Here is a 129,343-nt window from a genome sequence, read left to right as displayed (position 1 = left end):
AGCAGCACCACCATTCAAGAGTTCACAAAATGATCACTTATTGTCATGGTATACCATACAGCAATGCCTTACAGCAATGGATCCGTTTTATTGCAAAGGAGTTGTAAGTGATCTTGGCAACCACTGGTTTCATCATATACTGCATCACTCAGAAGCATCCAGCCTAATGAAATGGCCCACTAAAGGATCAGATAAAATTTCAGCTTTTAGACCATACCCTGTGGGGTTGGGGATGACTGAGAGGGAGCTTCTATTCCTGTCACCTGGAGAAACCAGAAGAATTGCTCAGCTGAGCCCAACCCAAACTGAATAAGAGCAAATAAAATGGTTATGATGTTAAGCTATTATGTTTTGGGGGTAATTTGTTACAAGGTAACAGATTATTGGTACAACAGGTGAGGCCAAAAGTATCTGCAAGGGACATAAAATATATCTGATAGACCTTTCCTTACATGACTTACCTCTGGTGGGAAAACCGGTTTTATGACTATCATTCAAACACTTCCTCCAGCCTCAAAGGCAGAAGACTAGAAGGGAGAAGATAAGGCAGGAGAGTTTTATGAGTCTTCATCTTTGAGGGAGTGTTATAGATTTCTCCCCCACTCCCAAAAGAAGCCAAGAAAAGGGGCCTCTGAGGGCTAAGTTAGGACTGCCATCAAGATCTATCACCCTTCAGCTGGTTGGTTACTGAACTCCAGCTATCTCTAGGTCCAATCTGGTGAGAGTTTTAGCGAGACTGCATCTATCTCTGGAGTTTGGAGGTTTGTGTCAACATAGAGACTGGTACCTGCCTCTTTCCAGAAGAATTCTGAATGCAAGAAGCTTGTTAGAACAGTAATGGCAAAGACATATGAATTTTCCAAGGGTCAAGTAACCATGACAGAAAATGTGATGCTTACTTTTTTGTGTAAATTTGGCTAGGTTACAGTATCCAGTTTTATCGGTCAAACATTGGCCTAGATGTTGCTGTGGAGGCATTTTGTAGATGTGATTAGCATGTACAATCTGTAAAGTAAAGGAGATTACCTTCTGTAATTGGGATGGGCTTCATCCAATCAGCTGGGGGTCTTACAAGCAAAGAACTGACAGTTAGAGAAAAAAAAGAAATTCTGCCTTAAGCCTACACCATCTACTCCTCCCTGAGTTTCCAGTCTGCTGGCCTCCCTTATAGATTTCCACCTCAAGACTTCAACATCAACTCTAAGAAGACTTTACAGCCTGCCGGCTTCCCCTTTGGATTTCAGACTCAAGGCTGTCACATCATTTCTAATCTGCCCGATGGATCTCGGACTTGTGAACCCTCACAATCACATGAGCCAATTCCTTAAAATAAATCTCCTTATACACACACACACGCACACACACATTTGTCAGGAGACCCCTGACTAATACAGAAGGCAAAAAAAGCTTGGAAGCGGATGTAGCTCAAGTGATTGAGTGCTGGTTTCCCATGTATGAGGTCCTGGTTCAACCCCCAGTACCTCCTAAAGAAAAAAAACAAAAAAAAAAACCTTGAGCCTCTTGCTTATGCCCTGCTGAAGGGCCTGCCAATGGGTGAAAGGATCCTTGCAGTAGGGAAGGCATGCGTTTTCCCCTAGAGACAAGGGCTGAGAAGTTAGAAAAGGTGGAGTTCATATCTAAGAACTATGTAGTGAGGAGGGTACTGAAAAATCATACTCACCCCATGAGAAAGCTAGCATTTGGACACCCTTCACACAGAAGGCACTGACAACCAAGAGAGGACTTACAGTGATTTAGGCTATGGGTGGGGGGTGTTAGTCTCAGCAGCATCAATAAGCAAAAGAGAGGCCCCACCCCACTCAAGACGGCAGAGTGAGACACTATACAGCTCCCTCCCCCAACAGAAGCTTTGAACAAGGAGCAAGAACAGGCAGAAACATCCTTCTCAAAGCTCCAGAACACAGTGAAAGGACTGCAGTAACAGGGCACCAAATCAAGAAAAAGGCCACCTAAAAGCAGTAGGATCTCCTGTCCTAGCTGATCCCTCTCTTACCCCCTCACCAGCTCAGCACCAAAGCTGCATTCCTAGTGTGACTCCCTAAACATAATTCTAGAGGGAGCAGAGTAACCCATGTGTACATACTGGGAGCACGTTTGTCTGCCCCCATCTGTCTGGTGGGACTCACTGTCCCAGAATCTACCCTGCCTATAGAAGGTAGCTGATAGAACTCTCCTACAGAATGCTGTGGAAGAGTGGTCAAGTTGTGCCTTCCTAGGGCAAGGGATTGCTGGCTTTAGGACATACAGTGCAGTGCCTGGATCCGTGAGGAAACTGTTTCCTAGGGAAGAGGAGACTTTTGGAAACCTATAACCATGGGAATTCCTAAGACCACAGAAGCATGCCTAAGACAAGACACCTGTGCATGGACAGAAAAGCTCGGCGAGGCCCCTGGCACTGTCCTGGAGCTATTCTCTAAACTCATTGTACGGATAAGCCCTGAAGGAGGGCACTCACAAAGACTGGGAAAGGTGCTTTCTTTTTTCTTGTTTTAGCTCCTGTCAATCAAAGAAAGCACTGTCACAGTACTAGTTGGACATATGCTTAGGCAGGAGATGCTTCAGAGTCTAAATTCCAGTGATAACACAAACAAATAACCATGGGAAAAAGAGTTTCACCTGTTCTATTGAAGATGTTGCCTTATTGTAGATGTTGCAGTTGTTCCTTATTATTGTAGATGATGTTGCAGTTCTGATAGCAAACAGCTGCTCCGTAGTTTCCAATAAATACGAGGTGGAAACTAGGGTTGAGCCTCTCAGTTCCAGAATCTCTGAGTCCCCTGGTCTCACCTTTATTTCCTCTCTTGTGTCTCTCCTTTATTTCATAAAGTTCGTGTTGCTTTCCCTTCCATCCAACCTATTGTGAACTGATAGCAGCAACCGGCACCCAATGTGGGGCACAAAAGGAAGAAGACTTGCAGCAACTGATGCCAAATAGGGACCTGAAGGGAAGAAGGATTGCCTCGAGTGAAATTAAAGTGGTTATAACTGTGCAGAGCCCAAATTGGTTTGGAAAGCCTTCAGAGTCCTCAAGGGTTTGCTTGTATTTCCCCAGGAGATGGAGAACATCCTGTGTGGGTACCAGCTCATCAGATAAAGCCATATATTAATGCAAGAGACGATGAAAGTTCCTGTGGAACCCAGAACCTCCAGTCATACAGATGGAGAGGCAGACGCCGAAAACTCCATGGCTGGGTCTCATTCTGAAGACTAAAATGGCTTTACATCGATCTAAACTACAGAACTTGTTCAAGCATGGTATCATAAAGCAAGTATGGCGTGGGGACAGAAAGAGATTAAGAAGGAAACAAAGGAGGAAAACTGGAAAAGAAATGTTGGATTATAAAAGAAAGCAAGAAGAAAAATTAACAAAAAGAATGTTAGAGGAAAGAAACAAAAGGCAAAAGACAGGGCAGCTCAAGAGCATATAAAAAGTCAAAATCAGTGAAGAAATTCTAAGTTAGTAGATTTGGAACTGCTTTTGTGTTTGTTCAATGTCCGTTATGTTGTAACTGTTTTTGTGATTGTTCATCATCAGTATATATTCTGATAACTCCGGGTGATGATTTAACTTGATAAAACTGAAATAGCTCTATATAGATGACCAAAAATTAAATAAGTGCGTATATTATTACCTAATTTTAAAATGTTAATGAGATCTCTATAATAATAGTCTTTTTTTAATTTTTATTTTAAGATTTATTTTCATTTTTCTCCCCTCCGCCCCCCCACCCCCACCGGCAGTTGTCTGTTCTGTGTCTATTTGCTGCATTTTCTTCTTCGTCTGCTTCTGTTGTCAGCAGCACAGGAGTCTGTGTTTCTTTTTGTTGCGTCATCTTTTGCTGTGTCAACTTTCCGTGTGTGCGGCACCATTCCTGGGCAGGCGGCACTTTCTTTTGTGCTGGGCAGCTCTCCTTATGGGGCACACTCCTTGTGCGTGGGGCTCCCCTATGTGGGGGACACCCCTGCATGGCATGGTACTCCTTGTGCGCATCAGAAAACTTCACTATTTACAAACCCTTTAAAGCTCTACAGATTAAAAGAAACATTTGCTCCTGCAGCATTCCAAGAAGCCATAGACTCCCTCAAACCCCTCCCACTACCTCACTCAGACCCTCAACCCCCCTCCCACTGACTATCATTTCCCCACCTAGGAAAGTTCTGTATAAATTCAAGTCCCACCCTTCCAGGAGTGGGCTGAAGTCTCTCTTCAGACTCCTACCATGCTGGTGAGGGGCTGAAGTCTGCTCTTCAGACCCCATTCATTGGGAAAGCTTCTCAAATTCTTTGCTTATGGTCAATCAGTCTCCATGTCCCAGTAAGTGCCGTATTTTCTCCATCAGTAACATACTGTGTACTCAAGTGACTGGATGAACTGTAAGTGATATATAAATGTACCTTGTTGAATATATTGAGAAAATTCAGTGAGTATTGTTCAAACATAAAGGTGAAAATATGCAGGAAGCTTTGTTAATCAGTGCAACGTCATTTGCATAGACTTATCAAAAACAAAAGGGGAAATGCGGGAAAGAGTTTCACCAGTTCTATTGTAGATGTTGCCTTATTGTAGCTGTTGCAGTTGTTCCCTATTGTAGGCATTGCAGTTCAGATAGCAAACAACTGCTTGGTAGTTTCCAGTAAGTACCAGGTAGAAACTAGGGTCGAGGCTCTCAGTTCCAGAAGCTGGGAGTCCCTGGTTCCAACTTTATTTCCTCTCTTGTGTCTCTGCCCTTTATTTCGTAAAGTTCTGTGTTGCCTTCCCTTCAAGCCAACCTATTATGAGCTGATCACAGCAAGTAACAAAATGCCCAGATTTCCACCAAAGGTTATGGGAAATGATGGCCCAGGAGAAGATTAAAGCAGTAGAAACGAACAGTGAGGAGGACCAGACCTGAGACAAACCAGACAAAAACTTAAAGTCCTAAATGTATTTTAAAAACTAAAGGAAAACATGGACAGAAAGGTAAAGGAAACCAAGAAAATGATAGATAACACAAAGAGACTATCAATAAAGAGATAGAAATTATGAAAAGGAACCAAAGAGAGCTGAAGACCACAGTAACATAAGTTAAAATTTTTCTAGAGGGATTCAGTAGCAAATTGGAGCTGGCAGAAGAAAACTGGAGAAATTGAAAATAAGACAATTGAAATCATTCATTCTGAGGAGCAGAAAGAAGAAAAGTGGACAGAGCCTGAAAAACCTGTGGGACACCATCAAACATACCAACATATACATTGTGGATACCCCAGAAGGAGAAGAAAAAGGAAGAGAAGCAGAAATTAGAGTACAGGATGCTTAGGGCAGGGGGCAGGAAGAATGGGACTTAATGCATAATTGGTATAGAGTTTCTGTTTGGGGAGATGGAAAAGTTTTAGTAATGGAAGGTGCTGGGGGTACTGCAATATTGTGAATGTGATTATTCCCACTGAATGGTATGCTTGGGAGTGGTTGAGATGGAAAATTCACATTATCTGCATGCTTCCACAATTAAAAAAAAAGACAACTAAAGTGACATTAATATAATACGTGATCCTGGACGGGGTCTAGCAAGGGAGAAGAAAAAACTCAAAGGGGCATTATGGGGACATGAAGTAGTTGGAATACATACTGTAAGCTTTATATCAATGTTAAGTTTCTGTAACTTGATAACTTCACTTAAGATGGATGCATATGTGAATATCCTTATTAGGAAATGTACATGGCAGTAATAAGTTCAAAGCATGAAATACACAATCTATACTGAAGTGTTCAGAAAAAGGATTGACAGGCAGGCAGATAGATAGCACATAAAGAGAAAAGAGAAAAAGGAAAGAAAGCAAATGTGGCAAAATGTTAAAATTGGTGGCTCTGGGTAATCTGGGTGGTAGGGGTATGTTGCCATTCTCTGATCGGGTTTGTATTTTTAAATAAAAAGTTAATTAAAACAAAAACAGTAAGAGACCAAGGGCAGAGGAGAGAGTGCTTAGACAGAGGAAAAAGCATCATTTGTGTCCTTGGATGTGCTGTTGAATCTTCTCAGTGGTTGCCTATGAAGAACCTAACACATCAAGAGAAAAAGAACCAAAGCTTGGCACCTGTCATATCCAGGGTAGGTAAAGCCATCTTACTCCAGTACTCAAAGCTACTCCTTTCTGACCTCCATTCCCACTCCATTCATCCCTGGAGGAGAAGAAACTGGTTAGCCAGATGGGGGAGGAAAAGTAGAAGCCTAAGGAACCAAAAGAAGGGTTATACCCCTTCCTGAACTGCAAGCTTCTTATTGGTGGCAGGCTCCACTTGGGAGGGAGAAGATGATGTACATTTAAATCAAGTTCTGAATTTTTATTCTTTTATGGGACTGGATGTGACCGAGGGTGCTGGTTGTCCCCCAAAGTCTCTAGCCTTCTCCAGAGTTCTAGAATTTTTAGCTAGGTAGAAGACTGCTAAGAATAAGACTACATTTTCCAGTCTCTCTTGCAGGTAGAGGCAGTCATGTGACTAAGTTCTGGGTGTAAACAGAAAGGATGCTAACGACTGACTTCTGGGTTGTGCCCTTAAAGGAAATGCGTGAACCTGGCCCCTTCCTGACGACTGGAATATGATGTGGTGCTGAGCCCGTCTGGACGATGTAGACTAGGACAATCCTCTAGGGATCGTGGGCAAGAAGACAGGAGACTAACCCTTGCTCACTTTGTGAAGCAGAGCACATAAGTAGTCTGCTTTTGCCATGTAAGAAACAATTTAAAGCCTCAGTGCCGTACAACAATTAGCACTCATATTTTCCAAGTTGGCTAGGACAGCTCTGCTTGGTACAAAACCCTGAACCTGACATAGGTTTTCTAGGAATGTTTAGCTTGATGGTCTCTGTGGGGTGTGTGACAGGAGTGAATGGCTCCCTTTCTGACCACGTCTCGCTCCCAAAACAAATGACTCTCCACACCAGGAGCTGCTCTACTTTATGGAAGAAAGTGGGTCAAAATCAGCTCTGTACCACGTATCTCATTTTCGGCTCCAGGCTGTAGGGGAATCAGCTTTCAGAGGGAAGCAGCAGTTCCTTCCCATAGCAGCAACTGGATCCAGTTTGCAGTGTTCCCCACACTAGCAGACACAGCCTCTTTTGCCCTCCTCAGACACCAGTACCAGCTGAATGCTGCTCCCTCCTCAAAAGTCTGAATTTCAACTTCACAAGGTCTCTCCTCTAAATATCTAAATTGTAATGATTCCAACCTCTTTCCTTAGTTCCCCTAGGTCTTTGTATAGCAGCTGCTTCCTGTAGTTATTACCTCCAAGATACCCCAAGAGTTCTCTTCTTGACTTTTCAGTTACGTGTGAATTCCTTTTATTGTATTCAATTTTCTGGGTTAAATGACTGGAGTGCTTTGTTTACTGTGAGACTCACCTCAAGAATTTCCTCTGTCATACCCGCCCCTCCCCATCTGTTGCTATTCTCTGTTCTCCTGTCTATCATAGAACTTACTGTGCTTAAAGTTAATCATTGCTTTTTCTCATGCGTCTCCGTCCCAGACCAATATTTCTCTGAGGTCAGAGCTTATCTGTTTCCTTAGGACTTCGCACACGTTTGAATGAATGAATAACTGAAAGAGCAAGGAAAAATAAAACAGGAAAAGCAGTTGTTAGCATGAGATTTGGAAGGCTAATGTCGCCCCAAAAGGAAAAAGGTAGATGGTGATATAAGAAACAGAAGGGCTGTGGCTCAAACCTTAAACCCAGCTCCAAGCACACAAAAAGCTCTCAAATAACGTGAATCCACAAGAGGATGAAGGGGCAGCTGAGACTCGGTAAAGAATACTCGGTGACAGCGAGAAAAGGGAGAAGGAAACGTTTGGAAGACTCCAGTGGACGCAAAAATGTGTAGAGCCCCTAGGGGCTACCCAAGTCGTAAAGGGATGCTTCTCACTCCGCCGCCGGGTCCTCTCAGGTCCCTTCCCGGGTTTTAGTCCCGATTCCTCCACGCCCTCCTTCCCAGGCCAGCCCAGAGTCTCTAAAGGAAACAAGTAAAACCCGGAAAACCCGGTCCCACCTCAAAAACCCTTCTGAGCGTGCGTAGTCGCCCGCCTCCGCGCAGGCGCGGCAACTTTCCGTCTACTAGGTACAGCCCATTTCCGATCTGGGCGAGCGTTTGCCCCCTAAACCAGTTTTCCAGTGCGACCCCCGCCCTCCCAGTCCTGCGGGAAGCCTCGCGAGATCGCCCTAGGCAGTCCCCAGCCTCGCCATCTTTGTGCCTGGCGAGCGACGGCGCCCGACGGGAGCCCTGAAGCCGGCGGTTCACTTGCCAAGCTCTCGCCGAGACCGGATCTAGGAAATAAGAGGCGAGCCTCGGTGGGAGGGACGCACTGAGGGAGGGCGAAGGAGGGAAGGGGGCGGCAGCGGCTCGCACCGTATCTGTGCCCCGCGCAGCGTGCACCCGAGGGGGGGTCGGGCGGGGAAGCGGCGCCGGCCCGAACCCCCCGCAGGAGCAGGCGGCGGCAGCGGCGGACGGGGAGCAGCGGCCGCTGGGTAAGTGCGGCCAGGAGACCCTGCCACCTGCCCGGGTCAGGGTGTGAGGGAAAGCCCCGGGGTGGGCCGGGCTGCCCCCTTCCCCGGGGCGGTGGGCGTGTGCGCGACTGCGAGTGTTGCGGGCTCTGCTCGGCCCGGAGCTGCGGCGGACCCCGGGAACTGCGGGGTTGCTGGAGATCTGCGCAGGGCCTGGTGCATTGGCGCCCGCCCTGGACGCCCCGGGAGGCCGAGGGGAGAGGGAGTGGCTGGCGTTCGCCCCCGGACGGAGGGAGTGCTGTTCCTTCTCGCCGGACCCTGGACATTGCGAAAAGTGAACCTCTGTGGACAGGCTTCAAGCCCCAGCAAGGTGTTTGGGGATGAGCAGTAGCAGCCCCAGGTTGGGGCTGTTGAGGGTGTCGAGAGATGGGAAAGTTAGCAGTAATGGTAATAATTGTTCCAAAAGAGGTTTGCAGGTGTTGAGCAAGGAGAAAACTTGTCTACATTCATTTAAAGAAGATCACACAAGCAGTCCTCTGAGGCCCAACAACATATTAGTTATTACTGGTTGGAGTTCAGTATCTTAGTACTGTGTGCCAGCTCTTAAAGTGAGTAGATTGAGGGTATTTTGGGGGGGGGGGGGGGGGGAGGGGAGCGCGCAACAGGGTATATAAAGTGGGCTGTATATAAAATTAAAAGTTTATACTATTCTTTTGATAAAAATAAAGTATTTCTGTCTTCCCTGAAGCGTAATTTATTTAAATTCCTTAAGAAACGTCGCCTTTGGTCCAGACAGAACTTGTCAGTTCGATGTGTTCTTAGACAGAACTTGTCAGTTCGATGTGTTCTTCAGTGACTTTTGTCGATCAAACTAATTTTGGCATGTGCTATATTTACGTTTGGCTTGTAAAAGAACAAGAATGAATCGGGGAGGGAGATAATTTGGAAAACAGCTTCATTTGTGTACTTTTTCATACTGGTGGTATGAAAAATACCATCCTGGCAGAAGGATAAGGGGGGTTAATTTTTTCTTTGCTTTCCAAATGATTTGCAGTAGTATACAAGAATATTTGTATGGAGGAAATATTTTGTTAAGAAAGGGCTTTTGAGATGAAAGTTTAATTTTTTAAATGGTAAATTATAAGGGGTATCATGGCCCATGGAAGTTTGTGGTGGTGTCTTTTTATAAACACTGGGAAGAATGGAAGCATATACACGTATATAATTTTAAATCTGTGTGTGATACGAATTATTCCAGTTTATCCCCACACACGTTTGCCCATAACTGACTTAATTAAGGGAGTTAGTGAAGGTAAATATGAAATATGTAATTTTTATCTTTACATCTGACAGTACATAATAATAAAGGCTCAGTTACCCTGAATTTTCTTTTACATGTTTGTTTGACATAGTCTCCTTAATTATAGATGCCACACTGTGTACAGTTTGTATGGGAGTTAAAGGAGCTAAATATTAAGTGTTTTCAGGCACTGGGCTTGGTGGGTTATCTGTGTTTGCCTTTAATCTTTATAGATACCCTATGCTGAAGATAATGTTATCCCGGTAGTACAGATAAAGACAGTAACATCCAGTATTCTTCAGTAACTTCACTGAGTAGAGCATACAATTGATAAGTTGTAGAAGAAGAATTCAAACTCATGTGTGCCTCATTCTAAAGCATGTGCTGTTTCTACTGTGTATAAATTTATGTGCTGACTGATACAAACTCTTTGTAAATGGAAATTTTTGTTACAAAGAAACCTTTCAGTTCTGCTGGTAATCTTGAAAGCTCCCAGTGTCCTTGGCTCAAGATAATCTTGTTTTTTCTTTTTCAAATGTGTCCATTTTCTAGCTAGAGGTAACCTTTAGCATGGAACTCTGCTGATTTGTGAGGATTCCTAGTTACCGGTTGTGACCAATCTGAAATTCACGATTTCAGTAACTTTGCCTCCAGTTTCAGCTTGCCCAAGATACTTCAAAGAGCAAATATTTTTCTTACTCTGATCTTGAGTAGTAGTTCAAATTACCAAAATAAAATACCAACTATTTATAGGATTTCCAATTTGCATTATCATAGCTTATATATACATATATATGTCCTCAAAAAAGTGGAGTACTTGGTAGCTGATGCTCCAGTTTTCTTTTCTTTAAATACAAAGGTTTCAGACCCAGTTCATGATTTGCAGAAAGTATGGCAGCTAGTATGGGAGCCAACATAATTTTCTGTAGAGTTAGGGACTGAAAGTCCTTACAAGTTCCCAGGCAGTAACCAAGGTGTTGGTGAAACAACATGGCCATTGCTCACTTCTGTCCCCCACTGCTCTCAGCTGTTGCATCTCTGATATGCTGTGCAGCTGAGCCCACCATCTAGACCCTTATCTTCCCAGGAGAGAGCCTCTACATCTGGATACAGTTAAACTGGAAGAACCAGGAAAAAAAAATAAAGGATGCTATATGGCACTCATACTATAGCAGGTTATTTGGTCAGGTTTACCTGTTGAATTAGTTATCCCTGGCTAGGAGTTCTCGAGAAGTTATTACAGAATCTGGGATTTACTGCTCAGTTTTTAAAGAAGTGAATTGTGTTGGGGCATTAAGATAAGTGGCCGTGTCTCATGTTAACATGGGCATTAGAGGCCAGAGAAAAAAAGAAGTCCTGTGTTCCTCAGTACATATCAGTGTGTGTATATTATTTGGAGTTTGGAACTATGGTTTAAATAATACCTTGGAGTCTTGATGAATGATCTGTTGCAGTTGTTCTAAATGAGCAAGTTTTTAATTATAGTTATACTCCCAAGAAAGAATTAAATATGCTTCCTTATTTTTGAGGGTAATTACCCATGTTATTTGGGCTATTGGGGCAAAAAAACAACAAATGATGAAGTAATTGAATGCTTATTAATAAAGTTAATAGAAAGTTTCTGAAATGACTTATATTGTCACTATATAAAGAAAAGACACCAGGAAATTGTCTCATATGAATTTAGATGTTTTGTTTTTAATACCTTAGGCATACTAAACCTCAAATTATTACCATGGCCACAATATTCATTTATCTAAAAATGAAACAGACCTGATGAAATACTGAATCGATCCTAAAAATTTAAGAACATTTGTTATAGTTTAATTCATTGACAGCTCTGTTGATTTGTCCAACTCTCCAGTATCACTCTTCCCTCCCTGCTTCAAATTTCTCTCCTTATTTTCCTTCCTCTCTTGTTTCTGATGCTGTTCCCGCTGTTATCTGCAGTCTTCCCTTAATTCCCAGTTGGCACTGAAGGCTTTAGCAGAGAGGATGCTGCCTAGGAGAGCAACACAGCATCTCTAACTCCGGAGTTTTCTTTGCTCAAGGAGGTCAGGAGGGACCCAGATAAGACCCCTTAACCCTCCCCATTCTTTCTTGGAAAGGAGAATGAGAGTAACCAGAGGTGAGGGAGGCAGTATGAAGACCCTTGCCACAGTTTTTTTTTCTTCCCTCTCCTGATGAGTTAAGGAGGAAGGTATATAAAACCCCATCTCTGCAGGAGCAGACGCTGTTACCTCATCCTCTTCAGTAGCCCATCCCCACCCTCACACCTTTTCCTCCATCTTTTCATCTCATCCTTCATCCTTCTCTCCAGAGTAGATCTTGTCCTCCTCATCCTGGGATCTCTTTCTACCCTACTGCTGCCCCTTTGCCCTTAAGACCCTGAAGCCTAATGTACTGAAGCCTGCCCTTGCTCATGCCCTTCCTGCTGCTCTGCCTTGATCATGGAAGCTGACGCTTATGGTCCTGGGCAAGCTCGGATTCCCAGTTAAGGGAGGGAAGAATTCTTCTTTTCTATTTCTAGGGCTCAATGGGCGCAGGGATCAAATGCTAAATGGGTTTTTCCATAGAAACATTGGCCGTGCAGGTTAAGTATTTTATTCTACTTCTGAAACCTTATGGATGTTTAGGGTTTTATGGGCTGGCTTGGAAACCTGGCACACATAGACCATTGTTTCCCGGGAGAATGTTTTGAGGTTCACATAGATGGCTTTAAAAATCAGTTTGTGCTCCAGCAGTTTTTTTGGGTGTGTGCTTTATGCTAATTAACTGTGAGATTATAGGTAGCACAGTATTTTAGCTCTCTGATATTAGATTTGTTATGTAGATCAGATACCTATTTGGGGGATAAACCAAATTGTCAATGAAGAATTTCTGAATTTAGGCACGTGTTTTGAAATAAAATGTAACAAATTTGGTCCATCCTAGCTTAGAGTTTGCTTTAAAGCAGATATTCCACTGTTGAAAGAACAGAATTTTCATTTGTCATAAAAGGAATATCTTTTTTCTATCATTTCTTCCTGCTGTTTTGAAACTTTTTGAAAGTATTGGAAATCTTGCAGTTATTTTACTTTGGTTTACTTAGTGATAAACATGGAATGTATGTTTGTTTTACCTGGTGACTTTCAAGTTTTATTAGTCTGTTGAAATTTCATTCTGTTACCACTGTTTGAAGTATTCAGATAATTAAGTGAGGGACTTCAAAGCGATAAAAGCAAAGCTGAAATACATTTTAAGTTTGTTCTCTATAAATGGGTTCAGTTTTAGCCTGATTGAGGGACATATTCCTAATAAAAGGCAAGATGTACAAGTTTTTTTTCCTCCAAATCACTCTTGTTTTAAAAACGAATAAGCACCCTATGTTCATTTTAAGACTTTAACAAATTATTTGATTGCACACAGTACAGTGGTTAAAAACACAGTATCTAGTGGGAAAATGCTCAAATCTTTAGATACTACTTCTGACACTATTTAACTGTGTGGTCTTGGGCAAGTTTCTTAATCTCTGACCTGTTTCCTCATTTTTTGTAATGAAATTGTCACAGGAGTTTTGTGATGATTAAATGAAGCAGAGGATGTATAGTATGTAGAACATGCCTGGCGATGGTAAATGCTCAAAATGTGTTCTTTTTATTTCTTACATCATCATTGTCCCTGTTACTACTACTATTACTTTTGGTACCTTCTGACATGACTCCCCTTCTGTTCTGGGGCATGTGTGTGAAAGATTTATTTGTAATAGTTTACTCCGTAGTGATTTTTTAAATGCAAAGCCTATAGGAGGGAAAGCAGGGAGAGCAGTATATTAACTGCTTCGAGCATCCAAAATTGGCCATAGGGTAGGAAATCCACAGAATACTAAGCTAATTTTTTTTTAGTAACACCATTCCATTCATTTTAAAACTACACTACTATACTTTTAAAACTATACATTTTAAAACTATACTACTTTGATGCATGGGTGAAACTGGATTATTTGAGTAACTGCAGTGTCATTATTAAAGTTTGATTATCTCAGCTTCTATAAGACTAGTGTCTGTGTAGTAGGAGTCTCAATTTCTAACTGGCTCATTTATAAAACCTTTTTTTAAAAAAATTAAATCACCACCATTTTCCCACAGAAATAATGTACATATGGTGCTCAGGTTCCCAGGCCAGCGCAACCTATCTGAATTTGAATATTGCTAGTACTATAAAAACCAACTCCTATGTGTAACAGTGTTTCGGCAAGAATATGCACTTAGTACATCAGGTAGTGAAAGATTGTGAAGGATGGAAACAAAGTTACCAAATTCCCTTTCTTCCTCCCTCCAGACAGGTAGTGGAGTCATATTCCTTTACAGTCCTAGCAAAGACTCCCAAGCCTTGGGAAAAGGGCTTTCTTCTCTGACGGAGGCAGTGGATAGGGTGCATAAGGGCTGATAGTCTCCAGAGGCAGAGTTTTTTCCTGGCTTGGCTTCTCAGAAGGCTGTAGAATATACTGGGTAAGAACATGGACTCTCAGCCCAAAAGGCTGGATTTAGAGCTGTTTCACCTTACTGGCTGTGTCACCTTGAACAAGTTACAGAACTATTTTCTCATCTGTAAAATAGTAGAAGTAGCAAAAAGTACTTTATGGGGTTCTTGGGAGGACTAGATATGTTGGGACATATAAAGTATGTGGTCTGTAGATTTGAGTGTATTAAAATGGTATGTATTTATTATTATTAAGCTGTATCATTTTATGACTTGAGTAACTCTTTTTAAAGAGTTTTTTCTAGAGAATATTTTATTTAAGAATGTTGGAGAAATAGGCAATATTTAAAGAGTCCATTCTATTCTATCAACACACCCATTTTGACCTTGATGCTGACTGAGCACAAAATTTGGGTCAGAAGTGAGGTACAAAATTCTTGACTTTTTGTTAATTTTTCTGTCTTTTTTTTTTTTAAGATTTATTTATTTCTCTCCCCGCCCCCCACCCCAGTTGTCTGTTCTCTGTGTCTATTTGCTGCATCTTCTTTGTCTGCTTCTGTTGTTGTCAGTGGCACAGAAATCTGTGTGTTTTTTTTTTTTAAAGATTTATTTTTTATTTATTTAATCCCCCTCCCCTCCCCCGATTGTCTGTCTTCTTTGTCTTTTTGCTGCGTCTTGTTTCTTTGTCCGCTTCTGTTGTCATCAGCTGCACGGGGCAGGCTGCTCCCGCCTTCGCGCTGGGCGGCTCTCCTTATGGGTGCACTCCTTGCGCGTGGGGCTCCCCTACGCGGGGGACACCCCTGTGTAGCAGGGCACTCCTTGCGCGCATCAGCACTGTGCATGGGCCAGCTCCACACGGGTCAAGGAGGCCCGGGGCTTGAACCGCGGACCTCCCATGTGGTAGACGGACGCCCTAACCACTGGGCCAAAGTCCGTTTCCCCTGTGTTTTTTTCTGTTGCGACATCTTGTTGTGTCAGTTCTCCGTGTGTGCAGCATCATTCCTGGGCAGGCTGCGCTTTCTTTCGTGCTGGGCAGCTCTCCTTTCAGGGCACTCTCCTTCTGCATGGCACGGCACTCCTTGTGGGCATCAGCACTGCGCATGGGCCAGCTCCACACGAGTCAAGGAGGCCTGGAGTTTGAACCGCGGACCTCCCATGTGGTAGACGGACGCCCTGTCCACTGGACCAAGTCTGCCGCCCTGTCATTTCTTTTTAAATAAGCTTTTTATTTTGGAATAATTTTTAAATTTATGAGTTCCCATATGCCTTTCACCCAGGTACATTGGTACATTACTATTCACTAAAACTGCAGGTTTTATTTGGACTTCATCAATTTTCCCACTAATGCCCTTTTTCTCTTCCAGGATCTAATCCAGGGTGTCATGTTGCATTAATTGTTAAATCATTTTTAATTATTTGTATTTTTATCATTGACACCTCCAGTTTTTTTGTGTGTGAATAAGTTTCTGTGGCCATAAAACCATTTTCTGATTTAATTTTTCTACAGGTCGTCAAAGGCCAGGTATTTTCCCTGAGGATGACAAGTCTAGGGATTCATCTTGGCACTGAACTTTATAGTTTGAAATAAGGGGAAGATAGTCCAATGATAGTGGAAAGAGTGCTATGGGGGTGCATTGTAAAAATGCAATTAAAAAATGTTTTCATGGGACTCAATGGATTCACTTTTGATAGACTTAGCTTCAAAATCATTCTTTTTAAAAATGTTAAAGTTCTTTTGTTCAGAATTTAGTAGATTGTTTAATGGGGGACATCAGCTACATAATGAAAGATGCTTGAAATACTTTTATTTCAGGCAAATGAAACTATCAAGCTACAAGAGAACCTTAGCCCTTTTTTGTTTTTGTCTAAACATGTTATTTCAGTGATGTTTTGGTGAACTGTGAGTGAATGGTGTTGATTTTTCTAATAAAATCTTCAAAAGCTTCATAGAGCATGAGGGCTGTTGGCATTTTGAAAAAAGTTAAGTAGAAGCATACATGTTTTCTTTTTGTTTTTGAAGCTTGTTTGTAAACATAAATATGCCCGTTTATTAAATTTAAAAAATGTTAAGGTTATATAGAAAGCGCACTGTTAATATTCTTGGATGTAGAAGCTAATTGGAATGAATTAAATTAATTTTTTAGTAGTCATAATTTTGATTGGCTTACTTAACAAGAAATTAACACTAAGTATAATAATTTAATGTCAGTAATTTAGCACATTCATTTATATGTGTTTTTTTTAAAGGAAATCCTTGTTTTCAGTTGTGGCTGCTTTTGGGGGGGGGGGTGTCTTTTTCATGAATACCATATGCAGTACTAATTATCACACATACCTTAAGTTTGATGGCAGAAAAGTTAACATTTAGTGTAAACAGAAAGTTATCTGTTAGGTTGCACATCATGAACTTTACTTTCAGAAAGTCTTATCTTTTCAGCCACAGTAATAGCTTTTAGTTATTAGTGATGGGCGGCAAAGAAAGTAATTTCAAGTTGGTAACATTTGGATGAAAATGTTTTCAGTTGCATAGGATGTGTGTTGAGGGACACTGCCAGTAAACAAGCTCACTTGGGTGGAAATCCCCCAAAATTTCAGAAAATTGGGAAGGGGTGAGATTAATTAAATACTTGTTTATACTTATTCAGAGTTGCCTAAAACCTTGGACGTATTACCCAACTTCAGAAGACCTTAATTTCTTCATTTGTAAAATTAGGGGGATTAACTAGCTGTGTGAATCCATTTGTTCATTCCTAAAGTTTTAAAGAGCCTTTTAACACAAACTTACAAGATCAAGTTGCTTGTTTTGGATGTTTAAGATCCAACACTGTAATCACTAAATCAGTTTATCTTATTGGATTCAAATAGTTTCAAACCAGTGTTGCTATAAGATTGAGAGTCACTAGTTGGTTTGACCCCTTTGTGAGCACTTTTTAGTAATTAGCGTGTTGTACAATCCTTTTTTTAGTCTGTTATTTCATTTTTATACTTGACCCTGAAGCAGTGGACTTCCAACTTTTTTGCTCTCTTATCCCATAAACAATTTTGAAAAAAATACGTATTCCTTCATATTAAAAAAAACAAACTCTTTTATTGAAGTTTAATGTATGTGCAGAAAAGTTCACATTACCAAAAGTGAACAGTGCAATGAATTTTTGCCAGCTGAGCACACTTGTGTACCAGCACACCCAGCTCAAGAAACTGTGTGTGACCAACTCCTTTCCTTTCCTTGCTCCCTTTTGGTCACTTACCACCCTACCAATATCCTGACTTAACATCATAGATTAGATTGTCTACTTTTGTTCTTTCTGTAAATGGAATCCTACAGTATGTACTCTTTGGTGTCTGTCTTCTTTTGCGCAACATTGTGGATGTGAGATTAATTTGTATGGTGTGTAGTTATAGACCTTCCCCCCATTGTCAGGGACTATTGTCCATGTAGTGAAATATTTGGTAGTTTAGTAGTAAGAATTTGGAAATTTTTTTTTTTTTTTTTTTTTAAAGATTTATTTATTTATTTAATTTCCCCCCTTCCCCTGGTTGTCTGTTCTTGGTGTCTATTTGCTGCGTCTTGTTTCTTTGTCCGCTTCTGTTGTCGGCAGCGGCACGGGAAGTGTGGGCGGCGCCATTCCTGGGCAGGCTGCTCTTTCTTTTCACGCTGGGCGGCTTTTCCTCACTGGCGCACTCCTTGTGCGTGGGGCTCCCCCACGCGGGGGACACCCTTGCGTGGCACGGCACTCCTTGCGCGCATCAGCACTGCGCATGGCCAGCTCCACACCGGTCAAGGAGGCCCGGGGTTTGAACCGCGGACCTCCCATATGGTAGACGGACTCCCTAACCACTGGGCCAAAGTCCGTTTCCCTGGAAATTGACTTTAAATTCTTCTGTCATCTATAATTTAGCTATGAAAAAAGCATTATTTACCTTACTCTAATGAAATACATACATACCAAAATATTTTGGAAATATTGAGTTAGAGTATCTGTTTTATCTTGAGCAGCTAATAACTCTTAAGTTCAGTAAATGTGTGTGTTTTTTTTAGGGCCCCTTTTTATAAATTAAAAAAAATGTACAAATAGACTATTCTCATTCCTGTATACTATACCATTGCATGACTATATTGCTGCCATTCTGTTGTTGATAGGTATGTAGGTAGGTCTCAGTTTTTGGAGAATGTATTTGTGACTTTGGAATAGGCAAATATTCCTTAAACAGGACTTTCCAGCAACAAGTATTTTTTTAGGGTGCTGAGTAGAGAAAGAATGAGTGAACTGTTTATTGAAATATGAGCAGTTAAACTTTCTTAAGTTTAATATAAGAAAATATTTTATTCTCCATAAATCTCAGGGAAGGAGTCAGTATTTATAATTAAATTTTCCAGATAGTTTGGGTTTGTGCTTTCATGACTATTTTGAGTGGAATCTTTTCCAAAAATGTGTTGTGACCTTCCTTGCTTTTTTGACTTGCTGATTTGTAGTTTTTTATTGTATTGCAGGAAATGAACCCTTGATGATTGTAAATCTCTTCTGCCACTGTGCGGCATGCTTTTTCATAAAAAAAAAAAAAAGGTGGTAGCCCATATACAACATAAGATTTCCATTTTAACCACCTTCCAGTATACAGTTAATTGGTATTAGTAACATTTGCCACATTGTGCTGTCTTCTACACCATCCATTACCAAAACTATTCCATGGCCCCAAACAGAAACACTGCACTGATTGCACATTAACTCCCTATTCCCCCTCCTGCCACCCCTGGTAACCTCTAATCTACTTTTTGTCTTTATGAATTTGCTAATTTTATTACAGGTATTTCATATAAGTAGAATCATACAATATTTGTCCCTTTTTGTTTGGCTTATGTCACTCAACATTATGTCTTCAAAGTTTATGTTGTAGCATGTATCAGAACTTCATTCTTTTTTACTGCAGAATAATATTCCATTGTTTGTATGTACCACATTTGTTAATTCTTTCATCTCTTGATGGACACTTGGGTAGTTTCCACCTTTTGACTCTTGTTAATAATGCTGCTGTGAACAATGGTGTACAAATATCTTTTTGAGTCCGCTTTTGATTGTTTTAGGTATATACCTAGAAGTGGGTTTGCCCAGTCATATGGTAATTCTTTACTTTCTGAGGAACTGCCAAACTGTTTTCCACAGTGACTGCATCATTTTACATTCCCACCAATAGTGTATGAAGGTTCCAGTTTCTCTGCATCCTTGCCAATACTGGTTATTTTCCGTTTGTTTTGTTTTGTTTGTTTTTTTGTGTTTTGTTTGTTTTAGTTAAAGCTACTTTAGTAGGTGTGGTGTGATATCTCGTGGTTTTGACTTGCATTTCCCTAATGACTAATGATGTGCATCTTTTCTCATCTTATTGGCTATTTGTATATCATCTTTGAAGAAATGTCTATTAAAAGCCTTTGCTTGTTTTTTATTGGGTTGTTTGTCTCTTTGTTGTTGAGTTGTAAGGAATTCTTTTTATAATCTGAATATACGGTTTCCAGATATTTCTTTCCCATTCCATCGATTGTCTTTTTACCCCCTCCCCCACCTTGCTGCTTGCTTTGCTGTCTGCTCTCTGAGTCCATTCACTGCATGTTCTTTGTGTCTGCTTGTCTCCCTTTGTTATGTCATCTTGCTGTATCAGTTATCCATGGGTGTGGGCCCAAAGCTCTCCTTGGGCGTGGGCCAGCTTGCCTTCCCAATGAGGCCCCAGGAAGCGAACCCAGGGCCTCCCATATGGTAGACTGGAGCCCAGTCGGTTGAGCCACATCCGCTTCCCAATAATGTCTTTTGATAAGCAGAAGTTTTTGGCTTCGTTGAAGTCCCATTTATCAGTTTTACCTTTGTGGCTTATGCTTTTGGTGTCACGTCTAAGAAGCCATTACCTAATATAAGGTCCTGAAGCTATTCTCTCTGTATTCTTTTAAGAATTTTATAGTTTTACCTCTTATATTTTGGTCGTTGATCCATTTTAAGTTAATTTTTGTATATGGTTTGAGGAAGGGGTCCACCTTTATGCTTTTGTATATGGCTGTCCATTTCTCCCAGCACCATTTGTTGAAGAGACTATTCTTCCCATGGAGTAGACTTGGAATACCTTTGTAAAAATTTAATTGGCCATAAATGTGTGGGCTTATTTCTGAACTTATTTCTGTTCTGCTGGTCTCTATATCTGTCCTGTGCCATTACCACACTGTTTTGGTTGCTGTAGCTTTACAGTAAATTTTAAAATGGGGAAATGTGAGTCATCCAGCTTTTTCTTTTTCATGGTGGTTTTGGCCATTCAGGGCCCTTTGCCTTTCCATGTGAATTTGATTATTGACTTTTCCTTTTCTGCAAGGAAGGCTGTTGGAATTTTGATTGGGATTGTGTTGAGTCTATAAATCACTTTGGGTAGCAATAACATCTTAAAAATATTAGGTCTTCCAATGTGTGAACATGTGTTGTCTTACCATTTAGTTTTTTTCATATCTTTTATGTTTTGTAGTTTTCCATGTATTAGTCCTTTATATCCTTGGTTAAAGTTATCCCTAGATACTTTATTCATTTAGTTGTTATTGTGAATAGAATCGTTTTCTGTATTCCCTTTTCAGGTTGTTCATTGCTGGGTATAGGAAAACCACACTGCCACTTTGCTGACTTCATTTATTAGCTCTAGTAGCTTTCTTGTAGATTCTTTGGGATTTTCTGTATTTAAGAGCATGCCATCTGTGAATAGGGGTACTTTACTTCTTTCCTTCCAATTTGGATGCCTTTTATATATTCTTTTTCTTGCTCTGACTAGAACTACCAGTACAATGTTGAATAGCAGTGATGAAAGTGGACCTCCTTGTCTTGTTCCTCATCTTAGCAGAGGGAAGCTTTCAGTCTGTCACCGTTAAGTATGATGATAACTATGGGTTTTTCATATATGCCCTTTATCATGTTATGGAAGTTCCTTTCTATTCTTAGTTTTCTACTTTTTCATTTTTTATGCTTCTTTTGATAAAAATTCTTATTAATATTTTCCTTTATTTTAAAATTAGGTATCAGGTCTAGTTTTAAAAAATCTTTCCCTATCCCAGTGTCTTAAAGATGTTCTCCCTTCTTCCAGTTTTATTGTTTTGCCTTGCACATATATACCTGGCATCTACCTGAACTTGACTTTTTGTTTATCATGTAAAGCAGGGGACAGTATCATTTTTTTCCCCCATAGGGATAGCTAATTGTCCTAGCACACTGTCTTCCCTTCTTTTGTCAGGGATGAATGATCCGTATGTCTATAGAGCGGTTTCTCAGTTCTTTATTCTGTTTGGTCTGTTTGTCTCTCCTTGTACCAATAACACACTGTATTGTTTATTATAGCTCTGTAAGTCCAGATCTTCAGTAGAGCAAGATCTTCCACCGTATTCTTTGAGAACATCTTGACTGTTCTTCATCCTTTGCACATTTATATGAATATTAATATCATCTTGTCATTTTACACACACATACGCATACACACCTGTTGGTTTTATTGGAATTGCATGGAATCTGTAGATTAATTTGGGGGAGAATTGACATCTTTATAATATTAAACTTTCTAATCCATGAACATGTTATACCATTCCATTTATTCAAGTCCTCTTTAATTTATCTCAATAATACAGTTTTCTGCAGAAAGGTTTTCACAACTCCTGAGGGTTTTATTTCTAGGTATTAGATATTTTTTTGTAAATTTTTATATATAGATTTCATTTTGTTTATAAAAATACATTTAACTTTTGTATATTGCCTTATATTTACCAATTGTGCTAAACTTTTAGTACTCTTAGTGATTTATCTGTAAAGTCTCTTGGGTTTACTATGTATTTAATCTTTTTTTTTTTTTTTTTTTAAAGATTTATTTATTTATTTAATTTCCCCCCCTCCCCTGGTTGTCTGTTCTTGGTGTCTATTTGCTGCGTCTTGTTTCTTTGTCCGCTTCTGTTGTCGTCAGCGGCACGGGAAGTGTGGGCGGCGCCATTCCTGGGCAGGCTGCACTTTCTTTTCACGCTGGGCGGCTTTCCTCACGGGCGCACTCCTTGCGCGTGGGGCTCCCCCACGCGGGGGACACCCGTGCGTGGCACGGCACTCCTTGCGCGCATCAGCACTGCGCATGGCCAGCTCCACACGGGTCAAGGAGGCCCGGGGTTTGAACCACGGACCTCCCATATGGTAGACGGACGCCCTAACCACTGGGCCAAAGTCCGTTTCCCTGTATTTAATCTTAATAACTACAAATAAAGATTTTGTTTTTTCCTATCAATGGCTGTTTTTATTTGTTTATTTTTGTTTTACTTTACTGGCTAATACTGCAGTTACAATGTTGAATAGAAGTGGTAATAGTGGGCACCATTGTCTTGTTCCCATTCTCAAAGGGGATACTTTCAGCATTTTACCGAAATGTTTGCTTTAATTCTTTTTCCAGATACTTTATCAGATTAAGGAAATTTCATTAAGTGCTTAGAGTTTATATGTTGAATGGATATTGGATTTTATCAAATACTTTTCCTGCTGTTGATATAACCATATGATTTTGTACCTTAAGTGAAATTATATTTACTTCCTAATGCCAAGTCAGCTTGGCATTCCAGAAATAAATGCAACTTGGTCATTATCACATTTTTCTTTTATTTCGCTTAGGAGTCTTTGGATCTTTGTACATCAGTAAGATTAACCTCTAAGTTTTTCTTGTACAGTTTTGTCAGGTTTTAGTATCAAGCTTATGCTAGCCTTGTAAAATGAATTGGGGAAGGGGGAGATATACCCACTTTTTCTATTCTTTGGAAGAGGAAGAGTTTGTGTTAAGATTGGTTTTATTTCTTCTTTAAATGTATAGTAGGATTTAGCAGCGAAGCCATTTCAGCCTACAGTTTTCTTTGTAGGAAAGCTTTTAATTAGAGATTCAGTTTTAAAAATAGTTTCAGTATTCTTCAGGTTTTCAACTTCTTATGACTGTTTCGATAAAAATTATTTTTTTATCAAAATTTGTCCCTTTCATCTGAATTTTCGATGTATTAGTATTCAGCTTATACTGTTATCATTTAATGCCCACAGAATCCTTCGTGATGTCTCCTTTTTAATTTTTTTAAACAGCTTTATTGAGATATAATACAATTCACGCATTTAAAGTGTACAATTCAATGGTTTTTAGTATATTCACAGAATTGTGCGACCATCACAACGGTAAGTTTATAACATGCCCATCACTCACAAAAGAAACGCCATACTGATTAGTGGTCAATCCCCATTTCCCTCTCTTCTCCCCTTCCCTTCGTCTTCCTGCAACCACTGCCTTACTTTGTGTTGCTATAAATTTACTTATCCTGGAATTTGCGTATAAATGGAATTGTATCATATGTGGTCTTTTGTGACTGACTTCTTTCTCATAGCATATGTTTTCTTTTCTTTTTTTTTCTTTTTTATTTTTTTTAATTGACTTTGTAATAATATTACATTAAAAAATATATATATATGAGGTCCCATTCAACCCCACCACCCCCACCCCACCTCTCCCCCCCCAGCAACACTCATTCCCATCATCATGACACATCCATTGCATTTGGTAAGTACATCTTTGGGCACCTCTGCACCTCATGGTCAATGGTCCACATCATGGCCCATACTCTCCCCCATTCCATCCAGTGGGCCCTGGGAGGATTTGCAATGTCCGGTGATTGCCCCTGAAGCACCATCCAGGGCAGCTCCATGTCCCAAAGACGCCTCCACCTCTCATCTCTTCCTGCCTTTCCCCATACCCATCAGCCACCATGTCCATTTTTCCCAATCCAATTCTTCCATGTTACAGCATGCATCAGTTCTTCATTTACTTTTACTGCCAAATAATATTCCATTGGATGGCTACATCACCATGTTTTATTTTCTCATTTGTTATTATTTGATGGACATTTGCTTGTTTTCACTTCTTGACTATTATCAATGATGCTTTTTTGTGGACATGTTTTTCTTTATAGCCTTTTTCATTCTCGATACTAATTATATGTATCTTTTTTTCTTTCCTTTTTTCTTTTAAGAAATGAATTTTCATCAGAGGTTTTGCAATTTTAATAGTTTTTCCAAAGAACCAACTCTCAACTTGTTTATTCTTTCTACTGTTTTTCTGTTTTGTTAATATCAGCTCTTAGTCATTATTTCCCTTTACTTTCTTAGTGTTTGCTTTTCTTTTTTTTTAAGGTTTATTTATTTATCCCCCCCCCAGTTGTCTGCGCTCTGTGTCCATTTGCTGTGTGTTTTCTGTGTCTGCTTGTATGTATATATGACACAAAAATTCAAGTTCAGGTAGATACCAGATATATTCAGTGTTTCTTATGTGCCCATTGATCTAGTTTGTGTTTATCTGTATCCTTACTGATTTCTTTTGTTTGCTTATTATTTTACCATCTGCTACAGTGATAATATTGTATGCCTATTTCTCCTAGTTCTGTCAACTTTTGCTTTATATATTTGAGGCTATGCAGTTAAGTGCATGCAAATTTAATTTGTTTTATTTTTCTGGTGACAAACATTTATCATTATGAAATGGCTCTTAACTCTAGTGATGTTTTTTGCTTTGATGTGTATTTTGTCTGAAATTAATATAAGGTATCTTTATTTTGGCTGATGTTTGATATATATTTTTCTACCTTTTAATTTCAACCTGTTTGTATTGTTTTAGATGGGTTGCTTGAAAGCAGTATATATTTTAGAGTTTTAAAAATCCAATCTGGCAGTCTTTCTCTTTTATGAAACATTTAATCAATTTATATTTAATGAAATCATTGATATTTTGGGATTAAATACAGCATCACATATTTTGTCCCTCCAGTCCTATATTTCTTTTACTCTTATTCTCTTTTCCTTTGATTTGATTACTTTTATATCCGTTTTTCCTTTATTGGTTTTTATATTACATATTTGATTTCTTTTTGGAATTACCATAACATTTAGAGCATATATCCTTTCCTTATCAAAGTTTAATGTTAATTGATACTTTTAGGCCACCTCCTGACTTACATACAGCTTTTGTCCTATGATTTAATTTTTTATATATATTTTAAACCCCACAGGACATTACTTTATAAATGTTGAGTAGACTGTTAGGGAAGTCAAAGACATCTGTTATTTGGGCGTCACCCAGACCTCACCCCCACTTCCTTCTTTGGGGAAGTCACAAACAAATGCTAAGTGGCCCTTCCTCTGCCCCCATCTCCTTTCTATTGTGTGCTGTTCCATAACCTGGGGGAGATGTTAAGTCTAATGAAAAGGCCCATCCATACTTGAAACCTAAAACTTGGAATAAGCACCCCCCTCCCAGATGCTTATCAGAACAGGAATTCTCAGTGGCAGGGCCCCTGCCTCCAAGGTGGATAAAATCTACACTCAAACAGTATAGATTGGTCTCTTCTCTGGTATAAAGTGGGGTATGTGGAGAGCAGTCTTTGGCTCCTCAGGAAAACAGCCAGATGGGACTTCTTTCCTTGCTTTCTTGGCCTCTTTGTATTATATGTAAGTGACAAAGCGTCCCTTGAAAATTTTCACTGTTCACTGACTTTTCATGGTTCTTCATTTCTTTTGTATCTGTGACCTCCCATCTTGGGTAATTTTTCTTTTGTTTTATGATTTCTTTGGTTGGAGTCTCTTGGATGTGAATTCTATTTTTACTTGTCTGAAAGTGTATTTCATTTCCATTATTGATGGATATTTTCTCTGCAATGCAATACTAGGTTGGCAGTTATTTTCTTTCTCTTCCTTGAAGATAGCATTATGCAGTCTTTAGGTTTTGTTTCGTTGTCAAGAATTAAACTATCGGTCTAATTGTTGCTTCTATGCTTCTATGAAAGTAATCCCCCCCCCCCTTAGGATGCTTTAACATTTTTCTTTGTTGATTTTTCAGCCTGGAATTTGTTGTTTTTAAAATCTGGCTTGATCTGCTATGTCACTTTTTATGATTACAAGTTCATTGCTGAGATTTTTTAAAGCTTGGCTTTCATCTTCTTGAACATAATAAGCATAATTTGAAATTTATGACTAATAATTCCAATATCTGAAGTCCCTGCAGATCGCTTTTTGTTGTCTGTTGTTTTATGACTTTGGTCATGTTCTCTTGTCTCTTCATGTGCCTCTTTATCTTTAATTGTTTGCGGGGAATTCAATGAAAAAACTATCTGAGAAATAATTTGACACCAAGGATGAGATCTTCTAGAAAATTAATTAAGTAATTAATAATTTATTTCATCTGCTTGGGAGAATCCAGTATTATCCTAATCTAATCTCAGGTTCCTTTTTTTTTCCTGGGCCAACCAGATTACTCAAGGTCAAGTTACCTTCAGTGTATGGACTATTTCTGTTTCACCCTTATTTCTAAGGTGCAGTCCTTCAGGGTCCCAGCCTGAGGGGGTAGTCTAAAGAGAGTCTTTCCTTGTCCTTGTTTTGGGCAGGCCCTGGATTCTCAAATTTGTCCCTCTGACCTATGAGGCTGTGACATACATAGTTTTAACTTGTGGCTTTCTTTTCTAGATTACTGGGCTCACCTCTCTGGAGTTTAGAGACTTCCTTAATGGATCTGAAGGCTCTATCTTGTTACCTCTTGATCCTTTTAAGAAAGTCTTTCCATATATATGTATGTATTTAGACTACAAGTTTTATTTTGTGTCGAAAGCTTAAAATTCCAGCACTGTAAAAGCTGTAGCAGATTATAATTTACACTAAGATCTGAGGGTCTAATCTACATACAAGCATTGGCTATTTTCATGGTTTGGCTTCAACAGGAAAAGATACAAACCCTAGGAAACTTGACTCAGTTTCTGGCCCTCAGGATTTCCCAGTTTTCTCCACTAGATACATTTTTTACTAGAAGAAAAACTCTTCTAGATTCTGGTTATAACTAGAATGGTTTGGTGCAAGATAAGGAACCCAGGAAGAAACCCTTAGGATTAGGAATTTAGCTCTGTAGAACTGATACAACCCATCTAAACTGAGTCTTCTCTTTTGATCGCCATGGAACAGGTAAGGGTACATTCTCCCACCCACTGTAAACTATGCAAACAGGCGTTGAAAGAATTTTATCAACAGGCATTCTCATTTTATAAATGAAAATAAGGTTCAGGTTTGCTAATTGGCTAAGGCCTCCTCAGTCTCAATCCTAGAACCTGGTTAAGGCTGCTTCCTAATGCTGGCTGTGCTCAGCAGTTGCTGCATAGGTAGGGATGTAGAGGTGCCACCAGAGAGTCTACAGCCAGACCACAAGGGAAAGCATGTTAACATTTAAACTCTCCCCTATATGGCCTCAAGCCGCCAGGACACAGGCTCCCCCCACACCCTTAATCTTCTTTTGAGCTCTTCTGCTGAAAAATTTGGTCTTTACGATGACAGGCTGTTTTGGGTGCTTCCCCTTCCCCAGAGCTTTGTAGAAACCTGATTGTACCACATCAATGATGGGATCAGCTCTAGTCTTGTTTTTGGAAGCATTTACCTGATTCTGTTCACTGACCAAGGTCCACAGTTTATCAAAGTTGACAGACAGAAGCTCTGGTTCCGCTTCAAGTGATGATGTCTCATACCAGTCTTTCCAAAGTAATGTATTTGGTGATATTTGTTGAAGTTGATCCTGTGGAGATGCATGCAACCAGCATTACCCTGGCCTAGATGCTTCCAGCACTTGTGATACGGCTGTGGCCGTGGCTCACATGGCCCCAGAGTTTCTGGGTCTTTCTCAATCTGGATGGCATGTCAATGGCCGAAATGAAAAGTTTTTTGCTTATATTTTGTCTAGCTGTTATCTTTAGTGGGAAAGTTAGTTTAAATTACTTAATGTGTCATAACCAAGAAAGGCCTCCTGTTGGTTCTTTATGGGCAGACTTTACTCAACCTCTAGTTCTCTATAAGCTTTGTTTTACAGAACTGCACTCATGAGAGTATAATTATTTAACCTTAAAACTTGAAAAATTATTTAAAGATTACAATATATGGGATCTGTATCTTTCTCTCTGTGTATAAATATAAACTCCTACCTGAATCCTCAGCAACGTTTTAAGTGTCTTCATCCTTGCACAGTTCTAGACCTTGACAATGGACAGGTTTATTGTATTTATATTTCAGCTAAAAATAGTGCCTGGGATGACTGCTAGAACATGAAATCCCTCTTAATTACTGTTGAAATTGGGATAGTGTGTATCCACAAAGTTTTTTTTCCCCTCTCATGGAAAAGACTATTTTCCCAGTTACTTTTACCATAATGACTTCTGTCTCAGTGTACATATATGTGGGTATAATATATATCTGCCCTTGTGAAATAGTAAAGGAAGCAGTTCTTCTGAGATTCCTAGGTTTGCTGCCATACTAGAACTCTTCAAACTATCTAATGAATAAACATAGTTCTTTATAAATGATAAGCTTTTTCCTTCTGTATAAATTAATTCCCACAACAGCCTAGTGAGGCAGGTATGTGATAGGTATGATATTAAGCAGATGAGGAATAGAGCCTCTTAGAAGTTAAATTACTTGTCTCTGGTTCCATTCCTGGTGAATGGCACATGTTTTTTTGTCTATTACAGCATTTTATTTTAGCTATTATGACCAATTAACTCTTGCTGATAGACACTTCCCAGTTTTTATCATTTTATGCTTTCTTCTCACTGTAAGCCATATAATATCATGACCTCATGATTCATGTCCTGAAGATTGAGATAATTGGAATATTATTCTCTCATGTCCCATCACCACTTCCCCATAAACCCCGTTTCTAGAGCAGTGTCCTTCCAGCTTTGGAATTTGCCAGCTCCTCTCTCTACCCTTTTGAAAAGCTTGTGTTATCACTAGTTTTTTTCTCATCCCCAGTGAACTAAAGTTCTTTGATTAACATGAATTATTACCTAGTCAGTTCCTGAGTTGTTAAAATCCCCAATTTGGGAACCTAAGACTCTGCTTTTTTTTAATAAAAACTCTATTATTTCACTAAGCCTTAGGACAACGTGATTTTCTTCCTTCTGAGGATGTTAAAGTTATTCCTGAATGGTGGATTAGAGATTTCATGGTTTGGGTTATGGGGGAGTATTTTGTAGTCCTGAGTAAGGAGTTCTAATTCTTTTAAGGCAAAAAAACTAAAGAAAGGACTATGTAACGCCTTCATTGTTGAGAGCATGCTGTGAGGGTGTGCTGCTTGCATAGAGTCTGGGAATTTTAAAAGTTCCTCTATTTTACTGGAGAATAAATCAGATTCAGTATGCAATCATCTAACATTTAAAGACCTAGGGTCCTTAAAGGGCCTCAGCACAGTTTTGTAATCAAACTGATTACATTTTAATGACTAGTTAAAGCTACAGGGAAGCTACGGGGACCATGTATGATGGCTTGCCAGGGATGCAGCTAAGCTTCCTCTTGCTAGTTTTCTCTGAATCCAGAACCTCAGAAAAGCCTTGCTAGTCCCCTCAGCTGTTGTGAGCTCTGCCATATGCAGTAGAGGTGAGTGGGAGGGGGAGCAGTGTGGCTCAGGCAGGCAGGTGAACTCTCTTAGTATTTTATTTTTAAAGATTTATTCTTTATTCACTTCCCCTGCGGGCCGCCCCCCCCCCCCCCCCCCCCCCGTGTCTTTTTGCTGTGTGTTCTTCCGCATTTGCTTGGATTCTTGTCAGCGGCACCAGGAATCTGTGTCTCTCTTTGTTGTGTCATCTTGCTCCGTCAGCTCTCTGTGTGTGCGGCGCCACTCCTGGGCAGGCTGCACTTTTTTCACACAGGGCAGCTCTCCTTACGGGGCGCAAGGGGGCGCACTCCTTGCGCGCCAGGCTCCCCTATGTGGGGGACGTCCCAGTGTTGCACGACACTCCTTGCGCGCATCAGCACTGCACTGGGCCAGCTCATCACACGGGTCAGGAGGCCCTGAGTTTGAACCCTGGACCTCCCATGTGGTAGGCGGACACTCTTATCAGTTGAGCCAAATCCGCTTCCCAATATTTTGAGGTATCAGGGCTGGGGATTGAACCCTAGGCCTTGCATGTGGAAGGCTGGCATTCACCCACTGAGCCACATCAGCAGACCTTAGTATAGATTTAACATAAACTTCATTCATTGAAATTTCAGATAGTAAAGCTATACAAATGGCTGCTTTCTTTCTGATGGCCTTTTATCCTGCACTGTATCACTTGCACATACTTTCTTCTCTGAACCTTTATGAGAGAGTATTAGAGTCAGAGTTTGAATCATCTTTGGTCTTTCACTTTTTTGGACAGTTTTTTGTTACTGTCTTCAGCCTTTTCACCATGAATTATAGTGTGCCAAACTGGACAAAGTATCTATCTCAGTTGAAGTTTTACCAATTGGAAAATTGGAGGTAAGGTGTGTGGATCTGTGTAGTCCAATTAGAGATTCCTAAGCAGCTTCTAGCTGCTTAGCAGTGAGAGTTGCAAGTTCTTTGGACGATTCATTTGCTAATACAAACCTGAATCAGCAAATGGAACAGCAAAGGGGACATATCTTGGTAGTTGACTTTGAATAAAAGGGGCTAATACTGCCCAGGTCCACCAGTTAGAACTGGTGGAACTTGAAAAGCCTGCCCAAGGGAGTAACTGTGTTTGCATGTATATGCATATCTTCCACCTTCCCAATTTTTATTTCAATTTTTCTTGTTCTCAAATATATGTTCAGAAACTGAGTTGATAAGACATTAAGTCTGGTATTTTGAACAAAGGACATCAATTTTTAAAAAAGATTTGTTTATTTCTCCCTACCCCCTCATTGTTTGCACTTGCTATGTCTGTTTGTCTTTGCATTTCTTTAGGAGGCACTAAGAACTGAATCTGGGACCTCTAATGTGGGAAGGAGGCACCTAATTGCTTAAGCCACTTCTGGTACCTGCTTTGTTTTGTCTCACTTTATGTTCTTCCTCCTGTGTCTCAGTCAGCTTGCTATCTCTTCCCTCTTCTCTAGGAGGCACCAGGAACCTCTACTCCCTCCTTTGTTGTGTCTCTCATCATGCCCTTCTTCTTGTTTTTTTGTTGTGTCGTCTTGTGTCAGCTTGCCTCACCTGCCTGTTGTGCCAGTTCGTTGCCCTCTCTAGGAGGCACCGGGAACCAAACCACGGACGTCCCATGTGATAGGCAGGAGAGCAATCGCTTGAGCCACATCCACTTCCCCATTTTTTAAAATGGTATTGTAGCATCATAATTCTTCCTTTGAGCCCATTGGTACATCTGTGTCAAGAAATACTATATAGGGAAGCAGATTTGGCTCTATGGATAGAGTGTCCGCCTACCACATGGGAGGTCCAGGGTTCAAACCCAGGGTGTGATGAGCAGGCCCACGCACAGTGCTGATGTGCACAAGAAGTGCTGTGCCACACAAGGGTGTCCCCCGCATAGGGGAGCCCCACGTGCAAGGAGTGTGCCCCGTGAGGAGAGCCACCCTGTGTGAAAAAAGCGCAGCCTGCCCAGAAATGGCACCATACACACGGAGAGCTGATGCAGCAAGATGATGCAACAAAAAGACACAGATTCCCGGTGCTGCTGACAAGAATACAAGCAGACACAGAAGAACACACAGCGAATGGATAGAGAGAGCAGACAACTGGGGTGGGGGGAAGGGGAGAGAAATGAATAAATAATAAATCTTTTTTTTAAAAAAGATTATATAACAATATCAGTGTTGCTTTTTAGATAGTTTATTTTTCCACCTTATAAAAAATGTTCCCACTCATACTAACATCTCTTTCCTAGGGTAATAACATGTGGGTGTGTAATGTGAATTGAACCCTGGGTGAGATGTTACAAGGCCTATTTTATAATTTTGGCTTTTTAAAAACATGTTTGTTTTTATTTTAGCCCTGCTTGTCTTCATATCTTCTTGTGTAAAAGAAGGGGATTGGGTTCAGGGTTCTCAATCTCTCAGCACTATTGATACTTCGGGATGGAAAATTCTTCATTGTCAGGGGCTGTTCTGTGCTGTGTATGATGATTAGCAGCATCCCTGGACTCTCGCCACTAGATGCCAGTAGCATCCCTCCCCACTTGTGACAGCCAAAAATGTCTCCAGACATTGCTGAATGTCCCTTGGGGGATAAAATTGCTCCCAGTTAAGAACTACTGGTTTAGATCTGAAGAATTCCTTTCAGCTCTATAATTTTACTGTTCTTATTTTAAAAACATAAGTCTTCCTCATCTTTGCAATCTAGCTTCTTTCATGAAGCTTTCCTCAGTTCTCCTTTTCCTTGCCCTGTCTTGATTGTTTTTCTGACTTCTTATAGGATTTAACTATACTCTATTATAACTACCAGTATAATTTCTCTCACCTTGAGGGATTGGGCCTTCTGTATCTATAAACTCAGGGCTCAGATTTTATTAAATGAATGAGCATGAAATTCAGGAGTATTGCAGGTTAGGAATTGTTAAATAAGTGACATCTTTGTTGATGTTTCAAACCTTTCTACTAAGCTATTCCCATAGACTGTAATCTTGAATGGCTTAACAATACTGATTACTCATAATTCATTTTTCAGATATACTAAAAGGCAAACATTGCTCTCTGTATGGGAAGTAGTTCTGGAACATATCTGGACTGCATTGAGAAAAATAAAGTCACATACAAATTTATAACGAAGAGTTAAGCTGTTTCAGCTTTCATGTCCAGAGGTTTCTCAAATAACTCTACTTTGTTTATTAGTTAATTGGAAAGCTACTATCAATACGGGGAAAAAAAAGTAAAAATGAACGGTAGTAAATATTTTTCTTATATAACCTAGAATACTTCACAGTAATTCTAAGTTGTATTTTTCAAAGCAACCCACAGTAAGAAATAACATTTTAATTATGATCTAGTACACACACGTGTGTGTGCACACACCCTTACCCTTTTTTTCTTATTTTCTTTTAACTGTTACATTTAAAAAAATGAGGTCCCCATAAACCCCCCAACCCCCACCCCCTTCCTCACTCCTCCCACATCAACAACCTCTCCCATCATCGTGGTACATTCACTGCACTTGGTGAATACACTTTGGAGCACTACCACACCACAAGGACAGTGGTCTACATTGTAGTCTACACTCTCCCCCAGTTCACCCAGTAGGCCCACCCAGTGGGCCATGCTGGACACAATGTGCAGCATCTCTCCCTGCAGCACCACCCAGGACAACTCCAAATCCTGAAAATGCCCCCACATCTTGTTCTCAAGATGTATAATGATAAAACTTGGAAGAGAATTAAATTAATAAACATTTCAGGTGCTGAAAGTGGTAATAAACACACAATGATTAATAGGTATTTAGGAAGGGGAGAAAACAGTGCTGATTGAAGTTAATGGTAAAAGGTTAATGTGAATGTGGGGTGGATTTTACATTGTCATGAAAAAGTGAAAAAACCTGTTACACATAACTGAAAACAGCATTCATGTGGGTACAAAGTGCTGTTTTTTTTATTTTGTAAGGTACGTATTTTTCATACTGAAGTTCATTTTTGAGATAATAGTCAAGATAAAGAGTATAGTAAAGGGCTATAAAACATAATATAAACAGTACATTATTTTATCTCTACTCTGGCGCAAAATGAAGTTGACTCAGGAGATTAAGTAGAAACATGTATGCATGATAGCTTTGATATAAACCAGTATTTGCCCTGAAATGATAAAATTAACATTGCATTACTAGATTTACTGAGAATGAAGATAGCCTTTAAGTGATAGAAAGAGAACTCTTATTTTCCAGATGAATATAATTTATCTTCATCTATGTATAAACTGTGCTCTGTAAAACAGAAATGGGTTATATAATAGCATTTTTAGAAAATGTATTTCAACTATGCAATTAAAAATTTTATACGTTCTTGATAGGTCCTGGCTTAAATTCTTTCTTCTCTAAATAGAATGGAGGGCTCAGGATGTCAAGTCACAACTAAGTGTGCTACAAGGGACTTATATAAGCAATGGACTGTCTTTTTGAACTGCTGCTCTCTTTTGTGGGATAATGTAGAATTTAATTATGGTAGAAATATTTGGGACCTAAAACAAAAAGAAGATGATTCAGCTTGTGATGATAATTTGGGAAAGAACTACCTGCCCTGAAAGTGTGGTCTAGCATCCTATCTGCTGTTACTTTAAGATGCCAGAAGTCTATGAGTTTTTGTTGTTTTCCATATTAAATTGAGAAGTTAGCAAAAAGATAACCATCTTTTCATTTTTTTCAGATTTTCAGACTACTGAAAAGAAAGTGCTTTTAGGTCTGGAGATGTGAATAAGACTGCTGTGCCAGGGCTTATAAACCATCTTGAGGTATTTTTTTTCTTTTTATATATATGTTTAAATGTTTTTGTTTATATACTTTCCATGGAATAAGTAATTCAAGAAAGAAATTACAATAATTTCAAATTGTAGTCCCTGGACTCAATAAATAGCTTTATATACCCAATCAGTATCTAAAAATGTAGAGAGACACTAAGTCAACTAATAAATAGGTAAAATAACTGTAAACTACAAATCTCGGGTGGGGTCATGCATTATCAGTTAAGTCACTTTCCTACCACAAGTGTTTTTTGTTTTTTGGGTTTTTTTTTAACCTTCTTTTTTTATTATCTTTTTTTTTAAAGATAACATAAATCACACAATGTTAAGTAAAGAAATATGAGATTCCCATATACCCACTCCCCACACACACCCCCACTCCTCCCACATTGACAGCTTCTTTGATTGCTGTGGTACATTCATTGCATTCTGATTCGCATTTGTTTTATTCACATACACATCTATTGCAAGAGTTAAATTAGATAGCTGATGCTAATAACTTGAAACTATGATGTTTGATACCTTAAAAAAAAATTCAGTGGAGTGGGTGTAGCTCAGCAGTTGAGTGCCTGCTCTGTATGTATGAGGTCCCAGATTCATTCCGTAGTACCTCCTGAAAAAAAGGAAAAAAAAAAGAAAATTCAATTTATTACAAAAAATTTCAAGAAGAAAATTTCAGGACCCTTGATCAGGAGCATTTACAGAAGCTTTAAATGTTTGCTCTACGACTTTGGTGTACAGAGTTTCAAGGCTAAGAAAGAAGAGCATTTCCCTTTTGCACTGAAGACATGATCCAAGAAGTAGGCGAAATAGGCATTCTATAGAAAAGAGCTAGCCATTAGGATTTTACAAGTGAAGGACTCCTTAGATTAGCAACTAAGCAAGTTTAAAAAGCCTTAATCAGTGTTACGAAAACAAATTTAAAGTATTATTTATGAATATAAGCATATTAGGGTTTTTTTCCCCTTTTATTAAACAATCATCTTCGAAATGCTAAAAGTGGATTCTAACTTGTGGTTTCTTCTCTGGTGTGAGAAGTGAGAAGCTGCAGGTATACATGGATAATTTACTGATTCACCTTCTCAAAGTATTCTTTGCAAGCAGTCGGATTTGGCTTGATGCTAGGAGAATCTGGGGTCCAGTTTGCCTGGCATACTCCTTCATGGGCCTCCACAAACTGGCATGCCTTCACCAAGTGGAAGGTCTCTCCCATGCCCTCAGCCCACAGAGGGGTGATTGGTGCTCAAATGCTTGATGACTCCATTAGGGTCAATTATGAAGAGACCTCTTAGTGCAAGACCAGTACCTTCTAATAGCATACCATTGTCTCAGGAAATTCGTTTAGTTAAATCTGACAAGAATACAATATTGATGTGACCCAAACCACCATTATTCCTTGGTTTGTTTACCCAAGCAAGGTGGCTAAAGTGGGAATCCACTGAAACAGCAATAACTTCACAATTCACATCATGAAATTCATTGGCTTTGTCACTAAAAGCAGCGATTTCTGTGGGGCACACAAAGGTGAAATCCAAAGGATGGAAGAAAAGTACCAAATATTTCCCCTTAAAGTCATCAAAGCTCAGTTCTTTGAACTCTCCGTTGACAACACTGTATCCTTAAAATAAGACACATGCTGGGTGACAGCAGGAGCATAGTATGAGAATCTGATGCTGAAGGAAAATTTTGCTTGACCAGAACCAGACCACACTATGTTTGCCAAGCATTTTCTTCCACAAACTAGCAGGTCTAAGGGCAGAAATGCCCCAAGGAATGGCGCTCACATGTCAGGCAACCAAAACCCGGAGTAGCCTTCCCACAGCTATTTTCAGTGTGCACGGCAGTCCTATTTTATTTTATTTTAAATAGACTTTATTTTTTAGAAGAGTTTTAATTTTACGGAAAAATTGCGATGCTAGTACAAAGAGTTCCCATATACCTCACACCTAGTTTCCCCTGTTTCTGATATCTTATGGTACTGTGATATATTTGTTATAACTATTAAACCAATATTGACACATTATTTGTCATGTCTTCTTAGGCTCCTGTTGGCTGTGACAGTAACTCAGACTTGCCTTGGTTTTGATGATCTTGACAGTTTTGAGTATTGGTCAGGCATTTTGTAAAATTTCCCTCAGTTGAGATTTATCTGATGTTTTTCTCATAATTTGGCTGGGCTTGTGGGCTCTTGGGAGGAAGACCAAAGGTAACATGCCATTTTCCTCACATCCTATCAAGGGAACATACTATGAACATGACTTACCACTTTTGATGTTGACCTTGATCACATGACTGAGGTAGTATTTGTCAAGTTTCCCTACTGTAAAGTTATTCTTATTTATATGTTCTTATTCCTTTTTTTAGTGTACTCTTTGGAAGGAAATTACCATATGCAGTTCACACTTAAGGAATGGGGAAGTTATGTTCCATCTCCTTCAGGGCAGAGTATCCACATAAACTATGTGCATTTCTTCTGCCTGGGAGATTTGCCTCTTCTCCTCCATCTATTTATTTATTAAATCATTTCTAATGTCAGTATGGTTTCATAGATACTTATTTTATACTTTGAGATATAATCCAGTAATATTTTATTATTCCAGCTTTGGCCATTTGGACTTGTTTCAGTTGGCTCTTATGTCCCTTTGACATACCCTCACAATTGTGTGTGTGTGTGCGCACGCACGCGTGCATGTGAAGTATTTTCTTACTTTTTGGCACTGTAAGATGTATCATTTTCATCCTGTATATTTCTTGTCCCACTCCTAGAATCAGCCATTTCTCCAAGGAGCCCAGGTTCTTTTTATTGGAGAACGATATTAGAAACCAAACGTGGGTGTTAGAAGCTCATTGCTATTAGTGTGTTGTTGCTTCTAGGTCCTCCCAGCTGACAGAAGCCAGGAACTATCTGTGTACTAACCATGTAATGTATACATATGTATAAATGTTTCTATATGCAATTATTCATATCTATTAAGCTAAATATGAGTTCGTATTGATGTCTCCAACCCTAATCCATTACCATAGGGATCATTCTAGTCTTCTCAGGTATAGCAGTTTCAGAGTTATTAACCCATTTCTCATGGGGAACAACTTGATCAACTAGAGTATAGACTTATGTCAGTTCCTTTTGCCTTTGGTCTTACAGGCTCCACTCCACTCTTCCAAAGTTATCTTGCTCAGCACCTTCTAACACCCCGCACCCCAATTCCCTTCAGTTATACTGTTTTATACATTTGTAATGCAGTGAGATTCTCTTGTCATGGTCTACATTCCTTTGTGGGATCCCCCAACCTCCTAAACATGTTTTTTGTTGTTGTTTATTTTTGGTTTTGTTTTTAATTTACTTATGTTAAGGTTCATTCTTTGTGCAGTAAAATTCTGTATATTTTGACAAAAGTATAGTGTCATGTATCCACCATCACCATATCATTCAGAATAGTTTCACCATCCTAAAAAAAATCCTGTTTCACTTACTCTCCCCAACTCCCTCCAAACCCTTGGCAACCACTAATCTTTTTGCTATCTCTATGGTTTACCTTTTCCAGAACGTTTTTGTATTTTTAAAGTAACTTTATAGAGTAAATGTTTGTTTTCTTTAACCTAGATACCATTTCACCCAACTACCTGCTCAGTATTCCTAATAAACAGCATTTCTAGTAAATAAGAATCAAGGCTTTCCCATTTTCTTCTTTCATATGCTCCTTGTAGAAGGGCATTAAGATTTGTTTGTATGGTTTTTTTCCCTAATATCCTACCTCATTGTTATCACCCTTGTAATTAGGAGGAGATCCTAAATGCCTTTATTTCTGTTGGGGTGGTTGGTGAGGGAATGCAGAGAATAGCATTTATATCATGTCCTATATAGGTGGCAGCTGGCAAACATCCATTTTGTGGGCGTTAACTTTGAATTTAATCTAAATATGCTCTTATTTGTTTCTGGGGGCTGTATTTAACTTTGAAAATTTTGGGATGACTCAATGTAAATATTAAATATTTTGGTCTCATAGTGTATCTATTTTGAGAATATAACAGAATATAAGCTAGATGCAGCAAATATGTCACTATTTCGGAATGGTCTCCTCTGTAAAGAAAATCCTATAGGATGGTTGTTTTATTTAGGGGAAATAACAACTACGACATTCCTATTCTGCTTTGTTACTTTGTAGCACCTTTACATATATTCATGGAAAAAATCCTGAAACTGGAACCCTTACTTCTACAGGCCAAAGATCATTTGTTATGCTCTAGTATCAGCCACTTCTTGTTGCTGTTTAGTTTGAAGAATTCATGGACTGGTACAAAATCTCTTTTGTTTTGAGATCATATTTGGGTTTAAACTTAACACCATCTTAAGAGATAAGACATCATTAAAGTCTTACCACGTTGCCAACAATATAGGTGTCAATATCGGTGTCAGCTTCAGCTTTGTATCCTAGCTTTGCCGCTTGTTCACTGTGACCAAAGGCAAATTATTTAGCCTCTCTGAGCCTCAAGTTTCTTTATCTATAAAATGTGAGTGATATTACCTCTCTCATGGGGATTATTACAAGAATTAAATTTAATAAACTGCTTAACTCAGTGCCTCACCCATATATAGGGCTAGGGAGCGGATGTGGCTCAAGCAGTTGGGCGCCCACCTCCCACATGGGAAGCCCTGGGTTCAGTTTCTGGTGCTTTTTAAAGAAGACAAGCAGAGACTGAGCAGACAAGGGAGCTATCTCAGGGGGAGGGGGGATAAAAATAAATATTATCTAAAATCAAAACCTCCAAAGCATCAAGGAAATGGACAAAAGTTATGGACTTATACATATTTGTTTTTGTTATTACTGGGCCAGCCCAATCAGAAAATGACTGATTCCTTTATTTCTTAACCTTAAAAATCCTCTCAAGACAAATCTAATTTTTCTTCAAACCTGGGAAATGCTCACCTCACCAAAGTTAACATGCTAGCAGTGCTTCTCAACCCAAGATATTACTTCCTCTTCAGGGAACACTTGGGAGTGCAACTGAAATTTTAGTGGGAGGGGCCAGGATGCTAAATACTCTGCAATGCATGGGACTATCTTGCACAATAAAGAATTTTGGCACCCAAAATTATAGCAGGCCATCGAGAAACATTAGATAGACTGATAAGGTAGTACCTTTCATCCTCTTTGTAGAACACACTTCAGGTGAACAACTAACTAACTGCATGAAGCAAGGCAAGGCCTCAATGTCTGAGACACTGTAGGGAGTAGAGTAGGAACTAAGTAGACTGGAGAGTGCATGTCCTTTCTGAAGGGGGGGAGCCAAACCTCAGCTTCAGCCAGTTGTTGCCTATTGTTACTAGATCTGATTTTTCAGAGAAAAGCTAGATAGCCCAATTTTTATGTAAGATCTCCCTGTTTTGAAGTGTGGCTCAACTTTATTTTTAACAATTCCAAGACCAAACCAAACAGATCTGTGGGCTGGTTTTGGCCCATAAACCATTGGTTTGCAACTTCTAAGCTAATTATTTTAGGAAGTGAGCTGAAATTCTGGCAGAGGTAAAATACTCTGGGTCACAACAGCATGACACTGTGTATTTGCCGAGTTCAGACAAGGCAGTGGAAAGAAAGCAATAGGTGTTGGCATTCATTTTCTAGAGTTTGGGGAATCGGGGCATTAAAGGAGAGCAGTTCTATTGGGAGGAATTCTAGCAGATAATCCTTCTGGAACAGAACCCACTGTACTGTGTGGTGCCAGTGCTTGTGAATTAGGGAGACCCAGAGGGATTCCACTGCTCTGTAGGTAGCACTTAGGCCCTCAGTCTCTGCTCTCTCTTCAGGAATTAGGAATCCCAGCAAAGCTCCCAGGCAATAAAGGTGCAACCCTGCAGAATCTCTCGGTTCATGTTGCCCCAGAACTGTATGCTAATAATAGGATTTCTGCCTTCAGCATCTCTTCTTTCTTGCTCAATGGCAAGGATTCTTAACCAGGGGTCCACGGCCCCCACGAGGTCTGTGGAAAGATTCCAGGGAGTCCGTGAGCTTGAATTTTTAAAAAATCAACTTAGTATCGTTATTTTCTTTGACCTCCAATGTCAAGTGTCATAAAACTATCTGCTGCTACATTCTGAGAAGCAGTCCGTGGAACAAAAAAAGGTTAAGAAGCCCTGCTGTAGGGTTACCACCTACACAGCTCCACAGTCCACACACATGGACCTCTGTGCTTTAGTGGGGGTGTTTCCAGGAATTTAGTCACGGTATGCCCAGCCAGTACAGCTGAGCTACCCCGCTTGAGTCTTCTGCCTGGTTCTCAGGTCTCAACTTATCGTTACTCACTTTACTATTGTATAAAGAGTAGTAGCCTGTTAAATGGTAAGGAATTGTATGTATTTTGCATAGTTGTTACATACCTTGATATATCTGGACAAGAATAGATTGTGTTTTCGATCTGCCCCATGTCCAAATCTATAATATAAAATGCCATGAGAATGTTTAATTTTTAGTTGTAGTCTATATAGGATTAAATACGAAAATACAGTGTAGTACTTTACTGTAAAACTTGAAGTGTTTCTAAGGTAACTGGAACATCTTTTTGTCTGGGATATTTTCTGTTTGCACACTGTCAGTTGGCTTACGCTCCTGATGAGCAGAAAGGAAATTGCTTTTATTAAGGAAATATTTTAACCTTTTATAGTTATCAAAAAATTAAGTTTGAGAGTATTATGTATTACTGATTCTTACCTGAACCAGTCTGTACTGTGACGGCTGCAAAGTGATGATTTTTTCAGCTCCAGCATTCCCTGTATATTTACCAGTTGGTTTCTGATGTAAGCAAGGGTCCTCCCTTCTCCCCCATTTATGTTTATATTTAAGTATATATGTACATATATAATTCGTTACTGTCCTTAACGATTTCAGTGCTCAAATCTTTGCACATTTGGATGATAGGAGCCTCTGCAAGCTGACTCCTGAGTCTTTGTGACATGCTTCCATCATTTTTTGAGTCCTTCCTCACTCTGACCTAACAACACATTTTGTGGAAATAGTTTTATACATGAAACCTTCAGGTACACAGATGGCTACAGTATAGTGTGGTAAGTGCTGTGATGAGGGCATGCACAGCCTGCTGTGGCAGCCTGGTGGAGGGTCCTATAGCCCAGTGTAGCTGGAAGAGAGGCATTGCAGTAGGACTATAGAGAGGGAGACAAGACAGAAAAGTACCTCAGGCAGATGGCTCATCATGGATGAAGGCTTTCAGGGGAGGAGGCATGACACATTCATGCTTAGGACAGCAAGTGGTTCCATTTGATAGGTATACAGAGAGTAAAGAGGACACGATCAGATTTGCATTTTAGAAAACAAATAGTCTAATTGTGGTGCTGAGGAAGGCAAGAACAGAGGCAGGAAGTTATTGTTACAATGTTGACAATAGAACTGTAGTCCGGCACAACCTGAATAGTGGCAACTGATATTTTCTGTCTTGGTATGGCCTTGAAATTTTACCACAACCCTACCACTATTTCCGTTTTATAGATGCCACTTCTAAGGCTTAAGGACTGTGTATCTTTCCTAGAGACCAATAAATGGCAGAACCAAGATTCAAACCATGACCTGCTTGATTTCACACTCCATTTAGTTCACTGTGCAAGAGTGAGAAGCCAAGGATGACACCCTGGTTTCTAGTTTTGTTAACTGAGTGAATTGTGGGAGCATGCACAGGGAGAATATTTGAGGAAGGCATGTGGTCAGGAGATGAGTTCCTTTTGGGACATGTTGGCTGATACCAGGTGGTGCTGTATAGTAGGCAGTCGGCTATATGTCTGGAGTCTAGGAGAGAGCATGATGCTTAAGATAGAAATTTAGGAATCACCAGCCTTTAAAATGTTATTGAAACCTTCGTAATGGGTGTGATCACTGGGCAAGGGTAGAATGAGAAGAGGAACCAGTCTAGGCCAAAAACCAAGGAAATGCCAACATTAAAGAGAAGTGATGAGAAGTAGGAAGAAGCAAGGCCAGTGTGGTGTCACAGAGGCTGAAAAAAAGAGGCCTTACGAAAAGGAGGGTATGATCAGTAGTGATATGCTGCAGAGGTCAAGAGGATAGGGACCAGAAGATGTCCTCTGGATTTAGCAGCAGAGAGACAATGGAGAGAATATTTCAGTGGAACAGGGAGGTAAGCCAGGGTACAGGGACTCAGTGAATTGCAGTGAGCAGAGTAGTACAGGATGGCCATAAAGCCAGTGTACATGCAAATTAAGCTGTCAGCATTCTCCTCTTACATTTTTCTTTTTCATCATGTTCTTTAGACATCTTCCATGTTGGTGGTTAGAAGTCATTAAGGCAGTCCCTAATAGCTCTTCTTCTTAGGTTTTCACCTGTGATTAGGCACAGCATCTTATACATTAGGGTCTGGTGGCCACCCCATAGACATGGAGAGTGTAATTCTTTGAAATTGTTGTCTTGGAAGAGGGAAGAGAGTGAGCTAGATCTCTAGTAAGTTAGCAGATGACATGCAAAATGAAATTCTTGGCCAATAATGAAAGTCAAATTTGAGATTGTATGGTATTTATTTTTCAGTTATCTACTTAATTACAAACCAGCAAAAGTAATTCAATATTTTTCTTTAATATTTCTTAATTTTAAAATATTTTCTGTAGTTCTCTACATTGTCACAAGCAGTGGCACAATTTAAAGTTCTAAGGCCTATTTGCAAAGACTAGATGTGGTGTGGGATGAGCCTCCCTTATGTGTGTGGTTCAGGCGTGTCTTAGAATTTGCGTATGTCCATTTGATGATGCAGATACTTCTCATTCTTTAAAGTATTTGACTATCGAGTGAGTGAACATAGCAGAAATACTGAGATAATATGGCATACACTATATATTTTTCCTCTTTTAAAAATGGAAAATACAGATTAAGAAGTTGCCTGGTTAACTGACTCTTGAATACTGCCAGTTGATTTTTGAAGCATCGTTATTACTTCACTGTTGCCTTATTTACATAGGTGTTTAACTTGCCTAGTGCCGATGAAATTAAGGATCAGTTTACTCAAACTGTACTCCCAAATCTTGCTGTCTTCACACTGGTGTAAGGGACACCTTAGATAGGCAGGTGTAGCTCATGATGAGCCACTGATGACATCTTTGAAAACAAAGGATTATGTATTTCCAGTTTTGTTTTCTGTATTTCATTTAGACATTGGGTTTCTTTTACTCAGATTTCAAATTCAAACCTTTTGACTTCAAAGTACAGGGAGAATGCAAGGCAAACGGGACAAGTATGCTTTGTGGTGTTATTAAATCCTTATTTCCTGAAGATTATATTATTTCAAACATCAAAATGATTACTCTGCTTTATAGAGGTAATATGATGGACCCTGGGAAAACTGAGTGATTATATCTAAGTAGGATTTCTCAAGGCTAGAAAAATATGGTTGGCAAATAATACTCTAATTCTAACTGCTGCTGTTCCCCTATTATTACTATTTTTTTATTTTTTTTAAATTTTATTTATTTTTTATTTTTATTTTTTATTTTATTGACTTTGTAATAATATTACATCAAAAATATATATGTGAGGTCCCATTCAACCCCGCTCCCCCACCCCCCCTCTCCCCCCCCAACAACACTCGTTCCCATCATCATGACACATCCATTGGATTTGGTAAGTACATCTTTGGGCACCTCTGCACCTCATAGTCAATGGTCCACATCATGGCCCATACTCTCCTCCATTCCATCCAGTGGGCCCTGTGAGGATTTACAATGTCCGGTGATTGCCTCTGAAGCACCATCCAGGGCAGCTCCATGTCCCAAAGACACCTCCACCTCTCATCTCTTCCTGCCTTTCCCCATACCCATCGTCCACCATGTCCACTTTTCTCAATCCAATGCCACCTCTTCTATGTGGACATTGGATTGGTTGTGTCCATTGTACCTCTATGTTAAGAGGAGGCTCAAATTCCACATGGATGCTGGATGCAATCCTCCCATTTTCAGTTGTAATCACTCTAGGCTCCATGGTGTGGTGATTGTCCTTCTTCAACTCCATCTTAGCTGAGTGTGGTAAGTCCAATAAATCAGATTGTAGGTGCTGGAGTCTGTTGAGGCTCAGGACCTGGCTATCACATTGTCAGTCCAGAGATTCAAATCCCCTAAATATATCTTAAATCCCAACGTTAACTGCACCTCCAGCACATTAGCATGAAAGTCTTATGAAGGGAGATCCCATCTGAGTCCAGATTCATCACGCATAAACACCATTTCCAAAGAGGGGCCATCTGCCCTGGTGTATTACTATTTTTTTAAACATTAAAATGGAATTAAAAGTTGGCTTTTTTGGCTTTAGTTTTTGTTTTTAAACCAATGTTTGACCATATTATGTCAGAAAAGTCTCTGGCTAGGTTGAATTTGTCAGTTTTCCAACTTTGGAATTGTGTGCTAATTTTAGTTTTCTTTACTTTAATATGGATGAGCATAGCTATTTGAATAAATTGAAATATGTGATTAAATTTAACCACACTTTAATTTCTTTTAATAGAAAATGACTGTGGTGTTGAAGGATCGTTACTATTGGAAGGCTGGTTAACATCCATTCCCTAAGAGAAACTTGATCACCATTTGCTCTGGCATGGCGCAAAGCAGTCCACAGCTTGATATTCAGGTTCTCCATGATCTCCGACAGCGTTTCCCAGAGATTCCAGAGGGTGTGGTGTCTCAATGCATGTTACAGGTAGATTATCTACCAAAAATAGTATATTAAGCTATATTTTTCCTTGCTAGAGCTGGCTTTGTATTGTGACCAGAACTCAGTTTTCTTGTGTGGGAAGGAAAAATTTTGAGCAGGGTTTCTAAACTCTTCACTGTTCGCTGGATCATTATTTGTTGTGGGGGTCTGCCTTGTGCCTTGTATGATGCTTAGTAGCATCCCCACTGTTATGACAACAAAAGAGGTCTCCAGACATGACCAAATGTTCCAGAGGGGTAAAATTGCACTCCCATTGACAACTGCTAGTTTAGAGAAGAGAGTGAAGTCATGTAGTAAAAGAAAAAATCCTCCTTATGTTTTACTTTTTGAATATTTGAGGCTGTACTATTAGTCCCTAAATTTAAGAGTTGGATTTTGAATCTCAATTATGTCATTACAACTTCTTGGACTGTATGTCCTAATAATGTCCTTTTGAGCCTTTTATCTCCTGCCTTGTTAGATCCCATCCAGAATCACATTTCATTGATACTGCCTCTTTAGTTTCTTTCAGTTTTTCTCCCTCCCTCCCTCCTTCTTTCTCTCCTTTTCTCCCTCCCTTCCTTCCTTCCTCTACTATGGGATCATGGATCTCTTTAGGTTTATCCTACTGGGAGTTTGAGAATCTTGGATCTGTATGATCATGTCTTTCATGAAATGGGTGACATATTTTTCTTTGAATATTCTCTCTGCCCCTTTCTTCTCCTTCTGGGACTCCCACAGTGCATATATTGGAATGCTTGATGATGTTGCAGTTTCCTCAGGTTCTATTCACTTTCCTTCATTTTTTTTCCTTTCTGGTTCTCAGACCAAATGATTTCAGTGGTCTTTTTTTTTTTTTTTTAAGATTTATTTTATTTATTTATTTATTTCCCCCACCCCCCACCCCGGTTGTCTGTTTTCTGTGTCTTTTTGCTGCGTCTTCTTTGTCCATGGCACGGAAATCTGTGTTTCTTTTTGTTACGTCATCTTGGTGTGTCAGTTCCCCGTGTGTGTGTGCGGCACCATTCCTGGGCAGGCTGCACTTTCTTTTGTGCTGCGGCTCTCCTTACAAGGTGCACTCCTTGCGTGGGGGGCTCCCCTACGCGGGGGGCACCCCTGCTTGGCAGGGCACTCTGTGCGCGCATCAGCACTATGCATGGGCCAGCTCCACATGGGTCAAGGAGGCCTGGGGTTTGAACCGCGGACCTCCCATGTGGTAGACATATGACCTAACCACTGGGCCAAGTCCGCCACCCATCAATGGTCTTACCTTCAAGAATGTAGCCCCAATCTGTTGATATCCCCTAGGGAATTTTTAATTTCTGTTACTAAGGTCTTCAGCCCTGTTGGTTCCTTTTCATGATTTTCATCCCTGTATTGATATTCTCTTTGTGTTCATAATTGTTTTCCTGATTTCTTTTAGTTCTTTATCCATGTTTTCCTTTAGCTCTTTGAGCATATTTAGGACTTTTTAAAAAAATGTCTTTGGTATGCCCTAGTTCTGGTCCTTCTCATTGGTGGTTTCTAATGCTTTAATCTTCTCCTTTGCCTGGACCATAGTTTCCTGTTTCTTTGTATGTTTTATAATATTTTGTTGAAATGGACACTTTTGTATTTTAATGTGCTGTGCCTGAAATTTAGACTCTGACATGTCTCTTCCTGAAGCTTGTATATAAGTAGTGCTATGATAGAGCTTTCCTTGAATGCCAAGAGCTAACCAAAAACAAAAAAAGAAATGGAAGACATCTTTCTCAATCTTTGCAGATTGACTTGTGTGAATGTATTCCTTCAGAGTTTATCCATATAATGAGTGAAGAGAATAGCTCCAGGCCAAAGTGTAGAGGGTGCCCTAGTCCTTGAGCATGTGTCTTCTCTTGGGCATGCTCCTGTGGCCCTAGGAATTCCCTGTTTACACGGATATGATTGTCTACTGTATGACCTATAGCCAGCAGTCCTTTGCTGGCATCCACTTGACTACTCTTCCCACAGCCTTTAGTAGTAGGATTCTGTAAGCAAGTTCTGGGACAGCAAGTCCCTCAGGCTTGGATGGATTGGGCAGACATACATGCTCCCTCTATGTGCAGGAGGGTTACTCTGCTTTCCCAGGAATTGGGACCAGGGCTCCTTTCTGGGAGCATGGACAGCTGTGTGCTGAGCTGGTGAGGGATGGTGGAGGTGCCAGCCAGGGTGCCAGGATATCCTATCACTTTTAAGTTTTCTTGTTTTGGTGGTTACTTTGCTACTGCATTTCTTTAACTGTTTTCTGGAGTTTTAAGCAAGATGTTTCTCCCAGTTCTTGCTGGATGTTCAAAGCTTCTGTGGGGGGGGACAGAAGCCTGAAACATCTCCTGCCATCTTGATCAGGGTGCTCCTGCCTCCTGCTGAGTTTTGCATCATCCTTCACAGGATGTCAGTATGCTTTGAGTTATGGCATTTCCCTGTTTGATTGCTTTTGGGCGCAGGACTTCTCCCCTCCCTACTCGTCTTAACACACACATGGTCACTATTAATGTTCATTCTACAGTGTGAATGACTCAAGATATAAGCTATGCTTGTAGATAGCTGAGGCTAATCATCAGTGATTCATGACACAATGATGGTTACAGTGGTGCTTCTTTCTACTAGGTGTATGTAGATCTTTGGGCTTATAGTTTTGTGTTTGCCTGTTGTCATCGTCGTGTCCCCTCCCCCACCCCCCCTGCCCCGTAATACATGTTCCCAGTCTGAATCTCATCTCTTTTAGTTTAGTCCCATTTGTTCTCTGGAAGAGTAAAGGTACTTTTCATTGAAGTGAAGGCAAGCAGTGATGAGGCTTACTGCTTAAACCACTTCTTAGCAGTCACCTTCCTCACTATCTCTAGCCATAGAGAGAGAGAGAGAGGGAGAGAGGTTTTTTTGAACCCTTGATTGTATGTATTTTTTCATGGCCCATTGTCTTCATTTCACTTAACTAAATGGAAGGAATGGAACTTTAAATTCACCTCAGTGAACATCTGTTGATAACTTACTATATGCATCATATTTTTCTAAGTCTTTCACTTTTTTCTGCCTTTGGGATTAATAGGGTATATTGATGTGGAGATTTACCACCTACTGGCTTTAGAAAATTTCTCTGTTTGCATTAAGATATATGGGACTGAAGAGTTCACATTTAGTACCCAAGCCTTAAGGCTACTTTCTAGGCTATCATCCCTGAATTTAGGATCACATTTTAGGAGTATGATGTTTTAAAGCTCAGTCCTTTCAAGAGTGTTCATATATGCCTTATTTTTTGTTAACCATTCTTCATATTTCTTGTTTGGAAAATTTTTTAATCCATTTTTTTTAAAAAGTAATTTAGCAGGTCAAATATATTTGAGTTTATTCTGGTGGTATTCTTTTTATAATACTTCATAAAGATAGTACTTATATATTTTTTTGATAAAGAAAAATGTATTCAACTTGTCACTAGAGACATGCATTTGAATAGGCTGACAAATCCAAATTTGTATCATTTTGAATTTGTATCCCTTTTGCAATAGTATTTGTCACCCATTTCAGTGTAGAAAACATGAAATTTCAAGATTAATAAATATATCAAATAGTAAAGTGTCCATGACTGTTCTAGATTTCAAATGAACCACTCTATTTTTTGTTCTCCTCTAAGCCTTAAGTTTAAAAAAACTTGAAGGCACTTTATTTTCATATTTCTTTCTTTAGATATTTGTCAGTGACGTTTTTTAATTGATGATCAATTTGAATTCTTTGGTCCCAAATTTGCTTTTTAACATCTAGTTTCTCTCTATCAGGATGATTTTCAAGCAGGATGAAAAAAAGCCAAATCGTTGAGTTCTAATTATTTCCTTCTTAAACTTCAATGAATTCTTTTTTCTATGACTCAAAAGCATTTTGGAAAGTATTCTGATTTTAGCACCAAAAGCTTTATGTAAGGAAATGGATATAAATTATTTATGGGTTTTGACAAAGCCAATTCTTTAAATTTCTGGGAATTCATTTTGTAAAAGTTTATTTGATTGAATCTTTTACTTCCTAAACTTGCAGTATAGTAATTAGTAACATCCTCTCCCTTGAAATTAGTGTTTTAGTAGAAAGAACACTGGGAGTCAGGAGACCAAGAACGGCTCTCAGTTACCTGCTTTAAGTACTTGTTGCTAAGCCACGTAACTTCCCAGGTATCTTTCCTTATCTGTAAATGAGAATTGGGTGATGAAGTCCCTCAGCTTTGCAATTGCAGTACTGTATGTCCTGTTAAGTTTTCATCTTATTTGGTTCTCAGTTAGAAACAGTGCTCCTTTTCATTCTTCAAAAAATGTACTCCCCCCCAATGAAAAAATATATAATCATAGTACTATGTATGCACATATATGTATGTATGTATGCATATTTATGACAGAAAGTCATGATAATTGAGAAACTTTTCTAAATTATTTTACAGGCAATAAATAATATACATTTCAAGGTGACTAGTTAAGAATTCTGTATTTTAATGGAAAGCTGCTTTACAATATTTTAAGCTTTATGAAAGCAGAGACTTTATTAGTTTGATTTCTGTCACTTAGAACCTATAAAATGCTAGTTTGTTTTTACCATATTTGTGTACATGTAAAATATAAAAATTCAGATCATTACATGATTTTGAAAGTATACCAAGCCACCTTTAAATGGGCAAAAACTTTTGAGACTGTGGGAGTGTGAATAAATTTCATTAAGGTAGTAGAAATCAGATTTTTTGTTAAATTACAAATAACTTTGGCCAAGTCATGGGACCATAGTTTAAAATGTGGACTTGCTTAACTCTTTCATAAATACAGTTGAAGTTATATAAGGATACATTTGATTAAAGTAAAAGTGAAAGTTTTGTTAGAATTTTTATTGCTGACTCTAGGAATTTCGTTGTGATTTTTTTCTTTTGTGATTTCAGTGCCTTTTGAGAACTAAAACATGGTTATTTTCATGTTTATCAATGTAAATATTAATGATGATTATTACTTGCCCTTATATACCGCAGCAATTTTGGTGAATCCAAGATTAATGCATATTTTAATTTGTTGAGATGCAACAAGTATAAAATGAGTTCTGGATTTAGAGTCAGAAAACTTGGGGTTGTGTCACAATATTCATTGGTAGGTACTTTACATTTCTGTAGCAGTAGCTGTAATAAGTCCTGTGAGTTAAATATTTCTAAAGTAATATGAATCATTTAAGATCTTTTCTGGATAGATGACCAGGAAATATTTTTGTGGTTAAAAACCATTCTCTACTTATTCTGTAACCGGTGTATTTGCATAACTCTGGCAAACCCTGATTTTCCACTATTAGGATTTGTCAATTTTGCCAATGTTACTTTTACCATTTTTCTCCCCCAGAATAACAATAATCTTGAAGCCTGTTGCCGAGCCCTTTCCCAGGAGAGTAGCAAATACTTATATATGGAATACCATAGTCCAGATGACAGCAGGATGAGTAGAAATCGTCTTTTGCATATTAACTTGGGTATCCATTCTCCTAGTAGCTACCACCCTGGAGAAGGAGCTCAGCTTAATGGTGGTCGAACACTGGTGCATAGCTCAAGTGATGGACATATTGACCCACAACATACAGCAGGTAAACAGTTGATATGTTTAGTTCAGGAACCGCACTCGGCTCCTGCTGTTGTGGCTGCTACTCCCAACTACAATCCATTTTTTATGAATGAACAGAATAGAAGTACAGCTACTCCTCCTACACAGCCACCTCAACAGCCATCTTCCTTGCAAACAGGAATGAATCCATCTGCTATACAAGGGCCTTCACCACCGCCGCCGCCACCTCCTTCATACATGCACATACCTCGGTATAGTACAAACCCAATTACTGTTACAGTATCCCAAAACCTCCCTTCTGGACAGACTGTACCAAGAGCTTTACAAATTCTTCCACAAATTCCAAGCAATCTCTATGGGTCTCCTGGTTCTATTTATATTAGACAGACATCTCAGAGTTCATCTGGAAGACAGACTCCTCAGAGCACGCCTTGGCAGCCCTCACCACAGGGCCCAGTGCCTCATTATAGTCAACGTCCTTTACCTGTTTATCCGCATCAACAGAACTATCAGCCTTCTCAGTATTCTCCCAAACAGCAACAAATCCCTCAATCTACTTATCATTCACCGCCTCCTTCTCAGTGTCCTTCACCCTTCAGCTCGCCACAGCATCAAGTGCAACCTTCCCAGTTGGGCCACCCGAGTTCCCATGTCTTTATGCCACCTAGTCCTTCTACTACTCCACCCCATCCATATCAGCAAGGACCGCCTAATTATCAGAAACAGGGAAGCCATTCAGTAGCTTATCTCCCATACACAGCATCTAGCTTACCAAAAGGATCCATGAAGAAAATAGAAATTACAGTTGAACCCTCTCAGAGACCTGGGACAGCAATTAATAGGAGCCCTTCGCCCATCAGTAATCAACCATCTCCACGGAATCAGCACTCACTGTACACAGCCACCACGCCACCTTCCAGTTCTCCTTCAAGAGGGATATCTAGTCAACCAAAACCTCCATTTAGTGTTAATCCTGTGTATATTACGTACACACAGCCAACAGGACCTTCGTGTGCTCCATCACCATCTCCTCGGGTGGTACCAAACCCAACTACAGTTTTTAAAATTACTGTAGGCCGAGCAACGACTGAAAATCTTTTAAATTTAGTGGACCAAGAAGAGCGCTCTGCAGCACCAGAACCTATTCAGCCCATTTCAGTGATACCAGGCTCTGGGGGAGAAAAGGGAAGCCATAAATACCAGCGGAGTTCTAGTTCTGGATCAGATGACTATGCCTATACGCAAGGTAAATTGTCACAGTTTTATGAAAATTTTATGAAGTGTAATCTTTGTGGTGAGGCAACAAGCTCTTTGCAAAGGGAAATCATTTATATTAGCTGTTTAGTTTTAATTAAGTGTTCTGTATTAAATGTTGGGCAGTAGCTTTGCTATTAAGAGTAAGCTAGTGCTTCAGAATCATGTACAGACTTTGTTTTAAAATATGAAAATAGGTATGAGAATGGCAATCTAATAAGACATTTTTTTAGGAAGAACATTCATTGGTAGAAAAATATAGTCAAGTGAAATGTATATTGTAAAAAATACAGACCACATTTTGTGTGATCTGTGTATCTTTAAAAAATAATAAAAAAAGATCATATAAAAAAAATGCAGACCACAGAGTGGGAAAATAGATTCACAGAGGATGGACCAAAGTTCAGGATGAAAGAATTTGAATCTTTTCTAATAGAGAATGGCCTGAAGGGAGATATGATATTTATAAGTAATACATATTTATAGGAGGTAGAATTAGTAATGAAGAGTGTTGTATTAATTAATAGTATACCTAATTAAATATAAAGGAGAATAGATTTTTTAAGTCTATTCAGATTGTTTCAAGATACCTGAGAATTTAGTATTCTTTCAGTATTTAATAAGGGATGTAATGATAATTGTATTCCAATATGCATGGTTTTGACCCTATATAAAATAGATGACAGAACAAAATGGATGTATAGATGATGTCATTTTTGTTAGTAGTTAAAAGAACTAAATTAAAGCAGATATGGGGACAATAGCTTTAGAACAGTTTGAGAGCAAATGCCAATCAGAGTTTGATGATATTCATTATGAATATTGTATACATTTGCAATGTGTATAGAAATTTCCAGGTCACTTGTTCAATGTTGTTCTCTGCAATGACTTTATCTGTAATGTATAGCCTTGCTGTTACATCAGCGAGCAAGGATGGAGAGGTTAGCAAAGCAATTGAAACTTGAGAAAGAGGAGCTAGAACGGTTGAAGGCTGAAGTTAACAGTATGGAGCATGACCTGATGCAGAGACGGCTCAGAAGAGTCAGCTGTACCACTGCGATCCCAACGGTAAGTGATCTGTTGGATTTGATAGGAATGTAGGGAAATTGGCCATCCAGGCCATTTGCTTGTCTTTTAGGTTTTGTTTCTGGCGGAGGTTTTTTTTGTGTTTTTTGTTTGTTCTTAAAGAAAAACAAAAACAGTGGATGAAGGACCTTTGTTTTCAATAGTTCTTGTCAAAATAATTTGATGCATTAATTTTCATGTGTCTAAGTTCCAGAGGTTCGTCGAAATTTCAAATACATTCTAATCAAGGTATAGGATTTCGTATATTATGAATTGCTTTCTCACAAAATAGAAATGAACAGTACACCCTAACCAAATATTTTATAAATTATTTTTCATGTATTCATTTAGTCTTCTAAGCGTATAACATTTTTCCCCCAAACATTTAAAAAGTATTCTTCCAAGTGCATTAGTTCAAATGAGTGAGGAGGAGATCAATATGAATTTGGAGAAAATGTTGACCAGAGAATTTCTAAAGGCAGAGCAATTTCATTAGGATAATAATATTGACAGTGGTCCTAAGGGGGAACTGCTCTAATGTAAAGACTAGAAAAATATGTTTTTAACATGTTGGTTAATAAGAGTTCTGAAATCCTTAAATCTGAAAATTTTGAAACATGTCCTAAAATTTTGTACATCACAAGCTTTCTGTGATCCAACCTTCCATTTTTCCTTTCAAGATTCATCTATTCAACAAATATTGTTGGCATACAGTTTATGAATGTGATACTATACCAGGTGCTTAGTGCATACCTGATAGTGGGAGAATCAGATACAGTAAGAGATAATTGTAATACAGTTGGGTAGGTGCTGTGTATACGCTCACTGGTAATGAAAGAACTCATACTTCAACCAGTATACTTAGTGCTCTTCTCTGTTCTCTCCCATGCTCTTCTTCTCACTGGAATGCCCTTCTACATCTTGGCTTTTCTCTGTTCTTTAATATTCAGCTTAAACTCGACTCCTTCATTGAAGCCATTCTTCATTTTCCTACCCTCTCTAAACTGAGGGTAATCCTTCTCCCTCTCCCCTCCCCCTTCTCTCCCCCTCCTGTCCTTCTCTTTCTCCCTCTCTCTCTCCCACCCCCAAGCTTAGAGAAGAGGGCATCTATGTTATATCAGACCTTTTGCAGGCAATGTGCCTGCAACTAGGCCATTATAGAGAAGTCTTTAACTGAGGTTCATGGCTTCAAAGGGGATCTTAAGAATTCCCTGAGATTATATGCATAGTTTCATATGTGTGTTTATATGGAAAGTGGGTTTATAGCTTTTATCTGATATTTATAAGGTTATTAGATTGAAGGGGAAAAAGAGGTAAGGAACACTGACCTAAATGATAGATAGTATTGCTGTAGGAAATATAGGAAAGGGGAGAGGGCATGCTTTTGAAGGGAAAGGAATATGAGATAATGAAGGCTTGAAGGCAAAACAGAGACTGACTTTCAGAAGGCAGCCAATAAAGTTTCCTGGCTAAACTTGAGATTTTCTGATGACTTAAGAGAAGTTAATCTGCATAGGAGGAGTGGTGCTTAGATCTTAAATGCTAAGTTGAGATATTTAAGCTTTGTTCTGCTGGTAATTTGGAACCAGTGGAAATAACATATGCCTGTTACTGAGAAACAGGCATATTCAATTGAATAAAATTATATTAGAAGTGAAAAGGGAGGGTTTTCATTGCTTAAACTATTTGGAAACTTACAAAGCTGTCTTAATAGGAAAGGTGATATTAATGTAAATCAAATTTCTGCCTCTTCTCCATTTGAAATCTTAATTGGATCCTCTGACTGGAAGAGATTCAGAAGAATGTAACCAATATGGGAATCCACCTATGCTGATTGGGCACTTTGACATCCTTTAGGTGCCTGGATAACAAACAGTTTTCTTAGCATAGAAATAATTTTCTTTAAAATAATCATACGAATTTTGTTTAGCAACAATTTGCTTTATGATAACTAATGTCAAATAAAACCCTATTGATTTTTTAAAAATTGAAAGTAGAGAGCTGTCTAATAGCATGGATTAGTGCTTTTAAAAAAACACCAAACTACAAATTTTAAATCAGAACTATAATTAATGAGGCTTATTTAGAAAAGGAAAAGGAAAAAGTGGCAAATTTAGTAAAACTACTGCCCTGGGCTGTAATTTGTTTTAACTTTGTATTATGGAGAATTTCAAAGATATATAAAATAGGCAGAATAGTATAATGAACCCCCATCACCCACCTTCAGAAAGTGACAGCTCATGTGGGTGATAATATTTGAAAGATAAGAAATTCAAATGCATGATTCCTGTGTATTTCCACTGCATGGCCTAGAGTAAAATTTGGAATGCATGGTTGAGGGGCAGTTTTACCTAGTGGTTAAGGCAGTACGCTTTCAAGTTAGTTGCGAATTTGCATTTTATTTCTTTTACTTATATGTTACTCATACATGTCCTTGGATAAGTAACTTTCTACACATGTCTTTTTTATCTATAAAATGCATATGGTAGAGTACCCTCTCTTGAGATTTTTGTTAGTATAATATATAGTAGACAATTTACACAATGCCCAACAATTATTAAGTGTTCTTATAAAATAATGTAGATTGCAGAATACTAGAAAAATTTACTCTGAGATATACACACATACACGTCTCAAGTATTTTGCAAAGTCTTGATTTTTGTTTAAATTTCAGAACATGCATAATGCAAACGTATGCTTATGTAGGAAATTAATCAAGAAATAAAGCATTTAGTTACAATACCCCTTTTGTTCATAGAGGCTCATTTAACATAGTAGAAAGAGCCACCCACATTAGCTTTTGAGTCAGAATAGCTCTGGTACTCACTGGCTATATCTAACTTCTCTGCATTTGAGTTTTCTTATCTATAAAAGGGAATTATAACAAGTATATTATAATATTCTTGTCAAGATAAAGAGATAATGTATATAAAGTGCCTGGTATAGAGTAAGCACTTGATAAACTGGTATCCTTATCATTATATAGCAGTAGCTAATAGAGAATTGACTTTTTTGCTCCTATACATGTACTCCTATCTTCAAGTTTTTGAACAAGTGTATTTCTTGTCAAGTATTGTATAAAAAATTGATTAGAAATACATTTGCCTAAATGAACCTGGGGTGCACATTTGTGACCAGCTATGTGTGTGGTTGCAGAAACTTAAAGCAGCAGTTAAACAGTCTTTTTCTGAGGGCTGAAGTGCAAGATCATGACAGCCATGACAGCTGGTCATTTCTTTCACTCTGCTATTTGCAAAACTGTCTTACATAAAAGGGATTTGCATATGAAAAGATACGTGTGTATTTGTCTATGAATCCATATGTCTTTGTGTGTGAGAAAGAAAGAAAAGATAGGACAGTAAATTAGAAGTGCTGGCTAGTTAAGTGGTAATAATATTAAAGTGTTCTCAGCATTCAGGGATCGAAATGTTGACTTTTCACTAGTATGGCTCAAGGACGCGACAGCTTCATGGAAGGGGGGCAGATTTCAGTTATACCTGGAAGAATAATTAAGATTTTAATAAACAGAGAGCTGTCAATTCCCCCTCCCCAAAATGATTTCCCTTCTTCATCCTGTTCTAATTAACTGGGTTTCTAGATCACCCCACAGCTTTGAGCCCCAGATGCATATTTGAAGCCAAGCCACCAAAGAATGTCAGTGTGCTTTGATGTTGGTTTCTGTGAGACAACTTCTTAAAGTATCAAAACGGTTCACTTTAAGGTATTTCTGCCACATTAAAAAAAAAAACTTATGAAGTTTCATTTTGAAATATTAGATGTAAATATACTATCATTCAGTGAAATCTAAATTATGTACAGTCAATCTTGAATCCCCTCCTTTATGAAAGCAGTGTACTTTTGATAAATGGTAGAAACTTCAGAAACAGCCCACCCCCCAGTTTAATCAGAAGCTATGAAAAAGGACGTAAGAGTAGGAATCTGTAACAGATAAACCTTTAATTTAATGAGTTCCAGTAGTTCTACTATCTTTGCAAATGTACCTGTTGATAAGAGCTTTTTTTTTTAAATTACAAGTCAGTATGTATTATAGTAGCCTCTTGACTATAAAATATATTATACTATTCCGTACTTAGTTACAAAACCTCACTACTTAGGACCACTGTGGGTGAAACATCTCTCTCCCCTGCCCACCTCCCAGAAAATGTATAGAAAGGATCAGCCCCTTCAGGTACTTGACTTTCCCAGTATGATCCTACAAAGGAAAAATTAGGACCTTTTTTGCATGTTCCTAGGAAGATATTATCACTCTTTGGAACCCTCTGAATAAGTGTTCTGTGTATAATATAAACACTTAGGTATATGTTTCAAATTAAATGGTGTCTAGTAGACAAGGCTTAAGCATTTTATGTGTTAATGTCACTTGGTTTAGCCATAGAAATGATAAAAGTAGTCCCTAATTAAGATTTCTAAAAGACTTTTTTCCTTCCCCTAGCATTCTAAGAGATTATAGCTCTTATTATAATACATTCCTTTTGAACTTTTGATACTTGCTAATTTAGTGGGCATTCCCGGTTATTCTTATAATACCACTTAACAGCATACAATATTTCATTATTGAGACTTTGATATCCTTTTTGCTCCTTTTCTTCACTGCTATATTAACTAACATATTTAGTTTTTAGCAAAAGATATAACAGAATAGAATTGTGTGCTGTCTTCCTATAATAGAAGATGTTTAATTTTTTACTTTATCCCAGTGTCATTTAGTTAAGACGTGGTGGCAGTCTGTACCCTTACGTCTAGATTCTAATCCCTGACTTTGCATTTTACTATACATATGCATAAATAATAAAAAAAATTAATGTTAGTGTAAAGCCTTCCAAAAAGTTTATTTAACTGAAGATTAGCAGTCTGTTCACCTTTCAGTTCCTTAAGTATTTCCCCTAAAAGACCTAAGGAGTGGACTGGGTGGGACAAAGTGAGGCAGAAGAAAACGAAGTTGAAGAATAGGGTTCATTCATGTGCTAGATTAATTGCTTCTGTTGATCTAGAAAAAGAAGGCAAAAAGATGCCTGTTTGACTTTATATAGAAGATTTCTATATAAATCCTGGCTGTACCAATTACTAGCTTTATAGCTTGGGGAAAATTATTTAACCTCTATGTGCCTCAGTTTCCTCATCTATAAATTGGGAATTATACTGTTACATGCTTTGAAGTATTATTATTGTGAGGAAGGAATGAGAGAATTCTGGTAAACACAGTGCCTGACACTTAGTAAGCACTCATTAAAATTAGTACTGTTCAGCCTGGACAAGATTAAAATCATGAGCATTGTTTAAAAGGTTGATTCTTAAATTTCTCTTCCCATAAAAACAGAAAATAAAATATTCTCAGTGCACTTGTGATTAAAGTAGCCCTATTTTGTATGATGGGCTAGAACACAGTCTAGTATTGTAGCCCACCACTTTATATGCAGATTTGTTATATATTTATATGTAGCCATATTGATTTCCCCATTTTACCTGACTATTCCTTTCAAAACATACATGTAGGACTTATTTTTTTTTTTTGATTAGAGAAGTGAACTTACAAAACAATCATGCATAATGTGTGGGACTTCTTAAACATGCCCTCTCGTGGACTGAGGCCATATTCTCGGTAAAACCAATCAGAACAATTAACATGAAACGCAGTTCTTAAATGTTGGGCTTGATAATGACTTTCCCACAATTGCTATTTTGGGTCCTTTCTTACTAGCCTGAGGAAATGACAAGATTGAGAAGCATGAACAGACAACTCCAGATAAATGTTGACTGTACACTGAAAGAAGTTGACCTCCTTCAATCTAGAGGTATAGACTTGATTATTTGGTAAACCATAAGTAATAGTGTGGTATTTTAAACTACTTAAATAGCAATAATTTTGGTTTTACAGATTTAAGAGAAAGGTTTTATCCATTATAAGCTTACAATCCTGGTAAAGAGATTTCCTTCCCAGCATCCTCACTTCATCCTCCCCCACACACCTTTTAGTCATCGATCAAATATTGGGGGGGGTGTCAAAAAATAGTTTTACTTGGGCGAATTAATCATTAAGTTCTGATCGTTTAGACTGTTCTGTATTGCTGCACCGCATTTATCCTTTATTAGTCATTTAGTGTGACTTTTATAAATTGATGGGTTCTAATTCTGAAACTTTTAGAGCATTTATTATGTGAAAGCACCTAAAAGGACTGTAAAAATAGGAATGCTTAACCAGAATACCAGCTTTCTCAGGTTTAAAATAAATTCTCTCTGCCAATTTCTACATGTTACATGTTCTACATGTTACAGGAAAACATCAACTGTCTCGTAATTTTTTAAAATTTCTTATAGAAATATACTACAGTAGAAGCTCTCTTAACTGACTTTCATTTACCCACTTCATCAGATTAAGTATTGCTCATTTCCTCTGTAAAATATACTGACTGGTGTCCACAGTTCTACACACTCAGGCCACAGTAAGCTACACTGGCGTATCCATGTATTATTGTTCCCATCATTTGAATTGCCTGCTTACCAAAAGTCAGTTGTGTCTGTTCCCAAACCTGTTTATGCCATTTAATATAATTGAATTATAATATTTCATAGCCTGGAATGAATGCAGAAGAAGCTTCTCTTTCTATAAAAACTAAAGTTGAGTGCTTTCTGAAGACTCAAAGACAAACACTCTTTTCCAAAAATAAAAAGGAAGTGTGAGTTAGATATGGGTGAAAACCACTGAAAAGAGAGAGGTTGGAGTTGGGGAATTCATAAAAATCTAAAATGATTCTGCCTTCAAATTGCTTTATTAAGTACTCTTAATTTCTTTTTAGCTCCATTCTAGAGAAATCAAAATAGGAACTTCTAGTTTGCTTACCCCCAATCTATGAGTCTTTTGTAAATAAAATTTTTAGTGAAGAAAGCCACGCCCATTTGTTTATACATTGTCTGTGGCTGCATTTGTGCTAAAAGAGCAGAGTTGAGTAGTTGTAACAGACTCTGTCAGGTTCAGAATTCTAAAATATTTGTCATCTGGCCTTTTACAGGTAGTTTGCTTAAACCCAGCTTTAGATCTTCATGGGTCTGGTTTGTATAAGAAAGACAACACAGAAGTTCAGTCAGGAGACACATACTCAAAGAAAAGGTCTTGGCCCAACATCAAAATATTGCTTTATTTATATGTTTTGCTACATTTAAAGTTGGTATGTGTAATTTTTCTTAATTCAGTATTTTAATTAGCTTTTGTTTTTAACCCACCAATTACTGTCCTTAATTATGGCAGCTAAGAGAGTTTCTACTGTATTTTAAGAGTATGTATAACTTAACACCCCATTGCCATTTTTAGTCAAGATTAAACAGTAGAAGCAAGGGAACCAAAAAGATACAGAATTACCTGAACAACAGACATAAGCAAATTTGAATGTAAGTTGAACAGTCAAGCCAGGTACCCTTTAAGTTATTTTCAGAAGCCTAGTCGTTGTACAGCCTATTAGCTTTAAGCATTGGAGGAATTACTGTGAGTAATGTGGGGGTTATACGAACTGTTGCTACTGTGTTATAGAAGATTGCATCAGTATTTTTCTTCTGTGCTCTTTGAAGCAAAATGCACATGTTTGGTTAGGATATTTATAGCAAGCTTATGGGATCTGAAAATTAGAACATCAGCTGTAACTTAAGCAGTTGAAGAAATACATATCCAGCATCATCAAATAGCATCGTGGCTTTGATGAGCTGTCATAAGAATTGTTTTCAGGAAATTTATCTTAAAACAGCATATCCAAATGGATAAAATATTTGTAATAATGCCTGCAAGGGAAACTGCTATTAAGGTTTTATAAGCAAAGAGCTGTGTTCTTGGTTTGGTTGGGCTCTCATAATGAACTCTTTGGTACTTCAGCATTTCTAAATCCTTTTTCAAAAGGGGTCCAAATATATTCGTTTATACTAAATTCTACTCTTCCATTCTCTGGAAAGCTTTTTATAGTGAGTTTCCAGTCTGTAATGTTTAAACTAGGGAGGGAATCTAGGCTTTTTTTTTTTTTTTTAAGGAGGTACAGGGGATTGAACTGAAGACCTCATATTGTACATGGGAGGCAGATGCTCAACCACGGAGCTACATCTGCTCCCCAATGAGAATTGATTTTTTTCATTTGTTTATTTTTAGGAGGTACTGGGGATTGAACCTGGGACCTCGTACATGGGAAGCAGGTGCTTAACCACTGAACTATATCCTCTCCCCAATGAGAGTTGATTTTTTTTCACATGTTTTTTTTAAGGAGGTACTAGGGATTGAACCTGGGACCTTGTACATGGGAAGTAGGTGCTCAACCACTTGAGCTACATCTGCTCCTCTCCCCCCCTTTTTTCCCCAACATTTAGACTAAAACTATCAGTACATGATTTGATGAAAAGCAGCTTTATTGTTGGTTTTGGTGAAGAAAACTTGTTGAAAAAAATTAGGTCTCTAAATCAAGAAATTCAATATATTTGGACTATCAGTACTGTACAGGATCCTCTGAGAAAGTGTGGGTACAGTTATAAAGCTAAATTGGAATTGCTCAGAACAATCAGATTACTGTGATAGATTCACAGAAGTGAAGGTAGGACTCAAAGCCAGAACCTGGATCAAAACTGACCTTGGACAAGTCATGGCAGGAGATGTGGCGGTGGAAATACTAACATTAGATCAGGCCATGAACATTTTAAAAGAGAGGTGACATTTTTGTGGTAAGTCAGAATTCTTAGAGATTGTTCTGATTATTTGTAATTGGCACCATATATCCTCTTATCATTGATAAATCTGTAGGCAACATTTAAGATTTTCCTTTTCTTCAGCATAGGAATCCATGAGCTGCTGATGTTATTTCACATCTATCCAAGTTGCTTAGATATTTCAAAATATAATTACTTGATAATTCTTTGTAATTTATATGTTCGGTTCCTTCCAGAGTTGAATTTATAATGGATAAAATTTGAAGGTAAATTATGAAAGATATGAAAGTGAGCTTTAATTCTGTCTTCTTTCTCATGGTTTGTTCATTAAAATCAGAATGAGCAGAGAAAGAAAACAGATCAGCCATCTTTTCATTTCTCTTCTTCATTTACCTCCCCCAGGGCCCCACATGTTTCATCCTGACTCAGGAGACTAGCCTTAGTTAGAAATATTCTTTCAGATGATACATTGTGGTCAAACACTGGTGTAGTCTTTTTTTGGGTCTTTTCTCACAGTGGTAAGGAAAAACACAATTTCAGGAGGAGGAGTGTGGGATAATATAATGAGTTTTGAAACCCTGTAGAACAATTTCCCTTTTTACATGTTGTATTTCCATAGTTTCCTTTTTAAAAAAAAAACCTAATTAACAGGAGAAAGAATCTTAAATGCCTGGTGGTTTTATTTTCTTTATAGGAAACTTTGATCCAAAAGCCATGAATAATTTTTATGACAACATAGAACCTGGCCCAGTTGTACCACCCAAACCATCTAAAAAAGGTGAGTAGGGAAATTTCACAAACAACCTAGAAATAAATATCAAAGTTCTTTGGAAATTCACATATATATCTGAAGAAAGTTCTATTAATTTGTTCAGCATAAAACAGTTACCATATTGATGTTACTGAAGCAATAATGAAATGTCCCTAAAATTTAATTTTTAAAAAGTATTAAAATTAGTAGCTCCTGGAATTATTGTCAGATGTAATCAAATGGGATATGCAATTTATTTTTAAAAATGAAGTTGAAACAGTATATCTTATGTAGTGTACAACCTAAATTTACTCAGCACAGTAAAAACTATAATCCTAAAAGGTATTCTTATAAGAAAATCATAATTTTAAAGATCTAATATTAGATTTCTGGTGGATCTCTAACATTATATAATTGAAGCAGGCAACAAAAACAAAAGAATCCTTGTAAACTCAAAAGATGAGCATATAACAGTTAGATTGGGAATAGATGCTTTCACCTCAAGGACAAAATAATCCCACATAACCAAGTTTGAAGGAATCATTTTTTGATAATTGTTACACACAAATGATTTAATATTAACAGTATCAAATCTGCCCTCATTTATATGTACCAAATGTTTAATTGACACTTCAGTATCTTAAAAAAATTATTTCAATTAAGTTTAAGTGTTGTGTCATTGAATGTAGACTAATTTTCTCTGTTCTCGTTGTTGATGGCCCATGATTGTTTTATAATTATAATCTCAAGACTGAGCTAAAGTAAGCATTTCGTATTTTATCCTTTTTGCTTTAAGCAACTAAAGTAGATTGATTATGAAAACATACAGGATAGTGGAGAGTGGCCTATTTTTTTAAAAAATCACCTAAGGGTGTAACTTAAAAATCTTATCAGACATCCTTATTTTTAATTAAAGAATATATAAATTCTACATAGCATTACCTGACCTAAATTACTTAAATTTTGGTTAAGGACTTTCCATTATTTTAAGCTCGATATGAAGTATCTAAAGAACTTCATTTATAGGTAGCACTGCAGTATCTGTTTTTATTGTTTCATACTACCATGGGTGTTTCATCTGATCAGCATTTAAAATAGCCTTCTGATTTCTGAAAGCGATATAAAGAACAATCTTAGTGGCTGACCACCAAGTTCCATATTCAGTGCTGTGGCAATATTATGTACAGTTTCATCATTATTAATCAGTTTAACTTGTTGGGTTCATAATGAGTCTTTAAACATGGTTTTGCCTGAGTGTCTTCTAAGGAAGCATCACCTACTGGTAATCCATCAGATGAACTTCAGTTAACTGATTCAAGGACCTCAAAGAGGAATCACCCTAATTAAGGGAGTGCGTTGAGATGTTAACCTGGGAGCAGAGGACCAAGTTGATGAGAAATGTTTGAGAACATGTGAGGAAGAAAAAAGCACTCAGATGTCTTTAGTGAATGACTATGTTAATTTTAACACATTTATTCCTGATTATTCCCAGTTGGGCAAACTAATTTGTTGCTTAATTACCTCACTCCCTATTTCTTTATCTACTATATTTGATATATTTTGCATGCTAACTGCTGTCTTTTCAAAAACAGGTAAAGAAGGGAAGTTAAGATTATTTTTATTTTTGATTTGAAAGAAATTTTCTAGGAGGAACCAGTCATTTTCATCTTGTATCTGCTCTTAGTGTATAATATGCTAAGTTTGTTCACATTACTTCTTCTCTTTTAATTCTCACAGCACCCGTGTGAGGTAAATATTACTCCCAATTTATAGATGAAACCATTTGAAGTCCTCTAGTACAACACAAAGAGAAGAGCATTTATTTTATGGAAATCAAGAAAAAGAGTGTTTAGGAAATCAGTGGTGACCAGTGTAATTATGTAAGGCATTTGAGTAGGAATTTGATTAGAAGAAAGTTGTCCATGATCTTCAAGATAACAGCCAGAGCTGTGCAAAGAGTGAAATTCAGATTATAATGTATTCAAAGGTTAAGGAGAAAAAAATAGGACATTCGTTGGATAGCATGTATTCCCATAATTTTGTAAATGATTCTCTTCAAGAAGCCCAAGGCATAGGACAGCATTCAGGGTCACATACCCTCCAGCTCACCAAGCCCCTGTTATTGGACACAGTAGCTGATCAGATATTTGTTTCATGGATGATCGCATATGGGCTTGGCATTGTGATTTCTGTGATTCCTAGGAGTGATAGATCAGCAGGATAGTGATTTTGATCAGATACCTGACCTCAGTGCCTCCCACCATTGCCTTAATCTCTATAGTAGACCTTGCAATAAATATTGAGTAAAAATAATTTTGTCTAATGGCATCTGCTTGATCTTCCTTTTTAAAAATTATTACCTATATTATAACTTGCAGGTTGTGTAGTATATGGTATGTCTCTTTTTTTTTTTTTTGGCTTTACATGCTTCTCAGATTTATTCAAAATAGAATTTAAAGTGGCATTGCATATACTCGGTTCTCACCTTTAGCAAATTGTTAATAGCTTGTGACTCTAGGGTAAGGTTAACAGAAAAGGTTTGAATTTTATCTACATATTAATCCACATAAGGTTGTTTCATTATCCATTTACAAAATTAAAAATCAATATTTTAATAAAAACAGATCTTGTGTGTATGTTTCTTTTCCATGTCTGTAAAACGAACGGCTTTTTCTGGTTGATTTTCATCACCAGTTTTTGGAAATTAACCTCATAGCATGAGCCCTCAGGAAGGAACACAGCCAGCTGGCCTCTCAAAAGACAGCTATGCCTCATCCAAAATGAGGCTGCTATTTAGGAACATCAGTATCCTCATTAGACTCCAGTCAGCCCCAAGGATGCTTTCAAAAATGTCACATCTTTACTAATTTTCATCAAATATTCTTCCACATTCTGCAACTTTGTTTTGCATCGATATATGTGCTAGCCACCAACTTTCAAGTCCTGACATAAAAGTGGTATATCTCTCTAATAGTCAAGGAATAGTTGGACTCTGGATACAGATTAAGTTAACTGACTCTTGTTTAATTTCATTGGCAAAATTTGACCCACTTCCATCCTCGGTACCAAATCTATGGTTGACTCAATAAAAAATAGCTCTGGAAATTACTCTTTGAAAAGTTGGGGGTTGGGGAGGTGTGGGGAGACTTTGTAATAGCTTCATTAATGTGTTTGTTCTGACATTTTTGAAGAGATTGGACTAGAGTACTTAATTTTCATTAATTTGTCAGATAATATGTATGTTCAGTATATTCTTATGTAAACCATTATTGAAAACACTTTTGGTTCCAAGGTATAGGATATGTGTTTGTTTTAGTTAGTTGTATAATTTCCTGCTACATTTCCTTTTCTTCAGTCCTTACTAATGACTTTTTAAAAAGGATTATCAGTTGACTCTCAAGTTTTCTTTCCTTTTCCTTTCTTTCTCACCAGCATGTTTAGGTTAACGAAAATATGTAAAGGCAAAACCATTTTGACCATTAGGAACAATCTTAGTGCTCCAACATCCAACATTACATCATTGCACTTGGTGGCCCTTTGAAATTCTAGAAGACTGTCTTACATTGACTTTTTCATGTTATTAAGGCAATGGCTTAGACATCCAAATTACACATAGCTATTGGGAGCAAAGATTAAAATTTAGAGAAAATAAGTTTATTTTAATTAGTAGTTCATTTTCTAACCTAGTAAAAGAAATTAAATAAAATTCTTCGCATGGTTCATTGGTCAATTAGCACTGAATAGTAGAAGTTCTTTACTTTTCCCATCCATAGGATTGTGTTTTGTTTTAATATTATTAAACAATTATTTTTTAAAGTACCCTAGAAATATAGTAATATCAAAGTTCAATAAGAACATCAATTTAATGACAGCAGTTAAACTAAAACCAGATCCTCCAAAATTACTTTGAAAGATGAAAAAATGCTGGCAGATGTCTTGCCGTACTTGAGAATGGGCTCTAGTCAGCAACTATGAGAACTGAATCAAACTTTCAGGCTTCTGAATGCTGCCACCTGGGATAATCTGGGGCTTCAACACTACTTTTACCAATATTTCCCTATTGTAATAATTTTCCTTTCTTAGCTTGGTGAGCTTTCTATCAAGTGGATAGATCTTCCAGCCCCTTGTGTGACCTTTCTTTTCATAATATATAATTTGATTGTAATAGAAGAACTGATTCTTTCCAGTTCTTTGTCCAGGTCTTCAGCCATCCTCTTGTAAAGGTTATGCTTCTGATGGATGTGAAGCGCATGTTTTTATACAGTGCATGTAGTTTCTTCTCTGTTTCTGAGCAGTAAGATTCTTCCTCAATTTAATTTCTCTCAAGTTGCAGCACATGTTTTTGATGGGCCTGAGGAAGTATGTGAAGTTTCATCTGAAGATTTTCAATCTCATTTTCCAGGTGTGAATTTGCCAGCTGCAAGGATGCATGCTTATTCTACAGAATTTTTTTTGTTCTTTAAATTGTTAATTAGGATTGTTTTTAAAATGTTAAACCCCTTTACCATGTAATCCTAATACAAATATTGTGCACTGATTTAAGATAGTTCTAAAGTGATAGTTGCTATAAAACTGCTTTATACTGTGTACTAATTTGCATGCTACTTTTTTTAAAAAGCAATTTTATTGAGATATATTCACATATTGTATGTTCTTTCCAAAATGTGTACAATCAGTGGCTTTTAATACAATCACAGTCTTGTGCATTCATCACCACAAAAAAATTTTAGAACAGTTTCATTACTCTAAAACGAAAAACTCCACATCCCTTAGCAGTCACTTCTTAATCCCTCTATCCTTCCCTAGCCCTACATGACCACTAATCTAATGCCATCTTTATAAATTGATTTATATTTACATTTTATATAAATGGAATCATACAATATGTAGTACTTTGTGTCTCGTTTCTTTCACTTAGCATAATTTTTTTTGCGTGATAATATCTTGTAATATTAACATACATTTGTTCAGTTTCAAAGAAAAATACTCTTATATATGAAATATTACCCATATTCGTATTTCACATGAGGTTTAACTGTGCTGTACAGTCCCATGTTACATTTTTTAGCTTTCCTTTTAGTAATATACATGACCTTAGACTTTTCCTTTCAGGTACTTATAATAACATTGCTAGTTACAAATACTATGTTGTGCTTTCACCATTTCTGTTAATTTCCAAAGATTAACAAACAACTTTTTTACCCATTTTGCACAGATGAGCCCTCAGCTTTCCATTCTCTACCCTCATTCTATTTTCTGGTGACCTATTTTTTAATTATTAACTCCATGAGTTTTACACAGTATGTTTAGTTCATAATAATGTAATCATACAGTATTTGTCCTTTTGTGTCTGGCTTGCTTCACTCAACATAATGTCCTCCAGGTTCATCCATGCTGTCATATGCTTCATGACTTCATTTTTCTTACCAATGCATAATATTCCATTGTGTGTATATACACCAGTTTGTTGTGGGCTGTTTCCATCTGTTGGCAATTGTGAATAATGTCACTGTGCACATCAGTGTGCAGATAGATGTCTGTTCATGTCACTGCTCTCATTCTTCTTGGTATATATACCTAGTAGTGGTGTTGCAGGGTCAGGTGGCAAATCTCTATTTCCTTAGGATCTTCCAAACAGTCCTCCATGGTGGTTGTACCATTCTACATTCCCACACCAACAGTGACTAAGCATTCCTATCTCTCCACATCCTCTCCCAACACTTTTAGTTTTCTGTCTTTTAAATAGTGGCCATACTAATAGGTATGAAATGATAACTCATTGTAGCTTTGATTTCTACTTCCCTATTTGCTAGTGGTGATGAACATTTTTTCATGTGTGTTTTTTTTTTTTTTTTACTATTTGTATTTCTTCTTTGGACAAATGTCTATTCAAGTCTTTTGCCCATTTTTTAATTGGGTAGCTTGTCTTTGTATTGTTGAATTGTAGCATCTCTTTATATATCGTGGATATTAAACCCTTGTTGGATGTTTGATTTCCAAAGATTTTCTCCCATTCATTAAGCTGCCTTTTCACCCTTTTGACAAAGTTCTTTGAGGTACAAAAGTTTAATTTGAGGAGGTCCCATTAATCTGTATTTTCTTTTGTTGCTCATGCTTTGAGTGTAGGATCCAAGAAACCACCACCTACCACAAGCTCTCGAAGATGTTTCCCTACATTGTCTTCTAGTAGTTTTATGATCCTGGCTTTTATATTTAGGTCTTTGATCCATTTTGGATTAATTCTTGTATAGGGAGTGAGATAGGGGTCCTTTTTCATTCTTTTAATTATGGATATCCAGTTTACCCAGCACTATTTGTTGAAGAGACTGTTTTGTTCCAGTACCATGGCTTTGGTAGATTTGTCAAAAACCATTGGCCGTAGAGGTGAGGGTTTAATTCTGGACTCTGAATTCTATTCTACTGATCCAGTAGATCAGTAGAATAGATACCAGGCTGTTTTAACAACTGTAGCTTTAGTATTCAAGGTTAGACAGTAAAAATCCTCCCACATTGATTGCTTTTGGCTATTTGGGTGCAGTGCACTTACCTTTCAAATGAATTTGGTAATTGCCCTTTCTATTTTTGTGAAGTAGGTTGTTGGAATTTTTTTAAAAGATGTATTTATTTATCTCTCCTCCCCTCATTGTCTGCTCTCTGTGTCCATTTGCTGTGTGTTCTTCTGTGTCTGCTTGTCTTCTCTTTAGGTGGTACTGGGAACTGATCCTGGGACCTTCTAAGTGGGAGAGAGTTAATCTCTTGTACCATCTCATCTCCCTGGTCTGCTGTGTCTATTGTCTCTCCTCTGTGTCACTTTTTATTGTGTCATCTTGCTGCACCAGCTGTCTGCGTGGACCAGCTTGCCTTAAGCTGGAGGCCCTGGGAATTGAACCCTGGAGACCTCCTATCTGGTAGATGGGAGCCCAATTGCTTGAACCATAACCACTTCCAAGTTCTTGGAATTTTGATTGGTAATGAATTGAATCTATAGATCAGTTTGAGTAGGATTGACTGATATTAAGTCCTGTAGTTCATGAACACAGAGTGTATTTCCATTTGTTTTTGGTCTTCATTGATTTCTTTTAGCACTGTTTTGTAGTTTTCTGACTATAGATCCTATATACTTCTTTGGTTAAATTGATTCTTAGGTATTTTGAGTCTTTGTTGCTATTATAAATGTATTTTTCCCCTTATTTCCTCCTCAGATGTTCAATACTGGTGTACAGAAACATTACTAATTTTTGCATGTTGATCTTATATCCTGCCACTTTGCTGAACTCATTATCTCAAGTAGCTTTGTCATAGACATTTCAGAATTTTCTCAATATAGGATCATGTTGTCTGTGAGTAGGGAGCATTTTACTCCTCATTTCCTATTTGGATGCCTTTTATTTTTCTTGTCTAATTGCTCTAACTAGAAATATATTAGGGCATACAATGAAAATTAAGATCAAAGCCTGGTTCCCCTCGACCAATAAATAATTATGATGTGTAAGGCGCTAAAGAAAAAGAAAGGAAGTTACATTTTATTGATTGGATCCTTTGTTTTTTCCCCTGGGATTGTTGAGCCCTTTTATGGTAATTTTCTCATGTAAACCTTGAATTTAATTGTATTGCCCATTTCTCAGCTGAAGAAACTGAGGTTCAGAGAGATTAAGTAACTTGCTAAACTAAAGGAAACTCTGATAGTGGCAGAGTTATGATTCAGACATAAGTTTGTTTGGTCCATACTGATTTTTGCTTTATCCTGACCTGTGCACATGTTTTAGGAAAAGTTAGGGACCACTTACTGAGAGGCTCAGTAAGGCTTTATGGAGGATGTTACATTTAAACTAGGCCTTGAGGGAAGTGGACTTGGCCCAGTGGTTAGGGCGTCCGTCTACCTCATGGGAGGTCCGTGGTTCAAACTCCGGGCCTCCTTGACCCGTGTGGAGCTGGCCCATGCGCAGTGCTGATGTGCACAAGGAGTGCCCTGCCACGCAGGGGTGTCCCCTCGTAGGAGAGCCCAGCGCGAAAGAAAGTGCAGCCTGCCCAGGAATGGTGCCACCCACACAGAGAGCTGACACAAGGTGACTCAACAAAAAGAAACAGATTCCCATGCCGCTGACAACAACAGAAGCGGACAGAAAAGAACACGCAGCAAATAGACACAGAGAACAGACAACTGGGGCAGGCGGGGGAGAGAGATAGATAAATCTTTAAAAAAAACTAGGCCTTGAAAGGTCAGTAAAAATTCTGCAGATGGGCATTGGGAAATGGTAACCTAGACAGGGAGAAATAGCATGGGTGAAGACTGTCAAAGTGTTCTAAGCTGAAGGGTGGAATACTTCACTGGAGAGTTAGGCCAAAGGTAGAATAGGAATGGTCTTTAGGGCCAACCCAAGATTTTAGCAGTCACTGGGTAACTGAACAGATGAACAGGGTAAAAGTACTTTTGCAGCAGGGTATAGGATTGGAGGAAAGAGAAGGAGGTTGACTAGTTAGGAGACCAGGGTCTCAACCAACATGAAAGAATAGATATGAGAGGGACAGTGGACAATGACAGCTAGTATTTAATGAGTGTTTACCATATCGTAAGGGCTGATCTGTTTTTCATATATGACCTCATTTAATCGGAACAACTATATGCTACCTACAAGTGATGCATTTTTAAATGTAAAGTTACAGACAGATTGAAAGTAAATGTTTGGAAAAAGTTATTCCATACCAACAGTAAGCATATAGCAGTAGTAACTATGTTAACATCAGATAAAGTAGATTTCTTTTCAAAAAGTATTACCAGATAGGAAGAGGGGCATCATATACTCTTAGAGTGAATTCATCAGCAATATATAACAGTCATAAATATGTATATTCCTAGTGCCAGACTTAAAAAATAGATGAATAAGAATTGAATTAGAAATAGACAATTATACAATCATAATTGGAGATTTTAACACTCCACTTTGAGCAATTGATAAAATCTCTAGATAAAAAATTAATATAGATCTGAATACTATCAACCATGAGACCTAATTGACATTTATAAAATACTAAGTGCAACAAGTACAGAAAACGTCCTTTTCAAATGTATATGGCACATTCACCAAGATAGACCGATATGTAGAATCAAAAACAAGTTTCATGGAAGCAACCCAGGTGTCCATCAACTGATGAATGGATAAATTTGGTATATACATAGAATAATATTCAACTGTAAAAAGGTATGATGTCCTCATACATGTGACATGAATAAACCTTGAAGACATTGTTTGAGTGAAATAAGCCAGACACAAAAGGACAAATATTGTATTATCTCACTGCTTTTAAATAATTAGAGTAAGCAAAACTCACAGAATCTAGAATCTAGAACAAAGATTACCAAGGGACAGTATAGGGGTAGGAAATGGGAAGTTAAGACTTAAATTATATAGGATTCCTATTCAGAATGATGGGGATGTTTTGATAATGGACTGTGGTGATGGTAGTACAACATTGTGAATGCAATAAACACTGAAATACATATCTGAATGTGATTAAAAGGGAAAATATGAGATTGTATATATGGTAATAAGTTTTTTTAAATCCATGAAAGTATACTACACAAGCAGTGAACCCTAAGTTAAGCCATGAACTGTAGTTAATAACACAACTATAAAAATTGATATCAATTCTAACAAATATTCTATACCAAAGCAAAGTAATAATAGAGTGTATAGGAATCCTGTATTTTATGCATGATTGTTCTGTAAACCTACAACTTCTCTAATAAAGAAAAATAAGTCTCAATTTAAAAGGATTGCAGTCATTCAGAATATGTTCTCTGACCACAAGTTAAAAATCAGTAACAAAAAAGAAACAAAAGATCAAGATAACAATATACAATAGCATCAAAAAATAACGACACTTTGGAATAAGTTTAACAAAAAATGTGTAGGGCTTCTTCATCGAAGACTAACACAACATTTCCAAAGAAAGATCTAAATAAATGGAGTGATATACCATGTTCATGGTTGAATCAATATTAAGATACCTATTCTTCCTGACACAAACTGGGAGAAAATATTTTTTTAAACATCTAACAAAAGACTGGAATCCAAAATACATAAAGAATTTCTATAACTAATAAAAAACCCATTTGAAGACACTTTACAAAGATATACATGAACAGCTAATAAGCACATGAAAATGCTCAATTTCAATAGACATCAGGGAAATGCAAATTAAAATCCTGAGATACCACCTCACATCCACCAAAATGGCTAAATCATCTAAGTTAGATGATGCCAAATCTTAGCGAGAATGTGGAGCAATCAGAACTCTAAAGACGTTGAATGTAAAACTGGTGCAATCATTTTGGAAAAATAATCTGGCAATTTTTTACAAAGTAAACATTCATCTGCCCTATAACCCATCAATTCTATGTTGAAAGATTTATCCACGAGGAACCTAAAGCATATATTCACAAAACGACTTAAATGAGAAGATTCATGGCATTTTCATTCATGATAACCCCAAACTGGAAATAGTCCCAGCATTCCATCAACAAGTAAACAGATAAACTTTGAAGTACTACTCAGCAATAAAACACAAAAATACGCAACAACTTTTATAAGTCTCAACCACATAATGCAGAACAAAAGAAACCAAGTACCAAGGAATACATAATGTATGATTCTATTTATATGAAATTCTAGAACAAGCTAAATTATGGCAAAAAAAAAAGGAACAGTAGTTGTCTGAGAAGTAGAAGTGGGGATTAACTGAGAAAAAAGGACATGAAAGAACTTTTTGGGTTGATGGTAATGTTCTATCTCAATAAGGCTTTGGGTTATCATCTAGCGGTACACTTAAGGTTTGTTCTCTGTATGAATTTTAACTCATAAACTAAAAAAAAATTCTTGAGGTAATGGTATAGCTTTGCTGCCAGGATTTACTCTCAGAGTTGTGGTTTTCTAGCAGCACTGATGTTAGTGTCACTCTGCCTTCTGTCTTTGGAATCAAGACCATGTACTTGAGGTGGAAGGTTCCTGTTTGCTATACTCCGCAGCTAGAGAATTAAGGCTTGCGTTAAGATTCCATGATGTGATCTCAGTAATATCAAGCTTTATCTAGCACTCTACAAATCAAGTACCTTTACAATAAAAAGGCTTTTTTTCCATGGCTCATTCAATCAAAATTTGCTAAAACTGATATTTGATGTTGGTCTTAGGAGTTAGTTGTAATGGGATTCCAGTTATGGAATAATTTCTTAAGTATCTATACAGTGCTCATCATGTAGATAGATTTTGTTTATATATATGTTTATATATATGCTTGAAAGGTAGAACATGACTCCTATCCCCATGAAGTTTATATACTCCACAGGTACACAAAGAATTTTAATAAGAATAGAAAGCTATCTATAATAGCATCCTCTCTATAAATGGACTTCTAGTTTAGAAATTTGAGCTTTCCTTATGTTATCTATTTAGTTATATGATATATAGCATTGTTAGTGACAATGGAAAATGGTGCTCTTATGTAATGGATGGTTTTTAAACCTTTCATCTTTTTCTGTTAAAACTTATGAATGAAACTTTATTCTAAAATTTTTTGGTAAGCCTTTTCATCACAGATTTATAAAAACTGGTTTCCTCTGTGAAATCACTTCTCTTAAGCACTTTGCAGACCCTAGTTTTGGGGGTGTGGGGTGTGTGTATTAACTAAATTGACCTTTTTAAATTAAAAGGTACATCTAGTTAAATGCAGATTGGCTTGCAATTTCACTCAATTAAAAAAAAATAAATGCAAGTAACTGGCGGAATTGGTTCATTGTTAGAATATATATCCTGGAGATACTACAGATATATGTTAGAAATCCATGTGGAACATAGAATTTTACTTGATGAATAAGTATGATAATTAGAAAAAAACAGAAGGGAGAGGGAGAGAAAAAAGACCTTACTGGGATGGGCTGTGTAGTTAATATAGTGTGCATGTGTAAACTCCCCGGGTTGACTCTCATAATCTCCATTCCCCCAGCCCTCATCATTGATAACTCATATAGTAGCAGTAATACTGACCTTGGTGTATGCCATTACTTGAGCTCAGGACCTGGGTCGCCTTGGCCACTGAACCTTGTTCAGATCCTGTCTGTGCACCACAGAGAAGTGGCAGATCCAAACGCTTATTCATCTTACAGGGTTGTAAGAACCAATGAGATGAGGTATGTGGCACTATAAAACTGTTTGGCAAATCTAAGAAATGGAATTTTACCTTATTCTTTGGAGCGGAAGGAGAAAGCCAGTAACTGTTTTCATTTCCCCTCATAATAGAGTGTTAAGTGCTTAAGCACCATGCTAAGAGGTTCTACAGCAGTGATATCCAAACATGAGTTGTACTAAGAAACTGTTGATGGGCTCAGAACTTATTTGAAAATACTAGATCTTTCTTTGGTTCTTTGGGCAAATAATATGAAGTCTGCTTTTTTTTTTTTTTTAATACAAAGGGCTGTTTACTGATAACCTATAACTTAATAGAAATAGTGTACCTACAAATCGAGTTCCCTATAGTTGCTGTCAATGTGGTAAAGTACCTGCTGGACTGTTGCACATGTAGATAATTGGAATTCATGAAATGATTTGAGAGAATGATCTTATCAGTGCATGGTGTTATTTGAGTTGGTTCTAATTTTTCAGGTATTCTTGCTTTTTAACTATAAAATGCTATAGTTTAACTTTATCATTATATTATTGTGATGGATTCTTTGGTTAGCCTTACAGAATTTTCTAATAACCATTGCTTAATCAAAGAATTGCTAAAGCATGATCTCCCAAATTTTGCTTTCACATTGACATTTAATTGCTATCACTTAGTTTATACCTCTGACCCACTAGAAAATGAGAGCCTGGTAAAAGAGGGCATTTGTTCTAAGTAACTGGAGAGAGTCAAACGTATTTTAAGAGCCGTTGCTCTATCTAAGTTGTAAAAGCAACAATTAAACATGCCACTTGCCCTCACAGGGTAACTAAAGGCAACATGAAATGATAGAAAGGTTAAATACTCAAATGTGTGGATACTAGGAATGATCCTTGTGCACTTGCTTCACTCTTGCTAATTAATGGCTTGATATTCTCACTGGCTCTGCTTCTTCTTACGCAGATTCCTCAGACCCCTGCACAATTGAAAGAAAAGCCCGAAGAATTAGTGTGACTTCTAAAATACAGGCAGACGTCCATGACACCCAGGCAGCAGCTGCAGATGGTTTGTACTAATGTATCTGGAGTTTGTGCAGAATGTTCAAAGACTTGTTAACTTATGTAGAGTTCTTCATAACTAAACCCAGACCTTTATTTTCTCCTTTAAAAATTATTCTCTGTACTAAGTTTCTCAAGGTATACTGTGTGATAGAAATATAATGCAAACCACATATATAATTGAAAATTTTCTAGTAGCCATGTTAAAAAAAATAGGTGAAATTAATTTTAAAATATTTTATGTAACACCATATGTACAAAATATTCTTTCAATTTGAAATCAATGTAAAAATTATTAGATATTTTACGTTCTTTGTTTCATATATCTTCAAAATCTAGCGGATTATTTTATACTTACAGCACATCTCAATTCAGACTGTCCACATTTCAAGTGCTCAGTAGTCACATGTGGCTAGTGGCTACCATATTGGACAGAGGAACTCTAAGATAATAGTATCTAGAAAGCAAGGCCAAATAGATAATTTAACAATGTCTTGAAAGCTCTGGCTTTTTTAACTTCTCACTCAAGTTTTTTAATTTCCTTGAGTGTTTTCCTGGGATTTGGTTGGAATAAAATTTTTTAAAGTAATGTGTTTTTCAGTCTTTGCAAATATTGTCTTTGATATTTCTGAATTTCCCCTTAATGCACAAATAATATTGTATTAGTAGGTGAAAGGATCTCATCCTAAGAACAAACAAAAAAGCATGAAACTACCCTGTTGTGCTACAAACTTCATAGAGTTAAAAGAGCAAACTTTCTTCCTTTACTGCTGGCATATTTCCCGTTTTGGAAAAATAGCTACTTCCTATGAACTTTTCATTTATCTTTGAAATGTATTTCATAGAAAATACATTTGTAGTTTTAAAAAATACCTAGGGAGCGGAGGTGGCTCAGGCAATTTAGGCATCTCCTTCCCACATGGGAGGTCCTGTGTTTGGTTCCCAAACAACACGGCGGGGTGGGGAGAAATAAATAAAATCTTAAAAAAAAATTCCTAGTTGTATCCTACTGAGCACCTATCTTCTAATCATGTAATATAAACAATATTGATTAAATTAATAAGTTGTATGTTTGTGAGAATTTTCATTTTTATAGAAATTTAGCCTGTTAATCCATTAAAAGTAATTAGTCTTTAAGGAGAAGTCTGTTTACCTCAGTTTTCTGTGTACAAATATGCATAATCTTCTGAGTTTTTTAACTATCCATGAGGTCTAGAATATTGTAACTTCTAAAATTTTTCATAAAAAAGAAAAGATTGCACACTTCTAAACTTGTGAATCAAACAACAGATATCAAAAACATTCTTTTGGAGTTAAGATGCTTCTCTACAAACAGGACTTCTCTATCATGAAAATGAGCAGTGTCTTGTTTTAGGATCAAAAATAATTCTAATTTAGGTGCCTTTAAGTATATTTTTTGGTAAGTTACTTCAGAGTGGTTAATTTTTCCAAATTAAATGGACATGGTACTAAATAGCTAAGAATGTGTCCAGATATCCTGGATTAGTTAAGTTAAAGGAATTTTTTCAATTATTTATGTAGTTTAGAGAAAAAGAGTTTGAAAAACCTTTTCATTTTAAATATTTGCATTGCCGCAATCTAAAATTGAAGCTCACATTTTGAATTAGCATGTAAAGACAGAATGTAACAGTTTAAGGATTTAGTATCTTAAATTGTGTAACTCTGTAATAAATATTTCATGAAATAAAAAGTCCTCTGTCCTACAAAAGTATAAAAATTGAGGTTTTAGAGTCTGTCCATTAAAAACCGTCAGCAATATGATGTATTTTTTTTAAGTGTCTGGTTTTCTGGGTATTGTTCTTATAAAAGGTAAAGACTACTATACAAGAAAGGACCTTTCCTGGAATTGCAGAGTGAAAGTGTTTCCCCTAACATGAGGCTTTAACAGTGTACGTTTTATTTTTCTATATGAGACAAAAAAGAAAACTGCATCACATCTACATATTTTGGCATCATGAGCCAGAAGACACATCATAATGGGGGATAATGATAGTTAAAAACATCAGCTGAGGCAAGAGAAGCAATCTCATCTCCTTTTTATAGTCATAGGAATAAGCCGAAGAACTCTATAATTTTCTATAGTATTTTAAGACTCACATCACCTTTCCTGATTGAGGCTGAGCCTTCTCGTATTTTAGGGTAAGGTTCAGGGACTAAAGCTCAGTTGCCTTACCTCTTGGGAAACGATTTACGTCATCCATGTCTCATGAAAGACAAACTTATAAACCAGCAATCAGTCATTTTCCAGTGGAAGATATGTTTAACCCAAAATGGTAACTGGTAAATCCTCCCCAGATCTCAGGTTCTTTTGTTAAAACCTATTTTTAAAAGATTGCTTGCCTTAGATCTTAATCTCAATTCCAGTTCACAGTGAGGATTTACTAGTGTTTTACACATACAGTATCCCAGTCCTCTAACCTCACCTCCAGTTCTAGGGTGAATTCCATCAAGTGATCTTTAGGCTTCTTTAATCTGAGGCCACTTTCAGTAGGGTCTTTTCCTAAAAGGCAGGATTTATAAATGAACTCTAGAAGCAAAGAGCCCGTTGGAGCACAAGGTTAGAGAGAATGAGGACCTAGGAGGAATATAAAATCAGTTTTAGGTGTTAAATGAAATCTTGAGGACCAACACAAAAATGCCAGCATTTTATGTTGCCAAATGTAAATGTTTTTAAAAACTAATACCTGAAGGACATTGTGTTGCCAAAAGGGGGGGGGGGGTGGGATCTTAGACCAAAAGGCAGTCTTTTATATTGAATGAATTTAGCTTTATGAAAAACTATCTGTAGCGTTTATCATTTTCTTTTTGTCATACTGATGAAAAACTTTTTTATGGACTCCCACTGCCATTTATGAATCATTAGTATAAAACACACATATTGTGGCCCTTAAAGTCTTCTGGAAGAAGGCACACATTTAGTCAGATTTTAAACATAGACAGTGCTGTAGGAAGCAAAAGTCAAGATGGGCTGAATTTGTTAAGGAAGACTTAAGGAGGAGATACAATGCTGTGTAACATTTCTTGATTTGTTTTTGTTTTCCATTGGCTGATACATTGCGTAACTATCCACTATCTATGGATAATGAACTAGGAAAGTAGTCTCTGCATAACTTTTGTCTTCTTATGGGGGAAAAAAGTAAATTGTTTAAAACAAAGTAGAATGAATATATATTCATCCAGTTATGCATCTCCAGTAGATATGTTTCTGAATTGACTTACATGGTGCCAGGATATTACCTCCCTTGCTCTTTTTGGTGGTTTTTTAATTGCAGTATGGATTATAATTAGAAAGAATTTAATCTATTCTCTCTTTCTCTCTCTCTTCATCATGACTTCCCACAGAACATTTAACTGGCTCCAAACAGAGTCCTCGGACACAACCACGAGATGAAGACTACGAAGGGGCTCCATGGAATTGTGATAGTTGCACCTTTCTGAACCACCCAGCACTTAATCGCTGTGAGCAGTGTGAAATGCCACGGTACACTTGAATTCAGAAGAGTCCGCACCAAGTTGAGAATGAAATTTTGAGCACCCATCATGAGAAAAGGAAAACTGGGGAATCTGTTCATCTGCCCGGCCTTTTCATTTCAGATTACACAAGGGGAGGAGGAATGACAGTGTATCTACTTGTGCTTACTAAAGGAAAAATGGGGATTTCTTTTTCCTTTCTTAACTCATTGCAGGATAAGAGATAGAAAAGGGATACTTGAAACCAAAACGGGGAAAGGAGTCACTCCTGAAAGAATGTATACAGAGAAGTCAAGAACTCTTCTGGGAATCCTTATTGTTAGTTACTGCTGAGTGGCCCTTATTTTTAAAACTAGAACTTTGAATCATGGTGTGAAATATAACAGTTTATGCAGACAAACTGTGAATTGCCAGAGCTGACTTACCCAGGTCACAGCTCTCTGGAAAATAAAGGACCCCTACCCCCACCCCACCCCCCTTTGTTTCCTGCTGAAAAGGAGGACAGGAAAAAGCACCCAGATTTTTTTTTTTGAGCAAAATAATAAGGATATTTAATAAGGGTATTTGTAATTGCTGCTTTTTTCAGGGGTAATTTCAAACACAGATACATAAACACAAACAAGATGTTTTAAAATGTGACTTGGTAGCTAGCAGTCAAGAATTAGGCATATCATGCCCTTTGTTCTAAAGTACAATCAGAGGTGGTAAGATCCCTTTTGCTTGTACAATGATTGGTCAAGCTGTATCAACACTGGTACCTAAGACCTAATTATGCTCATAATATATATATATATTTTAAGTTACTGCATGCTTGTACTAGGCCATTGGTTTTAAAGCTTAACAAGTCCCTACAAAGTATGATTTTATAAATGATGTTCTTAGAAAACTGCGCTTCGCTAGTAGCAGTGATTGTATGCCAAATGTAAACCCATTCCAGAATCCATTCGGAAGTCTTGAGCTCAACTGTGGTTCTATAAGAAATGTTTGCATAAGGATTTTATTTTTCCTCCTTCCAATTTTGTGAAGAATTCATGATGTTTACAGCACAGATACTTTGTGCCATAATCCTAATTTTGCTGAAAAATAATATCTGTTCAGTAAAGATTTATTTGCACATTTGTTAATACATGAGAGTGAGGGAAATTAAAATTGGCAAATATCTTAAAGTTGCACATTGTGTCATTTGGGGAGGAAGAGAAGGTTAGTCAAGAAATATAATTAAGAGAAAGATACAGAGGACTTTAAAACTTAACTGTTTAAATTTAACATACTGTATTCAAAGATCATATTAAGTTCATTTAGATAGTTCAGGCAATATTAAAGCACTCCTTATTTATGAAACCAGAACTTTGGGATTGGAAAACTGAAGAAGAGATCTAAAATCATGTGACTCACTAGGGTGCATCACTACAAAATGAATTATAGCACATTTAATTAAGGTCTCTACCACTCTTCCTAGCTCAGAATTGGATTTTGGAATTTCCCCTCATTTTGGTGAATATAAACAGCAATAAAGTTAGTAGGTTTTCCAGTTATAAGGGATTTGCCTGAGGCTATAACCCTAGGAATATCCATTCTTCCATACCATGTGCCCACCTACATGTACACACCCTCCTTCCCCTCCCCCAAGCTGTCATTGTATTCTAATTTAGCAGTACTCTCTGGCAGACCTGGAAAAACAAGCTGCACTTAATAGCATAATGAAACCAAAGGCATAATAACTCATCATAGTTTTCCATCAAAAATCATAGTTTCACTCTCCACGTACAGCTTTGAAAACATTTTTTCGTATGTGGAAAATTCCCTAGAATATATCCACTCGTCTCACAAAATAAACATGACTATGTAGTGTAATGACACTGGTAAAACATCTCTCATACAACAACTGTGGTAAAACTGTGAAAATAATGGTGAGAAAGAAGATGGGCTTAGAAACATTGACCAGAAAACAGTGTTCTTTTAAAGGCCGTTGCAACACTGGTATCTTGTCAGTCCTGTATCTTTAATAACAGTCTCTAGTCCTCTTTTTCTGTAATATGCCAATGCCTTTGCCTTTGTATGGTTTCATATCTAATCTTTAGTGATGGTCAACCTGACTTGGTTTTAAGAAACAATTTAAGGGGAAAAAATTATATATATATATATATATATATATATACTGCTTGGTGTTCTAGCTATACGTTTACCCAGTATTCATAGCGATAAGCTGAAGTGGCAGTAATTAACTTGGCAGTTGTCAGTTGAGAATGAAAGTCGCATGTATGAAAACAGTTTGATGCTTTATTCAAACCATGTAGATGACTTTAAAACTGTTGCATGAAAATACATCAAGGTTAATAAGCTGTTATACAGTAGATGCATGGGTTCAGTCCTTTGGCAATCTAGCTAGCCGATCAGTGCTTTCACCTGCCAGGACAAATGAGAAAATCTGATAGGTGTGAAGAGTGAGATATGAGACATCAGAGATTGATTTTAAGGAAATTATGCATGTGTTATTTTATAGTTGTGCACAAGTTTCAGATGCCAATATAGGTTGGAGTCATTTGTTAAAATAAGCAAAATTATTTGACACCGATAAATTTGATATATTTCACTGTGTCCCATATATAGACTGCTTCTTGCCTATGACCAGTTTGAACAAGAATTCACCCAACTTTCAAGGTACCTTTTCAAAAGGATCTCCTAGTCAGATTGGTATGTACAGACAATTGGCATGTAAATGGTAGGATATAAATTGGATGATGGATGCCTGGCTGCTGAGGTGCCCTTGCTCTTTTAATTAGTTGGTGCACGTGTTTCTATTAGAACTTTTATCTTAAAATACTACTAGTTTGATTCATCTGGTAACAAATAGAGCTGACTATTTTCCATGATTTCACTGTTTTGTAACCTGGGTTTTTAGGAAGCACATTTGCCATTCTGTTAAAGTACATTGCCCCTTAAATTATGGTATAATTCTTAAACCTTTAAAGTGGTAATAGAGGAACCAGAAACTTCCTGTGTGTTGTAAATGTTTTGAATGGATATTGACCTTGTATGGGAGAGACTAGAGGATGGGGGTTTTAAAGAAACAAAAGAAATGCCTTGTAAAAATGTAGTTTTAGAGCAGATTAATGATGGTGGGGAAAGTGTTGCTAATTTGCTTGTTTATTTCCCTGAATGAAATGGGAAGTGTGATGAGCATTTTAATAATTTTTAAGGAGCTGGTCTCAATTTTAGTGCTTTTAATTTTTAAGTGAAATCAATGTCACCTTGAATTTTGTCATTGCTTCGTCACAGTTATCTAGGATTCATATCCAGTGTTCTGTGGCAACTCTATTATATAGTCTTTTAAAAGGTAATTGTAACATCTTTTTGACAATATAAATGAAAAGCAAGACTATTAAGACAGAAAATTTGTCCTTTAAAAATATCAATGATGTATCCTGGAATGTGAAAATGTCCCTTTGTAGTTAAAAATTGAATTATTTAATATTGTACCATTTTTCACACCTTGAATGAGTCCATATTGCAATGTGTGTCTGTATATCTGTAGAGGAAGAAAAATGGCAATTGTAATGTTAATTTAAAACATCAGAATAAATTGGGCACTGTGTTGCACCACTACTGTACCTTTTTGAAAGAATTGACAGTGTTTACTTATTGTACAAGTTATTTCTGATGACATTTTCACATTCACCAGACGTGCATTTTTTTTCTGTATTATTTGCATCCCCACATGTTTAATACAAGTAGATTTTGCATGGCTTGGGCATTCAGAGATTATAATAGAGTGATGACTCAATTTTAATTTCTAAAGCCATGAAAAGTTGCATTGGAACTGAACAATTCTGAATTCTTATTTATAATGATACCTAATGTCCATGTTTCCCTACTGTAAGGAATTGATCAGTTTCTTCTTTAAAACAGCAAGAACTTATTAATTTTGTAAATACCAAGTCTCTTTTAGATTTCTGTGTATGCTGTGAATGAAATAATTTTGAGATGAAATTGTACAAAGGCATTTAAAAGGCTATGCATGCATCGTACCTCCAAACAGTACATATTCGAAGAGTCAAAGATTCCTGCAAAATAAATTAATAAACTGAAAGCAAACACTGCATTCTGCATCTTTTCTTTGTAGTTAGAAATAATTTTAAGCATCAAAGTAATTCTAGTTCCAGTACTCATATTTCTGGACTAAAATATGCTACCTTGCAAACGTAATCTTGAATCACGCTATTCATACTCTGTTAGAACAAGTAGTAGTAAGGTTAGATTTGGAGTAGTAAGTGCTTATTGCTCTGATTTTTTAAATTGGTGAAAGTCTATATATAAACAGGTTTTATATAAAAGTTGAAATATTTAGGATTTTATATTTCTATGTCAGTCCACTTCAGTGATATTTATAAAAGAATGAGTAAATTTCTTTTGTTGTCTTTGTCTTTTATAGCTGGTTTTTTCAAAAGCAGATAATCACAGAGGGCCCTCGCCTTCATATTGCCAGGGTCTATAGTAAACTTTCCCAATTTTTGCCCAGAAACCATCACAGATGAATTATTGTAGATAACCTTTGAAGTAATTGAGCTTTCCGCCCCTTTTCTTTTCTCCCAAAATATGATTCATCACAAAGCTAGGAAGTTGAAACTTTGGTAATGACTAGATTTAGGGACTCAGATAAACTTGACCAGATGATCTTGCCTCTTATTTTTTTAATTTCTAAAATTTGTAAACATTGTACATTTTAATTCAGAATAATCTGCACGTAATTTTTTTGATCTATGAAAAATTACATACAAAAGTACAAAATTGTATCATGGTTCTCCATTTACTTGTTACCCAGCTTCCAAAATTACCTACTTACAATCTTATTTCATCTACTTTCTCATCCTCCCAAGCCCCAGATTATTTTGAAGCATTGAAGCAAATCCCAGACGTTCTATCATTTCATCTGTAAATGAACTTTGTTAACATCAGCACAATACCCCCATATCATACCTTAAAAATTATTTTTAAAAATCATCTCCAGTGTTAAATTTCCCCACTATTCTCACAAATCATTTACAAGCTTGTCCAAATTAGCATCTAAATAAGGTAGGCTTGAAATGGATATGTCTCAAATCTTCACTGCATAAATTATCCCTTTTCCTTCAGAAATCCAGTCTTTATTAACTGGAATAATTCCCCTGCACACTCCCCCACTGCCTGAGATGATGGCTCTCTCATCTGTTTGCTCGTTTTTGCTTATCGTCTGCTCATTGTTTCTTCAGGAGGCAAGAGGAACCGAAACCAGGACTTCCCGTGTGTGCGGGGGTGCTAAACTGCTGTAGCCACATCCGTTCCCTGCTCAGTTTTTTGTTTTGCCCACTGCTAATTGTTTGCTCATTGTCTGCTCATTTTTTTTGCTAGTTGTCTGCTTGTTGGTTTTCTTTAGGAGGCAGGGGGAACCAAACCCGGGGCCTCCCATGTGCGAGGCAGGTGCCCAAATGCTTGAGCCACATCTGCTCCTGTTAATGAATACTTTATAAAGAAACTTTACCTCATCAACTATTTGCTTACTCTCCACCAGATAGTATAGTAATGTAATGCAAAGAAAGAATGTTTAAAAAAAGTATGTGAAATACTTTTCTTATTACTTTCTTCTCCTTCTCCCATCATTTTCCATATCCTGGTTTGTCCCTTTTAAGCAATTGATTTGTTTTGAATTAGAAAATGACTTCAGATCTGTTTGATTACCACAAAGGCATTTTAAAAAGGCTCTGCACGCATGGTACCTGCACAAAAGAGGTTCGCTTGGGTGCTCATTTATATAGTTAGAGGAGCATATGTAATAACTACATTATCTATTTGTAATCCCACTATCCCTATAATGATTTCTTTTTAGGTATTAGCTCAGTTTTCCATTCAGAAGCCTTGGGGGTGGGGTGGGGTGGGCAGGACAGCAGGACTGTTGGTGTCTGGGAGATGCCCAGTGTTCATGTCCTACTACAGACCTCCAAGGGCTTGGGCTGCGTAATGTTTGATGTTAGAGGTGTCGAGGGTTTTAACAGGTTAGATAATACATATGTGTGATTTTGCTTCATCAGTTCAAATCCTCACAGCCGTCCAAACCATCTCACTTGTTCTGCCTTTTGAACGTTGACAGTGTGCTTTTAACCACCCTTCTCATGACTTTACAATGGTAAATAGTGGGAGAAAAGTCAAGTGCTACAGTCTACTTTTGTAGGGTTTTCCACGGCTGGTTGGGAATGAGACCTTAGTTACTATGTTACTTCTATATTATTTTGCTTTGTTTTTACTTATTTGTGCATTTATTCTCTTGGGGACCTTCAGGGGGAGGTGACTGAGGCAGTTTTAAAGTAATTCTGTTCCCTTGACCAGAAAACTGCTGCATTTTCATCCATTTCTGAATCCACCTCCCAATTTTGCTTTCTTTTAGATCATGATACTCTGTTTTGGGTACGCATGATGATACAAAAGGCGTCTTTATTTGAAAGGCATTTTGAGTTAAAGGGAGAAGATAATCAGCACATTGAAATATTTGCATTCCCTGAAGGCTTCATTTGACGATGGGAATGGTCAGGTGGCAGGGACTCAGTTTGAGTTTCTTTTCCAAAATTCCACTGAAATAACTGATTATTTTAAGAGTTGGAGATCAGGGAAGGGTTGCCCCGGGTTCCGCAGTGACAGGTTGAATTGAGGGCGTAGCCACCAGTGTCACAATTCCAGCTGTCTGTGAAGGGCAATCTGCAAAGCAGGTTCATGGGAGCCCATCAAGACCCTAAGCCCTCAGCAGGGGGCAAATGGAGGCATCTGTGTGCTGGGCAACATTGGCTTTCTGTCTCACTTGGCACACTGTTCACTAAATAAGGAAGGCACTTAGAGTGGTTTAACCACCCAGATAAGGGACTTAGTAATACACCGAGTAACTTGAAGCCAAGGAGGAAACACTTGCTTGGCCCAGCTGAGAAGTGCAGGGAGAAATTTTCAAACCCACGATAAATCCTAAAACTGCACCACCCACTGGCTGGCTGCTTACTGATTGGTGCCTCCTTATTGAGTGGCTAAAACCAAAAGCTCAGCAAAACATTGAACTTCTTTGTGTTCCCAACTTCATAATCAAGTACTTTTCCAATTGAGAAAATAAACTACCGGAAAAGAAGTAGCAAAATTTCTGCTTTCCTTTTGGTCGGGGATTGAAGGATTTGAGCAGTATGATCCACATAGCCTTTTTAAAAATCCTTTAAAAAACGGCGAACATATGGAAAGATTTAGCATTCTTCGACAAGGACATCATTCTACAGCATCAGAACAAGAGAAAACTTGCATTTCTAAATTCCAAACAAAATTTACAAGGATATTGTGTATCTCAGAAAAAGAACAATCCGATCAGGAAAGTTTGCTTTCAAATGAAACCAATTTTGCTAAATTCTAAAATACAAATAGAAGTAATGAAATTTTAGAAAACTGAGTCAATAGAGAAATTATTCTACAATTCAGAGGAAATAAATGAATAGCTAACACATAAGAAATATAAGAAATGTGAAGCAATAAGGAATACCATAAGGGACAAACAGGAGAGCAGCAACGAAAATAAATGTTTGAGTTTGGGTGGGGAGAGGGCGTTTGGAAAAGCATTACCTACAATGGTAAAAAAAAAAAAAAAGTTCACAATAGGATTCTCCTAAATCTTTGTGTAAAACTTGAACAACTCTGATTTCAACATGCAAAATAGATAAAATAAGAGTGACTATTAAAGTCACCTTGGTTAAATCTCCATCTGATAAAACTTTACACCTCAGAGAAACTAAATGTTCTTTCAAATGTCTACCAAAAAAGACATCAAGAAAAACCTCAATTTCTAAAGCAGAAATTATACAGGCCAAATTTTTCTGAATTTAAAGCATTCAAACTAAAAATATCTCCCCATCAAGTCCCTCAAAAACTTAAAAAAAAACCCTCTTCTAAATAAACTCTTGGATCACAATTGGAATAAAATATAAAATCTGATTTACTTCAGGCAAATCCTAAAGAAGAGGCTTTAGCAAAGACATGATTTCAAACTAAAAAGAAAACGACAAAATAAAACAGTGCAATATCCCAGTGACATTTTGGAGAATGTGTCTGTTGAATGATTTCTAGACGCAAATAAATTGTCCACTCCTGTCTGCAGCAGAATAAGTTGCACAAAGAAATGATCATTCAGAACTCAAGTTGACATCACTTACGGAAAATACATTTCCAGCACAAGATATCTCTGCTATCTATAACAGTGAAAAAGAAATGTGCAAAATCACAGCCAAACTATTCTTGGAGAGAACACTGTCTAATATGGCCAGTGTTGAGAATCCTTACGAGGTGGAAAGCTCCAGGCAAGAGCTGAATCAGAGATATTCCAAAGCCACACCGATGTGTCACGTGTGGGAAAGTGCTTTTAGAAGTAAGCAGCTTGAGGAGTCAAACCCCAAGTCTTCCATGTATGTGGAAGCATTTACCCAGCTGAAAGCTCATGGATGAACTCATACACAGGCGAGAAGCCATACAAATATGAGTTGTGTGATAGGGGCTTTGCTCAAAATGCCATGTACCCAGGTGAGGAAAAACCCTCTAAATGTGATGTGTGGAATTTACAATTTGCAACTTCCATCAATCTCCAGATTCAAGCAAGGATGCGTAGTGGTGAGAAGCCGTGTGTTTGTGATAAGTGTGGACAGAGATTGGCCCCGACAGCCCGTTGACCTGTCATGTTCCTAGGTGGACGGGAGAAAAGCCTTACATGTGTCATACCTGTGGGCAGGCATTTGCTGTCTCTAGTTCTCTTTTCACACATACTCAAAACATACATAGGGTGAAAAACCATACATAGGTAATATCTGTGGGAAAAGTGGTTCTCCCCCCCCCCCTCCCTTTTTTTTTCTTTTGCTTTCTTTCTGTGGGAAAAGTTTTATTTCCTCAGGAGGGCTCAGCAAACATTTTCCATCCCATCAAGAAGAAAGACCAATTTTTATGGCAGACATTTTACAAAAACATTAAAAACTGAATGACACACAAAGCAAAGTTCCTTCCAGAACTGAGAGAACTCTAGATTCCTGTGGCATATAGTTTGAGTGAATGAGGTTCCATCCGGGAAGTCCCTCATCAGAGGCTATGGATGTGAAGCTTTCTCATACAACTTTACCACTTCCACTTGTGTCTGAGGCTGTGTGTGGCTAATCAGTGTCCTACACCAGATACTTTGTTGTGGTCAGCTGGGAACAGTTATCAGAACCGGAGGTTTTTTTGTTTGTTCTTGTTTTGCAAGAGTTATACTGACTTTGGGAGGAATACAGAATTGCAGAGATGGCTGATAGTAAACATAAATACTTACTTGTTTTGATTTTTAACTTTCAAGTCTAGACTATGCATGCAGTGTTTTTAAAAATGAATTATACTATGGCAATACTTTTAAACGGAGCATTACTTGAGATAGATAAATTTTATTTTCCTCTCAAGCTGCCTTAGTGTCCCCCCCCCCTTTTGGCATTTTTAAATTGCCTTTCATTTATTTAAGTAGATGTCAGCTTGTATGATTTATTTTTGACCTTCGAGATTTTTATTTCCTCCCTTCAAAATGTAAACAAAATCCAAAATAGTAAAAAGAAAAAAATCATAATAGTATTGCTGCAAGAATATTGCTCTTTGTGAAAGTCCCATAGACCAATGCATAAACTATGGGGGGAGGGATGAAATTTCATATTTCTGACCAATAGAATTTAGGTACTGAATAAGAATTGTGCTATATTTCTTCTAATATATTCAGTTGGAAGTTACTTTTCAAATGAAACAAAAAGAAACTTTCCTCATAAAATCTAGCAAGTTATAGAAACTTTGACATGTTTAGAACTCAATGTTCTGGGGAAAATCAAAGGGCTGTACTTAGGTTTGAGGTATTTGAGACTACATTTTCAAAAAGAATTAAAAATAGCTATTTGGTGTGTTTTTAAAAAAATCTTGCCAAAAATTTCAAAATTTACTTCAGTTTGTTTCATTTTTAATAGATTGAGTTGTCAACAACAAGGAAAATAAACTGGACTTTGAAAATTTTTGAAAAGCCTCTCATATGTCTGTTATGCACTTTAAAAATGACTATTAAATTGTAAAGAGGATTTTCTAAATATAAACTTAATGCATACCATAAACACCCTGCTTTCTGAATTTGACACATTATCCTACACAATGGGTAAGAAATTAACTTCAATTACGAGTAAAATTTTTGAGCTATCAGAAGGCCAATTTATTAAACACTTTCTCTTTGGGTTGTCGATAAGCTTTAGATTTTAAAATCTCTTCATATATTCAGCCACAGCATTTGGTTACTGTGATAGTTTCACACTGGTCCTTTTCCACTAATGGATACAGAAATTTCAGGATAACCTGATATTTAATACCACCCACCTCCATCATACTCGCCCCTGTATTGATTTATTTCACTGCCTGATCTTTGGCCATTAAGTAATCAGTTCCACAAAGTCAGTTCCTATACCGCTGGTCAAATACCATGGTAATATTATTTCTTATTTCTGTCCTGCATTAATTGTGCCTTACCTGTTTTATGGTTTTATGGTTTGAAACTACACCCTCTATTTAAGGTAACATATGGGAAACAGATGTGGCTCAAATTGTTGGGGGCCCACCTACCCCATGGGAAGTCCCAGTTTGGTTCCCAGTGCCGCCTAAAGAAGATGAGCTGATGCAATGGGCTGGCATGGCAAGATGATGCAACGAAATCCTATTATAGTTCATAATCATGATGAATGGGTATTCTCGCATTTGTGTGAGATGTGCCTCCCTCAAGCCTTGTAATGACGTTGGCACATAACCTAACACGAAAAAAAAAAAGATGATGCAGTGAGATGACCCAACGAAATGACAGAACAAGGAAACACAAGAGACACAGCAAACAGAGTGAGTATGGCTCAGGCAATTGGACGCCTCTCTCCCACGAGGGAGGTCCTGGGTTTGGTTCCCACACCTCCTAAGAAAGAAGAGAAGACAGTGACTACAAACAATGGGTGGGGGGGGGGGGGGGAGAAATAAATAAATTAATTAAATCTTTTTTTTTTAAAGTAACATATTTTCTGTTGGTATTGATTTCTATAATTGTAATTTTCTCTGCTTGGAGATCAGATCATAAGATTAGAGAACATATAATAAAACTACTTAATCAGTGTAAATTGTAGAGAGCATCACCATTTCACAGCACATTCAACCTTTTCACAAATAAAGTGATTAACCTCACTGAATAAGGAGTCTGAAATATTGTCTTCATGTAACAAAATTAAGAAATTTACTTACATGCACTTATTAACCTCATATACGGGGTTTAAATGAAATAAAATTACAAAATGCTCAGCTTATCTATTCTGGCTTGGATTCAATAGGAATTTATTGGCATATATACCAGAATAACAAATATGAAAAATGTTTAATACCTAGCATTGACCAGAGTACTTGGAGACCTTCCCACATTGGTAGAGATCAATATGGCAACTTCCCTCCAAAGTCTAAATGCAGGTACCCTTCAACCCCAGTGTTGTCAAGGTACTGTTTGTCACAATGAAGAATTAGAAACAATTTATCACAATGGGGATGGCTAAATAAATTATGAAAGACCTACATGACACCATAATATTTTTAAATTCCAGTTTAAATCATCTGATCAATTGATGGGATTATAGGTCATCTTTATTTTCTATTTCACAAAATTGAGTTTTTGAAATTATAATTATTTTTGTTTGTGACAATCACATAATAATTTTATAATCAGAAGAAACAAAACGTCTAAGCAAGAATAAACAGGCAATGATGCAGGAAAAGTCCATCTTGAATTAGGAATCCATGAGAGAGAATCACAGGAACCACACAGACATTTTTAAAAAATTGTAGCTACCTTAGCTTCTCAAATCATGTCAATCCGACTCATAGTTTTCCTTCTCTAATAATTTTGAAATATTTTTATACAGAAGGTTAGTGTGGGCCAGACATAAAGTTAGAATCTCTACTGTTTCTATCACAAAATATTTTCCATTTTAGAAAGAGAATTTGTGCTAAAGATGTAACAATTTAATAGCAGAGCAAGGAACAAATGTGCCTTTCTACCCCATCAGCATGTTAATTTCAATAGCAAATAGGAATTTTTCTCAGGGTTGTTTGGATACAAAGAATGAAAGTTTGCTTTCTGAAAGGTCACAATGAGTAACTCCTCCATTGTTTGATAAACTCATTCTCTGAAGTAACCATATTCTCCCAATCACAAGTGCACATGCACACATATATCCTACTTTTTTTTTTTTAATGCCATGCAGATTCCTAACAGTATTCTATTTTTGTTTTGTGGATGAGAAGTGTCTGGGCTGTTAATAGTTAAGGATTCAAGCTATGGAGCTAGACTATCTAGGTTCAAATCCCGACTGCACCTACAAGACCTACAAATTGCCTCATCTATAAAATGTGGATAATTGGGGAATGGATGTGGCTCAGGCAGTTGGGCGCTCACCTCTCATGTGGGAGGTCCTGGGTTTGGTTGCCAGTGCCTCCTAGAGAAGACGAGCAGAAGACACAATGAGCAGACGCAATGAGCAGACAGACAAGGGAGCCATCTCAGGGGGATAATAAATAAATAAAATAGTGGATCACTCTACCTCATTGGATTGTTGTGAAGATTAATTAGTATATTCAGAATACTTAGAGAGCCTGGCATATTCTAAATGCTCAAAAACTGTTAACTATTGTTATCACTGTGTTATTATTGGTATTTTTAAACTATGATTGTTGTTACAATTATTAGAATGATTGGCTCACTCAGAGATTCGGTTTTGAGATTGCCACATAACATGAAAATCAAGTATAGCCAAAATTAACTTTGATGGCCCCCAAATTGCTAGAGCCTGGGGGCTTGCAAACACTAAATCTAAGAATTAAAATCTTTTGTTTCTCTTCTTGCTTTTATGCTTTTCTATCTCTTTCTGAGTACTCTTGCTTTTTGTCTCTATAGATATGCCTTTTCTGGATATTTCATATAAATGTTATCATACAATGCATGATTTTTGTGACTGCTTCTTTCATTTAGCATAACATGTTTTTGTTTGTTTATTTGTTTTTTAGGAGGTACCGGGGATTGAACCCAGGACCTCATACATGGGAAGCAGGTGCTCAACAACTGAGCTACATCTGTTCCCCAGCATAATGTTTTTGGAGGTTCATTCATATTATAGTATGTATTAGTCAGCCAAAGGGGTGCTGATGTAAAATACCAGAAATAGTTGGTTTTTATAAAGGGTATTTATTTGGGATAGGAGCTTACAGATATCAGGCCATAAAGCATAAGTTACTTTCCACATGTTGGAGCAAGATGGCTGCCGATGTCTGCCAGGGTTCAGGCTTTCTGGGTCCCTCTCTTCCCAGGTCTTGCTTCTTTCTGGGCTCAGGGTTCCTTTCTTCCCAGGGCTTGTCTCTCTTTCCTCTGTGTGCTTACTTCCCGGAGCTCCAGCTTAAGACTTCAGCATCAAATTCTAACATTAAGAACCCTCAACTCTGTCCTTTGCCAGGTCTTTTATCTGTGCAATGCCCTACTGACACAAAAGGTTTACATAATTACTTAATCAAGTAAACCTCTGAATCCAATACAATCTAATAGGCCCAGAGGAAAAATTCAGTTTAGAAACATAATCCAATATTTCTTTTTGGAATTCGTCAATAATATCAAACTGCTACATAGTGTATATCACTACTTCATACCTTTTTATTGCCAAATAATATTCCATTATATGGATATGGCACATTTTGTTATCTATTCATCAGTTGATGGACATTTGGGTTGTTTACAACTTTTTTCTATGCAATTACCTTTTCATCTTTGATCCATCTTGAGTTAATGTTTGTATATGTTGTGAGGTAGGGGTCCAATGTCACTATTTTTCTTGTGGGTTTCCAGTTGTATTAGTGCCATTTGTTGCAAAGCCTCTTCCCTCTTTGAACAGTCTTAGCATTTCTGCCTCCTTTTATGAGAGGGAGAATTTGCACTAGCAGGGGTGATTCAGAAGACCTGGAAGCAACCACATCTGTTTAGCTATATCCAGAGATGGTGATATATCCATCACCCTCTGCTGGTCCTGCACAGGCAGAAGATCACATAGAAGAAGCGCTAAACCTCTGACTTGGGTAACAGGTAGAGCAGCAGGTCTCCTCCTGGAGCAGCCAGGTACCAGGAAGTATTTATGAACTCTCCCAGGACCAAGGGCATACCTTTGTGTGGCTTCTGGTTCCAGAGGTAAGTCAAAAGCTCCCAGAGTGGCTGAGAACTGGCATTTTGGATATAAGGAAGAGGCTTTGGAGTTTCCCAGACACAACTGGTAACAAGGGCTCCTGGAAAGCCATGGGACCTATAACCTGATTTGGAAGGGGCTAAACATTGTTCTTGGGGATATTCCTGGGGAATAATTATCCACACTCTCAAATGTACAGCAGGGTACCTCCGTGAAACAAAGTGCACTATACGACTCTTCCTCTTCTCCTTTGAAGGCTGTTTTTGGTTTCTTCTTAAGTGTCTCCTGCCTTAGAGATGCCAACACATCTGCCTCTTCCTTCCCTACTTCAATAACTCTCTCTAGGTAGAGTGGTTTCCTCTCTTCACCACTGATATGTCCTGATGCTCAGGCAAAGGGCTTGTAGGTTCAATGAATGTGTTGGTGGTTGTATTAGTCAGCCAAAGGGGTGCTGATGTAAAATACCAGAAATGGGTTGTTTTTTATAAAGGATATTTATCTGGAGTAGGAGTTGACAGATACCAAACCATAAAGCATAAGTTCCTTCCCTCACCAAAGTCTATTTGGAGCAAGATGGCTGCCGATGTCTGTGAGGGTTCAGGCTTCCTGGGATCCTCTGGGCTCAGCTTCTCCATTTTCTCCACAAGGTCAGCTGTAGACTATCAGAGAATGGCTCTGTCTCTTTCTGTGGGGCTCCAGCTTAAGACAGCTGCATCAAACTCCAGCATCAAAACTCCAACATTAAGAACCCTCAACTCTGTCCTCTGCCATGCCTTTTACCTGTGAGTCCCCACCCACCAAGGGGCGGGGACTCAACACCCTAATGATGTGGCCCAATCGAAACCCTAATCATAACTCAATCACACCCAGGTATAGACCAAATTACAAACATAATCCAGTGTCTATTTTTGGAATTCATAACCATATCAAACTGCTACAGGGGTAAACATTTCTTTTGAAGCTAGAGATTGGGACTGGGCCCCTGGGGCCACCACTCCAATCTCCTGTGATATGCCAATTGTCAGAGTCCAAATAAAACCAGGTAAAGGCCCCCAAGGGGCTCATTTCAGTTTTCTTCCTGAAAATGGAGAGAAATGCTTGAGACCAGAATAGAAACTGGCTGAATCTTCAAGGTTCTGAGGCAATGGTTCTCAAAGCTTAGAATTCATGGGGCTTTCCTGGAGAGTCTGTTAAAAATACAGACAACCAGAGCCCATCCTCAGAAATTTGGATGCAGTAAATCTCCAGAGTAGCCCAGAACTCTTCCTTCTAATAAACACCAGGGAAGCAGATGTGGCTCAAGTGATAGGGCCGTTGCTTACCTTATGGGAGGACCCGGGTTCAATCCCTGGGGTCTCCTGGTGAAAAAGAAGAAAAAGTGTGCCTGTGCATGAGCCAGTGCCCACGCGGCGAGCCAGTACCTGTGTTGCAAGCTGAGTGCCCACGTGGTGAGCCAGTACCCATGCAAGTGAGCCAGTGCCCATGCAAATGAGTCATGCAGCAAGATGATGACCTCACAAAAGAGAGATGAAGGGAAGAGTCAAGGTGAAGCGCAGCAGAGACCAGGAACTGATGTGGCACAATTGACAGGAAACCTCTTTCCACATTGGAGGTCCCCAGGATTGAATTCTGGTGAATCCTAGAGGAGAGAGATGAGAGGACAAAAAGAGAAATAGATACAGAAGATCACACAGCAAATGGACACAGACAGCAAGAAGAGCAGGGTGGGGGGAGGGGAGTCGAAGGAAAAAAACAAAAACCACCCAAGTCTTTCTGATATAGGGATCCAAAGACCTCACTATGAGAAACACTGGTCTTGTTCCTCTGATGAAAATGTCACATTGGCCCCTCCCCCCGTAGGGCTCACACCTTCAGCTCACACCTAAGGCTCTCTTACTTGAATCTTGGAAAGAAGGAAATCAAACTTTTAAATTTTATTATAAAAGAAAATTTCTCATGATTAAATCAAATGATGTTTGTTCAGAAGGGTAGAAAACAGCAAGTCCCTTGATGCCTTAGTTCCATTTCCCAGAGACTACCACAGTTAATATAATATATTGTGTATTCTCCAGGAAGGGAAAGAAAGACTCTGCTGCAGAGCTTCTCAGAGTCTTTTAAATGCTAATATGTACCAGAACACTCTATAAGAAAGGGATGCAGGGATTTCTAAATGCTTTTGATTATGAGACCTACCTCTTCCTGATACTTGCAGACTTTGGGACATACCAAACCATATCACATATATACATAGACTATCTTCACATGCATATATATCACTTTTGTTCCAGATATTGTCAATTAGCACTTGACGTATTTTCCATCTCTTCTATATGCCTTCTTCTATTACAAAGGCTGAAAAGCTTATTTGCCGGACAGCTGTCCACCTGGACACTGGATGCAATTTCAGTTCTGCCCATTAGGCCAAGTCAAGTGAGATTTGGATGGCCAAAGAGAAGTAAATCATCCTGCAGCAGGGGCAACTGTCATTCGAACAGATGAGACATTTTATGGTGGCCAGATCCCACACATCACTGTCTGGTCAACAGCTTTATGGGAACTAGATACTTGGTTGGGGTTTCCTGAAGTTTCCTGATTTCTGAATCTCATCAGTGGGACATGAAAGTCTATGAAAAACCTCCTAGATGTCTACTTCTTCGACCCTTCCAATGACTATATAAGCATCTAGTTCCCTATGTCAAATAACTTTCTGTTTGGCATAACTAGAGTGGTTTCTGTTTCCATTTGCACTGGTACAATTTCTGAAATAACTATTTCAGATGGTATAGACTTGAGTCATCTGGTATTTCTTTCCTGGTAAATCCAGGTTATTATGTCTAAAAATAAATATTTCAGTTGGTATATTTCAAAATGCTAATAAAAGTGAAATAAACATATGAGGAAACATTGAGGTAGCTCAAAAAAACCAAAACCAAAACAAAATCCAACAAACCAATTTCACGTTCTCTTTACAGCAGAAATAGATGTCCTTCATCCTTTAAAAATTTCTTTTCTTGAGCCAGACTATCTCCTGTGTCCCAGGCAGATGTGCTGGCACACCACAGTCTACGAGATGCCAAGAAATGGCTCAGTGCAAATCTACCACATAAGGGATATTTCTTAAAGATCTGTTTGGGGTTATTTAACCTTGTTTCAGGTATAAAATGGTAAAGCAAATGATGGCTCTGAATTGGGGACTTTTCTCTGTAGAATATTCTGTTTTTCTTCCTCCTGTTGAAAAACAGATGGACAGACCATATGGGCATGTTTAAAAGTTCAATTATGGAAAATGTTTTCTTTAATGCAAAATATGCTTCCCTAGGACCAGGTGTGTCATCAAATTAGCTCTTTTGGTCTTGGCCTTGATGGTTCTCAGCTCCTCTCTACTCTGCTATTCATATCACTGAGGACTCAGCATGTCTGGAAGGCAGATTGAAGATGCCTACAGAATAGATAATAAACCTAAAATAAGATACTGGGAATCTTAGCTCAGTTTATCCAGTCAGGTGGATGGGCTCCTTTGCCAAAATATTTATATGTACTTCAATTAAACAGATATTGAACAGTGAATATAATGATTATTTCTATTAAAATATTAACATGTGGGAGTATAAATAGATTCTACACTGTCACAATTTGTTAGAATAGCACAATTGATTCCACAGGATTGAATGTATCACAATGTGATGTAAGGATTGTCACATTAATTATAGACAACTGAATATAGAAGACGTTCAACTAAAATATCCATATTTGGAGAAAATCAAGGGTTGACCAGTTAACCATTAAGCATTGTTCAGTTTAAAGTAGATGAAACTTAAAACAAAACTTGGTCTGCCTAATGATGGGTTCTCTAGCATACATGAATTATCACCTCCTACACATATCAAGGTTATTTCTCTTAAAAGAACAAGTCACCATTGTTTTTCTCTGTTTTTTTTTCTTCAATGGAGCCAAATGAAGATACATCCAAGCGGAAAATTGTTTGGCCAAATGAATTTTCTTCCTCAGCTGCAAACCTTGACTGAACTCAAAATCATTATTAATTAAAAAATGACATTAAGATATTATACTAGAGTTACATAAGATGTCACTATTGGGAGAAACTGGGTAAAGGGTTGATGGGACTCTGTATACTATTTTGCCAACTTCCTGTGAGTCCACAATTAGTTCAAAGGTAAAAAGTTTTAAAAGTGGCATCATAGGTTTGTTTTTTCAAATTTTATTTTTATTTATTTATTTTTCTCCCCCCACCCTGGTTGTCTGTTCTCTGTGTCTATTTGCTGCGTTGTCTTCTTTGTCTGCTTCTGTTGTTGTCAGCAGCACAGGAACCTGTGTTTCTTCTTGTTGTGTCATCTTGTTGTGTCAGCTCTCCGTATGTGCAGCACCATTCCTGGGCAGGCTGCACTTTCTTTCGCGCTGGGCGGCTCTCCTTACGGGGCACACTCCTTGCGCGTGGGGCTCCCCTTCGCGGGGACACCCCTGCATGGCAGGGCACTCCTTGCGCGCATCAGCACTGTGCATGGGCCAGCTCCACACAGGTCAGGGAGGCCGGGGGTTTGAACCGTGGACCTCCCATGCCGTAGATGGATGCCCTAACCCCTGGGCCAAGTCCACTTCCCTACATCATAGGTTTGTAAAGACATCAAATTATCTTAGGTATCCAAATCATAACCCTGCTCTCCAAAGTGATTTGTTGAACATTGCATCCAGATCAGATATGGCAGTTTGACATTATTTATGAATTCCAAAAACAGATACAGATTATGTTTGTAAACTGATCTGTTCTTCTGGATGTGAGACCCTTTGCTTGTATTAGATTCAGCTAGATGCCTTTGATTGAATTATGTTAAGATTAGGGCTTTGATTTGACCACATCATTAGGGTGACTCCGTTTGAGTCCCCACCCCCTTTGTGGGCCATATAAACGGCCACTCACTCAAGGAGAACACAGAAGTAGATACACATTGAAGATACACAGAGGAAGAGAGACAGCTCCATAAACATGGCAGAGGACCTGGGAAGAGAGACGAGCCATTCGCCTGAGAGTTTACAGCTGACCTTGTGAAGAGACCAGAGCAGCTGAGCCCAGAAAGAAATGAGCCCTTCAGCCAACAGCTGAGATTGGAAGGGGCTGGGACCATGGAGCCTTAAGAGGAAAGAGGAAGGCTGAACCCTCACAGATACTGCCTGCTATCTTGCGTCAACGTGTGGCAACAGACATTTGGTGAGAAAATACCTCTTACAGTACTTTGAGTTGGACTCTTTAGGGCCTCATAACTGTAAGTTTTTACCCCAAATAAATGCCCTTTATAAAAGCCAACAGATTTCCAGTACTTTGCATCAGAAACCCTTTGGCTGACTAATACACCAGGCTTTCTGGGTTTTACAAGGTTGCCACAAGTCCTGATTTATAAAAGAGTGCTGTGTAATACTGACTTTCAAAAATTTAAATTTGACCCAAGTGAACCTCATGCTAAATATAATGGACCCATTTTGATTTTGAAGTCCAATTATAGAGCTATCCTTAACAACATACCAACAGTAACCGTTTCATTTCTCCCTTCTGTGGTGTAAGAGTATTTTAGAACTGTGTTGTTAAAATTTGAGTGTATTCATGCTGTCGGGATGTGACTATTTGTCCATTCATAAAGAAATATAGAAGACAAGAGAAATAAAACCTGTCTGTTGAGATTTCTGCTTTTCTCCAGAATCATTGTATGCCCAGATAAAATTTCTTATAAATCATGCTTCACTTCCCCAGCTGGAAATGAATTTTTCTGCATACCCTCTCCCAGGCTGCTGGAATGAAATATTGAAGCAGTGTGTACTGTAGGAATAAAAACATATGTATATAGACAGCAAATGTTATCATCAGTTAAAATGTGTCTATATTTTAGGATCTTTTGAATTGTTTTCATACACATACCAACAACAAAAAAAATAGATGTGGAATTCTAAGTCATGGCTGAAGTCCATGGTTTTATTTATTTATTTTTAAAGATTTATTTATTTGTTTAATTCCACCCTCCTCCCCTGGTTGTCTGTTCTCTGTGTCTATTTGCTGCGTCTTGTTTCTTTGTCCGCTTCTTTTGTCGTCAGCGGCACGGGAAGTGTGGGCGGCGCCATTCCTGGGCAGGCTGCACTTTCTCTCATGCTGGGTGGCTCTCCTTACGGGGCGCACTCCTTGTGCGTGGGGCTCCCCTACGCGGGGGACACCCCTGCGTGGCGCGGCACTCCTTGCGCGCATCAGCACTGCGCATGGCCAGCTCCACACGGGTCAAGGAGGCCCGGGGTTTGAACCGCGGACCTCCCATGTGGTAGATGGACGCCCTAACCACTGGGCCAAGTCCGTTTCCCAGTCCATGGTTTTAAAACCAGGGAAACAATGATAATACTTGTTAACAGAAGGAGGATTGGGCATACTTTTGTAGAAGACACATTTCACAACTCTAAGAAGTCACTCTCTCCGCTGGACTCTCTTTTACACCTGGAGTACAGTGTAACTCTCACAAATAGGTGTTTTGACAATGACATCTGCTGATCTTATTTCTGGTCTCCAGCTCTCTGAGAGAGCCACATGGCTCGTCTCCAGCAACATGATGGAACTTGCCCACCTCTGCCACAGCAACTTGATAAGATTAAGTTTTATACCCTAGCTTTGAGCAGTCGACCTCTGTCCTCAGTTTGATTTTTAAGGATGTTTGCCTGGAGCATGATTCTTGATGACTGGGTTCCCTAAGATTGCTGGAGTTATGGCATTTCAGTTGATGGATGGATTGTTGTTTTATTCCCTTTATTATCTTTTTAAACCAGTGGGGGCTACAGATATTTATTCCCCAGTCTTCTAAGGCACAGTGCTTTTCTACCTGATAAGATCTTTGGTCCTCCTTTGAAGTAAAACTTAGCATTTGCATGAAATGAGAAGAGTCTCCAGTGCTTATGAGGCTAACATCTGCCTAGAGAATTGGTGTGCAACCTTGGCTGCACATTAGAAACAACAGGGGAGATTTAAAGAGTACTGATGCTCAGACCTAACCTTAGTCCACCTGAATCAGAATTTATGGATAGGTAGACCCACAGATCAATCTTTTTAAAAAGCTCCCTAGCTAATGTGAATGCCCAGTCCTCTGTACATTAGAACCACTGAACTAGAGTAGTTTGTTGTTGTTGTTGTTGTTTACTTAAAGTAGCTGAGCACTAGTATTTTGTCCTCCTGACATACCACATTCTTCAGTGAACTACCTGAAATCCTGTGTGCATGAAGCAATTTTTTTCACAATTTGATTATGCCAGTTTCATGGGAGCTGGGCTCTTTCCCTCTGACAGTTTAAAGTGTATCTGCATTGAAAGTGAGTCATATATTCGGTTGAGTTACATGTTCATAAAAATATATCTGGTTTGAAGTACCCTTACATCATGAACTCTCTTTTCAACTCTGACAAATTTTGTACTGCTGGTTTTCATGTTTGTGGCACAGGAAAAAGCCAAATGAAAACAATTCTCTCCGTCTCTGTCTCTCTGTCACGCACATACCTGCCTGTGTTTCAATTTTAGCTTCAGAGCCATGGCTTATTTTATGATAACCAGTTATTGGGATTGGTACAAACACATTACTTTTGGGTAATAGACTTTCCACTGAGAACACACTAGGTTTTAGCTTTCTTATAAGAAAACGTAACTGAGCATGTTGGTTGACTTGGAGCAGGTACTTGGATCTTCTGGTCGGTAGATTTAAGCAACATCTTCTACCACCTAATTCCATCCCCTGATTTAAATACTGCCAAGGAGCAAGTTAGTACAAAAGAAAAACTCAACCCATGTGCCCAGTGAGGATTTATAGACATGTATACAGTTGTGCACAGTGCCTGGCAAACAATAGGTATTAAAAAAAATACTGGGTTGAATGAATACCTGGTGTACTTTGGTCAATGAGTTGACGAGGGTTTGGGGTTTGGAGATGGGAGCTGACAATAGCCATATTTAAAGAATACAGAGTGGAGCCACAGGGAGACATTTTGTCATAAGGGTGAGAGAAGCTTGGCACAGCCAGCCAGTCTCAGCTGAGAATTGAAAGGAAATGATGGTTTGGGTTCCAGCGTGAAAACAGTACAGTGAAAGGGCAGTGCCAGAGCAGCCCTGACTTAAGCCACTAAGGAATTATTCTGTGTCTTGGGGCCAAAGCCCGCCTGCATGAACTGAACTGACGCTGCCATGTTTCCAGGCCCAGGCCCTTCTCTAGAACCATTTTCCTACTGTGCAGAACACAGAAGGAAGGAGTGCCCTCTCTTTTTCTTCTTGAGGGGTATAAATGGTAGAGAAGTTGTCAGGGATCAGAGCTGAAAATTTCAGCTCCAGTGGCAGGGAGGTCCAAGAGCGAAATCACAGCTCATCTTGCGACGACAGCTTTCATCCTCCAGAGCTATGTATACACAGAAGGGTCTTGGGGATTCTCAGAAACACTTGGTCTAGTACAGCCCCCTGATTTTCCCATATGATTCATTTTCCACATCGTCCTTTTAGTTCTAGAAGCCCCTGAGCTTTAGCCGAGGTTCTTGGCCACCAAGCCAGAGACCACGTGTTCGGAGCTGCAGCTAGATGATGGGCGTGTGACTTATTTCTGGCCACTGAGATGTGAGCAGAGCTGATGTGTACCACTTCCAGGTTGTCTAATTTACAAACAAAACAGCTTGCATTCTGCTTTCTCTCTAGTTCACCCTTCCAGTGGTTTGGACTGTAGAGGTGAGGGCACAAGGTGGACTTTATCCATGCACAAGGATGGCCTTATAAATAATGGAGTGATGAGACGGCGGAAGCTCAAATGACCTCATGGAGCAGGGCCTTCCTCGGTGTGTAGGTACAGACTAAGAATGATGAAAATTTGGATAGTAAGTTTGTTTTTAGGAGGTACTGGGGATGGAACCCAGGACCTTGTACGTGGGAAGCAGGGGCTACAGCCACTCCCCTGGATAGTAACCTTAAAATGATCTCATTTGTACTCAAAGGTGAGTATTCAAAGACAAGACTTGGTCTCTGGATTACTTGTCTATGGCCACAGTCGAGCTCTTTTGCAAACACCCCATACTGAAGTGACTTAAGCGACTCACAACAATCAGCATTTATCGAACTCACAAGTATGTGGTTTGAGGCTCTAGGCTGGGCTTGGTGGCTGTATTAGTCAGCCAAAAGGGTGCTAATGCAAAATACCAGAAATTGGTTGGTTTTTATAAAGGGTATTTATTTGGGGTAGGAGCTTACAGATACCAGGCCATAAAGCATAAATTACTTCCCTCACCAAAGTCTATTTCCATGTGTTGGAGCAAGATGGCTGCTGACATCTGTGAGAGTTCAGGCTCCTGGGACTCCAGCATCAAATTCCAACATCAAAAACCCTCAACTCTGTCCTTTGCCATGCCTTTTTTCTGTGAGTCCCCACCTAATGACATGGGCCAATCAAAGCACTAATCATAACTTAATCATGCCCAGGTACAGACCAGATTACAAACGTAATCCAATATCTATTTTTGAAATTCATAAACATATCGAACTGCTGCCGTGGCACTCTTCCAATTTCAATGGGACTCTTGTGCTTGGGTGACAGGGTGACTATGCTACATGTCTGGTCCTCCAGACATTCAGCTTGGATGTGCTCTCCTGACATGGCAGAGCTGAGAAAGCAGAAGCAGCAGTGCCCAGGTGCTTTCTCAAGCCCCAGCTTGCTTTATAATTGCTAACATCATGTTGGCCAAAGCAAGTCACTCAGCTGAACTTGGAATTGAGGGACAGGAAAAAGGTACTTCATCTTTTTTTTTTAATATATTTTTTATTAGAGAAGTTGTGAATTTACAAAACAACCATGCACATGTGTGGAATTCCCATACAACATCCCTCCATCAACATACCACACCATTGTGGAACATGTGTTACAGATTATGAGATAATATCATCAGACTATTATCACTAACTATGGTTCATAGCATACATTTGGCATATTTTTTCCACACCTCCCTGTTATTAACACAGTACATCTTTGGCATTGATGCAAGAATATTACAATATTGCTGTTAACTATAGTCCATAGTTTATATTAATTATATTTTCCTGTGCTTCTTCCACATCCTTACCACCTTGCAGTAGTGATATATATTTGTTCTAGTTCATAGAAGAACATTCTTGTGTTTGTACTATTAGCCACAATTCTCATCCATCTCTGGTTCACTATGTTATTCAGTACTTCATCTTTGGATGGGAGGAGCTGCCCAGTCACATGGAAAATAGGTAGATATGAGAAGGGATGAAATTAGGGCCATTAAGGCAATGGATCCACCCCAACCTCTCTTTTTCCCTGGCATAGCAAGTGTATGGCTTCTGTTTGTTGTGTGTACCAGGGTTTTTAGTTATTAAATGGAGAATTTTTGTTCTCCTCACTATTCCAACCTACTCTAGAATCCCTACCATCTTATCACACCAGGGACTGCACTAATGTTCTGTAAAATTTAGCAAGGCTAAAAGAAGAGGTTGTAGCAGTTTGGCATTATTTATGAATTCCAAAAATAGATATTGGATTATGTTTGTGAACTGGACTTTCCTCTGGGCATATTAAATTGTATTCACTTCAGAGGTTTCACTTTTGCTTGATTAAATTATGATTAATGTTTTGATTGGGCCATGTCAGTAAGATGTTGAGTCCCTGCCCACCGAGGGACTTACAGAGAAAACTACAAGGCAGAGGAGGGAAGTTGGAGTTTTGATGCTGGAGCCCTGGAAAGTAAACACACAGGAGAAGAACATAGAGGAATAAAGAGGGCTCCATAGACAGAGCAGAGGCCCTGGGAGGAGAGAGAGCCTGATAGTCTACAGCTGACCTTGTGGAGAGAACAGAGCAGCTGCTCCGGAGAGGAATGAGACTTATCCCAGCCTACAACTGATATTGGAAGAAGCTAGAACCATGGATCCTTAGGAGGAAGATGAAGTCTGAACCCTGACAGACATCAGTAGCCATCTTGCTCCAATACATGGCAACACTTTGGTGAGGGAAGTAACTTATGCTTTATGGCCTCGTAACTGTAAGCTTCTAACCCAAATAAATATCTTTTATAAAAGCCAACAGATTTCTGCTTTTTTGCATCAGCACCTCACTGGTCAACTTATACAGAGGTTAAAGTAGGAGAGATATTTCAGCATATACATGTGAATAGTATGGGAAGACTAAATACGGAAACTCTATAGAGATAGCAAAATGATGGTTTTAATGAGAGAGGATAATCAGGGTCTGCTTCCTTATTTAAGTTATTGATGGTGTATAGACATGAACAAATCTGAAGGATACAGCCAATTTTATATGTGCACACACCCACAGAACCACCAATCAGATCAAATATATGGAATATTTCCAGCACCTCAGAAGGCTTCCTTCTGGGCCCTTCAGGTGACTTCTCCCCAAAAGGAGAAGTCAATTTATTTAATTATTGTGATTTATTATGTAAGTGATTACAAATTATTGTAAATAATTACAAATTATTATAAATAATAATTACATGTAATTATTTGTATAGTTATTTATGTGATTTAATTATTGTAAATAATTATAAATTATTTCAATTTATCATCATATATCAGTTCTGCCCATTTTTAAAAATTTTAAAATTTTATTTATTTATTTATTTTTTAATTCATTTAAAAAATACATTAAAAAAATATGAGGTCCCCATTCACCCCCACTGCCCCCACCCCACCACTCCCCCCACAGCAACACTCTCCCCCATCATCATGACACATCTATTGCATTTGGTGAGTACATCTCTGGGCATCGCTGCACCTCATGGTCAGTGGTCCACATCATAGCCCTTACTCTCCCACATTCCATCCAGTGGGCCATGGGAGGACCTACAATGTCCGGTAATTGTCCCTGCAGCACCACCCAGGACAACACCAAGTCCCGAAAATGCCTCCACATCTCATCTCTTCCTCCCATTCCCCACACCCAGCAGCCACCATGGCCACTTTTTCCACACCAATGCCACATTTTCTTTGATTACTAACCACACTAGTTCATGAATAGAATACCAGTAAGTCCACTCTAATCCATATTCTATTCCTCCTTCCTGTGGACCTTGGATTGGTTGTGTCTATTCCACATCTATGTCAAGAGGGGGCTTAGATTCCATATGGATACTGGATGCAATTCTCCTGCTTTCTTTTGTAGGCACTCTTGGCGCTCTCTCTCTCTTCTCTCTCTCTCTCTCTCTCTCTCTCTCTCTCTCTCTCTCTCTCTCTCTCTCTCTCTCTCTCTCTCTCCCTTCCCCCCCCCCCATTATGTTTATTAAGAACTCCAATAAGAAGATTAAGACCATCCTAAATGAGGTGGGTCACAACTTAACTGAAGTAGCCTCATCAAAAGATCCTACTTATATTGAGTCCACACCACAAGAATGGATTAACTTTAAGAACATGTTTCTCAGGAAACGATTGGGCTCCCATCTACCATATAGGAGGTCCAGGGTTTGATTCCCAGGGCCTCTGGTGAAAGGCAAGCCGGACCATGTGGTGAGCTGGCCTGAGTGTAGAGCTGGCCCATGCAGGAGTGCTAGCACACACACAAAAAGCTGGCACAGCAAGATGATGCAACAAAAAGAGACACAGGGGAGAGACAGTAAGAGATGCAGTAGACCAGGGAGCTGAGGTAGGGCAAGAAATTGAACACCTTTCTCCCACTCCAGAAGGTCCCAGAGTCAGTTCCCAGTGCCACCTAAAGAGAAGACAAACAGACACAGAAGAACACACAAGAGCAGACAGCCAGTACAAAACAATGGGGGGTGGGGAGAAGTGAATAAATAAAATAAATCTTAAAAAAGAACACGTTTCTCTCTGGGATACATGCAGTTTCAAACCATAACAAGGCCTATTTTTGTTTGGGCAGTGTATTAGTTTTCTAGTGCTGCTATAACAAATTACCACACACTTAGTGGTGTGAAATAACGCAAATTTATTATCTTACAGTTCTGTAAGTCAGAGGTCTCACACAGGTCTCACTGGGCTAAGATCAAGATGTCAGCAAGACTGCGTTCCTTTCTAGAGCCTCTCAGGAGAATCTGATTCCTTACCCTTTCCAGCTTCTAGAATTGGTCCATTCCTTGGCTGTGGTATCCTCGCCTGGTTCGTGGGCCACTTTCTTCATCTTCAAAGTCAGCCTCATAGCATCTCTCAAACCCTTCTTCTGTCATCACGTCTCTTTCTCTGACTATAGCCAGAAGTTCTCTGCTTTGAAGGGCTCACAAGATGAGACTGGGTCCACCTGAATAATCCAGGATAATCTCCCCATCGTAATGTCAGCTTCTTAGCAACCTTAGTTCCATCTGCAACCCTAATTCTGCTCTTTGCCATGTAACCTAAAATATTCATAGGTTTTGGAGATTAGAAAACGGATATCTTTGGGGGAACACTGTTCTGCTGCTAGAGACAACCTTTCCCTGTCACAGTCAGAGCCCCTGAAACCAACTGGGACTTCCAAAAAGAAATGCTATTAGAGAAAGAATATATGGAAACAAACCAAAGTTGGTGATATCTTGGGGTTAAGAAGAAATTCACAGACTTTGTTTTGTTCACTGATGAGTTCCAAGAGTTTAAAACTCTGCTTGGCACATACTAGGCATTCAACAAATATTTGGTGCAAGAATGTTGAATTAACTGAATAATGAAAAATTTGAAGAAAGAATTCTAAAATAATTATATTATACTTCTACCACCTGAAGTGGCAATAAATTGAAGGAAAATGGTACTTGTTTTTGTGAACCTTCAGCTTTTCTTTCTTTAAAAAATCCCAACTCTAATTCTCTCTCAAGCAAATTGTTATACAACAATCTGAACACAATTCCATATGCAGTTTAGAAATACGCATTGGCCCATTTATTGGTTCTTTTTTTTTCTTCTCTTGGTCAGGGCAGATTTTCCTGGAAAACGTTAAACCAATATTATTTACTAAATGGCTAGATTTGGTTAGCATCCTAAAATGCAAGTATTTTAGGATAAGAAGTAGACTTGTTCTACATTTTTGTTGTTCTGTGAGAAGCACTGCATTAATTATTATATTTAAAATAAAGCCATAACTAAATACAATGTGGTGTCCTGGATTGGATCCTGGAATAGAAAAGCACATTATTGGGAAAACTGGTGAAATCAGAATCCTGTCTAGAGTTTAGTAAATGGTAATGTGCTCATCTCTTAGTTTTGATAGCTTTCCTGTAAATCTGCAATTATTCCAAAATAAAGTTTATTAAAAAATAAAGCAGTAAACCCCACTAGCCTCTACTGGAGAAGATCAGGAATGTTTGCTGCTTACATGCCCTTATTAGACAGAATTAGACCTACTAACTAGTTCACTAAGTAATATTAAGAGAGAGGAAAAGAAAAAGATTGCTATACGCTGTTTGTTTTATCATACGGGCACACACCTAAAAAGATCCTTGTTTCATTAAATATATAAGCATGAACACATTTTAAATAGTCGTGCTCACAGGGCCTAAGGAGAGGTGGGGTGTTGGGAGGAAGTGGTTGTGACTACAAAAGGCCACCTTGGGGGATTCTTGTGGTGGCAGAACCCTTCTGAGTCTTGATTGTAGCAATGTCAACAGTTGGGATAGGATAGTACAGTTTTCTAAGATGTTGTCGTTGGGGAGAAATTGGGTATAGGGCACACAGGATCTCTGTATTATTATTATTATTTTTTAAAGATTTATTTTCACTTATTTATTCTCCCCCCCTCCTTGTTTGCACTCACTGTCTGCTCTCTGTATCTGTTTGTTGTATGCTCATCTTCTTTTTAAAAGGCACCGGGAACCAAACCCAGGACATCCCATGTGGGAGGGAGGCGCCCAGTGGCTTGAGCCATCTCCACTCCTGCTTGTTGTGTCTCTCATTGTGTCTCTTCATTGTGTCATCTCGTTGCATCAGCTCGCCATGCCAGTCCATTGTCTCAGCTCGCTGTCTTGCTAGTCTTTTTTGGGAGGCACTGCGAATAGGTACCCAACTGCTTGAGCCACATCCGCGTCCCTGTATTATTGCTTATAATAGTATGTCACTCTACAATTGTCTCAAAATCAGAAAATTAATCGAAAACATTTAAAGCTAAAAAAAAAAGGGAAAAATCAGTTGTGCTCCAAGTATTGATATTGTTATAGATATAAGATTTCACCATTATGAAGCACATAAGTATCGATTTCCTTGGCCAAAGTGAACTGGCAAAGAGAAGGAATTAACAACTACTTTTCAGAATGATCAGATACAGTTTCCTGGGAGTGGATGTAGCTCAAGTGATTGAGTGCCTGCTTTCCATATACGAGGTCCAGGGTTTGATCCCCAGCACCTCCTAAAGACAAAACAAATGAACAATAAAACCAACTCTCATCAGGGAGTGGATGTAGTTCAGTGGTTGAGTGCCTGCTTCCCATGCTCGAGGTCCTGGGTTCAAGCCCCAATACCTCCTAAGGAGAAAAAAAAAGAAAAACTTTCCTTTTAATTTATAGTCTTTAACAGGTAATGCAACCAAAAGGCTCACCGTCCAAATGTTACACAATAGCATAGAGTGTCAATTGTCCCTCCTACCCCTGCCCCTAACCTGTCAAGTTCTCCCCTGTGACACCCCTGTTACCAGTTTTGGGAGGTGCACTCGATTTTAAAGATACAGAAATAAAGTAGTGTGAATCATCTGTGAATCAGATCTGCAGTCCTTCGTGGATAAGTTAGTGACTTGTCTGTTCTTCGGCTAACTACCATTTTGCATGATCCCTGTAGCAGGAGCCCTCAGTCACACATGGTCCCCACTTCTTCCCCGCTCCCCTCCTTTTTGAGGAAGAGGCCTTTTCCTCCTCCTCACAGTCAATCATTTGCCTGCACTTTGGAGCCTGTGCCCACCCACGTCCTCCAGGATCTCACGCTTTCCATTATCATCTCTTACTCCGCTTCTCCACTGGCTCCTTCATCCTCAAATATGCTCAAGCCTTCCCCATCCTTAAATTTCCCCATCGCCTCACAGACAGCTATTGCTTACAAATGAGAAAAAAAGAGCTTCACAGCAGAGCAACCTGGCAAACACCACCTTAAACAGGTGATCAAAGTTAACATCACAAAACCCATAGCACCGTACAACACTAAGAGTGAACTATGTTTCACTACTACATTTACTACTGTAAACCACGGACTATAGTTAATGATGTAATTATAATAATATTGGCTCAGCAATTGTAATGAGTGTACCACACTAATGCAAAATGTTAATCATAGGGGAACCTGCAGGTATATGTGTGTGTGGTGGTGGTGGCAGGTTCTATGGAAACCCTGTACTTTCTGCATGGTTTCTCCGTACACCTACAACTGTTCTAAAAAATACATTTTTAAAAAAGATAATATCACCAGTGTTGGGGATTGAATCATGGACCCCACAAAAGACATGCTCTTTTATTGTTTTGTTTTTTTATCAGTTTTTTGATACATATTAATAAAGCATACAATTCATCCAAAGTGTACAATCAATGGTATTTGGTATAATCACATAGGTGTGCATTTCATCACTTCGTTCTTATTAGAGCATTTTTATTATTCCAATAATAATAGTAATAATGAAAAACAAAAAACAGACAAAAAGCTCTACCCCTTAATAAACACTTCTTTTTTTTTTTAAAGATTTATTTTATTTCTTTCCCCTTCTCCCTCCCCCGCCCCCACCCCTGCCCGTTGTCGGTTCTCTGTGTCCATTTGCTGCATGTTCTTATTTTTGTCCGCTTCTGTTGTCAGGGGCACGGGAATCTATGTTTCCTTTTGTTGCGTCATTTTGTTGCATCAGCTCTCCGTGTGTGCGGTGCCATTCCTGGGCAGGCTGAACTTTCTTTCACACTGGGCAACTCTCCTTACGGGGCGTACTCCCTGTGTGTGGGGCTCCCCTACTCAGGGACACTCCTTGCATCAGCACTGCACATGGGCCAGCTCCACGCGGGTCAAAGAGGCCAGGGGTTTGAACCGCGGACCTCCCATGTGGTAGACGGACACCCTAACCACTGGGCCAAGTCCACTTCCCAATAAACACTTCTTAATCTCTCTCTACTTCCCATGCCATACATAACGGCTATTTTGTTTCTGTCTTTCTAATTTATTTGTATTTATAGTTTGTACAGATGGAGTCAAACAATATGTAGTACCTTTTGCCTATTTAAAAGACATGTTCTTAATCTTAATCCATGTTCTATGGATGGGAACCCATTTGTAAATAGGAACTTTTGAAGGTGTTTATTATCAGTTAAGGAACTGCCAATTAAATCAGGGAGGTCTTTTTTTTTTTTTTAAAGATTTATTTTTTATTTATTCTCTCCCTTTCCCCTCCCCTGCCCTTCCCGCAGTTGTCTGCTCTGTGTCTATTAGCTGTATGTTTTCCTGTGTCCGCTTGTATTCTCGTCAGCAGTACCTGGAATCTGCACCTCGTTTTGTTGCGTCATCTTGTGTCAGTTCTCCGTGTGTGCAGCGCCATTCCTGGGCAGGCTGCACTTTCTTTCACGCTGGGCAGCTCTCCTTACAGGGCACACTCCTTGTGCGTGGGGCTCCTCTACGCAAGGGACACCCCTGTATGGCATGGCACTCCTTGCATGCATCAGCACTGCACGTGGGCCAGTTCATCACATGGGTCAGGAGGCCCTGGGTTTGAACCCTGGACCTCCCATATGGTAGGCGGACGCTCTATCAGTTGAGCCAAATCCGCTTTCCCAGGGAGGGTCTTAATCTCTGTGACCAAGGTCTTAGTAAAAGAGAAAATTTTGAATGTAGTCAGAGAAGTCAAAAACATAGAAACCAGAAGTCAGAGAAAGCCATAGGAGTAGACCATGTGACAGAGGACTGCCATCACCAGCATACTACCAATTCCAGGAGAAAGCGTGGCCTTAATGACAACTTGATTTTGGACTTCTAGCCTCAAAATTGTGACACAATAAATTCTTCTTGTTTAGGTCAACACATTGCATGGTATTTGTCATAGTGGATCTTGCAAGTCAAGACAACCAGGAATGTGATCAACTGACATCAAATGACTCCTAATAGAACAAACTGAGAAAGAAAGAATGTCACTCACTTGGTAGTAATGCCAAAGATGCACAAATGAATGAAATCATAAGTAAACTTTAGAGAATCCAGAATTAAGACATTCCACTAAGAATATCAGAACTAATACATTCCTCAAGAATATCAGTACCATGAAAGACAAAGGCAGAAGTTGATCCTGAACTGGCCTCTGGACCAGGAAAATTTGTTATAAAAATTTAGTAATTTTTATAATAATTTCATTATTATGAAAATTGCCAAAATTTGAATATGGATGTTTGATAATAGTGTCATGGAATAATTTTACTGATTTTGAAAATTGTACTGTTACGTAAAAGAATATCTAATTCTTAGGAAGTATATGCGGAAGTATTTAGGGGTATAGGGATATGATGTCGGTGTCTTCAAAGTATTCTTAAATGTTCAGAAAAAATATATGCCCATTTATATATATGTGATATATGATATGATATAATAAGTGGAACAAAATTATGATTTTGGTAGCTTGAACTTATATCAAAGCAAAAAGTTATGCTCTGAAAAATTCCTCCAGAATTTGAGTTCAGCATTGTGGAATGAGTACAGGTATTCCTCTTCCTCCCGTCAAGACTCCATTAAAATGGTAATAAAGGAATTAAAAAGGTGCAAACCCACAACACAGAATGGTGGCCCTTGAGGGGCAAGAGATCACAATGAATTTCTGGTAGGGAGTAACGGTGGACTGATGAAATAGATGGGAGGAATCTGCAGCCAAAGAGTATGTGTGGAAATTTCTTACCACTGAGGAGCCAGTCAACATCCTTCAGCAAAGTCCTGAAGAGGATACAGGGTGTACAGGTTCAGTGGAGGACAGGAGAGAGAAGTAGAAAGGAAAACAGTCAAATCCCTGCATTCTGCTTCCAAAACCCAGATCAAAAAACTGCATGTGATCACTTGTCTAACAACCTAGCAAAGCATCACAACAGCAAAACCAGGAAGAGTTCTCTGATGCAATGTAACTAATTGGAGGTGTTGGCAGTTTTTTGCCAACTGCTTCTGTTAGATCCTAAGCGCTGTGCCCCACCAGCATTTTCAAATAACCAAAAATCAAGGATCACCAGACACTTGGAAAAACCTACAGTTTAAAAGCAATTGAAAAAAAAGGAAAAAGAAAAAAAAAGCAATTGACCAAGAGAAACAGAAAAACTAACCACAGCAGAAAAAAAGATAATCTACTAATATGAAGAGAACCTTGAAAAAATTCTAATTGTTTGCATAAAAGAAGTATGATGGGAAGCAGACATAGCTCAACTGATAGAGTGTCCATCTACCATATGGAGGGTCCAAGGTTCGATCCCCAGGGCCTCCTGGCCCATGCAATAAGCTGGCCCAAGCACAGTGCTGCTGTGCACAGAGTGCTGTGCCATGCAGGGTGCCCCCACATAGGGGAACCCCATGTGCAAGGAGTGCACTCTGAAGGAGAACCACCCCTTGTGAAAAAAGAACAGACTGCCCAGGAGTGGTGCCGCACACACGGAGAGCTGACACAGCAAGATGATGCAACAAAAAAGAGATGCAGTTTCCCAATGCCACCAGATAATGCAAGCAGATGCAGAAGAACACATAGTGAATGGACACAAAGAGCAGACAATGGGGCGGGGGAAAGGGAGAGAAATAAATAAAATAAATCTTTTAAAAAAGTATGAAAAGAGATTGCATACATTAAACTAGAACACAATGCTATAACAGGAAAATCAGAATATGGGGGAAAAGACTCTTTGGAAATTAAAAATTCTAAATTACTAAAATAGCAAGCATCTATAGAAGAAGTTGAAAGTTGAGGAAATCTCTCAAATGTAAAGCAAAACACAAGCACAGGGAAAATAGGAGAAAAACAGAGACATGTAGAAGTTCAATTCAGGAGTTTCAATCTCCAGAAACTAAGAATTCCAGAGAGAAAATATAGAAAACAGAAGAAGAAAATTATCAAAGAAGAAACACAAGAAACATTCCTGGAGTTTAAGGGACATATTGAAAGGGCCTACTAAGTGATGTTATAGATAAATGGCAAAGACTGACACTCATCATAGTGAACTTTCTTAATAAAGAGAAGACCCAAAAAGCTTCCAGAAAAAACAAACACATCACCTAAAGAAGTAAGAACAATCAGCCTGGTATCAGAATTCTCAACAATAGTAGTACCAGGTGCAAAAAGTGGAACAATATTTTCATTCTAAGTTTTGAGTAGAAAAGTGATTTTCAAACTAAAATTATATACTTAAGGAAATTTCAATTAACTGTGAGGGCAGAATACATAAATTTTCAGACAAAATCAAGAACTCAGCAGTTTACCTTTCCTATAACCTTTTGGAGAAATTTCTGGAGGTTGCGTTCTGGCAAAATGAAGGTGTAAACAAGAATGAAGAGGTGAGGGAGGAGAAAGAGGAGGAGGAGAAACAGCAGCAGCAGTAGGAAGAGGGGAGTGGAAACCGTAACTATGAAACAAATGGTGCATCTTAGGAGAACAATGAAAAGAAGCTCCTGGATGACAGCTGTGCAAGGGCAATCAGTTCAGGCTCCAGAAGGGAGATATACAATCTTAAAACACTCCAGGAAAGAACACACTAAGACCCATTTAGTTTTACAGGGAACAAAGTCACATCAATATGAGCACTATTGCTTTTCAACTTTTTGAATCAACCTAAAGACAAAGCCAGGATGACTGAATTGTGGTTAGAGGACAGAAAACAAATGATGCCAACTTGACCTTTGGGAAAGTACACAAGACAGAACTAGTAGTTGAGACGGGTGAACAGAAATGACCCACTGACCTTCCTTTCTGTATGAGTCAGTGCTCTCTAGGGAAACAGAACTGACAGGTGATATATGTAAATGGTATGAGACTTTATAAAACTGTCTCACGTGACTGTGGGGACGCACAGGTCCAAATTCCGTAGGTCAGGCTGCAAGTGAGGGACTCCAATGAAGGTCCTCCATGAGTTCCCCAGGAGTGGCTCTTTGTCTGTTTTAGAGATGGAAATTCTCTCAATGCTGAAATCATGTTTCCTTTTAAGGCCTTAAACTGATTGGATGAAATATCACTCATTGCTGATGGCAATCACCTCGGCAGAGTGTTGATGTCATCAGCCATATATGCAATCAACTCACTGATGATTCAAGTCCATGAAATGTCCTTGTATTAAAATTAGCCTAGTGCTTGCTTAACCAAACAACTGGGAACCATTACCTGGTCAAGTTGACACATGAGCCTAACCATCACACCTTCCACCTTGGCCTGGCAAACTTATGCTTATTCTTCAAGACTGAAAGAAGTTATGACTCTTTTTGAAACTCCTCCAGATCTTCCCTAATTCACTCTGCCCTCTGGGATCCCCCCACACTTTCTTACAGCTCTGTAGTATTGCCTTGGATTTCTGCTCATCTCTTCAATGGGTCTGGGGGCAGGGGAAGAGATTCATTATTATCTGTATTTTAAAAATGTTTCACTGGTAATTCTGATGTGAATCAAAGTTGACGACCACCAGTTTACATGCCTTCTTTTCCCATAGATTGTTTACCCCTCAAAAGCAGAGGTTGATCGTAGTGGATGAGGGGGATTAAAAATGGCTACAAATTCTTTAACACTCCTGTTATCAAATGGTGGAGTCTCTGTTCCCTTCCTTTAAACTTGGGTGACCTCTTGTGATCCATAGAATATTGCAGAAGTGATACTCTGTTGTTTCTAGGTCCAGACCTTAAGAAACTGGAAACTGTACTTCCTGCCTCTTGGAATACTCTAAGAACTCTAAGTTACCCTCTAAGAAGTCCACCTACCCTGAGATTGCCATGCTGGCAAGGCCGCATGTCAATATTCTAGTCAACAGTCCTAGCTGGGCCCCAAACCCCCAACAAGGCACCAGACCCTATGAGCGAAGCCATCTTGGACCTTTCTGATCAGTCTATCCACAACTGAATACCACAGAGCCATCTCAGTCGATGCCATGAGAAGAAAAAGAATGACCCAGTTGAGATTTTTGACCCACAAAATAATGACATAGTATATGGTTTTAGTTTTAAGGGAAATTAAGCTTTAGATAACTTGTTATGCTGTAATAGTTAACTCGAACAGTAGATGTTTGTCTATGAATCCATAGGAATGCTTACTGGACGGTGTTTGTGAATGTGAAAAAAATGATTACAGAACAAAAGATGAGGGATTTCAAATTGCATCCTAGGGTGAGTCTGCTTCTGGTAAATTTTCCAAATTGCAATAGCCTCAAACTTTTCAAGCTTTTATTGTTTCTGATTACCCATCCACACTGGGTTAGAGAAGAGAGGGCACTAAATAAGATAGTTTATAACCCTGATGGATGAGCTGTAGTGACAGTTAACCATAATTTTTTTTTTGTCTAGAAACTGCATCTCAATAAAATCAAACATGTGGGCATTGGAATGAATGTCTTAGATGGAAGAGTTAATCTCTGAATTGAAAATAGGCAAAATGTCACCCATGTGAATGACATAAATCTTTCAAAAAATACTTCTTATTCTTGGACAGAAACAAATTAGGAAAGATATCAGCAATATTCCATCTTGTGTGTCACAGGGCAAGTTTCTTAGGTGTCTGTGCCTCATTATCCACATCTGTAAAATGGGGATAATAAGATTGTCTATTTCATAAGGTTAGCATGAGGTTTAAATGAAATACACTCATCAGAATACTGCCTGGCACATGATAATTGATAAAAAAATAAAATTAGTAGGTTAAAAAAAAGAAAAAAAATTCCCTGTGATGGTTTGAAGCTGTATGTACCCCACAAAAGTATGTTTTTAAAGTTAATACATTCCTATGGATGTGAACCCATTGTAAGAAGGATCTTTTTTTTAACATTTTTTAACTTTTAAAAAATCTTAAAAAAATTTTTTAAATTTATTCATTTACTTATTTTAAATTATTTTATTTTATTTTATTTTTTGGTGAGTAGGATCATAAATTAAGATGTGACCTACCTCATTCATTAATCCTCTTAATGAAGTCCTTTATGAAAGAATGAAATTCAGGCAATGGGAGAGAATACCACAGAAGCAAGAAGATGGAAGCAACAAAACCCAGAAGAGAAAGGAGAGACCAGTGGATGCCGCCATGTGCCTTGCCATGTGACTGAGGACCCAAGGATCACAGCCAGCCGGTCTTCAGGAAAAAAGCATCACCTTGATGAGGCCTTGATTTGGACATTTTTTCAGCCTCTGATCTGTAAGGTTGTAAGCTAATAAATTCCCATTGTAAAAGCCAACACAACAAACAAAAACAAACACAAAACAAACAAAAACCCCAAAAAACAAATTAGTTGTTTTTATTGTTCTCTATGAAAAATGTTTCTTTTGTTTAAGGTGATGTATTTCTTTTCTTTTCTTTTATTTCTTAGTGACTTTATTTTTTTTAAGATTTATTTTACATTTATTTCTCTCCCCTTCCCCCCTGCCCCCATTGTCTGTTCTCTGTGTCCATTCACTGTGTGTTCTTCTGTGTCCACTTGCATTCTTGTCAGTGACACTGAGAATCTGTGTCTCTTTTTGTTGCGTCATCTTGCTGTGTCAGCTCTCCATGTGTGCGGCACCACTCCTGGGCAGGCTGCGTTGTTTTCGCATGGTGTGGCTCTCTTGAGGGGCACACTCCTTGCGTGTGGGGCTCCCCTATGCGGGGGACACCCCTGTGTGGTATGGCACTTCTTGTGCACTTCAGCACTGCTTGTGGGCCAGCTCACCACTCAGGTCAGGAGGTCCTGGGTTTGAACCTTGGACCTCCCGTGTGGTAGGCAGATGCCCTATCAGTTGAACCAAATCCGCTTCCCTATTTCTTATTTTAAATCAACTATTTTCTGAGTAGTTTTTAGGTTACCCATATCATTTACAATTCATGACATACTTACTCATTGCTCCAGATTGGCCTTACATTTGGAGAACCCATCCATTAAAGAAGTATTCCTGGCCCTTTTCTGCTCCTTTGTTGAGGGGGTGACTTATCTGTTGATGAATCTGGGAGACAGACCTTGTTCATCTTGACACAGTTTCTCTCCCCTATCTTTAGTCCCTACCTGCCTACAGGTTGGCTCCCTCAGAACGTGGCCTGAAGCTAATTCAGCCAATGGCTGTGAGGGGTGTGCAAATCTCTGTAGCCCAATAGCATCAGGCTCATAATCCAGCCCATTCCTCTAGCCCAGTCTTAATCAGTAACAACAGTGACAATTTATTCTCTTTCTGCCTTAATCCTGGACCTCTTAATTTGTTCTAAACATGAGTGGGAGCATGTGGGGAAGGAGGTTATTATTGGGCCCCCTCAAACCTCAACTCACATCTATTTTTGCCACACCCAAAATTGTAGTTTAAATGGCCTTTTCAGGATCATTTATATGATCTTTAAAGCTCATCAAATTACAAAGGAGGGAAGCAGACTTGGCCCAATGGATAGGGCATCTGCCTACCACATGGGAGGTCCGTGGTTCAAATCCCAGGCCTCCTTGACCCATGTGGAGCTGGCCTATGTGCAGTGCTGACGCGTATATGGAATGCTGTGCCACACAGGGGTGTCCCCCGCATAGGGGAGCCCCATGTGCAAGGAGTGCACCCCATAAGGAGAAAGAATGTGCAGCCTCCCTAAGAATGGCGCTGCACATATGGAGAGCTGACGCAGCAAGATGACGCAACAGAAAGAAACACAGACCCCAGGTGCCGCTGATAAGGATAGAAGCGGTCACGGAAGAACACATAGCGAATGGACACAGAGAGCAGACAACTGGGGGGGGAGGGGAGAGAAATAAATAAAAAATAAATCTTTTTTAAAAAATTACAAAGGAATAGGGAAACAGATGTGGATCAACCAATTGGGCTCCCATCTATCATATAGGAGGTCCAGGGTTCAATGTCCAGGACCTCCTGGTGAGGGCAAGCTGGCCCATGCGGCGAGCTGGCCCACGTGGAGGACTGGCCCACACGGGAATGCCGCCCAGAGTGGGAAAGCCACCCCGCTCAGGAGTGCTGGCCACTGCGGAGAGCTGGCGCAGCAAGATGATGCAACAAGAGACACGAGGAGAGAAAATAAGAAGATGTAGCAGAACAGGGAGTTGAGGTGGCGCAAGAGAGTAATCGCCTTTCTCCCACTCCAGAAAGTCCCAGGATTAGTTCCTAGAGCCACCTAATGAGAATACAAGCAGACAAGAAGAACACACAGCAAATGGACACAGAGAGCAGACAATGGGGGAAATGGGGGCGGGGAATAAATTTTAAAAAATAAATATTAAAAAATATTACCAAGGAATAAGCACGTAGAAATGGAAATATGAAAGTGAAAAAATGTATTTTATCTCAGTCTCTTAGAGGTAGATGTATCAGTTATTGCTGTGTAACAAATTAGTCCAAAATTTATTGGCTTAAAACAGCAACTATTTATTCAGCTTGGGGTTCTATGAGTCAGAAATTTAGGCTGGAGTCAACAAGGAAGATCTGCTGGTCTTGGCTGGTTCACTCATGTTTTTGTGGTTAGCTGACAGGTTTGCTGGGGACTGGCTGGTCTTGTGTGCCTTAGCTAGGACAGCTCATCTGGTCTCTTAGCCTCCAGCAGGCTAAAGCAGGCTTGATAACAAGGTGGTGATAGGGTACCAAGAGCCATAAGAAAGCAAAACTTCAAGACTTCTTTAGGCCTGGGCTCAGAACCTTGTGTCTATTCGACTGCATTCTATTCATCGAAGCGTGTCATGTGGCCAGCTCAGATTCAAGTGGTGATGAAATAGAATTCACTTTGTAGGAGGAACTGCAAAGAATTGTGGCCATTTTTTTTTTCAGGAGGTACCACTCCCCAATGAGAGTTCGTTTTCTTGTTTGCTTGTGTGTTTTTGTTTTTAGGAGGTACTGGGGATCAAACCCTGGACCTCATACATGGGAAGCAGGCACTCAACCACTTGAACTACATCTATTCCCCCATTTTTTTTTAACCTACCACATAGGCACATAGAGTATAGGACCTTAGTTGCATAACATAAAATTATGTGGCCTAAAACCTTAGCTAAATTAAGCAGTATTCATTTAGTACTGTTAAAATATATAAACTGATAGAAAAGAGTTACCCTAATGTTTCAGTGAACAATGTGGAGAAAAAGGTTTTAAAAATTAAAGAATTAAAAATAAATTTAAAATATAAAATATACTTTAAAAAAATTAAAGAAACTGAAGTTGAAAGAATATTAACAAAAATATATTGAACCAAAAGTTACCATGCTTACTCTATATGAATTGATTTTTAAAATACCCACTAATAAGTGAAAAAAGCATAATGTGTGATTCCATTTTTATGAAATATCGAGAATAGGTAAATCCATAGAGACAGAAAGCAAATTGGTGGTTGCCAGGAGCTGGGGGAGGAGGGAATAAAGGCTGACTACTGAATGGGTATGGGGTTTCTTTGTGATGATGAAAATGTTTTGGAATTGGATAGAGGTGGTGGTTGCACAACATGGTGAATATACTAAATACCAATGAATTGTACTCTTTAAAATGTTAATTTTACGTTATGTGAATTTCATCTCAATAAAATAATAGAAGTAAAAAAAATTAAAGAAATCGTGGTCTAGGTCTAGATTTTGTAATAGAAACAGCTTTTGTGTAAATCCAGAGAACAACAAGTGTAAGACTAAATATCAGAGTCCACAAAAATGTTAATCCATCATATAACTTTTGGTTAATTAAATGATTTAAAAGGGAGACATACTTTAATAGTGCAAGTATATGTATGTTTTTCTCTGAAACAGAACAAACGTCTGTTACTGTTAAGAGAGGTTAATACCAGGGTGATATTTGGGCAAAAATACATCCAAACCAATCTATAGACAGTAGTGTATAGTAATATACTAATAATCTTTCATCAATGATAAAAAAAGTATGTTAAGATAAAGAAACTAGACAAAAAGTACTATATATTGTTTGACTCCATCTGTGTAAAATGTAAATACAAATAAATTACAGACAAGGAAATAGATTAGCAGTTGTGTATGGCAGGGGAAGGCTAGATAGATTGAAAGGTGACTACTAAGGGGTAGGAGTTTTTTGGTATTTGTTTGTTTGCTTTTTCTTGTTTTTTTTTTTTTGAGTAATGAAAATGCACTAATATTGATTGAGGTGATGAATGTACAACTCTGTAATTATACCAAATGCCACTGATTATACACTTTAGATGAACTGTATGGTTTATGAGTATGTTTCAATAAAATTGATTTTTAAAAGTGAGACATTCTATAGTAATACAAATGATGTAAAAGATGAATGTCCAAAATAGTATTTTGGTATAAAATAAATATATAGCTAATTAAGGGTAAGAACATATAAAAATTTATTATTGTAATCGTGAAATTGAGTCATTATTGAAAGATAAGGTGACTAGGATTTTTTTCTTCATCAAAAATTTACTCTCTCCTAAGGTAAAAAAAAAGCATTTTTATGTAATAATTTATTCTTTAAAAAGAACAAACATTATTTAACTTGTCACTCCTACTTAACACATCATGAACTTTTTACCTTCCTTTTTTCTCAGCTTTTAAGTTTTGGTCTCCAGTTCATAAATTTCCTATAATAAAAAATAGCAAAATTATTCCAAGATGCCATATTATCATTAATTCAATAGTAAGCAACATCTTAATTATTTTTTATTAACTTTTTCTTTAGAGCAGTTGTAGGTTTACAGAAAAGTTATGCAGAAAGTACAGAGTTCCCATATTAAACACAGTTTCCCATATTATTAACATTTTTCATTAAGGTGGTTCATTTGTTACACTGATAAAATAATAGTATTTTACATTAGGGTTCACCCTTTGTGTTGTATAGTTCTATTCTGGTAACATATATACAATCTAAAATTAATCATTTCAGCCATTTTCAAATATACTATTTCGTGGTGCTAAATACATTCACAGGGAAGTGGATGTGGCTCAAGTGATTGGGCTCCCGTTTACCATATGGGAGGTCCAGGGTTTGATTTCTGGGGCCTCCTGGTGAAGGCAAGTTGGCCTGCGCAGGAGTGCTGGCCTGCGTGGCAAGTTGGCCCAGGCGGAGAGCTGGTGCAGCAAGATGACGCAACACAAAGAGACTCAAAGGAGAGACAATAAGAGACACAGCAGACCAGGGAGCTGAGGTGGCACAAGAGATTGAGCACCTCTCTTCCCTGGGACCGGGAAGGTCCCAGGATCGGTCCCTGGTGCCACCTAAAGAGAAGACAAGCAGACACAACAGGTGGAGGGGGAATAAATAAATATCTCTTTAAAATAAATACATTCACAATATAGTGCTATATTCACCACCATGCAGTACCAAAACTTTTCCATTACTCTAGATAGAAACTCTGTGGCTATTAAGCAATTATTCCACATTTCCCACCCTTTCTCCTGCCCCTGGTAACCTGAATTAGTTTCTGACTGTATGTATTTGCATATTTTAATTATCTCATATAAGTAAGATCATACAATATTTGTACTCGTGTATCTGGCCCACCCCTCTTTTTTTTTTTTAAATTAGAGAAGTTGTAGGTTGACAGGAAAATCATGCATAAAGTTGATTTCCCATACACCACCCTATTATTAATTAACTCCTTGTTTAATTCTTAATACTATTTTTAAAATTAATTATTTCCTACCCCCCCAGTTGACTGTTCTCTGTGTCCATTTGCTGCGTGTTCTTCTTTGTCCACTTCTGTTGTCGTCAGCAGCATGGGAATCTGTGTTTCTTTTTGTTGCGTCATCTTGTTGTGTCAGCTCTCTGTGTGCGGCACCATTCCTGGGCAGGCTGCACTTTCTTTCGCGCTGGGCAGCTCTCCTTACAGGGTGCACTCCTTGTACGTGGGGCTCCTCTATGCAGGGGACAACCCCACATGGCAGGGCACTCCTTGCACGCATCAGCACTGTGCATGGGTCAGCTCCACACGGGTCAAGAAGGCCCGGGGTTTGAACTGCCGACCTCCCATATGGTAGATGGATACCCTAAGCACTGGGCCAAGTCTGCTTCCCTCTTAACACTATTTTTGTATTCTGATTTCCTGACATTGCCATCTGTCTCATTAATAACCTAGATTATCCTATTTTGATCATTTTCACACCAACTCTCAGATTTATCTCTAGTGTTCTAAGATCCTCTCAGGATCATTGCCTGCATAATAGGAATTTTCCCTAACTATTTAGTCTAAAATGTTTCACTGTTATACCTACAAGGGTAGTCCTGATTTCATAGCGAAAAAAGAGACTAAATCATCTAATGATTAAAAATAGTTATTCTGAATTTTGGGCAATTGATTAAAATTTGATTAGTGCGTAGCGTCTAAATCCTTATTTGTTTTTGAGGTTGTCACAGCAAGTTTTTTCAGTTGAAAAAGCAGTGTCTGGGAGCAGATGTAGCTCAAGTAGTTGAATATGTATTTCCCATGTATGAGGTCCTGAGTTCAATCCCAAGTACCTCCTTAAAAAAAAAAAAGCAGTATCTGTTTGGCCTAATTGGAACTGAACCATTTGGTTTTCATCAAATATCAAAGAATGTTGCTGCTCAGTGTTTTTCAACTTCAAGTTTTAAAAAATGATGTACGGGGAAGCAGATGTGGCTCAAGCAATTGGGCTCCCACCTATCACATGGAAGGCCCCAGTTCAGTTCCTGGTGCCTCCTAAAGAAGACGGTGGGGCGGCAAGTTGATGCAGCAGGATGATGCAGCAAAGAGACACAAGGAGGAAAACACAGTGAGAGACACAGCAAAGCAGGGAGTAGAGGTGGCTCAGGTGATTGGGTGCCTTCCTCCTGCATGGGAGGTCCCAGTGCCTCCTAAAAAAAAAGAAGATGCACACACAACAAACTGACAGAGCAAGGGCAAAACAACAAGGGGGGGTAGAAATAAATCTTTTTAAAAAATCACTTATGATTTTTTGTGGAGTCACATCTCTGAATAAAAATAAATAACAAAACCTCTCAGCCTTCACTGAGGTATTTCTCAGGTGATTGTCCTTTTTGAGATCTTCTGTGCAAATGCCATTCAGGGATCATGGGCATCAATGTTTGCTTGAGAGAATGACTGTTTTGGAGAATAGTACTAATAAATTTTAGTTATATTAATGAATGGATGAGTGAAATATAAAATGGAATATTGAAAAAAGAAGCAGATTTATATACTAGTTGCCGTGGCTTGGACGTATGTACCCCAGAAAAACATATCCTTAAACCTAATCCATTCCTGTGGGTGTGGACTGATTGTAAGTAGGACCTTTTGATGAGGTGACTTCAGTTAAGGTGTGAACCATCTCAATCAGGATGGGTCTTAATCTTATTATTGGAGTCCTTTAAAAGAGAATGAAATTCAGACAAAGAGAGAGAAAGCCACAGATGGAGCAGCCAGAAGCTGAACATCAATGGAAGCCTGAGGTGCCACCATGTACACCACTATGAGACAAACTAAGGACCAAGGATCACTGGCAGCCAGCCCGAGAAGGCACAGATTTAGGGGAGAAAGCATCGTTTTGATGATGCCTTGATTTGGACTTTCTTTTAGCTTCAAAACCATAAGCTAAAAAAATCCTGTTGTTTAAGCCCAGCATTTCATGGTATTTACTTAATCAGCCTAGAAAATGAAAACACTAGTAAAAGCACATGAATTAAAATAATTGAGTTCAACACTCAACTCAGTTCTCTAATTTATTGCATATATGATGCTAGTCACATATCTAAAAGGTACCCTAAAAATCATCATATTGGTTAAGATTAATTTGGCTCCAAAACAACAGAACACCAAAATAGAGATATCTGTGTCTTCTTAAAGGCTTATTACCTTATGGTTGCAATATGGCTGCCTGCAGCTGAAGACATTATGTCCTCAAATGGCAGAGTCCATAATGGAAAAGGAAAAGGAAAAGGAGCTCTCCTTATGTACCTTGCTCCTTTTATGAGAATCTCTCCCAGAAGCCCCCTGGAATTTCATTTCTATTTCATTGGCCAGAACTGTATCACATGGCCAATTCTGACTGCAAAGGAGGCTGACTCAAATACTTATTTGGTGCTTTCATCCTCTAGAGGGAAAGAGTCAAGGAAGAAGGTGGCTAGGAAGGGCAGTTAGTCAGGCAACCAACAGGGTCTGCCACAATCATCTCATTCAACTTCCTGGTTTTACAGATGTTGAAGGTAGGTCCAAAGAAGGGAAGTGACTTGTAGCAATTTAGTGTCGGCAAAATCAGAGCTAGAATCTATTCCTTCTCACTGTGCAGTTCTGAGCATCCTCCACTAGCCACAGCACGTTTTGGAAGGTACTGTATTCTCACCCCTGAGGTGAGGGGATTGGTTAGATGCAAACGATTCATCAATTTATAAGTGGGGACTAATTGAGCACTTAATGTACACCCTGCACTGAGTGAGGTGCTGGAGATCTGAAGAGAAATAAACGGTTTCTTCCCTCATTAACGTTTACCTCATTTAGGATTGGTATAAAAATTAAAGGAGCCATTAAGTGTAAAGAGCTTGGTACCCAGCAGGTATCAGAAATGTACTTCTCCTCCCATGAACCCCGGCTGCGCGTGCGCGTGGCTCCGGGGGGTTCTGCTGCAGCGCCAGAGCATGTGGTTGCATGTAACTGGAACGACCGACCCACTGGCAGCACCTTTAACCGCGCGTGACCAGGCGAGTGACCAGGTGACCCAGGCTGCTGAGGTGGCAATGACGATGGCCTCAGCCTGTAAATCCCAAGTCTGGAACATCTGGGGAGATGAGGTCGTGTAGGCGTGCCTGCTGCGGTCCTCTGTCCTCTTCCATTTGCTCAGGAGGGCGTGCTGTGCCGTCATCTTGAGTACTGAGCTGTTGTCCCTTCCAGGAGAAGAGTAAGAGACATGCAGGTTCAGTTAAATGGCTTGGGAGGTCTGCAGGGAGGGTGGTGGAAACTCGGGCTTTGGCCTTGGGCAACTTAAGGGTTCCGACGTGAGCTGTGTGATGTGCTTAATTCATGTGGCAAAGGTGCTACCGTGCCCTATTTAGGAAAACTACCTTGCAGGCTACAGTGCTTTGGGTACAGTCTGTCAGGCGTGTAACTAAAGCTTTATGAGTCTAATAGGCTCACAGTAACAAAGTGGTTGTGAGGAGGTGAAATAGATTTTATATGTGGCTGGGCACAAAGCAGGTGCATAAATGATCACAAAATCACTGCATAGTCCACATTCTACAGCTGGGCTCGAGTGAAATGTGTATCAAGTACAAGACTGAGTACCTTGTTGAAGGACAAGGATGAACAGGGGGAGGGGGACATTTAATAATTGAATAGGTCCCAAATTAACAACTCCTAGACTCAGTTCTTCAAATCTGGACTAAGGATAATAGCACCTACTTCTTAGAAAGGTGTCAGTGAGGAGTACCTAAATCTCCCCTCCGAACAGGGTGGTCCAGAGCCCAGTAAGTGAAAGCTGAGCTTTGCAGATGAGGGCCTCTTACTGTTTTTTTCTGTCGACTCACACAAATGCGTTCATTCCTATATCAACTAACTGAATCTACTCTTCCTTCACCGGAACCTTCAAGCCCCCTCGCTGCCTATTCATCCAGATTAAAGCATGCTCCACCACCTTTTGTAGACAGCAAATTACAAGATCCTGAAGCTCAAGATATATACACCTGAGAACCTCTCAGAGCCCTAAGCTTGAAACTCACAAGAAACCAAGGTGACAACATTCTAATTGCTATCAACCTCATTTCCCTCTAATCTCTTTCTCTCTTTTTCTTCCTGCCATTCAGTCATAATTACAATTAAACCTGGTGGCGCTAATTCATAAGTTATTACTTAAGACCAACAAGTTTGGTATCATTCTCTCCTCATGTTGTAGAATTTGAGAGAGGTTCAATTATGTGCGTATAGAGAGGCCAGGACTCAGGAATGATTTAGAGAAGGAAAAATGGTTTATTGACGGCTGGCCGGACTTGGGAGCTTTCTGTTTGAATCCTGAGCCCGGAACAAGATTTTTGAGTCCTTTCTATACAGAGAGGAAAGGCCAAATGGTCCCTTTGTTTCAGTTCTCAATAGGCTTGAATTAGCATATCTATCTTCCACATCTTAGGTAAGCTTTTAGCATGGACAAGCATTCTAGATAAGCTTTTAGCATATTTTGTTTGCATTTCCCCTGAATACTTAAAGTTTATAGACCTTGCATTGTTAAACTGTTTCCTGGGACTGGAGTCCTTGCCTTGCCATGGTCACCAAGGGCAGGACTGCAGCCTTATCACCCTACACCCACAAGTCACAGATAGTTTAGGTTATCTCTGAAGAGACAAAGAGCCTCCCACCCATAGCCCACATCACTCACACTTCACCAACTTTGTCACCCCCTCTACCCTTTCACTCGAGCAATTCCTTGACATCATTCAGGATCTGTGGTTACAAGGAGATTTTACTGATTTTAACTCTGAAGAAATCCTCTTCTCCTTTACTACCCTCTTCCTTTTCTTTACTGATTAAAGTAGTTTCTCCACAAAGGAATTCCTATATTCTACCCTTCCACTCCTCTTTGTACTAACCTTTCTAAAAACCCCTTATCATCCCCCTATAGACACTATCCTCATTTCTTTCATATTTCTCCTCACCCCTAAAATCAATCCTTTACCCATTAAAACAGCATTACTAATAGTATTGTTGTAGAATTTGAGAGAGGTTCAATTATTTGCGTATAGAGAGGCCAGGACTCAGGAATGATTTTGAGAAGGAAAAATGTTTTATTGAAGGCCGGCTGGCTCAGGAGCTTTCTGTTTCAATCCCGAGCCCCAAACAAGATTTTTGAATCCCTTTTATACAGAGAGGAAAGGCCAAATGGTCCCTTTGTTTCAGTTCTCAATAGGCTTGAATTAGCATATATATCTTTCACATCTTAGGTAAGCTTTTAGCATGGACTTCATACATTCTAGATAAGCTTTTAGCATATTTTGTTTGCATTTCCCCTAAATACTTAAAGTTTATAGACCTTACATTGTTAAACTGTTTCCTGGGACTGGAGTCGTTGCCATTGTTACCAAGGGCAGGACTGCAGCCTCTTACCGTTTCACACCCACAAGTCAGACAGCTTAGGTTATCTCTGAAGAGACAAAGAGCCTCGCACCTATAGCCCACATCAGTATTGCTGCTTCTCCTTTTAAGTCCTTGTCTCTTACAGCTTCTTGTCTGATGCATCCACCGAATCATACAGTCAACAACTCAGGAATACGTGAACCTGCATCTTTTTCCTGCGAAAACAACAATACCAACCTCTGTGGGACCAGAAGCCAAGACCCACCAGGCAGGACAGAAGGGAACCCTCTCTGCCCCCTGACAGTCCTTCATCATATATAAATATAATCAAAGAGTTAGGAATGTTAGAGGTTCCCCCTATAAGGTTTGCAATGATTAACAGGTCATAAGACCATGACTTAATTCACCCGTGACATAAATTGAAGAAAGGCAGCCTCTAGCCATAACCGAAGTGAGCTATAGCCTACGGACTAGGAGGCAGCCCATCCCCTCCCAAGAATAAACAAAGTGGAGCAGATAAGGGCCTTCACTCCCTCCAGGCCCAGGCACCACCAACCCCTCCTGCATTCCAAGAATATGGTACCTCCTAGCCCACTTCCCCCCAGCCATTTGGCCTCAGGTTGTACTCAGTTTCCCCACCTATTGATGTACTGTAGAAAGTCATATCTACAACCTTTCAAGGGCAGGCTGAAGTCTATTCTTCAGACCCCTTCTGTTGGGAGAGCTTCTCAATAAACTTTGTGCATACAATCATCAGTCTCCGCGTCCCAGTAAGCACCATTTTTCTCCAACAGCATTCATCACCACAATCAATTTTAGAACATTTTCATTTCTCCAAACATAAAAAGCAAAACAAATCAAAACAAAAAAGAAAAAACCCTTATACCTCCTATTGTTGACCCTTAGTATTGGTATAGTATTTTTGTTAAAATTGATGAAAAAAATCACAATATTACCATTAACTATAGTTGATAATTTGCATTAGTTGTATTTTTCCCATATAGCACCCTATTATTAACACTTTACAATAGTGACATACATTTGGTCTAGCTCATGAAAGAACATCCTTATTTTGTACTGTTTAACCACAGTCATCATCCACAACAAAGTTCGTTATGTTATACAGTCCATGATAGGAGCACATTATTGTGAGGGTAATTAAAAGCACTGAATTGTGCATGCGATTGTAGTTGGAAAGGAAAGTTAGGGTCACATATGTCACTAGAGGATGAAACACTATATTTAAAATGTTTATCAGTATTTACATGTTGGTTCTTTATATCTCTTGCAGAGCTTAGCATTGTGCCTTCCTCTTAAATTCTTTCTTAACTACCTTGCTAGGAACTATGGAACACAAAAAGAAAAACAAAGGATTTTAGTAAATATCTGCTGTTTATGTGAATGAAATTATTACCCTGAGCAACAGACTGTTTTAAATGTGGTCTTTTCCATTTTAAATGTCTTATTTTCTCTTGATTTTGAAATACATGTTCATTGTAGAAGATATAGGGAGATATAAAGATGAAAATAAAATGAACAAAAATCTCATGTCTGAATGATAAGCTCTTAACATTTCAGCATAATGCAATTTCAACCTTTTTAAAATATGGGTTTCAATTTTGTTAATAGATTATGAGCATAGCTAAAACTTCTGAAAAGAGCAAATGGATTTAACTATTCCCTACTTTGAAAGCATATTAAAA

At 38.5% G+C, this 129,343-nt stretch overlaps 1 protein-coding gene, 1 non-coding gene and 1 pseudogene across 4 annotated transcripts; 2 read left to right on the top strand and 1 right to left on the bottom strand.

The window, feature by feature from the left end:
- The first annotated feature begins 8,201 nt into the window (after positions 1–8,201).
- Positions 8,202–83,357, top strand: TAB3 (TGF-beta activated kinase 1 (MAP3K7) binding protein 3). Of its 3 annotated transcripts, none has more exons than XM_071213131.1 (10): positions 8,202–8,328; positions 34,426–34,510; positions 45,025–45,216; positions 50,577–52,038; positions 52,954–53,114; positions 58,831–58,924; positions 62,500–62,583; positions 66,884–66,958; positions 75,676–75,777; positions 79,134–83,357. In XM_071213131.1, the coding sequence occupies exons 3-10, from the start codon at positions 45,115–45,117 to the stop codon at positions 79,280–79,282; spliced, it is 2,229 nt and encodes a 742-aa protein (XP_071069232.1). In that variant the 5' UTR covers positions 8,202–8,328; positions 34,426–34,510; positions 45,025–45,114; the 3' UTR covers positions 79,283–83,357. The 3 variants fall into 3 exon arrangements, with proteins under 3 accessions (XP_071069232.1, XP_071069233.1, XP_012385578.1); XM_012530124.4 differs by lacking the exon at positions 8,202–8,328 and adding an exon at positions 8,363–8,515; XM_071213132.1 differs by lacking the exon at positions 66,884–66,958 and having other exon boundaries at positions 8,204–8,328.
- LOC101418999 (thioredoxin-dependent peroxide reductase, mitochondrial pseudogene) lies at positions 35,586–37,258 on the bottom strand (annotated as a pseudogene).
- Positions 83,358–90,006: 6,649 nt separating the features above from the next.
- On the top strand, positions 90,007–90,111 carry LOC111767310 (small nucleolar RNA U13). The gene has a single exon (XR_002799163.1). It is a non-coding gene; the product is annotated as a small nucleolar RNA U13 (small nucleolar RNA).
- The last annotated feature ends 39,232 nt before the right edge of the window (positions 90,112–129,343 follow it).

Source organism: Dasypus novemcinctus, chromosome X, assembly GCF_030445035.2.
Source record: "Dasypus novemcinctus isolate mDasNov1 chromosome X, mDasNov1.1.hap2, whole genome shotgun sequence".
Classification (NCBI taxonomy): Eukaryota; Metazoa; Chordata; class Mammalia; order Cingulata; family Dasypodidae; genus Dasypus; species Dasypus novemcinctus.
Note: the sequence above shows the minus strand (reverse complement) of the source record. Positions and strands in the feature narration are given on the sequence as shown.

Excerpts from the sequence above, each read along its gene's own strand:
- TAB3 (XM_071213131.1), top strand. The coding sequence starts at position 45,115 with ATGGCGCAAAGCAGTCCACAGCTTGATATTCAGGTTCTCCATGATCTC. Across the intron at positions 45,217-50,576 it reads TGTCTCAATGCATGTTACAG|AATAACAATAATCTTGAAGC; the intron begins GTAGATTATCTA and ends TTTCTCCCCCAG. Across the intron at positions 66,959-75,675 it reads TTTTCAATCTCATTTTCCAG|ATTCCTCAGACCCCTGCACA; the intron begins GTGTGAATTTGC and ends CTTCTTACGCAG.